At 41.0% G+C, this 141,663-nt stretch overlaps 11 protein-coding genes across 31 annotated transcripts; 6 read left to right on the top strand and 5 right to left on the bottom strand.

Annotated features, from left to right (window-relative positions):
* Positions 1 to 3,051: 3,051 nt before the first annotated feature.
* LOC115728162 (nucleotide-sugar uncharacterized transporter 2) lies at positions 3,052 to 5,447 on the bottom strand. 2 transcript variants are annotated; one of them, XM_030658495.2, is made up of 7 exons: positions 5,139 to 5,447; positions 4,645 to 4,796; positions 4,315 to 4,523; positions 4,109 to 4,202; positions 3,839 to 4,005; positions 3,585 to 3,755; positions 3,052 to 3,484 (listed from the first exon to the last, which is right to left on the bottom strand). In XM_030658495.2, exons 1-7 carry the CDS (start codon positions 5,251 to 5,253, stop codon positions 3,205 to 3,207), a joined length of 1,188 nt encoding a protein of 395 aa, XP_030514355.2. In that variant the 5' UTR covers positions 5,254 to 5,447; the 3' UTR covers positions 3,052 to 3,204. The 2 variants fall into 2 exon arrangements, with proteins under 2 accessions (XP_030514355.2, XP_030514356.2); XM_030658496.2 differs by lacking the exon at positions 5,139 to 5,447 and adding an exon at positions 4,995 to 5,035.
* Positions 5,448 to 22,584: 17,137 nt separating this feature from the next.
* On the top strand, positions 22,585 to 24,363 carry LOC115728160. Its single transcript, XM_030658493.2, has 2 exons — positions 22,585 to 23,446; positions 23,735 to 24,363. Exons 1-2 carry the CDS (start codon positions 22,585 to 22,587, stop codon positions 24,361 to 24,363), a joined length of 1,491 nt encoding a protein of 496 aa, XP_030514353.2.
* Positions 24,364 to 32,863: 8,500 nt separating this feature from the next.
* On the bottom strand, positions 32,864 to 35,987 carry LOC125313641. Its single transcript, XM_048273444.1, has 5 exons — positions 35,642 to 35,987; positions 35,280 to 35,470; positions 34,868 to 35,104; positions 33,960 to 34,720; positions 32,864 to 33,254 (listed from the first exon to the last, which is right to left on the bottom strand). Exons 1-5 carry the CDS (start codon positions 35,985 to 35,987, stop codon positions 32,864 to 32,866), a joined length of 1,926 nt encoding a protein of 641 aa, XP_048129401.1.
* An 18,330-nt stretch (positions 35,988 to 54,317) lies between these two features.
* LOC115726136 lies at positions 54,318 to 57,326 on the top strand. The gene is made up of 2 exons (XM_030655879.2): positions 54,318 to 56,385; positions 56,888 to 57,326. Exons 1-2 carry the CDS (start codon positions 54,511 to 54,513, stop codon positions 56,984 to 56,986), a joined length of 1,974 nt encoding a protein of 657 aa, XP_030511739.2. The 5' UTR covers positions 54,318 to 54,510; the 3' UTR covers positions 56,987 to 57,326.
* A 1,025-nt stretch (positions 57,327 to 58,351) lies between these two features.
* LOC115726142 (protein CWC15 homolog) lies at positions 58,352 to 62,039 on the bottom strand. 6 transcript variants are annotated; one of them, XM_030655886.2, is made up of 8 exons: positions 61,914 to 62,039; positions 61,300 to 61,455; positions 60,097 to 60,203; positions 59,940 to 59,981; positions 59,775 to 59,862; positions 59,349 to 59,454; positions 58,836 to 58,939; positions 58,352 to 58,668 (listed from the first exon to the last, which is right to left on the bottom strand). In XM_030655886.2, exons 2-8 carry the CDS (start codon positions 61,428 to 61,430, stop codon positions 58,545 to 58,547), a joined length of 702 nt encoding a protein of 233 aa, XP_030511746.1. In that variant the 5' UTR covers positions 61,431 to 61,455; positions 61,914 to 62,039; the 3' UTR covers positions 58,352 to 58,544. The 6 variants fall into 6 exon arrangements, with proteins under 6 accessions (XP_030511746.1, XP_030511749.1, XP_030511750.1 ...); XM_030655889.2 differs by having other exon boundaries at positions 59,349 to 59,451; XM_030655890.2 differs by having other exon boundaries at positions 59,349 to 59,445.
* An 11,053-nt stretch (positions 62,040 to 73,092) lies between these two features.
* On the top strand, positions 73,093 to 75,753 carry LOC115726124 (E3 ubiquitin-protein ligase At4g11680). 3 transcript variants are annotated; one of them, XM_048273697.1, is made up of 4 exons: positions 73,093 to 73,422; positions 73,722 to 74,229; positions 74,621 to 75,002; positions 75,279 to 75,753. In XM_048273697.1, exons 2-4 carry the CDS (start codon positions 73,727 to 73,729, stop codon positions 75,423 to 75,425), a joined length of 1,032 nt encoding a protein of 343 aa, XP_048129654.1. In that variant the 5' UTR covers positions 73,093 to 73,422; positions 73,722 to 73,726; the 3' UTR covers positions 75,426 to 75,753. The 3 variants fall into 3 exon arrangements, with proteins under 3 accessions (XP_048129654.1, XP_048129653.1, XP_030511716.1); XM_048273696.1 differs by having other exon boundaries at positions 73,094 to 73,422; positions 73,543 to 74,229; XM_030655856.2 differs by having other exon boundaries at positions 73,094 to 74,229.
* Positions 75,754 to 77,788: 2,035 nt separating this feature from the next.
* Positions 77,789 to 84,648, bottom strand: LOC115726122. Of its 13 annotated transcripts, none has more exons than XM_048273690.1 (12): positions 84,523 to 84,648; positions 83,036 to 83,128; positions 82,775 to 82,805; positions 82,400 to 82,521; positions 81,271 to 81,898; positions 81,084 to 81,177; positions 79,622 to 80,967; positions 79,151 to 79,230; positions 78,936 to 79,031; positions 78,785 to 78,858; positions 78,489 to 78,618; positions 77,789 to 78,097 (listed from the first exon to the last, which is right to left on the bottom strand). In XM_048273690.1, exons 2-12 carry the CDS (start codon positions 83,066 to 83,068, stop codon positions 78,014 to 78,016), a joined length of 2,718 nt encoding a protein of 905 aa, XP_048129647.1. In that variant the 5' UTR covers positions 83,069 to 83,128; positions 84,523 to 84,648; the 3' UTR covers positions 77,789 to 78,013. The 13 variants fall into 13 exon arrangements, with proteins under 13 accessions (XP_048129647.1, XP_030511708.1, XP_048129649.1 ...); XM_030655848.2 differs by having other exon boundaries at positions 82,400 to 82,518; XM_048273692.1 differs by having other exon boundaries at positions 84,427 to 84,563.
* Positions 84,649 to 87,807: 3,159 nt separating this feature from the next.
* On the top strand, positions 87,808 to 91,181 carry LOC115726121 (LRR receptor-like serine/threonine-protein kinase RGI3). Its single transcript, XM_030655843.2, has 2 exons — positions 87,808 to 90,638; positions 90,727 to 91,181. Exons 1-2 carry the CDS (start codon positions 87,812 to 87,814, stop codon positions 91,179 to 91,181), a joined length of 3,282 nt encoding a protein of 1,093 aa, XP_030511703.1. The 5' UTR covers positions 87,808 to 87,811.
* Positions 91,182 to 91,910: 729 nt separating this feature from the next.
* Positions 91,911 to 96,903, bottom strand: LOC115726140. The gene is made up of 7 exons (XM_030655881.2): positions 96,856 to 96,903; positions 96,722 to 96,817; positions 96,215 to 96,522; positions 95,559 to 95,742; positions 94,912 to 95,004; positions 93,941 to 94,028; positions 91,911 to 92,613 (listed from the first exon to the last, which is right to left on the bottom strand). The coding sequence occupies exons 2-7, from the start codon at positions 96,793 to 96,795 to the stop codon at positions 92,323 to 92,325; spliced, it is 1,038 nt and encodes a 345-aa protein (XP_030511741.1). The 5' UTR covers positions 96,796 to 96,817; positions 96,856 to 96,903; the 3' UTR covers positions 91,911 to 92,322.
* Positions 96,904 to 122,823: 25,920 nt separating this feature from the next.
* Positions 122,824 to 130,978, top strand: LOC115754141 (uridine kinase-like protein 3). The gene is made up of 15 exons (XM_030693097.2): positions 122,824 to 123,041; positions 123,666 to 123,834; positions 124,302 to 124,393; positions 125,200 to 125,269; positions 125,522 to 125,640; positions 126,295 to 126,391; positions 127,268 to 127,347; positions 127,990 to 128,184; positions 128,309 to 128,392; positions 128,501 to 128,561; positions 129,120 to 129,180; positions 129,790 to 129,883; positions 130,011 to 130,083; positions 130,442 to 130,524; positions 130,637 to 130,978. The coding sequence occupies exons 2-15, from the start codon at positions 123,678 to 123,680 to the stop codon at positions 130,811 to 130,813; spliced, it is 1,443 nt and encodes a 480-aa protein (XP_030548957.1). The 5' UTR covers positions 122,824 to 123,041; positions 123,666 to 123,677; the 3' UTR covers positions 130,814 to 130,978.
* Positions 130,979 to 131,734: 756 nt separating this feature from the next.
* LOC115754142 (fructose-bisphosphate aldolase, cytoplasmic isozyme 1) lies at positions 131,735 to 133,370 on the top strand. The gene is made up of 3 exons (XM_030693098.2): positions 131,735 to 131,876; positions 132,115 to 132,797; positions 132,915 to 133,370. The coding sequence occupies exons 1-3, from the start codon at positions 131,849 to 131,851 to the stop codon at positions 133,275 to 133,277; spliced, it is 1,074 nt and encodes a 357-aa protein (XP_030548958.1). The 5' UTR covers positions 131,735 to 131,848; the 3' UTR covers positions 133,278 to 133,370.
* Positions 133,371 to 141,663: the final 8,293 nt, after the last annotated feature.

The raw sequence follows: 141,663 nt of genomic DNA, 5'->3' as shown, positions 1-141,663 counted from the left end.
CTAACTGCCCATTGTAAGATCTCTAGAAAATCGCTCTCCAAAACTTTCCTGTTTTGACGAAACAGTATATAAAGGATTTCGTAGCCATTGAGATCAATAAAGGAAAGAGGCCCCCTTTAGATCAAATCACCCTTACAATCGTGATCTTGAGTTTCCATAGATAGATTACTCCATTAGATGAGTCATCCTCTTCTTCTTTAATCTGCATCCTTAATTGAACTTCATGATTGAGAATCTCGAAGTACGAATCTGGCTTGATTGCTAACCGTTGTGATGATATAATATATCAATTAAATCATCTTGAAAATATCTCTTTATAATCTGGTTGTTGCACGTGAAATACTCATCTTAGAGCTTGAGCATCATTCCAACGTCCGAGTTCGATATAGCGTTTGAGTCCCTCAAAACAACATTTGAGCATTTTTTGCTAGATTCAATCATGTGTAACCGACACCTATGGATAATCTACAAAACAAGTATTTCATTGCATTAACTCAGATAAAGATATTATGGATTGTTTTGTCAATGTCAAAATCAATTAGAGGTTTTTCTAAATAAACATTGGCTTGGGGATAAAGCCGAACCACTATATATCTTGTGTGCTTGTATTTTACTTGCTCTTTTACTTAGTTTTGCACACGTTCAGCAATTGTTTTGTGAAACATTTGCTCACCAAATCTTTTTTGTCACTACTGTTTTGTGTTCTCTTAGTTCTCATGATATTTATACGCTTTAGCACACAATCTTCACATGGTATTTTAAACATCTGTTTATCTGATCTTTATAATATCTCTGCAGATGTTTGGCTAGGTGTTTGAAATTGAAATTGTTTTATTTTGCAAATATTTTTCAAAGTTCTCACACAACCTATTCACCTCCTCTAGATTGTATTGTTAGCCCCAACGGCTTGGAAAGTGACGTGAAGAGGGATTGAAAATGAAAAAAAAATAAGTTTTGGTCTTGGTAGAGAGAGAGAGAGAGAGAGAGAGAGAGAGAGAGAGAGAGAAAGGTCGTGTAAAGAGAGCAAAGGTTCTTGGGAGGGAGGGAAAGAGGGAGGGAGGGAGAAGTAACGGAGATAGAGATGGGGGTTTTGACAATTTGTTGACAAGTGTGATCCACAATGGACATGTGTGGATTTCTATATGGGGCGTCTCATTAATGACTTGGCAAAAGCAAGGACACCCAATATTTCCTCAGTGAAAGGAAGAGGAAGAATGAAAAAACAAAAAAGAAAATGTCAACCCGAGCTGACCTAGAAAACGAAGATGATGAAGAAGACACGTGGATGACACGTTGGACAAAAATGACAATGTTTGGACAAAAAATTAAGCACATGATCGATTTAGGTTTGAAGTAAAATTTTGTGATTTGTTATGAGACAAAAAAAGTTTGGGGTGGATTTGAGGTTGGACTTAAAGTTTGGGATTTTTTAGTGAATTAGGCCTAGTACCCAAATATGACCCTCATCGAGTATTTGACAAGTTTTCGTTGAGTATATGTGGAATGGAATATTAGATCTTTAATGGCATCATTGGACGCAAAATTGACTGGAGCTGAATTTGGGTATCCACTACAAGTTTGTGCTTTTTTATGAGATAATATAAAGATTGGCTCGGAATTAGGATTAAACCTAAAGTTGGTGCTTTTTTGTGAAGTGAAAAAAGTTTAGGCAAGAATTGGGGCATGACCTAAAGTTTGTGCCTTTTTATTAGACTAAAAAAATTTGGGTCATAATTGGAACCTAACTAAAAATTAATGCTTTTAAAAGGAATGAGGCCTATAATCTCCGTGCACCTAATTAGGGGTGAATAGTTCCAAGATCGATCTAGGTTCCACTTGGAATCTATCTTTCGAAATCGATTCCTCAATTTTTAGAACCTAGAACCTAGCTTGCATGTCCTAGAATTTGAAACCTAGTTACAAGTTTCAAAGTTGATTTCAGGATCTACTCGGGTTTCACTTGTATTCTTAATTGAACGATTACAGTAAATTATTACCTCCAATGACCAATCATTTGCTGCTATAATCTACTTACCACAACTCATTTAAACACACAAAAAATATGAAGCATTAGCAAAATAAAAGTCTAAATCATAGATATTGCCAAACATGGAAGCGCCGACTTGTTTAAACTCGTCAGAACAGGTTACCAATTTTTGGAATTAGAAACCGGATAGATTCTCCGATTCTCGATTATACCCTAAAACCATGTTCACCCATACACCTAATAATAATATTACTTTTGTGGGGAGAAGTACACCGGAGTACCATAACTTGTGTATGGCGCTCATTTGAGGACTATAACTTTTTTTTACTTATTTTAGCACTACGACTTTTAAATACCGATCACTTGAGTGCCATCGGCGATTTGCCTCACCCAAAATCCAACATGGACGCTAGAAAATCTGATGTGGCACTGTCGGAACACTTTTTTTGAATTTTTAATGTTTTGTGGAATTTTTTTATTTTGAAATTTTTTTCGTTTCTTTTGTCTTTTTCATTTTAATTTTTGTCCTCGGCGGACAAGGGTCACTTAGTGACCTTAGCTAGCCACAAAAACTTCGCCTGGCTACCTCCGGCTAGGGGGATAAATATAGAAGAAAGAAAAAAAAATTCAAAATAATAAAAATAATAAAAATTCACTTGTAATTTAAAAATAAATAAAATAATAATTAAAATTTCACGTAGAATAATTTTTTGGAAGTGGCATTCAAGTGATTGATTTTACTCTTATGGCACTCAAATGAACGAAAAAAAAAATTATGGCATTTAATTGAGCGCCGTACATAAATTTTGGCACTCCAAATGTCCTTCTCCTCACTTTCGTGGATAGGAGTAATGTAAGAAAATCGTGTACCGACTAAAGAGGATAAATATAATAATAATAGCATATATTGTTTTTTACCCAAAGCGGATTTTTACACCATTGATTTGAGAGAATGGGTAGCCATAACTAAAAGTAGATAGAGCGCGGCTCCTATATAATTCTTTTTACACCGGCAATGGATGCACGATATTTCCATTAAAAAAAAAAAGCGCAGTGGGAACTCTCCTGTATTCCTGTAAATCCTAAACTCCTAAAAACAGATTAAAATCGAAAGCTAAACAAGATAATTATCTCTACATTCACGGAATGTGATGGGGGAAGCTAATAAAAACACCTTGAAAATAGAAAAAAAAAATGCACTTTCTAATGGTCAAATTTCAGGCAATATTTGCAGGGTCATGTACATCGGGCTCCGAGGTTTGTTCATTGAGTGACTTGGTTGATACAGGCAATGCCTGCTTCGGAAGGTGCTTCCTCGTTGTCCCCACGGGCTCCTTCAGGTTAAGCGACGTGTAGACCGACATCCCGCAGAGTGCCGTCACGGCGCCGCAGATGCTCACCGACCCCGGATCGGAGTGGAAGAAGATGTAGCCTCCGAGGAGGATCACGCACGTTTTGAACTGTCCTAGAACGACATGGGAAGTGGCTGAAGTCGCACTGCATAATAAGTTTCCGTTAGCAGCTCAACGTAACCAAAGGCTAAAAAATGGCAAGCATCGTGAAAACGAATGGAATGGTATGTGTTTCGGTTTCCTACCCTAGAGCCAGTGCGCCGGACCACTGTAGGAGAAAGCCTAAGAAGGCCGAAATCAAAATTGCGCTCGAGTTTCGCAAGTCCCAGTTGAAAGACAACACTCCTGGAGGGTCCAGCAATGGCATCAGCGGCAACAGGAAAAAGATGGTCACCGGGGTCGTCTTCCACATCAACCTGCGCTCATCAAAGTCGGACGGTTAGAGCTGGTTGCGCAATACTCGTAGAGCGGAAGATCCAGATCATCGTCAGTCACTTACGCTAAGGCCGTCCAATTGCTTTGCTGTTGCAGGTTAGACCAGAGGATCTTATTTATGGCACTGGGGATTATCCAAATAACCGCGATGCAGAAGCCGTACACATTGAACTCCACATCCGTCACAGTCGCAACAGCCACGCCGAGCGAAACAACTACCAATGCCAGAACCTGAATATGGAATGCCCATTCATGAACAAAAGAAAGAAAGAGCAAGTTCCAAAAATGAGCACGAGCAGGACTTTTGTAAGGGGGATTTTGGCTTGTCCGTGACCTTTTCCATGGAAACCCTCTTCTTGAAAAGCATGAACTCGGCGAGTACAATGGTTGGAGTGACTGCTATCTTAGCCATTTGGTAGAATCCAACACTGCACAAAATTCAGCTTATGATCTTAATTGTGGAGACAAAAAGAAGAAGATGGCTATGATTAAGTCCGGAAGAAGATCATGAGGGAGGAGAACCATGAAGCTAGTTAGGACCTGTTGTGCTTGAGGCTGGCATTGGCGAGGCCGGTGGCGAAGGACATGACAGCTCCTAAAGCGAAGATGGAAGAGAAAGGAGTGGTTTTGGATGGGGGCGAGACCGGCAACAGCGACAGCGTCTTGAAAATCGCCATCAGGACCCAGGCAGTGCAGTAGTGGATCAGCGTGAGGAAGATCGGAAAGTTGAACCCGATTCTCCCCATCACCTGTGGTCCCCGCTTACCAATTGAGCACAGAAGCCAAACGATTTGCTTAAATGGATCAACCAGCAAGCCGAGGCATGCGCGGAAACATGAAAACTGAATGCGGAAGAAACGAAGGACAGACCAATTTATTTGCGAGGATGATCCCCACTGCAACCATGAAGTTGAAGGTCATTGCCACGACCGGCCCACAGAACCGTTGCTGTTGGCGCTTGGCGCCTTCCGACGTGCAGAGCTCGTTGTGGAGAGAACTTCTGAACTCTTCGAGCGCCCGACCTGGTAACGACCGATGTTTAGGCTCAGGAATTCTTACTTTCATCTAAGTTATCATACGTTATCATACATGTGCACTAAAATGCAGACCAAAACAATCTCGGAGAAGACACAGGAATCGGAAAAACATTAACAGAGCCGGAGATTTAAGAGAAACCCGAAACCGAATTGCCCCAAAAGCGAAGAAACATTGCGAAGGACCTCAAAAGAGGACGCTTTCAAAACTCCTGTAATTCCAATTCAAGACATCAAATTTTCCCGACAAGCCGGTGAGCATCATATCACATGAAACTCATCAAAACCATGACAATGGAAGCAAATTGGCAGCGCCCTTCCACGGTTTACCTGCATCCCCGGCGTCGCTGTCCTTCCTCTTGATGAACTTCCTCGTGCTCCGATCCAACAAGGGGTCGAGAACCCCAATGCCGGATCTGGCAGCAGCATCCGCTTTACCATCCATCGGTCGTCGGAAATGGCGCTAGAAGCGACCTCGCCCTCCACCACAAGCCGCCGGTCGCATCACCGCCCGAGAAATGCCGAGCAGCACAAGGAAACCTGCCTTCTCATGAGAGATGTGAAAGAACACGACGACAGGTGAAGCCGAAAAACCCTGACAAAATTCAAGGACGAGAATATGGAGAGAGCTGTTTTGAAATGCGAGGGCTCAACAAACTGTCTGGTGGAACGAGGTTACGTGACTGGGAAGGGAAGTTTTCGAGTGAAACATAATCTAGAACAAGTCAACGTGGAGATCTGTCCCATCGGTTCGTGACTTTTAAAGATGAGATTTAGGAGCTTGGGAATATCTTCCTTCGTTGATCTCTCCATCGTCAGGGATCTTTTGTTTTCGAAGCGACCCCCATGCCTTGTTTTCGAAGGGTACGATGTTTCCAGGCTCGGCTTCTCGGAGGCTCTCGGGTTCATCATCATTAGAGGCTACGGTGACCTTGGAGATAAAAGAGTTAAAAGCTTGCCCATATTGAGAAAAATCCGCTGATTTCCTTTTCCAATTATGTTATTTTTCTATATTAGAGATGATTATGATAGTTTTATCGATTCTCCATATCTTTCAAAATTGCGCTTGATCGGTGTCATCTTATATAGTTATCCGGATAAAGCATACAAATGATAGGCGGGAAAATTGTCAAAAAAGTCATAAATATATTGTAATTATGTCGATTCAGTCCTAAAATTTTTGTATTTTGGTCAATTTAGTCCATTTTGATAGTCGACACCGACGTAGCCAATTTTTCATTATATTTTAATACTTGTTTTTTGTTAATTTTTGTTTTATTTCTCTTTTTTCTTCCTTCTTTCTCCAGCTAGCCATCAACCTCGGCCTTGCAATGGCCGGGCGAGGCTCGACCTCGCTGTCACCGGGCGAGGTCGAACCTCTCTTGATCGAGCGAGGCACAACCTTGCCCGCCACTACAAGGTCGCACCTTGCTAGCCTTCACCTCTGGCTAGTCGTTGGGCTCGGTGGCCGACTAGAGCAATAAGGAAGGAAAAAAAAAGAAAAAAAAAACAAAATATATATATATATATTAATATTAGTATTAATATTAAAAAAATAAATTCATTAATATTTGGCTACTTCAATCCTTGCAAATGGACTTAATTGACTAGAAAAAAAAAAGATTTAGAATTGAGTTGGCACAATTGCAATAGATTTATGACTTTTTTTTTTAAATTCACCCATTGTATGACGTAACTATATAGAAAATTGTTAATTCTATTTTCGGCATTTTTTTCTTTAACCTTGTGACCTGGGATTAGTTAGTACGTCTAATTGAGGTTTGAAACTAATGAAAAACATTACGCAATGTGCACCACACTCTTCTATAAACAATCCGAACCAACCAATTTCCAGAATAGTGAGGTATGACAATGCCACTGCTTGGTTGGTACCATATTAGATTAACTTATATCCAATTTGATAGCAAAGAGTAATGCTGCTTTCATACAAAATTCGACCGACGAGATCACCCAACGGTACCCTATTCCTAACAAAATATGACTTGTTCAATGAAACTAATTTTCGTTGCATTCACTTTTCATGAAGCAAATATTAATTTGTCATAGATGGTGCCAAATCAACAGAAATCGCTGCACCCCAAACGACGGTCGGCGACGAAGGGGGTGACAACGTCCTTGCTCTCGCCCTCCAATCTCCTCCCGCTTCTTCTTCTTTTTCTTTTTTTTTTAATAAAAAGAGACTTGATTTTATATATTTATTTTACAATTTATTTTTTACTTTTTTAGCTTATTTTTAACACGAAACAATGTCGTTTTGGGTTTTAACTGGTTTCGTTGTTTACGGAGTAGACGGAAAGGGGACAATAAATTTCGGGACTTCAACGCGCGAAATTAAAGTTTCAGGACTTAAATGCCAGATCCATGTAAGTCGGAGCACCTCCTCCAAGCATAAGTGCTACCGCATTTCGGCTTCGGAAATTCGACTTTCTCGCATTAATCGCTCTTCATTTCCCTTTCAAAGCGAAAAAAAAAATAATTTTACATTATTTTTTTTGGGGGGGTCAGAAGAGTAATTTTACGTTAGGAGGGCCGAAATTGGACCGAGAATTTCCTTCGAACAAGCCCATAGGAGGGAGGGCCTATATAAATTCTACTGGAAGGAAAGAGATGACTTGTGTGACTTGCAGTAAGTTGAAAAAGGACATGTGGTCTCTGCATTTTCCAATGTACCATCAATGGAGCTTATTGTTAAGTCAAACTATATGCTTGTATTCTGGCCAAGAGAAATAAACTACTCGCTTGTGCACTTGAATATAATCTCGACGCCTCAATCGTTACGTCGTACATGTGTTGCGGATGCTCGTAACGTTTTTACGTGATTTTTGAATTCGATGGAACTAGCATGTCCGATGGCGGAGTTCATGAAATTTATTAAGAGGGTGATGTTGCTTGATCTCTATGATGTTGACCCTCTAAGCTTGGTTTACCTAATATTCAAGCGGGATTATGGAATCGGCTGACTTCATGGCCCAAAAGAAGTAAAGTTTGGCTAACATGGGAAGAAGCCAAGCCCACCTATGAATATTGAAGGCGGCATGTCGTTTCACGGCTTCGAGAAAATTGCGTCCAATCCCCCCAGAAGAGAAACATTAAATAAATCCTCTTTCTCTCTTTTTTTTTCTTTTTTTTTGTGGTCAAAATCCTCTTTCTTTTGGACAGTATCAAACTTGCTACTTTTGCCTACCCCTATAATTTCCGGACTTTCATTTTTCTTTTTCTTCTTTCTTTTCGTTGTAGGTCTCACTTTTTTTTTTCTTCTTTCTTTTCACCCCTCTGTTTTCTCTCTTACAAGTCATTATCTCTCTGCGCCTCCTACTCCTTCTTCTTACCCCATCATCCTCTGTTTCTTTCTTTCCATGCCTTCCACTCGTTTTTCCGTTTTCCTTACAAGTTATGTTTTCAATGGAAAAATCTCTTATTGCGCTGCTCTCTAGATAATAGTGTTTTTTTTCTTTTCCACTATGAAAAGTTCGAAAAAATATATATTGGAATATGCTTATAAGATGGTCACTTGTAACAGAGTATTGAAACCAGTTTATTGATTTTTGTTTTGCTTTTATTCCGATTCATTTCTATTTTTTTTCTCTCTAAGATTCCATATTTTGATTCAATTCATAACCTTTAAATTTTAAATTGTTTTGGGTCCTCTTCTCCTTTGCCTTTTCTTGCTCCTTCTGGCTTTAGATTTTTGTGCATGAGAGGTGCTCACATAACTTCTTCTCAAAGCAAGAGCGCCGCTAATCCTAGATTAACAACGCTTATCCCAGTTTGAGTTTGCACATGAGTTTTTTTTTCTTTGAGAATTCTTGGGAAATTATGGTTTGGAGAAGAGTTCGTGTACCCATCAAAAGTTGCTCAAAGGAGCTTGTCGCGACCTAAAAATTCAGAATTTTCCTAGGTTAATGGATTACTAAGCTGTTAAACCTAGCTCGAACTCTCCCAAGTCCATACCAATTCACGACTTATGGTTCAAGCCTTTCGGTACCATTTTAAAAAAAAATGTTTGGCAGGCAGTTGGATTCATTTTAATGGCTGATCACGTGACCTAATTCTAATGGCTGGCAAGATAATGCAACTACATTATAACATGCACTTTTTAATGAATGACCCTAATGACTTGTCAAAAACGGCAGATGTGAATGAGATGGCAAGTGTGCAAATTGAAACGTATGATATGCATGCATGATTTTTTATTTTTTTGATGTTTTTTTTTTAATGTGAATATTATCTATGCTAGAGGTAAAATCTTACCTAATCCACATGTGTAGTGCATGAAAATTTGAAACCAAAGATTACGGTAATCTAAAAAATAACCCATCATCTCACGGATTAAATTAAAGTTAATCGCAACTTTAGGCAACACAAATATTCAATATAAAGTCAAAATAATTAAAAGAAAATGATCCAAAGTCTTAGGGATCAAATTAGTAATTAAGTTGACTTTTCTTGACAAAAATACTTAATTGGATAATGCCTAAAATCTCAAATATTCACGTTAGATATCGATCAATCCAAAATATGGCAATAAATATTGAATCAGATAAGAATCGCTACCTATTTCGTGGATATTATTTCTGAATTCGAATCAGCGAATGACAAAATCGAACAACGACCGATGCACTTCCAATGGATCACGTGGTGCTCCTTGGTGGTTCGCGGTTCTCGACGAGAACTCAAGGCCAGTAAATCAAGCTTTTGACTCTTGTGGATCTGCAACAATCTTTTTTCTCTTTTCTTTGACCACCGCTTGGAATTTTTCCTTTAACCAAATAACCTGCAAAATCAAGAATACGTGAGCAGTAGGCCAACGGTTCGTTGATCCAACGCGTGGGACGTTGCGTAGATTTGGTGGACAAAGCGTGTTGATCGTTTGACGAACAGAGCGACAACGATGAGGGATTGTCTGATGAGACTCAATGACTTGCACCAAGGCCTCAAGGGGCAGTATAGATGCTTCTCGGACAAGGGCAATCACAGTAATGCTCGAGAAAATGGCATTGACAAGGCAGGAAAATCTCGTGACGTTGGCTAGCCTCGATTGGTTGGTGATGCCGGCAAGGCGTTGAAGCGAGAATGAATTGTGGTGCAGTTCCTGTGGTGTCCGAACAAATCAAAGAAAAGAAAAAAAATGAGAAGAAAAAAAGTTACTTCTTTTCCCTCTCGGGTTCCTCTCAGTTTTTTTGACACACCAAGGATTCTCAATGAATCCCCCTCACGTTTTCTTTTTCTCTGTACGTGCTTCCAGAATTGCCACCCTCTCTTCCTCTCTGGTTTTTAATACGCCAAGAGTTGTCAAATCAATTCCCGCTGTTGAAGTGAGCGAAGTCTAGTTTTATAGCAGATAACACTGCCGCAACTTTGGAAAGCCTGGACCGTTAAATCAATTACCGAAACTCGTGGGATCAATTACTAAAATTTTGCTTTGGATTGCTATCAAGAATTGGCTGTAAATAAGTGCACGAAGTATTTCCCTCTTGTGGGTCTTCATGAATATCCCTTCCTCCTATGACCAGATTCATTCCACCATGTGCACGTCTGTCTTGTATGAACAGATGAAAAAAGAATAATAGATGATCTGCAGACTCGATCAATTCTTTTTTATTTTCATGTTGCCAATCTGTCCATTCCATTGTGCACTTCCTTTCCGATGCTCTTTCCTTTTCTTGAAAAAGAATTCCCAATGCGAAAGAAATTATCTCTTCATTTTGGGGACTCCATTGAGTGATTGCCTTCTCTTCAACAATCTTTCCATTATGTTTACTTTCCCTCCCTTTTTATTTTCCCTTTTTTCATTGCCGATGTCCCTCAATCACCAGAATCGGGTTTTTCTTCTCCACGTTCTTCAATTAGCTCATTCCATTCCAGTAACTCCTCTCAATCGTATCCTTATAAACACCCACCATGCACTCATGCCTCCCCTTTATTTATGACCACGATATTTGCCTCCTTCTGATTTGCAGCCAAAGAATATTCCCACGATGACATCTTTAATCCCCAAATTTGACTCAATATTTTCAACCTTGGTGTCCTTTATTCCATGAATGCAATCTTTCCCAATCAAGATCGTCCCATGTGCACTTCTCGTATAATTTTGGCCACCGAGCTACCCAAAGGGTTAGACCGTAAATTACCATCTCACAGACTGAGTTCACTATGCCAATTAAGTCCAAGACTATTCATTTGAATCATATCTGCCACCACCGGTTCAATTAAAATGTAAATGAGATGCATGCAGAAATTAAATTGATCTAAATGCGAACTATGTGTCATTCTCTAATTTTATATGCAAAATTTGATATCCTAAAAAGGTAGTCAAAATTTAGGTGTCAACAGAGCTATAGTTCTATTGGGTGTTTCTCTAGTTGTGTTCATCGTGGTATCATCATCACGAATATGCATACAACAATTAAGAACTAATCCCTCGTGTGACCCAAAATGACGTCGGTGAATCTATGTTAGTGAACACTAAATGAACAAAGGTGTTTGATTCTTGATCTAAACATGTAATTGTTGAGATCATATCTATTATATTGAAATTTCAACTTGAATTTTCTATGGTGGAAAAGAAAAAACCATGTTATCCAAAGACGGGCGTAATAAGAGATTTTTCCATCGAAAACATTACTTGTAAGGAAAACTGAGTTAAGACCAAAAAAAAAAAAAAAAGGAAAACTGAGAAGCGAGTGGAAGGCCTAGAAAGAAAGAAACAGAGTGCGACGAGGTTTTTGGAAGGAGTAGGAAGCGCAGAGAGAGAATGGCCTACAAGAGGGAAAACTGAGAGACGAGTGGGAGGCGTGAAAAGAAAGAAGAAGAAAAAGGAAAGTGAGACCCGCAAGCAAAAAAGATGAAATAAAATAAATGAGTTGATCGAATAATAAATTACAAGGAACCATATAAATTTGTATCAGAAATGATGAGCCACAAAGGATATGATGGTCAAAATAAACACAAAAATGAGTGTCAAAATCATAACGAATGTGGAAAAAGCGCGAGCCTAATTTTAAGAGAGATCTAATCAACTCCTTTTACATTGAACACTTTTTTTTTTTTTTTAATGAAGTGCCTCCGCCGGTCAAACCTAGTCGACGCTGCCGTCCGATGACGTAGTAGTGTAACGTGGATAAAATTTTCTAAAGTGGACTTCCACGTTGGCGTATCCACCTCATTCTCGCATCGTTGATATTGGCTAAAATTTGTCCGCACACACCCACTTGGGTAGTAATATTTTATTTGCATCATACTTTACCACCGTCTGATGGTCGCGTCAGCCGAATTTGATTAGAGCCGGTGGTGGAAGAGCCTGATGGATTTACGAAACTAGAAAGATTTAAGTAAATTAATTAAAAGTTATATAAAATTAATTAAAAAAAACGTGAAAACGGTAGTATGAAAAGTAGAATTTTGCCTTCAACAAAATAAATTGTTTACACCTAAATTTTAACAAATCTTTTTTAATCATTTTTGCATAAAAAATTAGAACTAATTTTAGTTTTAAGCAAAAAATAATTAAATCATTTTTCATGTTTATTTTTAGCATGCATGTAATTCAGCTCACTTTGCTCATTTAAAGATCGAAAAAGGCTTTAATTAATTGACCAATTATTTAGGTAAAGCCTAAATCGAGCCCGAAAAGGACAAGACAAGCCCATGGATATGAGTTAGATTTTTCATTGAAAAAAAAAAAGCCAAGTTGGAATAATTAATTTATTAAATAGCATTACTTGGATAATAATTCTGAAAATTGCAACCCTAGACTTGTCTCTATAAATAGATGTGTTTAGGGTTGACAAGGGGGGCATTCATTAGAAGACACGACCATTAGGGGTTGAGAATACATGGATGTTTCTTAGAGCGAAACACTAAGAAAATAGAGAGGGAGTTCGCAAGGTTTGGGGTAGGTGCCGGAGCAATACTCGAAGAAGGCACTCTCACAAGACTCAACACATTGATCAAGGGAAAACAGGTCTACAAAGTATGAATTTGCATATGTTATGATTCCTCTTGAATTAGGGGTTGAGAATACACGGATGTTTCTTAGAGCGAAACTGTCACGACCCGAACCCCGCGAGCTCATCAACATCCCACCTGGCCACACTTATGTACAGTTCTCCAGGATCCAAAGGCTAACAAATTCATGCGGAAGCAAAAACAAATCCCCGTACAGAAACAATTAACATCACGATGACTTGGGACGGTAAAAACAAACTTATATACATATCCACACGTTCTATACAATTTTCCAAATCTACGGCTTCGGAGGCCACTGTACAAGCCTATGACCACTAAAACAAAAAGATTACGTGGTCGAAGCCTACTATACATCCCAAATAAAACAGCCAGCAAAAGTCAAGAGGCCAACTACCCTAGGCCTCGTTCTCGCTATCCGGTACTATATCATCTCTCGCCTCTAGCTCATCCTCGTCAAGCTCAAGTGGCCGTTCCACATCCGATGGCTCTACAACCTCCCATCTTCTCCCGGTACCATGACATTAGGGAATATCGAATCTCCTGGGCAGAACACTCATGGCTGAGGCGGGTGGTCTGAAAAACAACGAACCCACGACGGGGTGAGATAAAATCTCAAGAAGCTAGCCCCTAATCCTAGATTAGGGCTCTAGTGCCTCCAGACGCATTTTTCAGTGAACAATTTCCAATAATTCTTCTTTCTTCCCAAAAATTCCACAATTTAATTCCAGAAAATTCCGTTCTTTCTCCAAAAATTCTCACACCTTCTCCAATATTCTACGTTACTCCCGTTTCGGCGTTCCACGCCTCGGTCTAACAATAAAATATTATACGTGCTCCCAGGGCCCCTTTTTAGCACACCAGGCCATAATATAAATGTCCACCTTACTCCAAAAATTTCCACGTTACCCCGAAAATATTCCACGGCACTCCGAAAATATTCCACGTTACTCCGGAAGTATTTCACATTGCTCCAGAATATTCCACGTTACTCCGGAAATATTCCACGTTACACCAGAAATATTCCACGTTACTCCACCGCCATCAAATAAGTTCATAACATTGAGCCTCGGACCTTTATGGAACACGGCTCTATATATATACCAGGGTCTCAGACACATAGGAATACGACCCACGGATCTCGGTCTCGGACACATAGGAACACGATCGGATCAAGTCTCGGACAATTAGTCGAACACGACTCACTTTGGTCTCGGACGACTTAATTGAACACGACTTTCTTACTTTCTCGGTCTCGGACAATCGGACGAATACGGCTCACTTTGGCCTCGAACTGACTTGATTGAATACGACCCTCACATTTCCTCGGTCTCAGACAATTAGACGAATACGGCTCACTTTGGCCTCAGACGACTTGATTGAATACGACCCTCACATTTCCTCGGTCTCGGACAATCAGACGAATACGGCTCACTTTGGCCTCAGACGACTTGATTGAATACGACCTTATCATTTTCTTAGAATAGTTCGGGACCACGTGATTCACTCACGTTAGAGAATTAATAATTCGGGATCACCCGATTAATCCACACTAAACCAAATATTAATTCATACTACCCGATCAATTAACACTACAATAGTATCCAATCCACGTCATGCGACCATATTACGCTAACGTAGCAATTTATAAATCACGTACCATTAAAATTATACTAACGTGGAAATTTATCACGGCCGAACAATAATAATTTTCTAACATATAAAATAATTCTACTATAGTACTAAACTATAGTACTAATGCCACATTTATTTAGTACCATGGCATAACAACTTTATATCACATAAAAGTAACCCTAGTTAATATATTAACTAACCATGGTTCAAAAATTAACTAGAGTCAAATACTAACCTAACCTTGGTTAAACAATAGCATAAAGTAACTCTAGTTAGGGCATAAAGTAACCATAGTTAAACTTTGACCACTATTATCTTCTTGACTTTACTATTCATGCAAGAACAAGCTTTCTCTCTCCTCCAAATATTCATTCTCGGCCAAGGCATAAAAATGGCCAAAAACAACCAATTTTTCACCCAAATCTACCAAATCTCAAGTCCATTAGCATCCTAGATACCTAATATAAGGTTAGGGACCAACTTACCACTATTTTAGCAAGTTTTCCGGCGAGAAACCAAGAAAAATTTTGACCCTAATCCGGCGGCTCCGGCAACTCCTCTTGACCGGCTTTAACTCACGGAAATCCGGCGACTCCGAGTAGCTCACGGCGGTAGTCGAGCTCCGGCGGTTCAAGGCGACACCGGCGGTTGTTTGAAGAATTTTCAATGAGGGAGAGAATGAGCAAGGGTGAGTTCGGCCAAGAGAGGGAGTGAGCTAGAGAGAGAAAGGGTTCTTGAAAAATGAAGAAGAAGAAAGCCAAAATAATTAATATAGGTTAAAATAATTATTGGGTGGGATATTTTGGTGTCTTGAAAGTCAAGAGGGACAAATTGGTGATTTTCTCCACCAAAAATAGTCAAAATTCGGCCAAGGGGTAAAATGACCAAAATACCCTTCGTTCCAAGTTTAAAATGGGGTATTTTTCGAGGGTAAATGGGTCCTTTCCCATATCCAGTCCAAATCTATTTTTCCTGAACCTCTTTGGGGCGAACCGCGAAGGAATTGCACTCAGGATGAAGAAACGTCCAAAATTTTTATTTTTTGAAACCCCACGAAGGTCCGACCTGCCGGATTACGGGATGTCACGAAAACACTGAGAAAATAGAGAGGGAGTTCGCAAGGTTTGGGGTAGGTGCCGGAGCAATACTCGAAGAAGGCACTCTCACAAGACTCAACACATTGTACTCAACACATTGATCAAGGGAAAACAGGTCTACAGAGTATGAGTTTGCATATGTTATGATTCCTCTTGAATTGACATGTTTTCACTATCAAAAGATTGAAATATGAAACTTTTTGCTAAAAGAACATTGAGCTTCAATTTTCGATAATCAAAAGAACAGTCTTTGCAAGTTCAATCACCAATGTTCTGATTTTTATTGAAATTTTTGGAAAAAGCATTGTTGGAATTGAATTGATTCATGTTCTAGGCACAATTTTCAAAATATTAAAAACCCTAAATCTAAATTAGGAAAATTGCTTTTCCTAATAAGCAACGATTATGTTAAATCGGACGATTCCTCTCCGTTGCCATTTGGGAACGATCCTCCAATTTAGAAAAGAACGGGAAAGTTGGCCAATCTGATCTATTGTCATTTAGATCCAATTTGCTATATTTCAAAAGCCGATTTTAGAGTTAGAAATATCTTTTGTTTTCGAAAATTGTAAAAAAAGAAAGGTTTGATTTGCTCTGATTGCTATCCTAGATTATCCAATTTGTTTGATATCCTATCTAATTTGAATTTTCTAATAAACTTAAAATTCCTAAAAATTTAGTAAGATATAGTTTCCTAGAAAGTATATCTAATTGAATTTTTAGGAAGATAATTTTTCTTAGAAACTTTATATCATTTAATTTATTCTGAAAATTAAAGTCAAGAGAATCAAATCTATGATATTTTTAATCCGGTTGAAAATTGCATCCAAAAAGATAAAAAAAAATCTCAAGAAAATTCGACACATGCTCAAGTATATTTTCGAATTTTATGTCTGCATATCTTGTATATCCACTTCATATTTTCGAGTATCATATCTTGCATTCCATATTTTCAAAATATCACTTGCATATCTTTGAGTTATGTTTTATCTCCTGAATCTTTTATTGCTGGAAATATAAGAAAATATCCAAAAAAATATGCTCATTTCATATCTTGCATTATCTCTTGATGCCATTCATATTTTTCCATTTTTTTTTCGAAAATCATGCATATTTCATTATGGCATAGTCATATTTGCATATTATATATTTGCATATCCATGTTGTATGTATATTTTGCGACATCACTTTGCATATCCTTAGTACCATGTTCAGGGTATTCATACTAGGTTAGTCTAATTGCGTGATTGATTTGTTTAAATCAAAAATTGCATGCCACTTAGCCTAATCATAATTTTTCGCACGTTATACATAGTTTTTGCATGTTTATTTTATTTAATTGCATGATTGTTTGCATGTTGCTTTGAATGTTGCATTAATTTGATGTCATTCTTGCATGTTTAATTTAATCATATAAATTCAGCACATAGGTTAGTCTTTGCATGCCATGTATTGCACTCATCTAAGAAAGTGAAAACATAAAAGACCTCATTTGAACTTAAACCAAATTTAATCAAGCTTGAGTTGCTGACTTAGGATTTTCATGGATTTAAGGTACCGAAAAGGCATTAGTTTTAATTAGTTAATATAACCGAGTCCCCGAATCTTTAATTTTTGGTTCGTAGGAATAAAATAGTACTCCTATTATTTTATTTAGGTTTCTAACCAACTTACCAAAAATGGTTAGTGACGATTCTGAATTCTAAATCATTTGAATTAACCGAAGTTGCGATTTGGTAGGGGTTGGGAGATTCCGTATTAGGTTAGTTGATTAATCTAATAATCCATTAACCTAAAAATTTCTTTTAGGTCGCGACATATATGGAAAACTCTAAGTCTCAAAAATATTTTTTGCCATTCGATATGGAAAATCATATTTCATTTTTCTCCATGCACTCCTTTGAATAATTTTTTTTATTTTTTATTTTTTCCCCTCTTCTTCAACCGGCCGCAGGCAAGCTCAAGCCTTGCCACAAGCCGACGAGGCTTGAGGTCAATCGATGCCAAGTCTCACCAGATTTGGTGACGCCTTGCCTCACTAGCCTTTGGCGGTGGCCGGTGACCAACATAAGAAGAAGGGAAAAGAAAAACATTAAAAAATTTCCAATATAGTAAAAATAAAATAATGTAAAAGATAATTAGGAAGAGAAAAATGTGAAAGAGTGAAAGAATTTAAGATGATGGAAAATGTTTTCCTCTTTTTGAAAAGAGAAAAATATTTTCCACACTTTTGAATGTGTTTTTGTCATGAATGGAAAACATTTCCTTTGACTCATTTATTTTTTGTGAAACGAATACCGAAAAATTCAAAAAATATTTTTTTGAAAGTTGTTTTCTGTAAAATGAACATAGCCTAAGTAATAAGTCGAACTTTGCATTGTGTCCCTTTTTCTCAATAAGCATCAAATGTTGTTAACCTCTTCCCTTCAACTTAATTTATCTTGCAATAAAATTGACAGTCAAAATGATAGATGTTTTCTAGCATAACAAAAATCTAGGATCCTATCGATGAATGTCTATAAAAATTTGTCGAGTGTACTTGATGGAGAATATTTGGATTTTTAAAAGCATGTATCCTACGTAACACGAGAAAATCAGAGCATTGAAACTGCAAGGTTTTCCTTATTGCAGTGTTTTAATAAGTGCCATGAAGGCACTCTTTAGCCTAATCTGAAGATATGTTTGCTTGAGAGAAAGTATTTTTCAAAAATTCGTTTTCCGAACTTTCATCCATTTGGCTCATCAAAAATGACAAGTCAATCGAAATCACTTTTAAGTCAACGAAAGTATTCATGCATAAAATTAGGAAAATGAATATCCCAATCTGAAGAGGTGAAATCACTTTTCGGAATTGTTTTTCTCTAACTTTTAATATTTTACTCTCTTTTATTGTTTTGATATTTTATTATATTATATTTTTCTTTTTGATTTGTTTTTTTATTTTAACTTGGCAGGCAAGCTCGAGCCTTGCTAGTGTGGCCTCGAGATCGATGAGGTAGAAGGAAAAAAAAAAGAGCAAAATAATTTATTTTTTTTTTTTGCTTGAGATAAAGTCATGAGATTGAAATAATTTTTCAGATGAGATCCAGACATGAGGAGATATTTTCAGTCACACATTACCAAACAAAGGAAAACTAATCTTTTTATTGAAAAATGATTTTTTGGAAAGAATTTTTGTATAGCATGGAGTTTTCCGAACGCACACTTAGATTCGGTTTGTTTTGTGAAAAATGAATGATTTGAAAAATATTTTCTAAAAATCGATCTCTTACATTGTTTACAAAAATAAATAAACGAAAGATATTTTTGGCGTTCACGAAATGTCTAGATATAAAATGTCCTTGATAATGTAAATATTTTGCATTGGTTATTTTCAAGTGATACATGCGATCATTTTTATGGAAATATTTTTCAAAATCTTTATTTTTTTGCGAAACAAACAGATCCTTAGTATTTAGTGGATGAAGTTGAGCTACCAAATAAAACTAATTCTTTTTCTATGCTTCTTTTATGTTTTATCTTTAATTTTTTTAGAATTTTCTTTTTAAATTACCGAAGGACTTTTATCATGCGTTCAGATCTTCCATCCTAAGAATCTCAAACTGCGTTGACTTGCGCACTACTTCAGAGATTGTTTGCAATTGCTTCTAATGCCTTGGTTAGGGTTGTCGCTTGGTGTGTGGACTCTTTTTGACTTAATCTTTACTTTATGTGCATGTTTCGAGTCAATTAATCGTAATGACACGAGCTAATGGCACATGCTCAATGAGCTTATCACGCATTTCATCGACGGTCTTGTGGGTCGACTTCTCTTTTTATGGCCTCCGTGATCAACAAGCTTATTAGCCATCCCATCCATCGAGATTCAAGGATTACGTACATTTTGTAGTGGCCTGGTTTGGGCCATTACCTAGAGATATTGAGGCCCCGATTTTGGGCCTGGTGTCAGCCCAGTAACAAGATCGAAACACTTAATTACTGTGATTTCCATAATACTTAATTAGGAAGTGGGATTTAATAAAAAAATGCCAGCCTGTGTTTCCACGAGTTGCTGCTGTCGGTCCCTCCTGCGTTAACGCATGCAAAGCCTGAAAGCAACTCGAGCAAACTGACAACCAAAAGACAATGAAAAAAAATCTGACCTTGTAAACAACTTTTGCTTAAATGGTTCCGCCCACACACAGCCAATGGCAGTCACAACTCTCAACCCTATCCAATTAGACATGGCCATGGGCCGTGAACCGCCGATTCCAGTTCATGAACCGGCGTGTGACGCCCCATATTTTTAGTTCTAAATAAATAGAAATTAGACGAAACGGATTGGAAAGGCGATTCGTGTAGTGAGAGATAGCGAAATCTTAACATAGCTATCAGCTTTAAATCAGTGGGCTCGAGTAGCGAGCGAAGCTCGAGGAATAAAAATTTTGGGTATAAAGCTATCATGAGAATCTCGCATTTTAAATCAAATGTGCAAGGGACCAATTAGTTTTTTTTTTTTGGACTAATTCAGAAATTGAAGTGAACATTGGTATTTTAAGCGGCCCAATTGTTTCGGGCCAAGTGGGCTTGTGCCGCCTAGCTCCAGCACATAGGCCGAGCGAGTTGGGCTGCTCGCCCACCGATTCGGGGTCGAAGGTGACAAGAGGCTGATCAGCCCACAAAATCCTTCCTTCCTTCAAGTGTTGGGCTGTGAAAAAAAAAGGGGAGGCCCAATGCCCTTTTTGTACTACTTAGTTGTGGGCAGAATGCCGTAAGTCTTGGCCCACCTAGCGACAAAATTTGTTTTACTCCACCAAAACCCATTTTCCTTTCTTTCCTGCGACTGCACCTCGTTGTCTTCACCAAAAGAACTCCCGGCGACGACGCTTCCTTCTCTTCAGTAGCTCGTGCGCGCACCAACTTTTGGGCTCCATCGCGACTAGCAAACACCGGTTAAGGCACGATAGAAATCTCGGTAAGTCACCTTCCTAACCCGCTAACTAGTTTGCGCAATGTGACGATGACGGTGAGTAGGTTGATGGGTGAACCTCGGGTGGCCAATGTCGGATGCCGTGTGAGTCTGCATGTTAAGAGAATCTTAGGTATTTGTTGTTTTTGGAGGACATGAGTACTAGCGCGGTGAGGAAAATGCTGTGAGGTCGGTCCAGCTGCTGTCCAGTTGCGAAAAAAAAAAATTTGAAGAGAGGAAGTGCATGTTTGAACATTAAAGCTACAATGCATGTTAATAGGCTGGGTTTTTCGAAAATATTCAAGTTTGCATGTGAAAAGGGACTGGGTTTTGTGGAAGCAAGTTGTTGGTGAAGGAGGGTAAATTTTGTGACGATATGAGGAACGGTGTCCGTCGGGTGCAAAGGGATCTTGGCGAAATTGGCTCTGCGGATACATGTGAATTGTTGGGCGTGTGGTTGATGTATGGTGAAATCAAGAAGCTTGAGTGGGGAGAAAAAAAAATAAAATAAAAGGGGAAAGAGTAAATAAATGAGGAAGAATTGGTCTGTAGTTAGTGGGATACCATGAGACCGAATGGGATAGAAAAGCAGGGTAATAGAAGACATGCTTGTTAGGGGAGGCTTCGAGCCACATGGGTTGGAAAGAAAGTTAGAACAACGTCAAGCAACCGGGATTGACAGCTATTGGCATTCAAGTGTAGAATGCATGATTGGTGTTAGGCTTATTGGCTTTGGTACTCATACTTGGTAGTATCGAGTGGTAGTTTCGTAATGCATTAAGGTAATAAAGTTTTTCGTCATGGATACAATGAGTATGAAAATTTGTTGTGTAAATGCTCGGTATAGTAAAGAGAGACGTGCATCATTCACGTGCATATATGAATAAATCATTGCATATTTTATTACGGCCAATGGTGTGCGGTGGAAGCAAACTCTAAGCTTGAGCACGTGTTTCCCATGGAGTGTATGGGAGGACCTTGCTATGTGATTTGGGTAGCCCTCCTGTGTGATCCGGGCGGTCCTGCTGTGTGATCCGGACTAGTCTCTATGGTGGAACGAGACAACATCGAAACTGATTAACTAAATTGTTCGAGTCACAGTAGTGCCAAGCAAAACATACCACATGCATCATATCATAATTTCATTCCACCGCGAGTAGATACATATATCTTAATGCATGTAGTGAACTTGTTACTAAGCGACAAGTGGGGGCTTAGTGGAGATTTTGATGCCGACACTGCATGTTGTCACTTGATCATCTTTTTGAGTAAATTAGTCGGTGAGTTAGGAATCTGACTTACTGAGTTTTCTCACCCCGTTGTTGTTTATTTTTTTTTTTTAGGTAATGGCTAGTCCGCGGACCCTTTTCTACGGGATACCCACGCAAGTCTTTGTAAGCGTGGAGCCCTACGTATGCCCTAGGCTACCCGATCTTGATGTGGTTCAAGTCACCGTCACCATCCGGGTGAACGGCGGTTTAGATGTAGACGGGTTTCCACATATATATATGTGGCTGTGTATGGTGTTACGGAGGATGGCCCGAGATTTGTGGGGCCCCTACCCTTTGACTACATGGTGCCTTAGAGGGCCTTAGTATAGTAGTGTAGAAGGTTTATGATGTACGGCATGGGCCAAAGTACTCGTTGATATGTATGAGTGTCGGGTTGTATGGGAGTTTTGTCGGGAGTCGGTTGTTTCAACTCTGAGTTCTTTTTCATGACCAGGTAGGGCAAAGGGCCACTTTTTGATAGCCACCTGATGTGTACCTCCCAGGTTTATGTAAACAAACCCGACTATTATCGGCCTTTTAATAAATAAGTGCCGTGTTTTGATAACTCAAGCATGTGTGTATTTAAATTAATTCTATTCGATAGCTACGTGGCGAGCCCGGAACTCCATAGTTTGGGTTCTGACAACATTGGTTGGTATCAGAGCCTAGGTTTACCTAGAGTGATAAGGTGCGCTAAAATTTTAGAGTCTAAGGAGACCGTGCATGTGATTGCTATAGCTATTAAATTAAGTCTTAGTAACGATTGTGTTACTTATTTGGTATCGGTGACAAGTTGAACTTGTTACTTATTGAAGAATAGTTGTTTGTAGAACGTAAGAATGAGCGGAGCGAGGGCACCACCGCCGGGAGCTGCTACTAATGACCCGAGAGTGGATGGTATTTTGGAGGCGCCGACCCAAGTGGGAGCATTGATAGCTCAAAGAGCACAACAACATGCTGCGGTTAATGCTGGTGGGGGTGAACGTCATACCCAAGGATTAGTAGAACAATTTCTAAAGTTGAAACCTTCCAAGTTCACAGGAACTGGAAAACCCGAAGAAGCGAAGCAATGGATTAAGGAAATGGAAAAGATATTCGGGCTATTAAATTGTACTGAGGTAGACAAGATGACCCCGGTAGAGTATCGGATGGACGGGAATGCCATGTATTGGTGGCAAGCGATGAAGGACGCGATATTCCCTACGGGATCGGTGATAGTCGGGGAAAACTTTGTTACTGCTTTCTATGAGAAGTATTTCTCGAGTTGTGCTAGAGATAGAAAGCTGACCAAGTTTGTGGAATTGAAGCAAAGCGAAAGGACAGTAGATGAGTATGAGGCGAAGTTCTCGGAACTATCGAGGTTTGCTTCTCGCCCGGTCGAGCATCTTGAGGCTAAGGCAAAGAGGTTTTTGAAAGGCCTAAAGCCAGAAATACAGAAGCAATTAGCACCTTTCGGACCAATGACTTATGGAGAAATCAGTAGTAAGGTACAATATGTGGAGCAAGAGATGATGGGGGATGAAATCGAACCCAAGGCTCCAGTGACCCAAGACAATGAAAAATATGGCAAAAGGCCGATGCGGTCGAGCCGCCCTCAATTTAACCCAAATAAGAGACGGTTTGGTGGAAATTTTTATAGGCCAGGTGGAGTATGGATTGGGGAGAGAAAGTCAAATTCAAATGAAGCATGTCGTCGATGTGGTAAGTTCCATGGATCCGCTCGGTGTTTGGCGGAGAGGAAATGCTTTGGATGTGGTCGAGTGGGACATATAGTGAGAGATTGTCCAAGGAATAGGCTATTAACACAGGCACTTCCTTCCTAGCAGCCTCAAGGACCACCAAGGGGCGGAGGATGACAAAATCTGCAAAGACCACCGGCACAAGGAAAGGTGTACGCGATGACGCAAGAGGAGGCTAAGGCTTCTAAGGACGTCATCACGGGTATCGTCTCTATACACGGACATAATGCCTATACTTTGTTCGATACAGGTGCTACCCATTCTTTCATATCTGCCCGATTTGTGAAGTTGCATGGATTGAAATATAGTCGATCAGAAATATCATTAGTTGTCTCGACACCTGTGGGAGATAGTGTCTTGTCCACTTTAATATGTAGAAATTACGAGATTAAGATTGAAGGGAGGGAACAGATGATTGATTTGATGGTGTTGGTTATGTATGACTTTGATGTCATTGTCGGCATGGATTGGTTGAAGAAACAACGAGCTACGGTGGATTGCCATGGAAAGTTGATATCTTTTAGTCCACCAAATGAATCTAATTTTGAATTCCGAGGAAATGGGACAAGTCTTGCGGGGGCATTCATTTCGATAGTCGAGGCTCGCCAGTTACTAGATGAAGGATGTTACGGATTTCTGGCAATCGTTAATGATAAGAAAAAACCCGAAAAGAAATTCGAGGAAATACTTGTAGTCAAAGAGTTTCCGGATGTATTTCCCGAAGAATTACCTAGACTACCCCCGGAGCGAGAAGTGGAATTTGCAATAGAACTAGCACCAAGAACGGAGCCCATATCTAAAGCCCCTTATAGGATGGCTCCAAATGAGTTGAAGGAATTAAAAGTACGATTACGGGAGTTGTTGGATCAAGGGTTATAAGACCCAGTGTGTCGCCTTGGAGTGCTCCAGTGTTATTTGTGAAGAAGAAGGATGGATCTTTGAGATTATGTATTGACTATAGACAATTGAATAAGGCAACAATAAAGAATAGGTATCCTCTCCCAAGGATTGACAATCTGTTTGATCAACTTCATGGAGCATTTGTATTCTCCAAGATTGATCTTCGTTCGGGATATCACCAGCTACGGGTTAAAAAGGAGGATATTCCGAAGACAGCGTTTCGGATGAGGTATGGTCACTACGAGTTTTTAGTAATGCCATTTGGACTAACCGATGCTCCAGCTTCCTTTATGGATCTAATGAATCGGGCATTTAAACCATTCTTGGACAAGTTTGTAATCGTGTTTATTGATGATATATTGGTCTATTCCAAGAATGAGGAGGAACATGGGCAGCATCTAAAGTTAGTGCTACGATCCTTGAGAGATCATCAGTTGTATGCCAAATTTAGCAAATGTGAATTTTGGCTAGATCCAGTGGTTTTCCTGGGGCATATCGTTAATGGAGAAGGGGTGACAGTGGATCCGGTAAATATAGAAGCGGTCCTTAATTGGCCAAGACCGACCACGGTGACGGAGATTCATAGTTTCTTGGGATCGGCAGGATATTATCGGAGATTCATGGAAGGATTCTCGAGAATTGCCGGTCCTTTGACTATGTTAACTAGGAAAAATGTGAGATTTGAATGGAATGCAGAATGTGAAAGAAGTTTCCGGGAATTGAAGAGGAACTTAACAACAACGCTGGTATTGACTATACCGTCGGAATCAAGAGGATTTGTAATCTACAGCAACGCCTCCCATAAGGGTTTTGGGTGTGTTTTGATGCAACATGGTAAAGTGGTTGCCTATGCATCTAGGCGATTAAAGCCATATGAATTAAATTATCCTACCTACGACTTGGAATTAGCAGCGATAGTGTTCGTTATAAAAATTTGGAGACATTATTTATATGGGGAAAAGTTTGAAATCTATACGGATCACAAGAGCCTCAAGTACTTATTCTCTCAAAAGGAATTGAATATGAGGCAACGGAGATGGTTAGAGTTGCTAAAGGATTACGATTGTGATATATTGTATCACCCTGGGAAGGCCAATAGGGTAGCGGACGCCTTAAGTCGAAAGTCGGCGTCAATAGCAAACTTACAGTTACAAACGTGGAATTTACTCGAAGAAATTCCAAATTCGGAGTTTAAATTAGAGATTGATGAAGTAACTGGTATTATGGCGACGCTTAGAATTGAACCCGAAGTGGTATAAAAAGTTAGAACATTGCAGCAAATAGACGAGGGAATTAAGAGGATTCGGAATGAAGCACTACAAGGAAAACCGATGGATGTTAGTTTGTCGGAGGACAGAATTGTCCATTTTCGTGGACGTATTTACGTACCGAACAATAAAGAATTGAGAAAGGAAATCCTGGATGAAGCTCACAGAAGCAAGTACGGTATTCATCCCGGAGGTACAAAAATGTATCGGAACCTTCGACAAAATTACTGGTGGAGTGGAATGAAAAGAGATATAGCCCAATATGTGGCAAGATGTCTGACATGTCAACGGGTTTAGGCGGACCACCGGAAACTTGAAGGACTTTTAAAGCCGCTGGAAATGGGAACACATTGCTGTCGCGACTTCGCCTTCGGCCTCCCCGGGAGGGTCCGACGGGTCTAGAGATATTGCCATAGATCAATGGCGTGGACTCTCCCAAGTTCTACCTCGCGTGACATTGGATTTCTTTTCTTGATTAGCAAATTAAAATGCTATTAAGAGTCGCCACTAGCCTATTGGGGTCAGCTAGAAACCAATCGAGACACGGGAGGGTTATCTCGATTCCTACGCAACTGAGCTTCTAGGTTCGGGGGACTTGTTTACGCTAACTAGATAATTAGCACCCTTCCGGTACCTAACCAGTCAATATTCCCTAAGGTGACCACACATTCTGCATTTCATTTTAAACTTATCACATATTTAACCAAGACTAAATGATCATGCATAATGTTTTTCTCTCATTTCGTGCAATTACCTATTTATCCTTAACCTAACAATATAGGAAAAACGATTAACGGGCAATTTTTCAAAAGACAGTGTATGTAAACACTCAATAAGATAAATATGCCAAATAAAGATCGGGGTAAGCACATGCGGACCAAATCTATAATGGCAATCTTTAAATAAACAATTTCGACTCGAAGATCGAATTACAATAGTATCAGACCGGATTGAACATCGGTCTTCAATCAATGCCAATCTGAGATGTGAAAATTCACATTAGGGGTAAAAAGGTCAAAGAAACCATTTTTTCAATTTTATGAAATTTTTCTGATTTTTTTTAATTTTTATTTATTTTTTGAAATTTTATTATTATTATTATTATTATTATTATTATTATTATTATTATTTAATAGATATTTTTTAATTAACTGGAGCTAGGTCCGGGTCGGGTTCTCAGACTCGGACCTGGATCAGGTCGTCGGGCCCGATCCGGTCTCAGGGAGAGACCCAAACCCGGCCCTGGAGGACACAAAAGGGTTCAAGCCCAATATTTTATTTTCACTAAACTGGGTCCACGCCTGATTTCGGCCCAACTACCAATACCCAAGCCAGCCCCTCTCCGGAACAAAGCAACACAGGCCCAATAGCTCCTTTTTTTTTTTTTTTACCAGCCCATCCGCCTAAGCCCATTTTTCTTCTTTATTCCGCAAATCCACTCGAGTTCCTTCTCCTTTTAAACCCAGCCCAACCGACCAATCCACACGCCCAATCCATCTCTCCTTCAGCTTTCAACTCGAGCCCGAACCTAATCAAATAAACGAAATAGGCCCCAACAAAGACCAAATCCCCACCCAGCATCATGTCTTCTCCTATTCACCATCTTCTTCATGCGCCATCTTCTTTGCAACATTGACGGTGTTCCCGCCATCGCGACGCCAACAGCTTTTGCTCGCCTCGCCGCTGCAACGCCGGGACTCGTTCTTCGCGTCGCCACCCCGCCAGACTTCCCTAGGCGCCAACCGGTTCTGCTAGAGCTAGTGTCACCGTACATTGACATTCGCGTCGCCTCCGCCCAAGCTCGAATCTTTTCTGTTCACCCTCACATCGCCTCAGCCCGAACTCGCAGTCACCGTGTGTTGACGTTTGCGTCGCCTCCATCCGCGATCGTCGCCGACCGACTCGCTCGACCGCCGTCCGTCACCCCTGGGCGATAAAAACTACCACCGTAATCCAATTGCTTTGGTCCACCTAACTCGCAAGGCACTACCGATCTGATCCCGCATTGCCTTCTCCCGCTCGCGTTGGCGCGCCACCGATCTGGAGCGTTGGTACCGACACCGGTTTCGTCGGCCGCTAGGCTTCGGCGTCAAACTCGTCCAAACTCCTCTGCTCTACTAAAAAAAAGGGTCGCTGCGCTCATCCGAACTATCCTTTGCAATCCAAAGTCCTCTCAAGAACCAACGCAGCCGACCCATAACGGCCGACCATCCACCAATAGCGATGCGAAACTACTCTAGTTATCACCAACGCAAGAGAAAACGAGCTACGGCTAGACTAACCTCTCGGCCAAACAGTATAGACGACAGCGTGCACAAGAATGAGGAAGCCAACAAGCATCGATCGCAAACACATTATAGCGAAGCAGGGTACACTAACGAGTGAGAACGTGGGCTCCATGTAGGTATAAGAACACATCCAGGTTTAAGAGAAAGCAATATAAACATTCATTACACGAAGACAAGAAGAATAAATGAACAAGAAAGACACCAATCCTATCCGGGTAAAAAAAAAAACTAAAGAGAGAAAGAAGAAAACTTACCCGGTTGGCGAGACGAGGAGAAACGAACTTTTTGGAACTTTTTGGAGCCTTTTTTTTCTTCCCCTTTTTTAGAATCTCCCCCCTTCTTCTCTTTCCGACCGAGCAAACCAACTTTCTGCTCTAACTTTCTCCCTTCCCTCTATTTTCCTGTTTCCTCCTCATTTTTTTTCACTCAACCCAACCAATAGCCCGCCCACCTCTCTCTCCTTTATGCAAGTCTTGCATCCTTCAGCAAGTTTTGTTTACATGGATGGGAGTGAAACACGCATGATGTAGACGTGGGTTGGCGTAAGACCACGTGCGATATGTGGTAAAAATTGTAGTGACGTAAGTGTGTGTGCAGGTGAGTTAATGGTAATAATGAGGGAGCTGCTCACGCGTGAAAAGGGGCTAAAGGGAAAATAAAAATATAAAAAATAATATAAAAAAAGAATCGAGCCATTTGCCCGAGCTTAGACGGGAAGGAAAAATCGAAGCGGTTGGGCCTGCGTCGCGTGGGCTTGTTTCTCGTGGGAAAATGAAAAGGAGACGGCCCACTTGGGCGCACACGTGGGCTGGTCCAATAGGCCAATTTTTGGCTGGTGCGGGCTCGAGTGATTTAGCCGGATCAGATTTTTTTTTTTTTTTAATAATTTTTTCTTAAAAGAATTTTAAGATATATATATTTTTCATTTTGGAAATAGAAATAAGAGAGCACATATATGTATATATATAAAACACATGAAAAAAATAATTGACCAATTAGACAATATTCTAAACGAAAAATAAAATAAAATAAGATAGACAAAATAAAATACCGAACCTCCAAAATTAGATGTCACGCACTGCCCCTCTTGAAAGGGGAGCTCGAAGAGGTTCCCTTTTAAGACAAAAGGACACCTAATTTTGTCAAGAACTAACTTGACGAGTGCTTGGGAAAACCTCCAAAGCAACTATGGAAACCAAAAAAAAGGAAGAGACTCGCTCGGAGAATATGCTCTGGGGCTCCACACCTCTCGGTACCTGCGCATGCAAGGTTAACTCAAACAAACAAAACTACGGGACGACCATATAAACGATACGTGTTTGGCCCTCATATGGAAATGGCACAACCGTATAAACTATACGGGCTTGGCCTTCACTTGGTAATGTGTTTGCTCCGGGCTTTAAGGCTCACCCGACTTGAGGGGACTTGCTCGGGGAACCGGCTTCGAGGCTCCGTGCCTCTCCGTACCTGGCCGAGCAAGGTTAGCTCAAACAAACACACCTCTGGGACGACCGTATAAACGATACGGGCTTGGCCCCAAAGGGAACGACACGGTTCACGGTATTCTAACCAATGAAAAGGCGATTGAAAAGTCACGGTTCGGGGTCTTTGACCCGTGAAAAGGCCATTTTGAAAAGTCTCGGTTTAGGGTCTTTGACTTGTGAAAAGGCCGTTAAAAGGTCTCGGTTCGGGGTCTTTGACCCGTGAAAAGGATGTTGAAAAGTTTCGGTTCAGAGTCTTTGACTCATGAAAAGGCTTTGAAAAGTCTCGGTTCAGAGTCTTTGACTCGTGAAAATGCTATTTTGAAAAAGTCTCAATTCACGGTCTTTGACCCATGAAAAGGCTGTTTTAAAAGGACTCAATTCCCCTCGGCATTGTATCCGCTTACCCGAGTGAGGAACCTGTTTATGGAACGAACTTCGGGAAGCTAAAGTTCACCTTACCTGTCCAAAAAAGGTTAGTTCCAACGAACAATTGTACTAATGGGGAGAGAGTGCTACTTGGGGCTGAACTTACACTTCGGCCTTTGGAGTACATTCTCTAGATTGCACGGGACAAGCTCTCGACCTTAGCACTTGCATGTCGATCGAAACTCTGAATGAGGTGGAAATATCGTCAACAAACTCTGCCGCGGTGACTTACACTCGCATGACTTGGCTCTTGATAAGCACTTGGCGTCATATCTGTCCAAACAAGGTTAGTTCGAACAAATACGAACGCCAATGAACATCCGTGATATGTTCGCTCACAATTCAAAACATGTTGTAGATGATTGAACCGCTCAACCTGGGTCCCTACATAACTCGGGACTTATGAAACATGTTCGGAATGATGGGTAGATGACATTAAATGCATAGGCAGATAGAGCTAAGTCTACTCGCTAGGGAAGCTACTTGGCGTAATGCGATACCGCAAGCTTCTCACTCGGTTAGATGACATCGCTGACCATTAGACTCCATGGGGAAAATTAATTGAAGGGAGAACTGTCATTCCCGAAAATGACGATTTTTTTTTGTTACTTTTTTGTTTTGTTTTGTTTTTTTTGAAAACTTTGGTTCATGAAAAACAACAATTTTGCTTCATGAAAAGGGTTTATTGAGCATCCCAGGCTAAAATCCTTAATCCGAAAGGGTTTCTCACACACTCTCTCCGGGGGTATTCTCGTTGATCCCAATCGCTCGCTCGAGAGTTTTGGGACAAATACTCTCGAGACCTCGCACTCTTTTCGTGCCTAAGGTTTCGAACATATTCGCAATGCATACATTATTGATCAATCCGAAAAGTCTTTCGGGGACCGTAATGTTGGTTTGGTCATGGGCTTACATAAGGGGTTTCTCCCGCTTTGAAGCCACACCGGGGAAATGTTTGAGAGTACTACCTTCACCGGGTTTACAAGTCAAGAACCTGGAAGATAAGACAAGAAATGATTGGCTCCACTCCTTCGGGCAGTAGCTTTTTTGTAAAGTCTTCATGTCAACTCGAAACATCCCAATCGGAAGAGTCTTCGGATGGGTTGTAATGTCGGTTTTGGAAGGCTTATAGGCTTTGATGATTTTTGTTTTTTTATGGGATTTATGAGTTGGTGACCATCTTGGTGTTTTTACCAATCTCGCTCCATCCGGGAAAAGCATCCGACTCTGGAGATTACAACCTGCCTCGAGAATCCAATGAGCTATCTGTTTGTGCTTGGCAAGAAAAGACTTTTTCTCTATTTTCTGCATTAGTTTCTGTTCGAGGTAAGCTCAATGCTTTTCTGCATTTGGTTTTTTCCTCTCCGGGCTTTGGCCTTGCTTTTACTAGGCACTTTGCTTTTTTAGCCCTTTGATTTTCCTTTTCCTTTTTTTCTTCTCTTCTTTGCTATTTTCATGAGCTCTCTGGATTCTCGAAACATTTCACATTGATGCCAATTTTTCTGGTAAATCATTTGTCTTGCCTCAATTTGGGGAGATGATTACCACTCTAGTTAGAAATGAATGATTTCGGGCACAATTTGACTAACAAAGGGTATTCGGTGTTTGGGTAGAGAACGAAATGCTTTTCTTCATTTTGGGACGCTTCGAATCTCCATAAAGATTCACCTGAAGTTACCACACAAAGGTTAACGCAAGTGAAGACAATTAAATCTTTCTTACCTTTCTCCAATTGATTTTCAACTATAATCTCCTGCATTTGCCCTGGTGTGGGGTGGTTCTTGACAGGGGTATTTTGCATTTCTCCTTACTCAAGCTCAAAGTGGCTAGCAATGGATATATTGTGTATGGGAAGAAGAAGGATCCGCCTTTCGTCACTTCAACCCATGTATACATTGCGAATGGATCCTCTATCCTAAGACACAAATCTTATTCTCACTTCACTCGGTCTCAAAGTGTATCGGGAGTGTGTTTAGGTGGGGTTTGCCACTCATCTTAAGCACTCTCACTTGGCAAACTCAATACCTCCGCTTCATTCGGCAAAATCATCTCATCAAATGAACTTGCGGGAAATTTCAATGTAAGATGCATGTATGCACGAATGGACGCACTTGTTGAGTGAACGTGGATGCTTCTTTTTCTTTTTCTTTTTGAATGAGTTGAAGCATGAACTCCAACTATACCAAGGATGAATTTTTTTTTTATGCTTTACCGATTGAACATTTAATATAATCCAGCTGAGGATGAAACATTTGAACAGCAATGCTTCTTGCAAAATTTTTAGGAGAGGGATACTTACCTGGGCTGCAAAGACCAGTTGACCCTTTGTGTTCGGTCTTCGAGGATCTCGTGCTAATAAAGCATCTTGGGATTTTACAAACTGTCCTATTCCCGGAAGTTATCAAATGAGTTTGGTGCATCGGTGTAGTAATTTATGTGGCAAGGGCACTTCTTAAGATGGATAGCGACACAATTCTTCGTTGCTCCGGTCGTCCCGATTTCGTTCCGGGAGAAATGCTCCCCTCTTCTTGCAAAAAATAAAAGAGGCGCAAAATTTTTTTATTATTACAAAAAATGAAACAAGTGCAAAAGTTTTCTTTTCTTATTTTTTTTATTTTATTTACAAGGGAGCCCCCCCATTTTTATAGTGGGGCTCATTGGGATGCCATCTCCGGGGTTCGAACCCCGATCGCGTCTGGACCGCCTTCATTCCCCAACCACCGGGCTACGACGCTATTGGCGTCGTGTGGGGGGTTTTGCTTTATTTAAGCGATCCCGCCGAGGTAGGGCACGACTTTTTATGCGGCCTCGAGCGTCGGTCATTTGCCGGTTTCCTTTATCTAAGGCGCTCCATATTAAGTTAATCCAGTCATTTGGCTCGGTTTCGTTGAGCTTCACACCTAAATCTGCAACACAAGTGTGATATATATATGTATGCATGATATGCATGATGTTTACAATTAGAGTGACTCGGATCCGCCCAGGAAAAACCCATCAAAGCCTCTGATTTTATTCATGGAAAATACTTCTTCACCATATCAGCATTTACGGGACTCGACCGGACTTGGCCGTCCATCTCGGCTAAAATCAACGCGCCAACAGGGAGGACTTTCTTGATCAGATATGGCCCTTCATAGTTTGGTGTGAACTTGCCGCCGCAGTGCGGTATAAATGTCAATCTCTTCTTCAGCACCAAGTCACCGATCTCGAAAAGCTGGGGACGAACTTTACGGTTGAACGACTTTGCCACACGCTTCGGTAACACCTGACCATGATAGATAGCCCGCAATCTTTTCTCGTCGATCATATTCAACTGTTCATATCTCTGTTGAATCCACTCTACTTCGAGTAGTTTCAATCGTGATGAATCTCGAGTGATGGAATCTCTGTTTCCACCGGTAGCACTGCTTCCATACCATATACCAACGAGAAAGGAGTTGCCCCGGTTGAAGTGCGGATCGACGTGCGGTATGCCATCGGTGCGTAGGGGAGCCTCTCATGCCAATCCCGATAGTTCTCTACTGTCTTGGATAGAATCTTCTTGATGTTCTTGTTCGCCGCTTCTACAGCACCATTCATTTGCGGGCGATAAGGCGAAGAATTCAAATGCTGGACACGAAACTCACCAAGAACCTCGTCAACCACCTTGTTGTTGAGGTTTGAGCCGTTGATCGTGATTATAGCCTCCGGTGCTCCATATCGAGCAAAAATATCTCGACGCAAAAACCTGGCTACGTTCTTGGCTGTGACATTGGCATACGAACTCGCTTCAATCCACTTTGAGAAGTAGTCAATTGCCACAAGTATAAAACAATATCCGTTTGAAGCTTTGGGATTAATTGGCCCTATGACGTCGATCCCCCACATTGAGAAAGGCCACGCCTCGACCTCCGGGTGCAACTAATTGGGAGGAGCAGCGATTCTATCTCCATAGACCTGACACCGATGGCGGGGAACGAACATGCTGAATACAATCGGCTTCCAAAGTGAGCCAAGAATATCCCAATCTCATGATCTTCTTACTCAGCAGGTGGCCATTCATACGGGGGCCACATTCACCCTCATGAATTTCAGTCATCAACCGATTGGCTTCCTTGGCATCAACGCACCTTAGGAGAACGGAGTCATATGACCTCTTGTACAACGTATCGCCGCTGAGGAAAAACTTTGAAGATAGTTTCATTAGATATTTCAGTGCAACCGCTTCACTACCTTTAGGAAACTCTCCGGTCTGCAGGTAAACCTTAATATCTTGATACCGGGGCTCTCCATCCGCCTCTTCTTCTATTAGCATGGAGTAAGCGGAATGCTTCAAGATTTTGATTCTCAATGGCTCGATGTCCGAACTTGCAGTCACTTGGAACATTGAGGATAAGGTGGCTAACGCGTCTACGAACCGGTTCTGGGCTCTAGGAAGATACTCGAACGCTATCTCATCGAACTCTTCGATTATATCTTCCAGAAACTCGTGATATGGGATCAACTTTGGGTCACGAGTCTTCCACTTACCTTCCGTCCGAAGGATAATGAGGGCAAAGTCGCCATAAACTTGCAATCTCCGAATTTCCATCTCTACAGAAGCCAGTAGCCCGAGAATGCAGGCCTCGTATTTAGTGATGTTATTAGTGCACGGAAACAATAACTTGGCGGCTCTTGGGTAGTGTTGGCCATCCGGAGAGATAAGGACCGCCCCTGTGCCAGATCCGGATAAGTTAACGGCTCCGTCGAAGTACATGCTCCACTTTTCCGTAGCAACCAGTAAAACACGGTCATCAAGAGGGTTTATCTCATCTCCAGCCTGCGGTCCCGCAGCATTCTCTGCTAACATGTCTGCTTTTGCTCGACCTTTCACCGACTTCTGTGTCATGCTCTGCACATCGAACTCGAAAATAAGAATCTGTCACTTGGCCAATTTGCCAACCAACGCCAGCTTTTCCAGCAGATACTTAATGGGATCACATTCGGTGGTTAACATGATCCGATGGTGAAGGGTATACTGCCGCAATATGTGTAATACCCAAATCAAAGCTACGCAAGTCTTCTCGACTTCCAAGTAATTGGCTTCGGAATCAGAGAATTTCTTGCTAAGATAGTATATCGCACATTCGTTTCCATCCGATGGTCTTTTCTGCACCAATACAGCTCCCAAGGACTCCTTGTGGATGGTCGGATAAAAGATTAGAGGCATGCCGGGAACAGGTGGAACCGGAACAGGGGGATGGGTCGGATAATGCTGAATCTTCAAGAAAGCGGTCTGACATTCAATATCCCACACAATCTTTGCATTCTTTTTGAGAAGTTTGAAAAATGGCTTGGCGGTCTCCGACAACCGAGATATGAATCTTGCCACATAGTTCAATCTCCTCAAGAAACTGCGAACTTCCTTCACAGAAGACGAGGGTCGCAGCTCGCTCGCATACGACCTTTACCTTGGACGGATCAATCTCGATGCCCCTACTACTAACCATGAAGCCCAATAATTTCCCAGACTTTACCCCAAATATGCACTTTACGGGATTGAGACGTGGCTGGTATTTACGTAGGCGCTCAAATAGCTTGCGGAGAATCGCAACATGGTCTTCGCCTGATCTTGACTTCGCGATCATGTCATCGACGTATACTTCAATTTCATTATGCATCATATCATGGAACAAGGCCACCATAGCTCTTTAATATGTAGCACCCGCATTTTTCAGGCCGAAATGCATGACTCTATAGCAAAAAGTTCCCCATGGGGTTATAAAGGAAGTTTTCCTTCTATCTTCTTCTTTCATCTGAATCCGGTTATAACCTGAAAAACCATCCATGAAGGAGAAAAGCTCAAACCCAGCCGTCTTGTCAACTAGCACGTCAATATGCGGAAGCGGGAAGTCATCTTTGGGGCTGGCCTTATTCGGATCACGGTAATCAACGCACACCCCGACTCTCCCGTCTTTCTTCATCACCGGGACGATATTCGCTATCCAATTCGGGTAATGAGTGACTTCAATGAAATCGACTTTCGGGAGCTTCATTACTTCATCTTCAATATTTTTAGACAATTCAGGCTTTGTCCTTCTCAACCGTTGTTTCTTCGGCGGTATATCCGGGTTAGTCGGTAGTGCATGTTGCATGATATCTGGATCCAATCCCGGCATATCGGTGTAGACCAAGCGAATCCATCCCGAAACTCATGAAGAAGACCGACCAATCTGGCGGCTTGTGCTTCCCGTAACCCTACCCCGATTTTGGTCTCTCGGATATTGTCATCAGCACCCAAATTCACCGTGACGATCGGTTCAGCTGTCAATGGCTTTGATTCCTTGTGGCGACTCCATTCGATCTCAATCCCTTTTAGATCTTCACTATCGCTGCCCGAATCTGAAGAATCGTCGCTTAGCGAGTTCGAGTTACATGTGCTCTTATCATGAATATGAAGAATGCTATGGCTGAGGCACAATGCAGAAAGGTTAATTCATTTCAATGACATATAAACAAAAAGCGAAAAAGTGTATTTTTGAAAACAGATTTACAACAACATTTTTCAAATGGGTAAGCTCCGGGAAATACCCTCATATTATCGGGTAATCCGGATTTTTTTGAAAAAGCCAAAACTAGGAAGCGTGTGAAAGTCCAGTCATCAGGCTTATACTTAGGCTCATAATCGCATTGTCATGGGACTGGTAGTATACTTTCACACGTCCTTAATAAACATGTGCTCGTTTTATTTAACTGGGAGCCGCATTACAATATGCACTCCCCCCAAGCCAACGGCTCGAGACTTGGGGATATCCAAAAAACGGTTAGCACATCAAAAACATGTTCCCCGATAGGAGACAGGGCAACACAGCATGTATACATAACAAAAAATAGATAAATCCACGATCCTACTCTGGAGAGTTGGGGGAATCGCCTGACGACTCCACCTCCTCGGATGCGGAAGGCTCATCCGGAATAATCTTCCGAGAATCGGTAGGCTCACCCTTGAGAGTCTGTTTTTCAAAGAAGGTGTCAACATCAGCAAGTGTGATGACGGTGTCATTACCGGGTTCTTCGAACAGTTGTGCTATCCCTTCTAAATTAGAGAAGCTTGTGTCATCTAACATTTTGGGCGGACGGGGAAAACACAACTTGAGGGGATTTCCAATGAGTCGGCTACAAGAACTCTCGCCCACCACCAGGCGAGCGGCATTATCCGTGCGACCTTCCTGGTTGCCCTAACTTCCTCGACCATAGCGACTACACCAAATGGGAGATGGGTAAGGATTAGCTGCATTACGACGCCTATGTCGAAACAGACGGGCTGTGGGGCCGTCAGATCGGTTACGGCTTCCAAAATAACCAAGTCCGAAAGGACCATTATCCGGTTACGCGCGAATGGGTTCAGTGATGTCCCGACCATACAATCTCAAACCCTCTTCGAGGATATGGCCGTATTGAAGCAACACTTTGCTAGACATAAGGGCGGGCCCAGATAGCGACGGGGGTTGAGTGATAGCATCTTTCGGGATATGTATTGTTGATACCGGTTCGAATGTATGATAACCGGCTTCTTCTTCAGCCCTAGGCCGGATGTATGAGACGACTACTCCCTCAAGAAGTTGCATGTCCATTTCTCCATTAGTCGTTATCAATAAATTGAACCTTCCGATGGAGGCTTGAAGGGACGGCCCTAGCCATATGAATCCACAGTCTACCCAACAAGATGTTGAAGGAAGATGGAATGTCCAGAACTTGAAACGTCATTGAGAACTTGGAAGGCCTAATTAACACTTCCAGTTTAGCCTCACCGAGGACATTCTTGCTCATACCATCGAAAGCCCTCACATTTGACCTAGATGGATGCATCTGCGACTCTTCAAATCCCAGTAGACGGTATGTACTCAGGGGGCAAATGTTCACCGCAAACCCATTGTCAATAAGGACTCGTGAAATCATTCCGCTTCGGCATTTAATGGAGATGTGGAGAGCATTGCAATGCGAAGGACCACCAGACGGAAGATCCTCATCAGAAAATGATATTTGATCATTCAATAGAATAGAGCCAACGAATTCCTCCAACCGGAGTGCGCCGAGAGTATCGGGAACATGCACCTTGTTGAGTACCTTTAAAAGGGCATCTTTATGTTTTTCCGACGATTGGAATAACTCGAGGATAGAAATCTTGGCCGGCATTTTTCTAAGCTGATCCACCACGTAAAATTCACTAGTTTTTACAACGGATAGAAGATGTTCAGCCTCCACTTCCGTCACGGGTTTCTTCCGAGACGGCCTTGGAGGTGCATAAGAACGACCCATTCGGGTGACCGAATCAACCGCCTCAGTCCCATAGTCCCGTGCCACTTCCTTATTGTCGATGGCAACAGGTGCGCCTTCACTCACAACCGTTGATGGTGTATCAACCCCGATTGGGCATAAGCTGCTTCCCACGATGTCCAAGCTAGCATCCAATTGAGCCCCCATACGGATGAACTCTTCGGAAGTGAGATCAATAACCATGTGGCCTTCATCTTCAAGCTCATAATTACATAGGTCCTCTACGACGGTGAGGTCTATTACCACGAGCTCTGCCATAGCTATGAGTGTCTCATTCAAATCCGATACTATTTCAGGGGCAACTGCATCATCAAAAGCGGCATCTTCCGTGCCGACACGCTATTCTGCTTCAATTAGTGCGACCGCTTTGTCGGTGGGCTCCAGTGCATCGAACTCATCCCCCCACTCATTCCAATAAGTTCGTGTCTCAAGGACGGGCTTCTCAAAGAACCAAGATCGTGGTGAATACTTTACTAGAAAATCATATCCACCATTGGGTTGTCCTAAAGTATTAACGATTTCTCATGCAACATATACACTTCCCGAGAATTCTTGATCCCAGTAGTGCGAGTTATACGAGGCATCGGCTATTAGATCATGATTCTCGATCGGCCGCGCCAGCACCACCTCGAGTACATTCACGTTTTCCGACTCGATTGCAGCCGTCTCCGAGTTTGGCTCAACAAGGGCGCTTTCGGGAATACCAACCACATAAGAGGGTAAAGAGCCAATGACTTCCTTTGGGGTAGCTCGAATTACTCCGGTTCGGACCATCTCAACGATGCGCACACTCTTCTCTTGGATGGGGATTAAATTCGTACCATCTGCAGCGCCCACCAAAACGAGTGCCCGATACATTTCCATGACACCTATTCGGAATCTCTTTTTAGTAACGCTCCTTACCTCTTCAATGATCGCCACATTTAGGGCATGGCCTGGTAGCGGGTTCCTCTGCACATTCGGCTCGAAGTCCTTAAACGACAAACGATTTCCCTCTAGAAGATCCTGGACTTTATGCTTGAGGACGTAGCAGCCATCAACGTCGTGCCCCCTTTCTCCAGTGTGGAAAGCGCAAGATTTGGAAAGGTCGAACCCACGATACTTCAGGGGGTTAGCTCAAGCAGCTTCTTTAGCCACAAGCCGTTTGCCCAACAAAGCGAGTAAAAGTTGTGATAATGGCCTCGGTAGTGGAGTAAACTGTCTTGGCTTTCTCGAGTTGAGTATTCGATATCCGCTATTCCGATAACTTTCGGACACATATGCCATCCGATTGGGGGCAGGTTGGGAAATTGGCGTCGATCGGGTAATCGGAGCTTGAATAAAGGATACTTCGATCTCCTTTTCCTTTCTAATTGGTGTCCTTTGGCTAGTACCTTCCGCTATTCTTCCCTCGTGCATTCCACCCTCAATTCTCTGCCCAACTTCGACGAGCAAGGGAAAATTTTGAAATCCTGCTCCAATGAGCTTTTGATAAAACTCATTCGGAAGAGTTTTTACAAACATGCTTATCATTTCGGGTTCCTCGAGAGGTGGGCGAACTTCAGCGACCAAAGCTCACCATCTATGTGCAAAAACCCTAAACGACTCGTCTCTCTTCTTGATCGTACGAGACAACACTTCCCTTGTTGGGGCCATTTCAGTGTTGTATTGGTATTGTTCTACGAATGCCTTAGCCAAATCTTCTCATCTTGCAATTTTATCTAGCTTTAGATCCAAGAACCAGCGAAGTGCTGCATCCTCCAAACTATTCCTGGAAAGTCCGTATCGGAAAGGAACATTCTTGACGTACCGACCCATCCGATTGGTGTAATAAACTAAGTGTGCCCTCGGATCGCCCTTTGCCGTAATACTTCGTGAAGTACGGAACTTTAAACTTATCAAGAAAGTCGATCTTGTCATATCGGAACGGATCCCCGACATTTTCGAGTCCATGTTTATCCTTGAGCTACTGCTCTAGATCAGCAAATCGCTTTTTAGTTTCCTCCTCTAATCGGGCCAAGATGGCCACCGAAATGGGATCAAGAGGGGCGGGCGTAAGGACTTGAGTAACCGCCTCTTCAACGACCGGATTTGCTGGGAGGTCGTCAATAAGACCAAGCATCTCAACCGGCAATGGAAGCCGTACTTGATTCTGATTGCGCTGTACTAAAAGTGCTCTGACCTCGGTGGATAACTGGATTAACATAGCCCTTAAGTCTTGGACCTCCGTGAAGGCTGCGGCTCCTAAACTTCGATTCCGCGCTTCTTCATCCGCACGGGCTTCCATACGTGCCGTTACGGACCTAGTGCGAATGGGTGAACGCGTAAAGCCCGCAATATCTACCCGAAGAAAGTGAAATTCATCGGTGACTTCGAATAAAACAAGACGCGATTTCCTTTGAAAATATAAACTTTCGCAACGAACTCGGGACATGTAAATTCTCCAAGAAATCTAAATTGAGAGAATAAACTTTATCACGGATTGTTTAGAAAAGAATACATTGTCAAACGGAAAAATACGTAATAATTAGATTAATAAGAATGTCGGTAAGGAAATAAATGCTTCATATAATAAGCTTAAGAAGGATTTCCACAACATATTACAAAAACACCAGCTCGAAAAACACTAAAATATGATATAAACTCGATGGGTAACAGTTCCATCGATATCAAAATGCCGCTCCCTTGACCACAAAATGGGAGTTTCCGGCGACCTATCCCTGTTTCTTAGCTTATTAACCATCTTCCGGCTGCGGCCCGGGATGAATGACTTCCGGGGGGATGACAGGCAGAACGACTTGGCAATTAGGATCCTCGGGGCGGTAAATGTACGCCAATGATGCTTGATGGAGTCCCATCTCGCCCTCTAGTTCGGGAGCTTGAACAATGGTCTGCTTAAAGCAACTCTCCCGGGCATTCTTGATATTGTCAATGTCCACTTATCGAAGGGCGATTTCCTATTCATCCATCTGCTTGTGCGGGAGGTTGAACCTGAATAATTGCCCTCTCAATGGCGACAGGATATCTTGGAGAGCCCCATATTGTCTGAATGTCCTCAATGGGTAACAGGTAGTGGCCCTAGTGAATCTCAATAAGGGTATGGGATCGGTGTGGATGGCAACAAGGCGGATGCTTTGGAATTGGGAACCCTTGAATTTCCATCGGATTCTCCTCAAAAAATAAAACCAAGCGCGGTATGACCATGTATAAGGTTGCATCCGCAATTGTATAAGCTTTTCAAGTGGGTGAGTACGATGCTTGAGATCAGAATATATCATGTGGAAGGATGTTTCATGAATGTGAAAGATAAACCAGGTATACAAAAGTCCAGCAGAAGCATGAAACACTTTCTTCCCATTGGTATTAGCTTTAAAATTGTTGAGAGACAAGAAAGATTCAGCGAGGATCATAGGGATGAAGTCTCATTTGATGCGTACATGTCTCACAACGTGGGCAAGAAGAGGGTTCATAGCGACCATAGACACAGGAAAAATTATGAAACCAAAAAATGCTAAAAGAAAAGCTCGGGCAGATTTGGTGCCATCCTTCTTTGGCGCCTTCAAAAATTTCCCAAATAAAAAGGTCGGAGGGCAACAGCCAAGATTGCTTTCGAGCACTTTGGTAATCTCGATTTTGGGTGTATCGAGAAATTCAGCGAGGGTGCTTGCGGGATCACGACCTAAAGGGGGTTCAATCAATCTTTCTTCCGGGCGTACGCCAATTATGAGGTAGTACTCTTCGATGGTGGGGGTTAACTCATGGCCATTGAAGATGAAGGTGGATGTAATTGGATTCCAAAAATGAGTCATGGCTTGGATGGCATGGGCCCGACAAATAACCAAGAGTAGATGTATGAGGTAGCCAACCTGTTCTTTGACATATCGCCGATTGTGACAATCCATACCCTCCCACCATGTCAACAAAAGTCTTTCGGGGATAGGGTTAAGGGTGATATCATGCTTTCCCATCGAGTCTATATCATATATAAGTATTTCAATTGGTTAATGGACGTAATAAAAACATAACTGAAAAAGACATAAGAAAAATTGGGACAAAGTAGAGATTATACTCACAATGGTTGGTGAATGGTATCAGTTAATGACATAAACACACGCATGCTAACAGTGAGGCTTGACACATGAAGGGTAGGGTAAACTAATGGCTAAAGGCTCCCATCACAACGGAATGATATACCACCCCCAAAAACGGTGACAGCATAATCGGGTCGGGGCACACATTTCGAGGTGATGAGCGGGATCAGAAATGATCGTGCCATTTGCGGACTTGGGTATGGCCCAATCTATTTCTGACACCTCCTAAGGATTTCCTAGGGTCGCAGTCCGGGTTTAACCACTGGATGTGTGTACAAAAAGTGTTGTGTATGAAAAACATGCATGCCATGGTATATCAAACACCGCTTATATATACATCCAGAAAATATACATTCCTACGACTCCTCGCAAAACAGATATGTCAACAATCACTCCGCCCCTTATGACTCCCAAATCCGCAAGAACATCTAATCACAAAATTAGCAGATTAACTTGATTTGTCTACCAACACAGCAAAATGATGATCAAGTTAAGAAATAATCAACTAATTATTACGACCCAAGTCTACATAGATTTTTAATCTATTTTCCCCGATGGACTCGCTAAGTCGTCGCGACCTCACCTTCGGCCTCCCCGGGAGGGTCCGGCGGGTTTAGATGTATTGCCATATATCAATGGCGTGAACTCTCCCAAGTTCTACCTCGTGTGACATTGGATTTCTTTTCACTGATTAGCAAATTAAAATGCTATTAAGAGTCGCCACTAGCCTATTGGGGTCGGCTAGAAATGAATCGAGACACGGGAGGGTTATCTCGATTCCTACGCAACCTGAGCTTCTAGGTTCGGGGACTTGTTTACGCTAACTAGATAATTAGCGCCCTTTCGGTACCTAACCAGTCTATATTCCCTAAGGTGACCACACATTCTGCATTTCATTTTAAACTTATCACGTATCTAACCGGTACTAAATGATCATGCATAATGTTTTTCCGTCATTTCGTGCAATTACCTATTTATCCTTAACCTAACAATATAGGAAAAAAAATTAACAGGCAATTTTTCAAAAGACATGTATGTAAACACTCAATCAGATAAATATGCCAAATAAAGATCGGGGTAAGCACATGTAGACCAAATCTATAATGACAATCTTTAAATAAACAATTTCGACTCGAAAATCAAATTACAATAGTATCAAACCAGATTGAACATTGGTCTTCAATCAATGCCAATCCGAGACGTGAAAATTCACATTAGGGGTAAAAAGGTCAAAGAAACCATTTTTTTAATTTTCTGAAATTTTTCTGATTTTTTTTAATTTTTATTTATTTTTCGAATTTTATTATTATTATTATTATTTATTACTATTTATTTAATATATTTTTTTAATTAACCGGAGCTGGGTCCGAGTCGGGTTCTCGGACCCGAACTTGGATCAGGTCGTTGGGCTCGATCTGGTTCGCGGGAGAAACCCAAACCCGGGCCCGGAGGACACAAAAAGGTTCGGGCCCAATATTTTATTTTCACTAACCTGGGGTCCACGCCTAATTTCGGCCCACTACCAATACCCAAGCCAGCCCCTCTCTGGAACAAAGCAACACAGGCCCAATAGCTCCTTTTTTTTTTTTTTCACCAGCCCATCCGCTCAAGCCCATTTTTCTTCTTTATTCTGCCAGCCCGCTCGAGTTCCTTCTCCTATTAATCCCAAACCAACCGACCAACCCACACACCCAATCCATCTCTCCTTCAGCATTCAACTTAGGCCCGAACCTAATCAAATAAACAAAATAGGCCCCAACGAAGACCAAATCCCCACCCAGCATCATGTCTTCTCCTGTTCACCATCTTCTTCGTGCGCCATCTTCTCTACAACACCAACGGTGTTCACGCCATCGTGACGCTAACAGCTTTTGCTCGCTTCGCCGCTACAACGCCGGGACTCGTTCTTCATGCCGCTACCCCCGCGAGACTTCTCTAGACGCCAACCGGTTCTGCTCGAGTCGGTGTTCCCGACATTCGCATCGCCTACGCCCAAGCTCGAATCTTTTACGTTCACCCTCGCATCGCCTCGGCCCGAACTCACGGTCACCGTGTGTTGACATTTGCGTCGCCTCCATCCACGATCGTCGTCGACCAACTTGCACGATCGCCGTCCGTCACCTCCGGGCGCTAACAACTACCACCAGAATCCGCTTGCTTTGGTCCACTTAACTCGCAAGGCACCACTAATCCGATCCCGCATCGCCTTCTCTTGTTCGCGTTGGCGTCGCCATTGATCTAGCGCATTGGTACCGACACCGGCTTCGTCGGCCGCTAGGCTTCCGCGTCAAACCCGTCCAAACTCCTCTGCTCTACTAAAAAAAAGGGTCGCTACGCTCATCCGAACTATCCTTTGCGATCCAAAGTCCTCTCAAGAACCAACGCGGCCGATTCGTAACGGCCGACCATCCACCAATGGCGACGCGAAACTACTCTAGTTATTACCAACGCAAGAGAAAACGAGCTGCGGTTAGACTAACCTCTCGGCCAAACAAGATAGACGACAGCGTGCACAAGAATGAGGAAACCAACAAGCACCGGTCGCAAACACATTATAGCGAAGCGGGGTGCACTAACGAGTGAGGACGTGGGCTCCTTATAGGTATAAGAACACATCCAGGTTTAAGAGAAAGCAATATAAACATTCATTACACGAAGACAAGAAGAATAAATGAACAAGAAAGACACCAATCCTATCTGGGTAAAAAAAAAACTAAAGAGAGAAAGAAGAAAACTTACCCGGTTGGCGAAACGAGGAGAAACGAACTTTTTGGAACTTTTTGGAGCCTTTTTTTTTCTTCCCCTTTTTAGAATCTCCCCCCTTCTTCTCTTTCCGACCGAGCGAACCAACTTTCTGCTCTAACTTTCTCCCTTCCCTCTATTTTCCTGTTTCCTCCTCATTTTTTTTCGCTCAACCCAACCAATAGCCCGCCCACCTCTCTCTCCTTTATGCAAGTCTTGCCTCCTTCAGCAAGTTTTGTTTACATGGATGGGAGTGAAACCCGCATGATGTAGACGTGGGTTGGCAAAAGACCACGTGCAGTATGTGGTAAAAATTGTAGTGACGTGAGTATGTATGCGGGTGAGTTAATGGTAATAATGAGGGAGCTGCTCACGCGTGAAAAGGGGCTGAAGGGAAAATAATAATAAATAATAATAATAATAATATAAAAAAAGAATCGGGCTATTTGCCCGGGCTTAGAGGAGAAGGAAAAATCGAAGCGGTTGGGCTTGCGTCGCGTGGGCTTGTTTCGCGTGGGAAAAGGAAAAGGAGACGGCCCCAATGGGTGAGCACATGGGCTGGTCCAATAGGCCAATTTTTGGGTGGTGCGGGCTCAAGTGATTCAATTTGGATCAGATTTTTTTTATTTTTTTATTTTTTTAATTTAATAATTTTTTCTTAAAAGAATTTTAAGATATATTTTTTTTTCATTTTGGGAATAGAAATAAGAGAGCACATATATGTATATATATAAAACACATGAAAAAAATAATTGACCAATTAGACAATATTCTAAATGAAAAATAAAATAAAATAAGATAGACCAAATAAAATACTGGACCGCCAAAATTAGGTATCAACAATTACTATGGAATTCATTCAGGGATTCCCCATAACCTCAAGTGGATATGACTCCATCCGGGTAGTGGTTGATCGACCGACAAAGTCAGCTCATTGTATCGCAATGAAAGTGAACTACACAATGGAGAGGTATGCGGAATTGTATGTCGGACTTATTGTACGACTTCATGGTGTTCCGGTCACCATTACTTCAGATAGAGATTCAAAATTCACGTCAAATTTTTGGCGAGGTTTGCAAGAGGCGTTGGGGACCAAATTACGCTTTAGTACTGCTTTTCATCCTCAAACGGACGGACAGACCGAAAGGGTAATTTAGATTCTTGAGGATATGCTTCAAGCTTGTGCCATTGATTTTAAAGGAAATTGGGATGAAAAGTTACCTTTGGTGGAGTTTGCATACAATGGCGGTTATCGACAAAGCATCGACATGGCACCGTTTGAGGCGTTATATGGAAGGGTCTCGAGAACGCCTACATGTTGGTCCGAAGTGGGCGAAAGGAAGTTGACAGGACTCGAGCTGGTATAGGTTACTTCGGATGCTATCATTTTAATCCGCGAACGTCTACGGACAGCGCAAAGCAGCGATAAAAGCTATACAGATAATCGACGTCGTTCTTTGCAATTTCGGGTAGGCAATCATGTATTTTTGAAAGTCTCGCCGATAAGAGGGATATCTAGATTTGGAAAGAAAGGAAAATTGAGTCCACGATATGTGGGACCCTTCGAAATATTGGAAAGGATTGGTGAAGCGGCATATTGCCCGGCATTACCTCCAAAGATGTCTAATATACACAATGTATTCCATGTCTCGATGCTGAAGAAATATCAAGCGGATCCGTCGCATGTATTGGATCATGATACAGTGGAGATTGATGAGAGGATCACTATGTGGAGGGTCCAATCAAGATTCTAGATCGGAAAGAGCAAGTCCTAAGAACAAAAGTGATTACGTTAGTAAAAGTGTTGTGGCAGCATCACGGACAAGAAGAGGCTACTTGGGAAAGCGAGGCCGCGGTGAAAGAGCGATACTCGTCTTTATTTGGATGATGTAATGGAATAAACAATTTCGAGGACGAAATTATCTAAGAGGGGAAGAGTTGTGACGCCCCAAATTTTTAGTTCTAAATAAATAGAAATTAGACGAAACGGAATGGAAAGGCGATTCGTGTAGTGAGAGATAGCGAAATCTTAACGTAGCTATCGGCTTTAAATCGGTGGGCCTGAGTAGTGAGTGAAGCTTGAGGAATAAAAATTTTGGGTATAAAGCTATAATGAGAATCTCGCATTTTAAATCAAATGTGCAAGGGACCAATTAGTTTTTTTTTTGGACTAATTTAGAAATTGAAGTGAACATTGGTATTTTAAGCGGCTCAATTGTTTCGGGCCAAGTGGGCCTGCGCTGCCTAGCTCCAACACATAGGCCGAGCGAGTTGGGTTGCTCGCCCACCGATTCGGGGCCGAAGGTGACAAGAGGCTGATCAGCCCACAAAATCCTTCCTTTCTTCAAGTGTTGGGCTATGAAAAAAAAAGGGGAGGCCCAATGCCCTTTTTGTACTACTTAGTTGTGGGCGTAATGCCGTAAGTCTTGGCCCACCTAGCGACAAAATTTGTTTTACTCAACCAAAACCCATTTTCCTTTCTTTCCTGCGGCTGCACCTCGTTGTCTTCACCAAAAGAACTCCCGGCGACGACGCTTCCTTCTCTTCAGCAGCTCGTGCGCGCACCAACTTTTGGGCTCCATCGCGACCAGCAAACATCGGTTAAGGCGCGACAGAAATCTCGATAAGTCACCTTCCTAACCCGCTAACTAGTTTGCACAATGTGACGATGATGGTGAGTAGGTTGACGGGTGAACCTTGGGTGGCCGATGTCGGACGCCGTGTGAGTCTGCATGTTAAGAGAATCTTGGGTATTTGTTGTTTTTGGAGGAAATGAGTACTAGCGCGGTGAGGAAGATGCCGTGAGGTCGGTCCAGTTCTTTGTCCAGTTGCAAAAAAAAAAATTTGAAGAGAGGAAGTGCAGGTCTGAACATTAAAGCTGCAATGCACGTTAATAGGCTGGGGTTTTCGGAAATATTCAAGTTTGCAGGTGAAAAGGGACTAGGTTTTGTGGAAGCAAGCTGTTGGTGAAGGAGGGTAAATTTTGTGACAATATGAGGAACGGTGTCCGTCGGGTGCAAAGGGATCTTGGCGAAATTGGCTCTGCGGATACATGTGAATTGTTGGGCATGTAGTTGAGGTATGGTGAAATCGAGAAGCTTGAGTGGGGAGAAAAATAAAATAAAATAAAAGGGGAAAGAGTAAATAAATGAGGAAGAATTGGTCTGTAGTTAGTGGGATACCATGAGACCGAATGGGACAGAAAAGCGGGGTAATAGAAGACACGCTTGTTAGGGGAGGCTTCGAGCCACATGGGTTGGAAAGAAAGTTAGAACAACGTCAAGCAACCGGGATTGACAGATATTGGCATTCAAGTCTAGAATGCATGATTGGTGTTAGGCTTATTCACTTTGGTACTCATACTTGGTAGTATCGAGTGGTAGTTTCGTAATGCATTAAGGTAATAAAGTTTGTCATCGCGGATACAATGAGTATGAAAATTTATTGTGTAAATGCTCGATATAGTAAAGAGAGACGTGCATCATTCACGTGCATATATGAATAAATCATTGCATATTTTATTACGGCCAATGGTGTGCGGTGGAAGAAAACTCTAAGCTCGAGCACGTGTTTCCCATGGAGTGTATGGGAGGACCCTGCTATGTGATCCGGGCGATCCTGCCGTGTGATCCGGACTAGTCTCTATGGTGGAACGAGACAACATCGAAACCGATTAACTAAATTGTTCGAGTCACAGTGGTGCCAAGCAAAACATACCACATGCATCATATCATGATTTCATTCCACCGCGAGTAGATACGTATATCTTAATGCATGTAGTGAACTTGTTACTGAGCGACAAGTGGGGGCTCAGTGGAGATTTTGATGCTGACCTGCATCGTTGTCACTTGATCATCTTTTTGAGTAAATTAGTCGGTGAGTTAGGAATCTGACTTACCGAGTTTTCTCACCCCGTTGTTGTTTATTTTATTTTTTTAGGTAATGGCTAGTCTGCGGACCCTTTTCTACGGGATACCCACGCAAGTCTTTGTGAGCGTGGAGCCCTACGTGTGCCCTAGGCTACCCGATCTTGATATGGTTCGAGCCACCGTCACCATCTAGGTGAACGACGGTTTAGATGTAAACGGGTTTCCACATATATATGTGGCTGTGTATGGTGTTCTAGAGGATGGCTTGGGATTTGTGGGGCCCCTACCCTTTGACTACGTGGCGCCTTAGAGGGCCTTAGTATAGTAGTGTAGAAGGTTTATGATGAACGGCATGGGCCAAAGTACTCGTTGATATGTATGAGTGTCGGGTTGTATGGGAGTTTTGTCGGGAGTCGGTTGTTCCGACTACGAGTTCTTTTTGATGACCAGGTAGGGCGACGGGCCACTTTTTGAAAGCCACCTGATGTGTACCTCCCAGGTTTATGTAAACAAACCCGACCGTTGTCTGCCTTTTAATAAATAAGTGCCGTGTTTTGATAACTCAAGCATGTGTGTATTTAAATTAATTCTATTTGATAGCTACGTGGCGAGCCCGGGACGCCATAGTTTGGGTTCCGACACGGCGGTTCCGGTTTGTGACCATGGTTGAACCGGAACCGGTCCTTGAAGGGGCAATCCCGGTTCTGGTTCGGAATTGCCGGTTCTCCGCCGGTTCAAGGGTCGGTTCCGATTCCGAATTTAAAATTTAATTTTAAATAATAAATTATGAAATAAAAAAATAATAAATTATCAATTATAAATTATAATCAAATTGTACATTATAATCAAATTTGGGAGGAAAAAAGGGGAGGAAAAAGGGGCTTGAACTTAATGAATTATCATTAAGCACATACATATCTTCTTGAGAATAGAAGAATTAAAGCCCATATAGTTCTTTTACCTTTGATAATCCCAACTTACCTTATCGTCAATCGTCGCTACCCATTGTAGTGTCCGTGACGATAGTATCTCCACTATTATCATTGAAGAATTCGTCGTCTCGATCCAACTGTCGAAATTTAGCCTTTGTCCAATCATGGACACAAGCTTGAGCCTCAACGGCATTCGGATTTAATCTTAAACGACGGTTGTCCAAAATTAATCATTCACCGCTAAATGTTTGTTCAATTGCAACTGTTGAAGAAGGGGTTGCTAACATTTGTCTTGCGATAAGAGCGAGGACTGGGAATTGGGTTGAATGAGTCTTCCACCACTCCAGAATTTTGAAATATGTGTTGTGTTCGGAATCATGGAACTCAAAAGCAATGGTTAAATAATTTTCTAATTCGAAAATATTACATGTTACTCCCTTTTTTCTTTTTGGCCTATTAATGAGCAGATTGTACCGTCTACTAAGTCTACCGCTCTCCTCCCTTTATGAGACACTAGGTTAAGAAAATCCACTATCACCTAAACCATATCTACTACAAAAATCATTATATAATACTACTATAACGTCTTTAACCTCTACTTGTATAGTTTTAATATCTACTGTTTCATTCAAATGTAAACAATCATAATAATAATCATTCAGATAATCATACAAACAATCTAATTTAGTACGTGGATCAAAAATAATAGCAACCAAATAAATAAGAGGAATGCGGGCATAATAATGCAGTCATTTTGCTTTCATTGCTATAATAGTCGGAGCAATTGAACATTTTTTTTCATATTCACAAAAAATACCAGCAATGTTAACACACTCTATTAAAAAAAAATGCGTAGTAGGATAATAAACACCGGATAAAGTATAAGTTGCATCATTAAAAACTTTCAAAAAATCTAAATTTTTTTTCAAACAACCCAATCTTGCGGAAGTAAACTAATTTCGGAAACATTATTCAAAATAAACGTACATAATAAATCTTTATAAGCAAAAGATTGATGAAGCAACTCATAAGTAAAATTCCAACGAGTCGAAACATTTTTTGAAAATCTTTTTGATTTTTGTCCATGTGATTTACAAAATCTGCTCCATTCTTTCATAACTTGGGGATGACTCCATAAAAATTTAATTGTTCTCTTTATTAGGGTGAGAAAAGCCTCAAGAGCTCGTAATCCATCTTGTACACATAAATTTAAAACATAGCAAGTACATCTAATGTGAAAAAATTATCCACCAAAAGAGGGTTTACAAATATTTTCTAAATTTGGAATAGAAGCAGTATTTGACGCGGCATTATCAAAACCAACAGAAAAAACTTTTTTAATCAAATTATATTCTTCTAAAACTTGCTTAATTATTCTATAAATATTATTGGCCGTATGTCTTTCATTAAACACTCGAAATTCAAGTACTCTTTTTTGAATGTTCCAATCGTCGTCACCTATTCAATGACATGTGATATCTATATAAGAATAAATTTGCCAAGTATCACTCTAAATGTCGCTACCCATATGCACACATCCATTGAAATCCGTAAAAAAATTACAAAGCCTTTTTTAGTTTTTTATGAACCCTAAAGTTCGCGTTTAAGAGTAGTTCTCGGAACAGATTTTGCTTGCGGAATACATGCAGTGTTGATCAAAAAATTCAAACCAAAATTTTCACCAATAGTAAAAGATAAATGTTCAATGGCAATATATTGAGGTAATATTTCTTTATAAAGTTCATCACTATAACGAAATAAAGGAGAAGTGTTAGGATTGGCGTACCCAGAAATTTATTGTTGCCTGGTGTCGATCCTCGCTTGCATTACATGTTTTTGTGTCAAATGCCGATGGTATGTTCCATAGCCGTCTCCTTTATTAAAATTGTATGATTTCGTACAATATTTACAATTTATCGTATACTTCTCTCCGTTTACATATACCTTGTCAAAGTATTGCCATAAGTTTGATGTACTCTCCCGGGCCTGCCGTTTTGGCTCCTTTGTTATCGACGTTTCTTCGACGTTGGTAAGAGGATGATGACTTTCTTACGTTGGGACGTGCTCAACGTTGGAAACATAGTTGATATTCTCATCATCATCTACCCAATATGTAAACTCACGAGGATCATATTGATCATGAGGTTCAGGATAATTGGATTCCCCCATCCCCATTGATATCGGGCTCTTTCCCCTATCACCAACTTTGCTTTCACTTGCCATTTTTGTCATAAAATTGAGCAGAAAAGTCGATTTAGAAAATTGACAAAATTGAGTCGAGATTGAGTGGATTAAGATAATTTGAGATAATTAAGAATTGAGAGAATTTGTGAGAATTTGTGAGAAAAAATAAAAGGGTAGGAATGGTATTTATAGGAAATTTAAGAAGGAAAAAAAAAAAAGAGGTGGGAGGGGGATAATTGCAACGGCCATAAGGGCTCTTTCCCCCTTATTTTTTTTTTTATGGACGGTTTGGAACCAACCCGAAACCGCCGGTTTCGGGCCGGTTCGAATTTTTTTAAACCAAAACCGGCCGGTGAGGGACCGGGCTGGTTTCGGTTCGGAATCGCTAGACCCGATCAACGAGCTGGTTTTGGTTATTCCACGGGCCGATTCCGGGCCCAAACCGGCCCGTGGCCATTTCTATATCCAATCTCTCTAGACTTTAGAGGAGGGCCCCCATCCCTAGATTTCTTATTTGGAGTAAGATCAAGCAAGGGATTTGATGCTCCATCTTCCTCCATCGTAACAGATAAAATTCAAAATCACGCCTTATGAAGTATTCTATCAATTTCACAAATCAGGCAAGAAATGAGCTAAAAATTTCATATGGGTGTCCCGAACCGGCATACATAAACTTATTTACGTTGGCCGGTGAGGTGCGACGATTCGAATTTGTGCCATAACTCTAATCCAAGCGTATAATTTTTTGTTCTTTTAATGACTTTAACCTCTCTTGGCTCTCCCATCGCAAAAAACTAAAAAAAAAAAAATCAGCATAAAGGTTAAGTTTTGAGCCCAAAAATGTCATGGATGGGAAAAGGACATCATAAGTGCCATAATTCTTATATGATGTTTATTTTAGTGTCATAATTTTTTTTTCCGATTACGTGAGTGCCATATAACATTTCAATTGATCAACATGCCACGTCGGATTTGTGCTATTTGGTGAGCATTTCAAAAAGTTTTGATGGCATTTGTGGTGAACCTATTTAAAAAGTTTTGACACTTAAGCGATCGATTGAATGTTATGACACTCGAATGAACTTTATTTTTTTAAAGTTAAAAATTATGTTACTTGTGGTGTCTTTATCCTTGGTGTATGGAATTATATCTCATGTAAGGTTCTTTTCCATGCTTTAATTCCGTGAGCTTCTTCCGTGTCCTGTTTTTCTTGGCTTGGCCTTTTTGGAGGGACTCCGGAATTGCTTGATTTGGAGGGGACCTGCCTGAATGAGCTGGGCAGGATATTCAGGGGGCATTTCCACGTCAAGAACCGCACAAAACACAGGGAAAGGAAAAGGAAGGGGAAAAAAACAAAAAAATTGAACGTGCTCACAACTCAGCGATCGACGACATTCATATGATGCTGTGCTTGCTGATTCTCGACAAGTTTCCTAAAGACACTGGCTCTACCGACATAAGTGATTCACAAATATATTTTGAGCAATCTGTTAATTAATTTGTACTTATTCAATAGTTAATATTACGAAAACTCTCAATTTAGTGCACTCACGACAAGTTTATCCAAAATTATTTTTTGACCACGATAAATTCTAAATTGATGCACCCGTGATAAATTCGCCACAAACTATTTTGCCGACTATCAAAAATCCCAAACCGGCATACCTACGATAAATTTACCACAAGTTAATTTTTTGATCACCAAAAATTTCAAATTGATGTATTTGTGACAAATTTACCTTCCGTTAGTTTTCGTTTGATTTTACCGTCAAATTACTGAGTTAGATGACATGTGGCGGTTGATAGGTGTACCACTTTGGTTTATTATCCTCGGTTTGTCACATCTATATTAGATTGGGATGGTATTAATCTAATTTAATGAAAGCTAACGGAAGGTAAATTTATCACAGATGTATCAATTTAAAGTATTTGGTGATCAAAAAATTAGTTAGTGGTAAGTTTATTATAAGTATATTAATTTAGTATTTTTGATGGTCAGAAAAATAGTTTAACATTAACTTATTATAGATGTATCAGTTTGACTTTTTTTTTTGTCAAGAAAATAATTTGAGAAAAATTTGTTATAAATATACTAATTTAAAAATTTTGGAAATATGAGGCCATTGAATATGAGCCCCTTATTCAATGGCCTGGCTTTGTATTTGTAGTGTAATCCATGGGACACCACTCGAGATATTTTTTTGGAACATTCAAAGTCCCCACGTTCCGACCCTCGCAAAAAAAAAAAAAAAAAAAGAGTCCCTACGTCGATTTTAATAAGGTGACCGACCTGCCCAAACGGAATCGAAGTGGAAAAGTCATTCTGGTTCTGAGAGTCTTCTTCTTCTTCCGCTTCTGGCACCACAGACAATTTCTTTCTTGTTCCTATCTCCCATTAATTTTCCTGTCAAGCCTCGCTCTCGCTCTCTCCCCAAAGTTGATAAAAATTCAAACTTTTATGCAGGCATCGCCTGTGTCAAGCTAGCATTGGATCTTCTTCCTGAAAAAGCGCCAACCTTTTCCCTGAAAATCCTGCATCTTCACTCACCCAACAATAAAGGGACGGAAATGGAGCTTGTTCCTTACAAGGACCCGAATTCAGAACCCGAACCCAACTCCTCCGGCTCCCTCCCCTGGGAAGACATGTTCCGATCGGCCTCCATCCGCAAGCCAGCCCCGCCCCCCGAGGCCCACGCGCCGCCCGCCCAGTCCCACGCGACGCCTCCTCCCCCTGCTCCCTCCTCCGGCGACCCGGGTCACAAGAACTCGCTCTCCGACGATCCCCAGGTAAAGCTCGCCCTCTACATAGCCATGGCCCACTTCGGCCTTGCATTCACTGTCTTCGTTCTCTATGGCACATGCAAGCTGTTGCAAGAGTATCTGAGGCCAATTCAGTGGGCCATTCTGTGCTCTATCCCTTTGAGAGGTATACAAGAGACCCTTGTCGCATTTTGGTCCGAGCCTCTCGAATTAGGCCTCACTGAGACTGTGCTTGCTGTCCCTGTCGCCATCTTTAGGGTTTTCATAGGCACCGTTGTGGATATTAAGGAAGTTTGTTACAGGGTTTTCCTTAAGAAGCCAAAATCCGACCGGTTACGGCGGAAGAGGAGTGGGTTCTCGAAGTTGCTTCGGTGGCTAGTGTCATTTGGGGTCTTCATATTTGCCTATGAGAGGATCGGCGCTGGCGGGTCGGTAGCTATTCTTGTGTTAGGCTTCTTGTTTAGCTCAAAGAATGTGGACGCCACGATGTCTGCTGTGTCATCGTTTAGGAGTAGCAGTTTCCGCCGCAGTGCAATGAGCGCGTTTTTCACTAGGGGCATATTGAAGAGGTTGAAGACCATCATAGCGATTGGACTGATTGTCGGCATGATCATCGGATTTTTGGCTGGAGTGATGTTCTTCTCTTATAAAATTGGTCTGGAAGGGAAGGATGCAGTAATTTCATTGAAGTCTCATGTGGAAGAGAGTAATTATGCTGAGAAGATCGGCATGAAGCAGTGGATGGATGAGAATGACGTGCCTGGGATGGTCGATAAATATACTACCATGTTCTATGCAGCTGTGTCGGACCAGATAGATAGCTTGGCAATGCAATACAACATGACTGAGCTTGTCACGGGGATTAAGCACTTTGTGATTAGTCCATCAGCTGGCCCTTCGGAGGAGTCCACATCTCTAATGGCCCCATCTCCATACACTGAGAAATTTCTTAGTATCCGCCAACAGTTTAGTAAACGTGAGTGGGGACAGATATATACTGAAGTAGATGCCCTACTAAGGGAATTGATAATCACAAGAGAAGATTTAGTTGAGAAGGCAAAGGGCTTAGCTGTTCAAGGAAAGGATGTTCTGCAAAGTGTTTTTGCAAGTAGTGCTTCAGTCGTAGGAGGCGGGACAAAATTCGTGGTCTCTGTTGGGAACTCCATCATCTATGGAGCAGCCGAGGTCTTCAATTTCGTGTCTCAAACAGTAGTGTTCTTCTCGGTTTTGTATTACCTCATTACGGCAGAATCTGGAGGGGTTACAGAGCAAGTGATGGGTATGCTTCCAATGCCAAATTGGGCGAGGGTTAGGTGTGTCGAAGTTCTGGATAAAGCTATATCAGGTGTCCTTCTGGCAACGGCTGAGATTGCTTTCTTTCAAGGATGTCTCACCTGGCTTTTGTTTAGGCTGTATAAGATCCATTTCTTGTATGGATGCACTGTTCTTGCATTTGTTAGCGCTCTATTGCCCATCTTCCCATCTTGGTTTGCAACAGTTCCTGCAGCATTACAATTGATCCTTCAAGGAAGATACATACTGGCGATCACAATGTCCATTATTCATCTTGTGCTCCTAGAATATGGTGCATCTGAGATTCAGGAGGATATACCTGGTCATAGTGCATATCTCACGGGGCTTAGCATTATTGGTGGAATGACATTGTTCCCTTCAGCATTTGAGGTAGTTGTTAAATCATTACTCATCCTCCTTTTCGTCCTCTTTCGTTATAGGGGAATGTACCTGCATCTCTATTGGCATGCATGTTTCACTTCAGAGTCCTGTTAAATAATCTAGTGAAGCTGTCTTTACTTGTCATCCTTTTAGGATACATCATCTAGTCAGAGCATACTTGGGAATTTTAAGGGTTTATGACTGTTAAAATTCTTGCGAGATAATTTTCTTTCGCCCGAGTTGCTTATATACTTCAAGATTGCTATTTCCTTATTGGCCTGGCTTCCTCTATCGTTTAAGAGCACCAGATACTCCAAGAAAAAATTCTGTCCATAGAAAATGCCAAGTTAGCAACTCTTTCTGCATGGCCATTAGGTGATGCCTTTTTCACCGTTGCCTCATCAGTGTGTTGTTAAATACTCAAATGAATGGGCACACGGTGAAATTATTTTTCTCTTCATAAATAGATTCTATCTTTGTCTCTGATGTTGTTTGATCCACACTTTTGCAGGGTGCTATCATGGGCCCTCTCATAACCACTGTCGTGATTGCTCTGAAGGATTTGTATGCCGAATTTGTTCTAGATGAACCAAAGGAAAAGCATGACTAGAGTACCTGATCCAACTCTCTGCGATGCTTGAATTTTTGTTTGCAATCACGTAGGTAGCCTCTTTATCGAGTTTGAGCTAATAGGAAAGGATATACTGCATCTAGAAGTCAATTCTATCAGTATGGTTTATTTATTGTCATTTGTTTGTGAGTTGTAATTGATGGGCGATCCGTCTTGAGGTGAAGCTTGTTTTTCTTCTTTTAGATGGTTCTCTGTATTGATTTTTTGTTCATAGCTTGTTGTCACTTGTAACGTGATTGTACATTACTCTGTATCCATTATTGAGAGATCATTATGCTAATATTGGAAATAGGAGGTATATGTAGTTCTCTGTGGTTTTATCTTTCTTCTTGGTCATTTATTCATTCCCCTTATGTTTGAATACTAAATAATACAAATTTATGACTATACTTCAATGGCCTGCCAAGCAATTTTTGCCAATTGAGTTTCAAAAGCATCAGCTTCTTTAGGCAAATTTGAATGGCAAACGGACATTGTGGACTGGTTTTTCTTCAAGTGAAGAAGTTGATGGCTGTGGGTTAAGCTCGCTAAATTCAAGCACATCTAGAGTCCATGAAAATCTCAATTCTGAATCGAAATGCCGAAAGGGGAAGAGGGACAAGAGAGGCTGAATGACGAAACTCTACTCTTCAGCCTGCAAAGAGCGACTCCACTAGGAGACGAACTCAAGAAGCTCACTCTTTGATGACCAACTTCGCCAAGTTGGCATTCCTCATGGGAGGTCAACTTTCATGTGACGGTAGCAAACTGAGTCGGCGATGAGCTTAATGATCGCATAACTATCCTTCGACGTCTTCTTAAAGCTTGACGCCATTTTGACTCAGCAACTCTGCTTGCTTAGGAGCCTTGACAGAGAAAGTGAAGAAGCGAAGAAAAAACCAACACGAAGAAAACATGATGTAATCAGTAGGCTTGACAGGTCTAGTTATTGCAGAGCAACTCAAAAGCTAAAGCGATCTTCAAAAGCTCAGGGCTCTCGGTTTTAAGCCTTCAAACAGCGACCCCTCCACACGTCCTGAGTACCACATTCAGAGTAAGAAGCAGCAAGTAGCACATCCATAGATGTCAGTAAGCCTCAGATAACGTACGATGTCATATCTTTCGGGTATTTTTTTGTAGCCATACTACATTGTAGCTGCACTCTGGCATACCAATTGCAAAAATGCAATCACCACAAAACTTAGCAATAAAGACAAACGACAGGCATAGCAATAAAGACAAACGCCAGGCACATTATCGACACTCGAGCAGCAACAAAGTGTCGACTTATTTCTTCTTTATGGTCTCGAATTGGTCCTCCATAGACAGTTCCCGATTATGCAACAGAAGAACGAATTTCGCAGCTTGCTTTTAAAGATATATCGCATTTACTAAGAATTAACACATTCGAGGATTAAGAAGTGCGGTGTGAAGGAAAAATCACATCTAAGAATTAGACTTCAGATTGCTCCTTGCCCAAGATTAATCCAAATACAAACAATTTGCAAGTTCTCACACATAAGGTACATTCCTCTGCTGGAAGCTCTCTAGCTTTTAACTACTTCATGTATCTCTGCAAGAATTTCCGGTGGAAGTCATTCCTGATGGTGTCATTGATGAAGCGCTTAGGAGCCTTCATTTCACCACGGGCCTGATTCTTGAAGACCACATCATCATCCCACCTGAAACAGTAGAGGAGGAAAGAACAACCGTAAGACATACATCACTGAAAGATGGATTAGCTATCACGTATATATCAATCAATCCTTGTTGCTTGACTATCATCAATTCAAATGAGTTTCAACTTTCGTTATGGAAGAAAAATGACCAGAAAGTTCAGGTCACACACCTCCTTTTCACATTGAAAGAAGTAGTAGAATTATTTAGCAAAGGATTTCCACGAAGAAGCTCTGCTTCCTTGACTTTAAGTTCTTCTTCCTTCTGCTGTCTTTCCTGAAAGTGCAAGGTAACATCGGTTGTTATCACTGCTAGTGACATGAGGCACAGGCAACTATTAGTTATACTACCCATAAAATGAGAGCTTCGAGGAGTGCTCTCACAAAATTGACCATCTTAGTTTTCGGTGAAGTTCTTTAAACTCTTAACTGTTTCTTAACTTCCACATGTTTCATGAACTCTCTTCGTATTTGTTTAAGTATTTTCAAGATTAATTACTCACAAATCACAGAGAAATACCCGAAAATTCATTTTGCCCAATAATATTTTGTAAGTGCCAGTAAACATGTGCACATAGCCAGCACTGGAGTTCGCGTAAATTATGATGTATGAGCGGACAACCAGAAGAATAATTCTAGCCAACACAGATAAAGGGAGAAGATGGAATCTAAAGATGCAAACTAACCTTCCGAAGCTTCTCCTCTGCTCTTTCTTTCTTTATTTGTTCAAGCTCAGCCAAAAGAGCTTCAGTGTCATCCTCATCATCTTCGTCGTCATCATCATCATCACTGTTAAAAGCAACAAATGTTCCTCAGTAAAAGGTGAGTAGGCAGTCCATTTCAAAACAAAACAAGATGGCAATCCTCAAAATAGGTTTGAAATCTACCAGACAGCGAACAAACAGGCAATTTTCATGCCACGAAACTACTGCGCTGCATCCCTTTTACATCAAGTTCCACAAGTACTATAGAATTAGTGCAAATGAATCTAATATAATCATGCCAGTTTTCTGCTTCAATTACCATGTGTAATCAACTACAAATGATTGAAAGGACCCAAGAAGGCCGCAAATGATGATGTGCAGACAAAAGTAACTCAGAATAGCAACCACCTTCCATCATCGCTTTTGACATCCACATCAGAATCATCTGCATCCACTGTGCGGGGAACAATGCGATCTTCCACTTCCCTCTTTGATCCTATTGATCAGAAATTCACAATTGAGTATCATACAAAGGGCAGTGTTATATCATGAAAAAGGGAAGCAATTACTAACCTTCCAAGAGAAGCTGCCCTCCTTTCCGGCGGTCTCTATCATCTACCGTAACAAATTGAGAACAAATAAAAGTATCTCAATATGTTGTAATGAAAAATGGAAAGAAATTCAACATCCAACAAATACATGCATGAAAACAAGTTTAACGAGTAGATACCGATGTAGGACTTGTCCTTTGACGAGAAATGCCTGCGCTCACGGTCTTCAAGCTCCTCTCTTAGGTTCCTCTTCTGCAACTCTTCATGGGTGTCTTGTCCATCCCTCCTGTTTAATAGAGATGCTGATAAGTTGAAAGGAACCCTCAAAATGGAACAGAAAGAATCATTCAACTTGAAACTAAATCCGAGAAACAATGCATGAATGCATAACAATTAGGACTGCATGAGTAAGATAAACTTAACGAGTTAACTTGTTCCAGTATCATTGGAAAACACACAAAACTCTCCTCCGACCTCTAGACACATGAAAACTTGTAACGCATTCAAGATCACTCAGGCCTCCATGTTGATGTATTTTCTATTTAGCAAGGCCAGAAGCATACAGCTCTTGTCACTTACACTAGCCAAGAGATACCACAAAACAAATTAAAACCTTTGACGCATAAAAGATCGCACAAGCCTCTACTTATAACACATAGGAAGGTTACCGAGGCCATAAGCACCGTTAAGCACATTGCTTATAATACAACATACACCAGTTTTAGGAGAAGTGGGAGAGGGGGGCTAAAAGCCTTCACAAATGCACACTCACCACTTATTCAGCTCAATCAGGCTAAGCAAGCAGCATATACTCCTCATAAAGTCCTAAACCTCTCCATAGGGCACACCTATTCTATCCAGGTCCTCATGGTCTACAGTAGGTTCACAGGATCAGCTATCTAAGTGCCCTCCTCTGCTTTCACTTCTTAATTACTTTACATAAGGACGCCTCCCATTGATGCACAAATTTAGATGATTGTTCACTCCAGCGCAACTCTTATCTAATGCTTAGAAAGAGAACATAAAGCGAGAAAAGGAAAGAAAAATAGATAAACAGAGTTTTCAAAGGATAAGGAAATAGAAGGTGCCTTTCAACAAGAAACCAAAAGAAAGAAAAAATTTACATCACTCCCCATTCTGCTCAAGCAAAAGATGGATCTGAAAATGTAATTCTATCCTACTTGCCACACCTTTCTACCAACCATAAAATTCCAGGGCACCACATCATTCCCTAGTTGTCAGTTAAATGTCACATGAAATCAGAAAGCAAACGGATTTCCTTTCACGAAAGACACAGGCAGAACCTGTCAAAGGCGGTTATTTCTGAAGACCAAGGAAAGATTATTTCATCCGCAAAGACAAGAGTGGAAAATAACACATACCTGGGTTTTAGGTTTGTGTGAGCAGCAAGGTCTCTGGATGAGTACTTCTGTGAAGGACCAAATATCCGAGTACCACCTTGCTCATTTCCACCTTTCGCAGGTGCCCAGGTCGGTCTAGCAGCAGTCGTCATGATTCCTAGCAAGATCCGATAATCTCTGAAGACAATTGAAAATGCTTGAGAACCACATCATACTATCACGAACAAAATAGTACCCAAAAAAAACAAAGGGACAAGGAAAGAGGCCAAAAGCATCCCAGCAAAACATTCAAAAACGCAGGCAAGTTGACGAGAAGCTACAGTTCACAAGCTCGCACCGTGCAAATCGCACAAACCCCGGATGCCCGAATTTGAATATCTTCGGAATTCAATCGATCGGGCACCAACAACAGGAAATCAAGAACCTAAATTGAACCACACGCATCGATCCCATCACATCCCAAATCGAACGCACTGCCGTGAAGATGACAGCTGCTCAAAATTTCACCATGAAACCAGGAAATTAAAGCCCTAGAGAGAAATCATGAGGGAAAGGAAAACACGGTATATCCAGCGCCAGAACGCATCACAACCAATCTGCGCGCAAGACGAGAGGAGCGGAATTAGGGTTTTTACCTTCGGAGGAAACCCTGAATTGAAAATCGCCCTTTGACTTCACAAGGAGAGAGAGGGGGACGGGGAGAGGGGATTGTTTGTGAAGGAAATGAGACGAGCAGAAGGGAAGACGTTTGGATACAAGGTTAGTTGTGTCGGTAACTCGGCTGGGCTGTGCCCTGGCACTGCGTATCCAGCCGACACGGATAGACAAAACCCGAAAAGTGATCGAGCCGACACGGATAGATAAAACCCGAAAAGTGATGGACCCCGGCATATCCAGCCGACACGGATGGATGAAACCCGGAAAGTAATGGACTCTGAGATGGGCCGACGCTACTGGGCCAGCAAATGAGGGAGGTGCAGACGTACAATTCAATTTAATGGAGAAAAAAAAAAAGGCCCGCGTTTTTTTTCACTCCTCTTATAACTTTGACAATCTTTTTTTTTTTTTTTGTTTTGACCATTCTATCATTTGTGTGACTCATCAATTCTAATACAATTTTATATGATATATTTTTTTTTGTCAAACTCTTTATTTAGTTTCTTATTTTTTTCCTTTGTAGCGTCCCACTTCCCTCCTTTTTCTTCTTCTTCTTCTTCCTCTTTCTTCCCACGTCCCCCACTAGTCTGTTTATTCTCTCTCTTGCGCGGCATTGCCTCTCTACGTATCCCACTCCTTCTTCCAAAACCCCCTGACATTCTCTATTTATTATCTATGATGCCGATCTCGTCCTCCTTCACACTTTCTCCGACACCAGTGGGGCTCATCGGTGACTTCCTCGATGAGCCCCTTCAAAGATGTTTCACCTTCTTCCCCCCCTTTTTGTCCTTTTCATTCTTCAATTACAAAAGAAAAAGTTTTGAGTCCACCTCCTCGACAACAAGGAAGTAAGTTACAATGTCGGCCTACGATGTAAAAAGGTTACGACATCTCATGAATTGGGAGCAAATTAGTCAAAGACATGTTATTGTCTACGTTTGCCCCTTCCCTTTATCCTATTTTGTGGGAACATGGTAAAGTGGCGAAGCCATTCGACAACCAAAAGATTGAGTTAGGGTTTGGAGCTACAGCACGATTCATCCAAGTTAGGCCGAAAGATTTAGGAGTAGAGTTTGGCACAAAAATCTTCCTCTAGTGTGGGTTATAGTTGCAAGTAATTCCTCCTAAACACAAACAAAAGAAAAAATTATTATTGACATACATCTCGCTGCAATAACACCATTGCGACGGCATCTTTTGGTAGCCGGTTTGAGGAAACTACTTTATCCAGCTCGCTTTTGAGGCATTGATGTGGTTTCGAAACGTATGTTTTCAAAAAAGATGCACGAGCTAGCCACGACTTCTTGGCAAGCTCCTTGGAAGCCGCAATACCTAGTTTTCGTTTTTAGGTGATTGCTCCTGCTTGATTTCCTTGGCCACTAACTTGTATCATGAGTCCGCTCATCGTTCTCGCTCGGGAGCCAAAACCGAACACGCAAGAAGCACACCAGCAACATGCATTGCATGATTCTACTTTGTGACGGGGTTTTCATAAGAAGAAACAGAATAAACGAGTTGACCAAATAAAAAAAGAATCATATAAAATTATACCGAAAGTGGTGGTTGCACAAATGATAGAATAGTCAAAACACACAAAAAAAAGAGTGTCAAAACCATAAAGGGAGTGGAAAAAGCGCAAGTAAAGAAAAAAAATCTTGTTAAGGACTTTTTATTAAGAATTACATGCTCTAACTCAGATTCATCTTTTTTTGTTCAAGGACATGATGGTATTGCTAAACCCAACTCACGTAGCCCTTTATGAACCTTTTTGACTCTTAGGGAGAGATGGGTTGACGTCGAGGTACCAAACGACTGTGTCAATGAGAGAGCTCTTAGAGTCACCGGCCTCTCAACCGCAGCATACCTTCATTTAACCCATTGAGCACTCGGTCGATGGAGACCAAAGGAGCCAATGAACCACCTCTCGACTTTGATAATCCTCTTAAACGCATGCATACCACTTCGTGCACATGGATCGGGTGATCGGTGTTAGGGGTAATTTGGTTTCGGAGTAGGTGGGTTCCAAATCAAGAATCGGGAACCTTCTTTGTCGGGGTCGGTTGTGTAATGTGGGAAAGCAATTTCGGTGGATAAGAGTAACAATCAAAGAGGATCAACTAGTGCAGCACAAAAACTTGCCATTTATAATACATAGGCTTTGTTCCACTTCTAATTAAACAGTGAGAGGTGAAAAGCTTTCATTGAAGGGAATAGCCGAACTCTATGCTACAAAAGAAGGATGCTTTCTTGACCACTTATCCTCAAGATACAGTGAATCCAAACTGTTTCACCAAAACAAGGGGATACTGAAATAAGCACAATCAAATATTTCCCTGGAGCAGCTGGCATTTGCTGCCTTTTGTATGTATAGTTGATGTTCTCTTAATGGTTTATCTTAGTGTATTTCATCGACATATTGCTTGTTAGAATTAGACACGCAAACACAACGAAATGTAGAATAAAGGCGAAAAAGAGAAATTGAGGCACAATATTCATCATGATTTACCCTTCAACTAGGGCTACATCTAGTAGAATATTCCACTATAATTAACACCTACCACCTCTTTGTTACAACTCTCAATTACAAAAGAAATAGCTTATATATAACATTAGCTATTTATGGCCCAAGCCTAAATTACCAATAAAATTGAGGTTTAAACTATAAAAATCCTCTAGGCGGTGTCCCGAACACCCACCCACTCACCGGAGACAAGAGCCCCATGCCTTCCAATCAATGAAGAAGTATGAACCACACCTTAATAATGTCGACATTCTGAAAAACATCCATCTAGCAACAACAGCTCCAATGTCGTATGATGAAGCATTTGCAGATTAAAGGAGGTCCATGCATAATTGTGTGGTGGTGATGTTCATCAGTTATGTTAAAAAGTCAACCCAAAAACATAAACTATTAGGTGCATGGTGACCACACGAAAATAAATAGTATATATGACTCATTGTCAAGTAATATGAGACAATATTTCAACACCCCATTTCATATACAAGCCAAATTTGATTTTCTTCAATAAATTAAACATATGGACTACTATCAATCATTTGTTATGGGGATTTTAGAAGCCTCCAATGTAAATAACGGTGCAATCTCAACCCCAAGTGTTATCAATGATAAAAATATATTTAGCAATCGTAGCGGGACCTACTTTTGATTTTATGTCTAGCATTCTACCATTATATTGCCACGCTGTCATGCTAGTAGGACCCTTTATTCTATCATAGAAATCTGAGATTGGTATGCATGTCGGTCGAGATGAGAAAGGCATCAGAGGAAGAATGATGTCAAATGCCCAAATGACGACAACCGTCATTTATCTCTAAAGCCTTTACATATCACCTCTTCACTCACTCATCCTCGAGGTAAAACAAATGGATAGAAACATGAATCAAAAGGTAAAATTTCAAATAAGGGCATGAAATGCTCCTATTTTCTCAAATAAGGGCCTAAAGTGGAAAGGGCCTGAAGAGCTCAAATTCTCTCAAAGAAGGGGCTAGCCGAATGACATTTTCATCTTTTTCTTTTTTGCATTTTTGTCCCTTTTTCTGTTTTTCCCATTTTCTTTTCTTTTTCCCATTGTCTTTCCTTTTTCCTCTCCTCATCCCTAGCTATCGTCAGCATAACGTTTAGGTGAGGGTAACCCTCGCATGATCCGACGAGGACAACCCTTGACAGGGCGGCCCTCGCCCAATCTGGCAAAGGCAACTAGGCTTCTTATAATCGGGTAAGGGAGGGGGCCGAGGTCGGGAGGTGGCAACACTAGGGATCCGAAGGCATCCAAGGAGCCGCGGATGGATAGTTAGGTTTACTACGGAGAGGACGGAGGAGAAGAATCGAAATCAAAAATTGAGTCATTAAGGATCTCTTCGATGGCCAGGTGCGGGAATGAAGTCCAGTGAGCTTTCTCGTCGTCGTGGTAGTGGTCATTCTAGGAACTCAGAAAAGAATGGATGTCGAGCGCCATGTTGTGCTAGGGAAGGGGGAGTCGCTTCTTCTTATGCTCACTATGTCTAAGTCCTCTCAAGCTCAATAGAGTCACCCCGATCGAACCAGAGGGCGACCCTCGCCCGATCCGGCAAGGACATTCCTCACCAGATTCGGCGAGGGCGGCCCTCGCCCCACGCCGGCGATAGCAGGGGAGGGAAGAGGAAAAAGAAAAAAGAAAAGAGAAAAGAGAAAGGAAAAGCAAAAATAGAAAAAAGATAAAGCAAAAAATCAAAAAAAAGTAAAAGGAAGAAAATGCCCTTCACCCATACTTTTATTTGAAATAATGAGGGCACTTCAGACTCTTATTTAAAACAAGGTTCACTTGAGGTACTTATTTAAGAAAATGAATGCACTTTAAACTCTTAATTGAAATTTTTCATGAACCGAAACAATAAAGGCCGGTTCCCATTTTTTTTCCACCCTAGAATTGAACCAATCCTTGCGTGAACTAGCCCAGTTGCTCCCTCCTAGTGGGTGTGACCTCCATACTACTTGTACTTGAACAGGATCTGCCACATCTAAACAAAGTTTCAAAAGCAACTCAACTAACTTATTAGGGGTTAATTCATAATATGTTTCAAGTGAGCATGGCCTTATCGTGCAGATGAGCACCATCTTGTTCCGTTCTCGTGGTATCTCCTCTTTGAATGACAGAATAATTACGAGGGGCATGACCGCATGAGGCCACAAACCTGAGGATGTCCCTTGAAAAAATTACCTCCTTAAGATAAAAATAAATTTGTATTTTTTAATGCGCCGAGTGATTTTTTTTTTTTTTTTGGGCCCTATCTCTTTAACTCTCCCCTCTCTCACGCAGATTTTTGCCGTATCTCTTTGTAGAGTACGGAAGTTGAACCTCTCGGCTATGATACTGGCATCCCCACCTCCCGTGGGCACCGAATGATTAACAGAGGCATTCAATAGTATCTTTGAAAATTATTAGACCAAAATAGAAGTTTAAGGTAAAAATAGGGATAAAGATACTAAAAGTGTCAAAAGTTACGTAGCTTACTTTAATGTCAAAAGTTTTTACCGGCTCAATAGAGTGTTGGATCAGAGGAAAAAAAAATCGTTCAAGTGCCTCCGAAAAAAAAATTCAAAAAAAAAAATATTATGTAACTTTTATAATATATTGATTAATCTGACATGGCGTTTTCATATTAATAATGAGTCTAACTTGGACTTATGAGGTGGCTAGCTTGCCTAAACGACGTCGCACGAACCTTCGCTCAAATTAGACGGTCATTCGTTCTTTCGTGGCTTGTATTTAGTTCTACCGACACTCACTCTCCTACACGCATAGCCACCTTGCACAACCGGTTCTTCCAGCCTCCACTCGCTGCATGAAACTCTTATTCTCTTCGACAAAAAAAAAAAAAAAAACTCTTACGTTCATCATCATCGGCGTCCCCCTTTCAATGTATCTACGCCTCTCTAAACTTGCCATACTGCAAGTATTAGGATTCGATGCACAATCACAACGAAGTAAAGCGTAAAATGAAAAAAAAAAAAAATCAAAACACGAGATTTTGTTCTGACTCATCTTTAAACTAAAGTTACGTCCAACAGAGGTTTCACTGTAATTAGCACATTGCATCTCTCGTTACATCACTTAATTACAAGCGAAAAAGAATATATATAATGATAATTACTTAGGAGCCCAAGCCCAAACTATTAATGAAAAAATAGGCTTAAATTATAAAAGCTCTCTAGTGCCCAAAGTGCGCTGTCCTCTTGAGACTCCCTCCAGTTAAGTAGGACCCACGTGCTTTCATGTCATTGAGGAGTATGAATCACACCCCAATAGCGAGCTCCTGCACCCAGTTCATGCCAGAGACTCCAGATTTTCTGACGTCACACAGCAGTGTCAATTCCCTCGGGCGGCCATCCATCAGCGTCCTGGCACATCCTAGCAGCGTAGGTGTTTTAGCAAGCCTCGTCTACCTTCACCACTCCGGCAAGCCCTCCCTATTGCAAACTACCTTGTCTCACTCTGTTCTGTTGTCCGAATACTCAAGGAACTCGGTTTCTACCTTGCACATCATTGCCAGCTCTGATCCTCGGCTACGTTATCTCTGAAAACCTTTCCCATCAACTCATTTGAAATATTTTCACTTCGGTTGTGCTCACTGCTCTCCATTATAAGATTCAATTGTTAATTTTGGGAGAAAACTGAATCAGGATTTTGAATTTGGAAAAATGCATGATTGTCCAATTTAGGGTTTATATTTGGGACAAAACATGTAGATGACGTCATTTATGAGTGTATATGCTAACTGGGCATGCTGGTGAGCCATGTCAGTCAAAGAAATTAATAAAATATTACCACGTCGAATTTTCGACAATCCAAATCGAAGTTGGCACTTAAGTAATTTTTTTTAAAAATAATACTTAATGGATCCGAAGAAAAATTTTGACATCAAAATGAGGCGTTGTACGAAACTTTTGACATTTCTAGTGCCCTTATGCTTGTAAAACTATCAAAAAAACATGCCTCACTTTTCAACGAATGACCCCTTCCAACTTCTGTTTGTCGGAATGTCAAATGGTCACCTCTAAACAAAATCCCTCTTTTGAGAAGTCCAAATCGTTCCCTTTGCAAACTAGCAAACTTTTCTATTTGTAGCGACCTAGTCCAATGATAGGGGGAAGTAGGCGCCTAGGGGAAAGGCCCAAAGAAGGAGCATCTCGTGACATACTTTTAGGATGGGAAAGGGGGCAAGAATGAACCGTTACGCACCAAACATAGGAAGAGCTTTACTGAACTATCAATACGAAACTACAATTAACCCACCGGAGGAGACTTTTGATGTAATAACAATGTTTAGCATTAGATTTTTAATATTAAACTTTCTCATATGAGAGCACTATCAGGATGAGTAACCTCCAATGAAAGTACTTACTTGTACTCTAATGAGAAAAAATAATATGGGATGGGTCAAAACGGACAATACCTCGAATAAGTTAATTTAAAAATATCACAATAAAGACACTAGCCTCCATCACCTGTAAACCCCATCTGCCCTCCACCACACACTCCGCTATCCATCGTCGATCGCCCCGTCGTCGACACCCTTCCCTCTATAATCATTTTGCATCTCCCTCTCTCTTTTCTCTACTGCAATATCTCTCGCCTCACTCTATTTTCACTATGCAACTCACAAACCTCCATGGACGAGGTCTATCCATGGCCACCAACAGCTCAGGACCTCTTCGTGATCGTCCATGGCCACGACGAGGCTTAAAACCTTAATCCTAGGTCAGCCAGGCCTGAGGGAGAGCATTGGCCCCGATTCAAGGCTAGCACAGCCATTGCTGAGGCTAATTAAGAAAGAGGGGACTCCCAATGACCGCACACAGCCATAGACGACAACACCGAGGTCTCCAAAGGATGACGACGACGATGAGATAAGAGGTTTCGGTATCAGTGGCGGAGGGCATTGGCGGCCGTGGTCGAATTTAGGCTAAGGTTGTTAGGGTTTAGGGTGCGGTAGGGTGGTGTCCCAGGGTGTGAGCTTGTAGGGGGGAAAGGGAAGCTGTTTTTAGAAAGTGAAATGTCGAAGTCGGTAACAGACCAACAGGTAGACAGTTCCACGAGCCACATGCAACTTGTACCTTAGACACAACAGGCATGTCCTTTGTCATGGGTTGAAAAGTGAGGGATGTTCTTCGCATTTTCCCAAATTCAGCACCAGAATCCAGAAGAGATGTGAAGGGCTTCTTGACGCTACTACCCTTTGTATACACATGCTCCTCCATCTCTCGAAGGCCGTCAATTCACTGAGGTAACACAAAGGCAGCCAAAGTCCGATAACCGGTCCTCACACTCCATCCTCAAACCTCTAGAATGTCAAGATCGACGCCTCGCCATCTCGCCATCCAGCACGCTTGCTTGAAAATCGATCATTAAACATCGCTACGGGATATGACAACGAAAGGGTTCATTTCATTTCATTTCCTTTTTTTTTTTTTTTTTTTGGGTGTTTGGTAGGAAGAAGGAATTTGGTGAATAGAGTATTTTCGCCAATAAAGAGGGTGGCCTAAATGACGTGCGGTGGACACCCCAACGGCGCAAAGCAAAATGCAAAAGAAGGGTTGAAACTTCGCGATCCGGTTTGCTGCCTACGTCTTCGGATTTTTGAGTGAATCCAAAGGGTATGTGGATAAAGATAAAACTCAACGATGCCACGTCACCATTTTTGAAATCCCAGTGATATTGACGTTTATAAATTAAGAAAATGGTTCAGACCAGAAAAAAAAGGTTTAAGAAAATGACAAGAAAGAGATATATCACCCCGAAAAGATAATAAAATAGAGAGAGCAAAAATCTCCCTCACATTCTGCACACGTTGCACCTTGCCACGTGGAAGGTCAATGTTTAGTCAAAGAAGGAAACGAAAATTTAAAAATTATCTTCTCATTTTCATCACAATATATGTTTTTTCCCTTTTATTTTGGTGTGTGAACACGTGTCAAAATGAAAGCCCTTTCGGCTCATGCCGAGGGCATTTGTGTTTTGCGAAAAATTAACTTTTCCTGAAAATGATAGTTCGTATTACCTAAAAAAATAAATGAAATTAATAACATTTTGATTATTTATGAAAGTATTCGGACATGAATTATCATCGATAGTGAAATTATTTCAAAACGATACCAGCAATCAAGAAACTGTTTTCCATGCTATCATTCATCTAAGTTTGTTTTTGCGAAAGAATGAACTATTTAAAAAAATTTTCTAAGAATAATAGCTTCTCTCGCTTACAAAAATGAAATGGATGAAAATATATTGATATAAATCATTTTGGTAATGAAAAGACAGTTTATTGACCAATTATTTTAAGCGATTCAAGCGATCATTTTTAAAAAAAATATTATTCAAATGGTTCACTTTCCGCAAAATAAAAGGAGCTTTGAAACCGAACATATGACTAGAAATATTATATGGATCCCCTCAACACTAATTTCTAAGGAGCGCACACCATTTTGGTCTATGGGTTATTAGTAGAGGATTCATTTCAAATTATCAAAGTTGCATAAGCGGAAACGAATTCACGTATGGGAAGTCCGTAATCATTTTCGAAGTACGAAAAAATCTATGGGTTTCACATCAATTGTCGCCGGTCATGTCATCTGATTTTTACTTAAGATGCAAATTATAATATATCGAGGCAATTGATAATTATATATGTCACATATCAATCTTTGATTAAGTTGTGAAGATGTTCACGGAATCTCATGGAAGTTTTGTGTTGGCATTGATTTGGATTTAATGGACCCATTTTTTGGGCCCTCTCTCCTTCCCCCCTCCCCAATCTTCCTTTTTGCTTCCCGGGCGGTGTTGAAACACGTTATAAAGATTGATGGGGATTGAGCTTAGCACCTGTCGAAAATAGGGTGATTTGTCGTAAACGACTTGAATTCTCGAGTTGATTTATCTTATTATTCTAAAGCTCATAGAGAAAGTTTTAAAAGTATAGAATATTTCGTTTGAATGTTGACCGGATCAATTTGAAAATTAGGAATTTCCTCGGGCACCTTGGCGATTAAGGTTTCTGGGTCAGTGAAAAATCACAAAATTGCACTATTTGATTATTCAATAAGCGCGGAATTTTTTTTTTTTAACTAGATTCGACCACGGTAGAATTTTTTTTTTCTTCAAAGTAATATCTAGGGCGCGTTCGTTTCGCAAAAAATGAAGGATTTAAAATATATTTTCCAAAAAAAATGATCGCTTGTATGACTTGAAATAATCAACTAATGAAAAATTTTTTTTTTTTATCATCGGTAACAATTTATGTCTATACATTTTCGTAGACGATGAATTTATTTTTCGTTCAGTCATTTTTGCAAATGATACAAGCGATTATTTTTAGAAAAATATCTTTCAAATCCTTCTTTTTTCTCGAAACGATCGGATCCTCAATTTTGTGTGTTTTTAATTATTGAGAAGCGTTGTGTTTTCCTTTGAGTAGACTTGTTATAATTTCGTAAGGTCAATGGTTTCTTGAGATGAGAATCACACCTTACCGGTTGCCACAAGATCACTTTCTTCGCTGCCGTGAATGAGGGTACAAATTAGGATTATATCTTGCTGCCCAAATAAGGATGCAATAATTTAACCACAAGAAAGCTAATGATTTTTTTTATTTTTCTGTTTTTACTAATGGAATTAATTCCGCACAAAGATTACCATCTTCACCTGTTCTCGCAGACGAATCCTAGAAAAAGGCCCATCTCGACGCCTGTCCGTGCACATTTCGCACCTGCGCATGCACATGATTTCGCGGAATCTCCGTAGCTTAAATGCCAGCGTCGCCGCCAATAGATTTCGAATCTGCTTCACGAGACGCGAGGTGCACAGCCTCCAAACCTTGGAGGGTCGAGCCTCACGTGACAATCGCAGGTCCGAGTTTATGGAAAACGAGATAGATATTTGATTGAAGCACACGATGGGCCCCTTTTGGAAGGTAGGGGACATCTCGGCATCAGCCGTTCGAGATCGGATCGCGATTAGTTGGCCCGTAAGAAGTAATGTAAAAATAAGGGGTAGATCTGCAAAAGTTTCCTTATTGTGCCTGGTTACACAGTTCCTGGAACTAGACAAGCTACCTCTCATTGACAAGGGCCAAAGCACCCTCCTCAACAGCAATAATGGTGTGATAGTGTCATGGCCTTCATGTCAAGCAACACACACACACATTGTCACGTATAACACAAAGCAGAGGGACCCTCCTTTCCTTTTGTTTCTCGTTACAATTGGTAAAAAAAGGAAAAATAGGGTTTGGATTTGGTGGCCAGCCTCTAACCAGTTACACACACAGACAATTGGACAACCTCAAAACTCTCACTGTGCCCGCCACATTTCGAACATCTCTTTAGCCTTAAACCCCTCAGAAAATAGCAAAGGAATAGGCAGATTAAAGCATGTTCGCCTAGATTCTGTTGAAAGTAAAGGCATAAGTTCACTGTTTGCCACCTCCCCTAAAATATCAGCTTTGCTTTTGTTTCGATGGAAAGATGGTTTTTTGCAGTTGGAAGAAGAGAGGGAGGAGACCCAGTTTATTTTAAGGTTCTCTAAACTCTTGCTTGCTCGATAAACAGAGAGAGGGGGAGCCAAAAACCAGAGAGGGAAGTTAGGCCAACGGTTAGCTTTCCCCGATTCGCTTTAAATCAAAGAAAAGTTTTCATTTTTTTTTTCTCTTTGGGTATTCTACGGTTGGATTCTTGGTCACCATCTGAGACTCACCCAACTTCACCTTCCTGTCATCTTCTTCGCACCCAATATCACCCGTCTTCTGCTCATGTTTTCTGTTGCAGTTGCTGTCTATATACTCTTCTCCTCTCACACAAGTTTACGTTCATATTTGCCACACACCCACATCAAGGTTATCATACGTCATTGAAGGGCTGTGTTCTAAAAGGGGTAATTCTTGGCGTTCTTAGTTGAATTTTGGTGGACGGGAAGTTGCAGCTGCTTCAATTTCATGGTATTCATGTTTTAGCTCACCAAAAGTTTTCTTACAAGTTCGGGTAACGCCCCAAATTAGAATTGGAACAAACGGCAATTTTGTCTACTGGTGTTCGGAGAACAAATTTCATAATTGCAGTCCTATAACCATGGTGGAGATAGGCCTGTTCTTCTTGGAGTCTGTATTCGTAAGCAATCCTGTTTATGGAAAAAGAGAAAGCAATCGTATAGTTGTCTGTGAGCAGAGGAGTATTGGCCTATTCTTGGTTTTCTGAAGCTTTCTGAAGCTTGTTTGTTTCCTAAATTAACTTGAGTCAGGCCCGATGAATACTCGATACTTTTTCCCACCGGAGTCGTTATGCAGTTCCGGTGCCGGAGTTGCGTTCTCTTCGAGTTCATCAGCCACAAATGATCGGGCGGCGATAGGAACCCGGAACCGGGCTCCCCGCGTTCTGCCTTCGTCATTTTTGGTGAGGATGGCTATGAGAATATCTCGAGCGAGATGGTTCACTTTCTTAAGGAGAGTTTTCCACTACCAGAATGGATCGAGGTCGGATCTCGGGTCGAATCCGTTCAATTCGAGCACCTGGATGGTGCTTGAGCTCATGGCCTTGATGGTTCAGATTAGTATAACTTCTTTCACCCTAGCCATCTCGAAGGGCGAGAAGCCAGTCTGGCCTATGAGGATATGGATCATGGGTTATGACATAGGGTGCGTGCTCAGCGTGTTGCTGCTCTATGGTCGCTACAGGTATCTTTTTTTGGCTCAGGGAGATGGCTTTGGCATCTCAGATTTGGAGCAGCAAAGAGGCAGTGAAGACTCCAGGTACCTTTCTCTTCTTGTTTTTGCCATTCTGTTTGTGTAGATTAGATTCTATGGACTGTCATAACCTGATGTTGCTCAGTGCGGAGGATTGATGAATCATTTTGATCCTGAGACTCCTAGGGTGCACAAATGGTCTTGGTTTAATCTTTACCCCTGGAATTTGGATCAGGCATCAAAGGGTAAATAAAAGTGAAATAATCTCTACCTGTGTCAATGGATATTTTCGTCGGCTTTTCCAATTCATCACACTGGTCCAAATAGATCTAACTTGTAGGAAGATGCATTCTTCTGATACATAGACTGTCCCACAGATTATGAAGCGGGTTCGAGATATCTGACAGCGTTGGTTTTCCATTCAATTTTTCATTGTCCAATGTCATTGTTGGTGCAGGAGCTTACATCTGATGAACAAATGTCGGACTTCGTTAGAGCTGTTCTTTGCAATATGGTTTGTGATGGGTAATGTTTGGGTGTTTGATTCGCGGTTCGGGTCATTCCAACGCGCACCAAAGCTTCATGTGCTCTGTATCTCTCTGCTTGCTTGGAATGCTATCAGCTACTCTTTCCCATTCCTGCTATTTCTCCTGCTATGCTGCTTTGTGCCGCTCATGAGCACCTACCTCGGATACAACATGAACGTGGGTTCGGTTGAGAGAGGAGCATCCGACGACCAGATTTCTAGGCTACCTAGCTGGAAATATAAGCAAGTGGACAACAATTTAGAGCTCGGCGATGACTCAAACCAAAATTCAGTCCTGGCAAATGAAGACAAAGTAAGTAGACTAACTATAGATGGTGTACAAAATTACCGGCTCTATTCTTTCTGTACCTTTTCAATTCTTGGTTAGATCAAACGGACATGCTAGTTCTTCGAAAGACACAGTTTGGCCCCTTAACAATGTATTTTGTCTGTCCTGTATATCTCACCGAATGCAGATCAAGTCCACTATTTTACCCATGAATGTTGTCGCTCACTGCTTCCTTATCTGAAAAAATGTTTCATTCGAAGAGCCCGAAAAAAATGAAGCAACTTCTTTCTCTGGCTGCAGGAATGCTGTATATGTCTGTCCAAGTACAAGGAGAGAGAAGATGTTCGGCAGCTGCCATGTGCACATATGTTCCACCAAAAGTGCGTCGACCAATGGCTGAGGATCACATCTTGCTGTCCCCTGTGTAAAAAAGAGCTCGAGAGATAGGATTGCAGTTCCCGGAGGGCTGGAATTCCTATTCCAACGTGCTCGATTTTCGTTTTCTTCGGTTTGGCATGATTCATAATTATGGATGTGGCTACTTGAGTGAGCTAGTTTGCTTGTATATTTACAAGCTCACCAGTGACCACAAGCATACTCAAATCTGCATTCTTCTCTGTTTTACTTAAAAATAGTGGGAGGGTGATGCTTGGCGGTCTTTGCCTACAAGTGGTTTGGGTTTGGCAAAGTCCTAGTAGACCCTGCAAATGATATATTAACATGATGTACGTGTTTTTGGTACAACAATAAGCAAGTTTCTTGTGAAATTATACTGGTATACCGCAATGGGTCAAAGTCTCTAGCACAGGATCCTCTCCCTCCTTCTCAGAGAGTTCTATTTCAGCATCATCTTTACTTAAAAGACCGGGCTCGTGATGTTAGTGGCCCTTTAAAAGTTTCAAACCCAAGAAACTATAGATTGAATCCTGTTTCTGTTGCTGGTTTGAAGTAATATAGAGATTCTCAAGGAAGACCCGGTTGGCCATTCTTTAACAAAAGTGAAATGCCGTGGGACGCGCTTTTACAAATTCCTCTTAAAGGTAACGACCGGCGCCACCTCGAGGACGGCGGTCTTAGTTGGCCCTCTCAACCTATGAACAGGTCTAGTATCGAAAAACCGGGGCCTTTTTTCACATTCCTGTTTTGGCCCTTCCCCCCCAAAAAAGAGGGAACGTGAAATATGCAGTAAAATTCTGATTTTTAGTTGCGTCTGCCGATTATTCTGGTACCACAAATGCGCAACGGCAGAGAGGCAAAAAAGAACAGAGGCAGTTAAAAAGACCCCTGAAAGAGAGAATTGCAAAGGGGTCGATTGTTCATCAGTTTTCTCCACATTTTTTTCACTCTCTCTCTCTCTCTCCAATCTTCTTTCAAGAGAAGGAAAAAAAGGGGGGGAAAAGAGCAATTCATCGCCATCAAATTCTTGCAATTTTGCTGCTGCACCAGAGGCCCAGAGGGTACCTTCAATTGGCAGCTGCCAGAAACATTTCTGCTGATCTGAGATCAGATTTTCAGGTATGCTGTTTTACCTTTCTTTCCTTGTTTGGGGAAGAAAATTGGGATATGGTCTTTCTTGCTTTCTTATTCTATAGGAATTCCAAATTAGTTAAGCATTATAAGATCCAAATGTTTCTGTTAGATCATATCAGGTCCTGTCCCTAGCAATCTTTTCATTGGCAATGAAATATTGATGATGTTGGTTCGTATGAATTAGCAATGAAACAGTAGTTAGGCAGATTATGTACTTGATTTACAGATAGCTAAACCTATGGCTGGGGGAGAGGTCCTCAAACCACCCAAGATTGAGGAAAAGCATCCGCAGCGAAAGATATCGGTGCCGAGGATCACGATAGAGGAGATACGGAAGCACTCGCCGCTGATGTTGTCGCCACGGGCACCAGGCGACGGCTTGGGCAAGCCATTGAGCGGTCGGATGAACTGCCTCTGCTCTCCCACGACCCACGCTGGCTCGTTCCGGTGCCGGTTTCACCGCAACACCTTCATCCCCCGAGGCCACTCCATCGGCTCGAACCTATCGGAATTGGCTGCGAAGTCGGGCGGCATCAGCGACTCCCTCCAGGCTCAGTAGCCTCCACAGATCTGCAGGACGGTCCAAGTTACATTGATGAACCGTCGATTTTTCGGAGTTTTTAGTAGGATATTCATTTGGCGGTGCATCCCCAACTCATGGTGTGTACTTGGCAAATTGTGAAGGCATTATTCCTTCAAGTTGCTACCGCATGAATTAAGCTATGTCAATTACATTAACGGGGCCACCATTTACCGGTCTCCTGGCAATTCCATCTTTCCAATAATGTAAATATCTGTCCTCACTATAATCTTGAAATTTGTGGTTCACTGCTGTTGGTTCAGACCAATCTCGTTGGTTGAGGAGTCACCCTTCTCTTTCAAGCGCAAGTAGGGTACTAATCCCTTCTTCCAAATAGCATATGCGCTAGTATTTCGCAAAGGATCAACACCTACGGAACGTTCGACGAAAAAAACAAAACCACCTACGGAACTTGTGGAATGGCGGTTCCGGCGGGCGGAAAGTTTGGTCCGAGAGAGATTATCACGTCATTTCAACCTAGTAATCAGTGACATCCTGGAGAGCAAGATAGTCTATAATTCTTTAACGGATTTTACTTCATGCCAAGGTCCTAGTGATGTTCCGAAGATTTTGCAAATCCGCGAGCGCTAAGCATAAACGACCGAGACATCTTAAGGGAACACAGAAGTTCCAAGCCAGAGACATCTGAAGGGAACACAGAGAAGTTCTAAGCCAGGTCCTATCATATGTAACGCATAGATCGAGGTAACGATTCAATTAACCTGGATAAAGGCAAAGCTATTACAACTATTTTCTCCTCCGCCTCTAAATATATGTACAATCATTAATATAGGCAGGGGACGAAAATAAGAAAGGTGAACCCTGAAAAAACTCAAAACGGAGGATGAAGCTCAATTCTTCGACTTTTTGGCATCATATTGTTCTTGGCAAGCAATTTTGTAGGCTCCATCTTTGACCATTAGCATCATTTTGTCGGCTTGGTCCAGGTTGTCTCTGAGGTGACCAAGTTTCCATAGTACACCTGCTTTGAGGATTCGTCCCAGTATGCCTGTATAGACGATAAATAAGCAAAAAGAACTGATAATTACAAGAAGCAGGGGGGAGAAGAAAATAAAGATGAAAAATTAGGAAAATAATTTCACTTTTTTCTATTAACAGTAGTAGGAGATTCTCGAGACAAGGGTACAGATTCCCAGAAAAAAGAGGAGGATTAATTCATTCCATTACTCAAACCCTAATGATTGATGAAATGCCAAACTAGTAACTTGAACACCCAACTTCCAGACACAGAATGAATAAAGGTCAAAGCCCCTCACTGGACTATATAGATAAATCACGGCTGCTTATTAATCCCCCCACCACCAGGTTCAACTCCTTACCATTACTTCCTAGCCAAACAATTAGAACCTACTGCAGAAAGATACACCCAACAAACTTACCTGCCATCCAGACGGCAGACTTCGAGAAAGTTCTACAAGATCGGGTTGTTGGTTTCCAGTGTTCAATTGCTCTTGATTCTGTACAGCTTCACTGGCAGCTTGAGCTCTCTTGCGCTTGACTCTCTCACGCCTGTGACAGAGCAACACAATTCACACAGAATCCCACAATGAAAGAAAATGCCAGCATCATTGTCTTCACAACCTGGAGCTGCTATTTTCCATGCAATATCTTCTCTAAAGAGGGAGGCAAAGAAAGGAGGAAGTTCAGAGAGGGTTAAGAAATTATGAAACAATACCAATCACCGCCCAGTGGCTGAAAATTGGCATTCACTTTGGCCTCTCCACTGGCAATTTGCTGGGCATGCCATTCCTGGAATTTAAAATAGGATAAAGCCATCAGAAAGAACAAAAGCACCATCACATCTTTACACAGAATCATCTGTATACCTCTATTTCCCTTTGGCGCTTCTTCTCTAAAAGTGCAAGAGCAGTTTTAGCTTCATCTTCATCATCTCCCTGCAGCTCTTCTTTGGCAGCCTTCCACTGAGTGAATTTACAAACACAATCGGTAATAAGTTTCCAGAGAAGCAAGCAAACCAACTAAAAGAACCACCAAAATGTATGATACCTAAAAAGAACTACCATAGATGACAAGAAATTACCTTATCCACCAAACTGGAGACTTTCTTATTGGACCTCAAAGATGGAGCAACAGCAACAGTCCTTTTTTTACTACGCAAAACTGCTCAATGGGAAAGAAAAATCTTGAGTCATAAATCTATCAAAGGATCGCGTTATAACAAAATAGCCTATGCCTCCAACCACTCAATGAGTTTTGCGGAGTTAGAATAAGAAAATTGAGCATTTTTCATGAATGTATAATGACAAGAGAAATATAACCGTGCGACGTAAAAAGAATCGACGAGATACTTAATAAAACGTCAAACGTGAAACTTAACATGCCCCGTCGCTAAAATGAGGGCTGGCCATAGAGTCTAGGTAATAAAAACAGTAAAGTAATTCACACTCAGTATCTCATGCAATTAAATTTTCATCTTTATGAGAAATTACATGAATCAAAACGAGGCATCAACTATTCAATCCTGACCTAAGTTAGGATCCAATGCAAATACCTTTTGACTGAACCTTTGAAATGGCTGATGGGGCAACAGTAGCTGCAGATGCAGCAGCAGTGCTTATTGATGGAGCAGGAATATTATTTTTCTCCGACGTGGTCGCAGAAGTTTCTATGGCAGATGAAGTAGAGGGGACATGAGAAGTTTCATTTTCACTTCGACTGCCAACAACCGAAGACGCAACACCTGACAGCGGTATTGAGCCAGAACTCGTCTCTGCAAGGGCGTAAACAGATCCAAGCTCATCTGTGGTGGTGATATAGCTATAATTGAGAGAATTGAACTGGCTTTCAAATTGGGAGGTATTCACTATACCAACACCAGGTACAGCTGGTACTGCTCCATCCTGGGTGCTGTAATATGCTACCGACTCAACAGGGGTAACAATGATAGAAGCAGTAGTGCTTGGAAGAGCCACATAGGAAACTGATCCATGCGGTAAAACAACTTGACTTCCTTCAGCATGTCCATAGAAGTTACTGTTCGGGACTCCATTTTGTCCATAATACTCATAATTAGTGTTAGCATAAGTTAAAGGGTATTGCTCAGTGTAGGAACTAGGCTGCTCAACTTCAGTATAAGGTGCCGGTGGAGCATAAGATGGTTCGGGAGGCTCGTCCGGAGGAGGTGGAGGAATCTGTTCAGCATCTGGAGGTGGTGGGGGAATGAATTCCTCATCTGGGGGAGGTGGAATAAAATACTGATCCTCTGAGGTAACAGATGAGGGCTCGGGAGTTGGATCTAGTACAGATGACTTTTCTGGAACAACTGTACTTTCTACTCCAATCATTCCAGTTATAGCGGTGCTCACAGGACCCACATCTTCTACTTCCATATCAACATCCATATCAACGTCTTCCCCAGCATCCACTGAAGCAGTGACAATTGGTCCATCAGAAATAAAACCGCTATTGACCAATTCACCATCTTCCGTACCACCTCCCAATTGTCCGATTTGCGACTGAGATGCCAAATGCTCATCATTTGTAGCATGGTCGTGATTAACTGCACTGGGCTCCGCTGTAGTGGATGCATCATTCGGAAAAGAAGCAGCAGTTTGGGATGTCAAAAAACCTTCTTCATACTCGTTTCGATCTTCTTTGAATTCAAGCTTCACGTTTTTCTCCAGCTTGCCGTCACTTGTTTCCTTGACTTCATCATTTAACATTGGTTTAACTTCATCAATGGCAAGTTCAAGATGTTCAAGCTGCCTTTCAGAGTGCACCCAAAAGGGATGCAAAGCTACACCATATGACGAGAGTGACTTCATATCTGAGAGTCTAGTTTCAACTTCTATTACGTACTTTAATATCCTCTCATGAACAAAATGAAGTTCATTGGAGCTGAAAATAGCAAAGAAAGAATTTCACGATGATAAACTAGAAAAACAAGGAAATCCACCAAATTTAAAAGTTTGGAGAGAGATTGAATGAAATTTAGAGATGTGGCCACTCATTACCTTTCAAGTGACTTCAACTTTTCCAACAAACACTCGCTTTTCTTGATGAGGTATGTCCAATTATCAGTCCCCAAAGTACATTCTTTGCTACCTGCTGAGTCATGTGCGCAAGTATCAGACTAGCTCCAACAAACAATTGATTGCACAAATGAGCATCACACACTAATGAGATATTATCTAGATTTACCTTTGTGGATGTCATCCCTGCAATATGCATCATCCAAATTCTCAAGATTCTGCTCTTCAGTCATCTCATCCTTTCTAGACCTATATTCATCCAACTTCTGACTTTGAGAATGTAAAAGTGCATCTTCAGAACCAGCACCGTTGTCTTCGAAGAAAGCACAATCCCCATCTTTTCCGACAGTCATAGTCGAACTAGGATCTGACTCGTGACTATCATGACCAGGATTATGGGCCATCTCTGCGGAAGCCTTGTATGTGTCTCCAGCAGAGTTCGTCATTTGAGACAAAACTTCAGGTACTTCCCACGATGTTTCCCCGGTGTCAATGTTCCAATAATAATACTGATTGGTCTCCTCATGCATTACTATCTTCCAACCTGAACTCACGTCCCCAACCACTTGAGCATCAAAAGTTCCTGCAACATGGATATGTTCACCTGCTTCTATTTCTTTTGGCAAATCATGTGAGGCACTTACTTCACTTTCCTTAACATCACTTTCCTCTAACTTCAGCAAATCATGTAGAGATGTAGAATCTCTTCCCACCTCCTCCCTCATTTTCTCAGAATCTAACTCTTCGATCGTGTTAGCTCCTGTGTCTTCACTTTGTTTACTAGTTGATGTTTCGACCTGCATAAACGAAGCTTTTGCATAAAAAAATCATCCGTTTAAGACTGCCTCTTTTTTAACTCAAGAAATTGTATATGGTATCTTTATTACAACCATAATTGGATCTTTCAAGAAATTGTATATGGTATGTTTATTATATGGTATCTTTATTACAACCATAATTGGTTCATTCAAGAAATTGCATATGGTATGTTTATTACTACCGAAATCAGATCTTTACTCTCAAAAGGTGATCCTTTTATTTAAAACTAATGATACTAAATATGGAAACAAAAAAGAGAAATTGGGTATGACTAGTGAGCCAGGCAGGAAGCTGACAAAGGAAGAAACCGTCTCCTTACGCCCTCAAACACTAAATATAGAGCAAAAGTGTTTTTGAAACTGATATCGTTAACTAATGCAAGTCACATAGTCAGTCAAAAATGAAAAAGCTAGAGTATTTTTCACCTTTCGGCAGCTAAAACAAACAGCTGGACAACAACTATGATAGTCCAAACTTGCCTGGTCATTGTGAGCCACAGAACTCTCCCCAGGGGCATTAGAACTTCTCCTTGGTTCCTCCTCAGTCTCATCATCACTATATTGGCCAAGTAACAGAAGAGAATTCTCTCGCTGTTGACCTGCTGACAACGAATTTACATATCAATAACTCTCAAAGCATGACTTCATGTGCATCAGCACAGAAAGCTAGAGGAAATTTACATGCCCCAAAACAAGCACTAAATCAACATGAAAATATGATAGAGAAAAGGCGCCAAGAGATGCAGCCATTAGGTCTGGCTGAAAGAATTAAATTCTCTTGTCATATCCACCTGTTAACGATTCAAGAAACTTGTCAGTTGGTCATGATGCAAGTGAAGCCAGAGATATACGAACCGCTGTAGCTTTCCGACTGTCTCCAATTGCGCTGAGAAAAAGAGCACGAGAAATGGAGTCATGCAAAATTTCACAGTCACAGGGCCCTGATCTGATCTGACAGTGAATTTTCCAAGGCCACAGCCACCTCAAAGTCTGAGAGCAAATACTTAGGGCCATAAAAGTTCTAGTCTTGCAAAGTATTGTCCGCATTTCCACCAAATAATGTTGATCAGTCATGTTTCCCCTACATATTCCTTTGAAGAAAACTGCGGAACCCACCTGAAGAAGATGCTGAATTGGGTAACCCATCATGATGTGTTGAATCTACATCCCCTTCAACTTCATCTTGTCCAGATGAGCCACCCAAATCTCCTGAATACAAGAAAACTCCCGCTTATAAATGTTTACTCATTTTGGTTTCCTGACTTTTTTGAAAAAAAAAATACTAGGCAATCCCTAGTTACTATTTAAGTAAATGGAATTTATATAGCAGCCGAAAAGTCACAGTAAAGGTAAAAGAATGCATGAGATTTACAATGAATGAGTTCAAGAACCATTTCTACTTCCGCTTTTATGGCTGAAAATACTATAATGTTTTCAGGGTAAAGTTTTGCTTCCACAAAAGCAAAATCTTAAGGAAGATTAAACTTGAAAATACTATGATGTTTTCTGGGTAAAGTTTTGCTTCCACAAAAGCGAAATCTTAAGGAAGATTGAACTTGGAATCTCTTTGCAGACATAAAATGAATATCAAAAATAAAAAAGATTTCAATTGCATAAAGCCATATCACTATTTATTCAAGCACGGAAACCACATTATTCCGAATGGACTGAAGATGGATTGAGAGAAACCTCTATGCAAATGCATGCAGTCCACAATGGGCTCTCAAAGCCTTTTAACAAACACATGACATACTGTCAAAGATCTTTGTGGGTTGAAAGTACATTGGCAAAGCTATGCCAAATGAACCCTATTACTGCCTTGTATACAAATTCATTCCCAGAATATCTACCAGTAACAGGTATTTGAACATGTTATGAGGAAAAAAAAAGAACCATTAAACAGAATCCCATGACAGCGCATCTACCAGAATCCCTTTATTTTTATGCACCGCTAAGTGAACTCATCCGACCATTATGTGAAATACACATAGGATATAAATATATCTCCGCTTCAAACATTCATATACTGATCAAACACTTGTCTGTGCAGGGTGCGAAAAAAAATTCTATTTTTAACAATGTCCTAGCTCCGCAAGCAAGGCATATATTTTCCTTTTAACTTTCATTGGCCAGTAAGTTTTTACAAAATTAGCGCCAAGCAAGCAACTTCCATAAGTCCCCATGGTCCATCATTGTGTGCTCATCAGAGAGGGGAGGGGGGAGAAGGGAGGGAGGGAGCGAGAGAGGGAGGGAAGGAGAAAACACGAAGAAACAATCAATCAGAAAGCCAAGTCCTAACACAAAGAAACGATCAATCAGAAAACCAAGCCCTGAAAGACCGAAAGCATAGAAACTGAGCCTCTGAACTTCTCGCACGTGCTAACCATGTAAATCCAATCCAGAAACAATCAGCAAAACAAGCCAAAACCCTAATGAAACTACGAAAATGAAACTCTCTCTAGACCACGGCAAAAGAACTCCGACGATACAAAAAATCCACAAACAACCTCGACAGACGCCATACATGTCCGCAGCTATCCCCGCCGACAGCTACGTAATTATCACAAGCAAGCGAAGATGGAGCTGAGACAAGTTGCCTGTACCAGAGGGTTCCGCGAAGAGATCGAGCTTCACTCGGCGACCGGCGTTGCTCTGAGCGGCCTTCCGGCGCTCTCTCCTCTTCCCCATTTTTCGCTCTCTCCCTCTCTACTTCCCGCTATGAATTGTCGCTTCGTCCTCAACACTTCGGTTGGTTTCTGATGCGAGCAGCTCGGTTTAGTGCGCCGATGAAGAGAAGCTCGCGCGTGTTGAAGAAGAAGAAGATGAAGATGAAGAGTCGTAGAGGAAATGGCAAGTGGACCGAGAACCCTCGTTGGATCATCAATTTCGTGCGTCTCGAGTCGAGTCTGATGATGGTTGAACCCGGTTCGAGCCATTGACGTGGGCCGAGTCCATATTTGGGCCTTATATTGGGCCGAAGTTCGCTATTCTCCTTCTTTGGCCCAATTTCTTATCAATTTCGTGCGTCTCGGGTCGATGATGTTTGAACCCGGTTCGCGCCATTGACGTGGGCCGAGTCCATATTTGGGCCTTGTCCAATATGTCATATTTCGATGGCATAGCGAAAATGTACTTGTGACTATTGTTGAATCATTAGCAAAAGGACTTGTCGATTTCAGCAATTTCATAGACTTATACAAAGAATTCTTACATGCTCCGAGTCTCCACGAGCCAAGTGAATCTCAACCACCGAACAATGTGGGCCCCACATGATCCAAACCAATAGAGATCCGATGTGCTTATATGCACTCAATCTGTGCAATATCGCAAACTTATGTTAGGTGCTCTAAACTTGTATGGCACGAATCAGGCCGTCTAGATAAGTCTCGGGGACACGCATGATAGTCCGAGGGCGGTCAAATAGAATCCTCAAACGTCGCCGAATCGGCGAGGGTGATATTCGGCACTCGAACTATTTCTAGCCGACGTGGAATTATCTATACATCCAAAGCATTCGGCAAGCGAAGATGGAACAATTTGCCGGTCACTTTCAACGTGGGGCTGTGTTAACCAAAAACATCAAAAGATGACAAAGCTTAAGTGAATGAGACTTCTTGTATTTTTTGCTTAAGGTCCTTTTGACGTTGAATTACCCTTTTTATTTCCCCTTTCCGGCCGGTCTTACACGTTAAATTTGACCACCAAAGAGATTAATAGAAAAGGATAAATGTGGGGAGACCAAAATGCAGAAATTAGGGAAAGACAAGGACAGCTGCATTGAGACTGTTGGACACTGATTTGACGTGTTTTAAGAAAGTGTCAAAGATGATTAAGCCCGAGCCTAATCAAGAAAAGACTTCATTAGAAGGACCCAAAAGAGGGTTTAATTGAAAAGGGCGCACAAAACTCACAAGTTGGGATTAACAAAGGGAAAATTGGAGAGTGGAAAGCAAAAGGCAAAAAGCCAAAGATGGGGTCTTTGCTCATTGAAAAAGTTAGATAAATGGTTAGGAAAGTGGTCATAACCATGAGACCAAATTTCCCCATTTGCAATTTGGCTTCCTTTTCAACGGAACAATTCGGCGACGTTATCATTAATTTTTGCGCGCCGGGCTAATTCTGTCTATTTCGATCCGGTTAGAAATTAGTCGTCCCCGTAGGGTTTACGAGATTTGCCAATGAAATTAGTCATGGTTCCGAGAGATTGAATTGACATGTACTCATTAAAGTTATAAGATTTGTAGAAGAGATTGGAGAAGAATCCACGAGCATGTGATAGAGAGATGGCAATCCAAGGCCACGTTGAGGTTGTTGGGTTGACATCTAATGAGCATTGTCGAATTAACAAAAGGGATCATCGGAAAGAGTGTTCGTAGGGTCATGCTGGGTGTCTATTTGACTCTCCAAGCACATGAATTTTGCGCAGAAAGTACTCTCAGGAAAACTTCCCACGTTCTGGTCATCACCAACAGGTGAAGCAGCTAAAACGTGTTCTCCAAGTTGGCGTTCACTGGATGAACATTTACACCGAGGGAGTTCGCCGAGTGCCAATCAACTAGTTATATCTTGCTCGTCGACAAGAGTGAAAGTTCTCGGTTTCGGTTTCTATCCAGAGTCGCCATTAGGTTCGCCAAACTGAACTGCTCGCCGCAGACGAGACTGAAGTGGTGTACTTAATCTGATCCATGGAAGGCGCTACACCGGATCATCGTGCCAAACAGAACATAAGTTGGCTAGATGAATAAACAATTCTGAGTTGGTGGGACATTGTCTCTTCCACTCTAAGGCTGGGCTTAATCTAATATTCTCTTGGCTTTCTTGGAGTCTTTTGTGGCCAAAAGCTACTAGACAGCATGATCAGATCTGAAAACATCATATTCCTTCCTTGCATATGCAGTTCACCACTCCCTTTGATTCCACATGCACACACAACACAGAGTCCCCCACATAAACAAACTGAAGCTGATCTGCATTATTGCTCCTAAACTATTACTACATGTGAAACTTTAGTCCTTCACTCGAACAATGACTCTTCAGATCTGTAAAGTCCCATCTTTCCCCCAATAAAACAATGTGAACATTCAAAAAGGGTTCCCTTTAGCGAGACCCAGTTCGCCATTCCATTGATCAAGTTCCTTCCCTTTCTTCTGTCTGATTTTACTGCTCCGGTCCAATTTCAGCAGCTGCCGGTGACGGCACACTTTGGTGAGGTTGGTCTCAAGTCGGACCGGGTTATGGATTGCCTGCGGACTGTGTCTGTTTTAAGCAAACATGATACAACTGTTGGCAGGTCATTTCGAAAGTTCGTTAACAGCTAAAGCACTAGGAGAGTGTTCTGTAGTCAAACTGTTTTATTCGAACACAGCCTTACCAATCACGCTCTTTGGAGGCAAAGAGACTTAAAGGAATGACTAACACCATAGGTAGACATAGTGAGGCGAAATGAGACGATCAACCGAGGAAACAAGGCGTAATAAGCAAGCAGTATCGAAGTTGCTTGCCTGAAAGCTACTCAGCATGTTTAGGAATCACAGATGATTATACAATGAAGCAGGGCATAATGAGTGAGCAGTTTCGAAGTTGCTCTCTCAGGGAAAGCTCCTCGGACATATACAAATCAGCAGTGGTGAGAAATTATAGGGGACAGTAATTCCATTAACCTTCTTCTGATTCCTTCCCATTCATAGAAAAACAAAAGAGAGGCAGATTTAAAGAAGGGCAAGCAACGCATGTTCATCACCATCTCCAGAATAAACAATTTCACTGTCTAGTATTATATTCGGAAAAAGAAGGCGCTCCCGATCCAGATCCTCTGGCTTTCTTCTATAAACAAAACATGGGGTTTCGCCCTCAACAATCCCAACACAGATCGACTGTTCTTCTTCCTCAACAATGCCTGCAACTCTAAGGAATCTCCTGCTCTTTCCGAATATCTTCTCCTTCACTTTCGCCTTACTTCTGTCGATAAACTGCCACCTTTTCTCATACTGCCAATGTATCGACATTCAAGGTCAGGCTCTTTTAACATGGAAGAAAAGCCTGAACAGCTCTGCAGATGCATTAAGATCATGGAATCCCGTAGACCCGACACCTTGCAAATGGTTGGGAATACGTTGCAACTTGAATGGCGAGGTTATCGAAGTGAGCTTGAGATCAGTGGATCTGCAAGGCTCATTGCCTTTCAATTTCCAATCTCTCAAGTCCTTGAAGAGCCTCGTCCTCTCGTCGACGAACCTTACAGGGACAATTCCAAAAGAGTTTGGCGAATATCAGGAGCTCAGCCTCATTGACCTCAGCGACAATTCCCTCTCGGGTGAAATACCGGAAGAAATATGCTGGCTGAGCAAGCTCCAAACTCTATCTCTCAACGCCAACTTGCTCGAAGGCAAAATACCTGATGCGATTGGGAACCTTTCAAGTCTCACCTATCTGATGCTCTATGACAATCAACTTAGTAGCGAAATACCAAGAAGCATAGGAGCGCTGAGCAAGTTAGAAGTCTTTCGGGCAGGAGGGAATAAGAATCTCCGAGGCGAGCTGCCTGTGGAGATTGGGAACTGCACCCACTTGGTCATGCTAGGATTTGCCGAAACCAGCCTTTCCGGAAGTGTTCCTAAATCAATTGGGTCCTTGCGAAGGCTTCAAACTCTAGCCATATACACGGCTTTATTGTCCGGCCCCATTCCTGAAGAGATAGGGAACTGCAGCCAGCTGCAGAACCTGTACCTGTATCAAAACTTGCTCTCAGGTCCAATCCCGTGGCAAATTGGGCAGCTACGAAAGCTCCAGAGCCTGCTTGTGTGGCAGAATAGCATAGCTGGTGCAATCCCTTACGAGCTTGGAAGCTGCATGGAGATCATGGTTATGGATTTGTCCGAGAATCTTTTAATTGGAAGTATCCCCAGTAGTTTCGGAAACCTTCTAAAGCTTCAAGAATTGCAGCTGAGCGTCAACCAGTTATCCGGCACCATACCATCCGAAATGATGAACTGTACCGCACTGACTCATCTGGAGATCGATAACAATGACCTCTCGGGCAGCATTCCACTGCTTATCAGCAATTTGAGGAGCTTGAATCTTCTTTATGCGTGGCAGAACAAGCTCGCTGGCATCATTCCAGATAGCCTCTCCGACTGCCAAGGTCTTCAGGCTCTCGATCTTTCTTACAACAATCTATCCGGTCCGATACCGAAACAGATATTCGGACTAAGGAATCTTTCCAAGCTGCTGCTGATCTCCAACCACTTATCGGGTTTCATACCACCTGATATCGGAAATTGCACAGCTTTGTATCGCCTGCGGCTGAAGGGCAACAGGTTCGCGGGCCCCATACCCGTGGAAATTGGAAAACTAAAGAGCTTGAATTTCCTTGATCTGAGCAACAACCAACTTACAGGAGGAATCCCTTCGTCGATTTCGGGATGTGGAAATCTCGAGTTCATCGATCTCCATACAAATGGGCTCACAGGTACCGTGCCAGATACGTTACCAAGGAGCCTAAGGTTTGTGGACGTCTCTGACAATCAGCTAAGTGGTCTGCTGACTCAAGGGATCGGATCGCTGACCGAATTAACGAAACTCAATCTCCGAAAGAATCAACTCTCCGGCAGAATTCCAGCGGAGATTCTGTCCTGCAGTAAGCTTCAAATGCTTGATCTTGGAAGCAACAGCTTCTCGGATGACATCCCGAAAGAGCTGGGCTTAATTCCGTCGCTGGAAATTTCTCTGAATCTTAGCTGCAATCAGTTCTCTGGCGAGATTCCGTCCCAGTTTTCCAGTCTTACTAAGCTAGCAGTCCTTGACCTCTCACATAACAAGCTACAGGGCGACCTGGACGCCCTGGTGAGCCTCCAAAATCTGGTTTCACTCAACATTTCTTTCAACGATTTCTCCGGTGAATTACCCGACACCCCATTTTTCAGAAATCTTCCCTTTAGTGATCTTGCTGGTAATAAAGGTCTCTACATCACTGGCAAGCCTGCAAACACAGATGGCCACATCGAATCTGCAAAAGATGCGAGATCTGCTGCAAAGTTAGTGATGTTAATCCTTGCAAGTACTATTGCTGTGCTGCTTCTGCTAGGAATCTACGTGCTCATCCATGCTCACACTAACAGACCCCCGGGAGATGAAACTTGGGAGATGACTCTCTACCAAAAACTCGATTTCTCCATTGACGACATTGTCGAGAGTCTAACAACATCCACCGTCATCGGCACTGGGAGCTCTGGAGTAGTATACAGAGTGACGATTCCTAACGGAGAAACACTTGCAGTGAAGAAAATGTGGACACAAGAACAATCAGGAGCATTTGGTTCAGAGATTCAGACTTTAGGTTCTATTCGACACAAGAACATCGTTCGGCTTCTGGGCTGGGGATTGAGCCAGAACATAAAACTGCTGTTTTATGACTACCTTCCGAATGGAAGCTTGAGTTCCCTCCTCCACGGTGCAGGGAAGGGAGGAGCGGAGTGGGAGACTAGATATGATATAGTGTTAGGCATAGCACACGCACTTGAGTATTTGCACCACGGCTGTGTGCCGGCGATCCTTCATGGAGATGTGAAAGCCATGAACATTCTGTTGGGTCCTCGATACGAACCTTACCTAGCTGATTTCGGATTGGCTCGAGTTTTGAATGGTGAGGGTGATGGTGATGATATCTCCAAACAGGGTTATAGACCTCGCCTCGCTGGTTCTTACGGATACATGGCTCCAGGTAGATATCTTGATGTCAGTTTCAATGTCGCTTAGTTGTAGTACTTCCACTGAAGTAGAACTCATGTATATTATTTTTGGTGATATAGAGCATGCGTCCCTGCAACCGATTACGGAAAAGAGCGATGTATATAGCTTCGGCGTGGTTCTTCTCGAGGTATTAACTGGAAGGCACCCACTGGATCCTTCTTTCCCTGGAGGAGCTCATTTGGTGCAATGGGTCCAAGACCACGTAGCAAGAAAGGGAGACCCAGTGGACGTTCTTGATCCGAAGCTTAGAGGACGGCCTGACCTGGTTTCGCACGAAATGCTGCAGGCACTGTCTATATGTTTAATGTGTGTAAATACCAAGACCACTGATCGTCTGTTGATGAAGGATGTCGTTACTTTGCTGAAGGCTATTCGACATGCAGAGTCCGTACGGCCAGGATCCGATGTGACAAAAGGAGGTCTATCAGTCGCTGGCTCGTCGCCTCCTTTGAGGCATGTTGTCTCCCAAGAATCTTCAAACTGCTCATTCGCTTTCTCTGATGATTCAGTGTAACAAGAAATCGTCAGGATTCAATTATCTGCTAATCCCCGGATCACAGGCAGAGTCTTGTGGGAGAATATGTACGGCTGCTGTATTTTCGTGATTCGATTATCGTTAGAAGCCGCCACGTGCTACTGTAGGTTTAAGTGTCATCATATTGTGTAGTTTTACATTCCAGGCAGCATATTAAGGATCATCAATCAGTGAATGTAAAGGAACTTCTAAGGTTTTGTAATAAAGTAGAGCTATCTCTAGGGTTGACTTGTCTTAGTGTACTTGAGTTTATGATTGGTGTTCTTGGATCACACAACTAGTAATCAATGGAAAATACACTCTCTCTCTCTCTCTCTCTCTCTCTCTCTCTCTCTCTCTCTCTGCAGACATTTCGGCCTTGCTCATATGGTCCTAAGTTTCTTAAATCACATGTCCATGTGCTGCACAAAAGACAGACTTTTCATGGCCGAAGGTCCTGAAAACTTGTCAATACTAACTTACAGGACCGGTACACTCCAAATTTCATCACATGTTCCCAGAGGAATTAGACTAGTAAACTAACTTTGGAAGAAATAAATGAGCAAAATTTAGGCTGGCTAAGATCATTGAATTTTCCGTACTTCTTTAGATAATCCATCCCACGACAAGTTCGCTGAATCATGTTTCATACAGAGATATCTGAAATGTCGCAAATTTACACGGGCATAATTTTCCTGAGAAGAAAAAAGACTAGAAGGCAATGCTCACTGGAGAAGGATCTTGTGTAGCCATTGTCAACTGTCTAAGATAAACAAAATTATAGTGATTTCAACGACCGCACATCGATGAACTAAAATACATAACATAAAATGAGGAGAGAAAAAACCAACTAACTCAGATATTGTTTGTCACAGTAACATCACCTTCAACTTCCCAAGTGGACTGTATCACTTGCGTCTGTAACAAGGCTTGCACGGTCATGTTATTTACTGAAACAAGAGGAAGCCTTGGCTCTGTGATGCAACATTGGAAGAATGAACAGCTTGAGTCACTCCTTTCATAGTCCTGTTGGCTCTGTGAATTGCATTGTGCCCTCCGAAATTTAAGTACTATCGCGAAATCAATGTCCACCAAAACAGATGCTGATCCTTCTAGGAAGATTTGCATCAGAAGGTAGATTTTATTTCTTCTCCAAAGACGCCTGGGATTCTAATTTTCTTAGGATGACGCTTATAACACCCCAGTTGAACCCACGGTACTGAAGCCACCTGACAATCCTTGATTTCTGTGTATCAACGGGCACACCCTGACTTCGGAGCCACTGCTTTGAGGCCTCAGAAAATAAGTGATCTAGTGCCACCTTTGACAGACCGAGACTTGACTCTTGCTCAAAGCTAGAATCACACTCCTCAAAAACCAGTTTTACGGCTTTCTCAGCATCAGATTTGCTGACTCCCTTCTTGAACAGTTCCTGTATCAGAAATAACAATGCATCAACATTTCAGCATGGTAACGCGTATATTTCGCTGGCTTTCTCAATACATAACGAGTAAAAAACTAATGAAGCTCCTGCATATATATGCAGATCTTCTAAACATAAATTTGCTAAAAGCAACAACTCGTGGATGGTAAATATAGGCGAAATGACACCAGCAGTCCCTCCCGAAACTTAAAACCGTCTTTCTACTATTTTGGTTCAAAATATGCCTATATTTTTAAAAAGGAGTCAATGGTGGAGTCGATCTAGTTACGGAATTTGCTGATGTGGACTTCGATGGAATTTGCTGATTTGGACTTGACGCCATTCATGGCCATTCACGGCAGAGTCAACAGCAGTCCCTCACTTATGTGGAATTCTTTTAAAAGAAACAAATCCCCCCTCCCTCCCTCCCTCCCTCCCTCTCTCTGGCTTGAGCTCGATATCGCTGCATCGATGGCGGCTCAAGCTCGAGCTAGCGCCACCCATGGCCGTTGCTCGTTCAAGCTCGTGGCATCCAGGGCTACAATCTGCTTCAGCTCGAACTCATGGCATCCATGGCCACTTGCTACTTGAAATCGTGGAATCCATGACCACGATCTGCTCGAGCTCGCGGTGTCCATTGCCGCGAGCTCGAGCTTGAGTTGAGCTCAAGGCATCTATGGCTGCTCAAGCTCGAGCTAGCGGCATCCGTGGTCGCTTGAGCTCGAGCTCGCAATCATGACCACCAGATCATAGCAGAACAGCAACGAGCGACGCCATCAACATCAGCAAGGTGGTCCAAGCTGCAGAGGCAATGGCTAGGGTGGGGAAGGTTGGCTGCAGAAGGTGCAGAGGGTTGGATGTGGATGATTTTAGGTTAGGGTTTTGTTTAATTTGTAATTTTTTAGTGGCACATAAAAATTGAGCATATTATAACACAACAATTCGATGGTTCACATCAGCAAAAATTGATAGGCAATAGCAGAAGTATAACGGAAGGAGTAAGGGTGGAACATTATAAAAAGAAAAAGACGGTTATGAAACTCCAAAAAGTAGGACTATTTGGAATTTCAGGCAAAGGTTAGAGGGACCGCTAGTGCCATTTCACCTCAAATTTATTGTACTCCAAAAGGCTAGCATCAACAAAAAAATCAAGGGCAAACCAACAAAAAAATCAGGATGGTAAAAGCTGCAAAATAATATAAAAGGAAAATAGGAAAGAAAGTGAAAATAGGAAATATTGGCACAAACAGCATCATTTAAAGAGTTTGACTCATAATCCTGCAATCAAAACTACACAAAGAAAAGAACAATTGAAAGATGCCCGCAATCTACATACTTGCTTTATTCTCCTAGGACCCCAGCAGGACGAAGACCATCTAGATCGTGAATACGTCTCAGCATAAAGACCATCATTGATGAACCCTCTGGAATAGATTGAAGGGCAAAAGAAATGCCAAACCATGTTAAATGCAGATCTCACTCGACTGTAAATGTATATGAATATAATGGGAAGCAAAAGTATGGTTCTTCATCTAATATAAAATTATTTGCTTATGCAAAACTGATATAGCTTTATGTCAGCTATTGCGATACATCTAAGGACCGTAGTAAAATGCTCAAAATTGGCTGCTCTGTCCTCCAAGGAAGAAATATCATTAGTGATGCGGTTCAACATAAACTACTGACTGACAAATCATTCCAGGCTTTCACTGTGAGGATTAAAACATTTCATATCATCAATAAACGCTTATCGATAAAAAGGACATTGATGCTTGTTTTCGAATGACACTTACCACGAAGGAACCACAGATTTACCAAAAAACGGAAATGCGACACAAAATTATCATTAGTGGGAATGCAGTAGCTAACACTGAATGCTTCAGTTTTTTTGCTGGCAGAGAAGCATAGATGCATCTCCCCGCAATCAATCAACTTCTAGAATTTCTAAACTAGTGCAACTTGACAGGAGACCTAATCAGACAATAAAGGTCTTGTTTGGAAAACAAATTGAAGCAGAGGCATCTTTGTTCTTTTAGACTTTGTTCCTGCATTTGATAATAATCCCTATGATTCTAATAATCTCAAAATGGAAATAAATTATTGACAGCGCATGTTCATGTATGATACCAGAACTACCTTACAACATAGTGTCCCATCCCCCCCACCACCACCCCCCCAAAAAAAAAAAAAGATTAAAAACTAGGCTCCAAAACAAAAAAGAAAAGGACAAAAAAAAATGTACTTATAGAAAACAAAATGTCGCCAGTGCCTCAATGGGGATGCTCTTCTTGCTTTTCATTTACTAACCTGCTCTTGAAATCATTCACCACACCTTCAACAATAGCAGGAGGAAATCTCTTCCCTTGCAATTTCTTTGTCAGTGCCACTGCTGTATATGCCCTGTAGCAAGATCCTGGCATTAAAACTAAAACCTCCAAATTTTTTCTGTCATTGCCACTAGCTTATATGTTAGCTAAAGAATTCTTCTTTTCTTCGTTTGGTCAATTTTTTCACAAGTTGGCAAAGTCAGCGGCAGCGAAGTGCTAAATGAAGTTAATCATATTCAGGCATTCTCACGATCTTACAAAAGCCAAGAGCCAGTTGCCTTAGCGGAATCTGCCTTCTCCAAACAGGGAGAGTTCATGGATTTGAACCTCGGACATCAAGTTGGAGTGGGGGGAAAGTAATATCTATTGAAACCACTCTTCCATCATCTTATTTACGGGGGGAAATCAACGATTTGGTAGCAACGCTTTGGGTAGCCAACATGGATTTATCTGATTTCCTGTCTCATCTCTTTAGTTCATTGGCCTGGAAATTAACAACTGGGCCTACAGCCTAGCCAGCCTAATAGTTAGCTTCCAACTTACCACTATTGCAATAACTAAGACTGGAATGTACAATGATCTGAAGGTACAAATATATTCATAAGTAACATAAGATTCAATCAAGACCTGGTAGCCAGCAATTGAAAGGCCAAATTTTCGGCATCTTTTCTAGATTTGCCACCTCTTGGCACACTGCCAACGCTACTGTTATCCCCTCGATGAATTTCAATCTCGTCAGCATCTTCTTCAATTCCTTCAATAAAGTCGCCATTGATCTCAATGGCATCCTCAATGGTTTCTTTCCCCAACCCTGCAATCAAGTACCGCGACATTACATCCACTAAAACTTGATAAGAAAACAGAGTACTGATGTAACTCGAAAGCCAATGCTCATTGTAACAATGGACCTAATCATCTTGAAAAATCATACACCGACACACCTTAGAAAACAAGCACAGATGCACTGAGTTCACACATATGTGCATTGCAGGCATAGTTCATGCAAGCATGGCAAAGACATGCAGCAAGAGATGGAGCAGCTAAAAAGGCAATATACAGAAAACCAACGACGAGTAAAACTAAAAATAGACTGGATATTACAATTCAATTTTTAATCCCTGCAAATTCAAATCCCAATTTTCATCAACAGAAGAAATGGAGAGGATCATACCAAGATAGAAACAGTCCTTCATGCCCATTACACTATCCTCGAGAAAACCGCATATTAAGCGCAATCTCACAACCTCAACATCGCATCAAAATATAATCTGATCCATTCCTACCGGGTGTAACATCAATAATGTCGGTGATTGGCATCCGCTCGTCCACAGGGCTCCGAATCTCCGCAAACACTGAACCATTTGCAATCACTTCTCCTTTACCTCCACGATAAACCCGAGACCTCATCGCATCAGCATTTGACATGCTCTGAGCTTCCCTTACACCTGAACTCTTGGCTGGTGGAGTATCAGGTTTCTCGTGCTTGTTAACCTTGTTCCTTTTCGAAGGTACTTTGGGAACGTACCTGATAGGAACAGAAGAACCGAGGTCCCTCCTTCCTAAACACTGGATTGCACCACTCTTCTTAACCCTAGAAGCCCAAAAGCGACCCAAAAAAAAAAAAAAAAAAAGAAAAAAAACCCCTCAACATCCAACATTAGGATTTGCCGAAATGCCAATAATCAAATCAAATTCTCTTACGTAAAGCACGGAGCTAGGGTAATTGTCGTTGAAGCTGCTCTAGAACAAAATCCTCTGAAATTCGATTAGATTAAGGACAAGTCACTCACCATGGGATGGAGAAGACTCTGCTCTGAAGCTGAAGTGCCATCTTGAGGGAGAGATTTCCGGGTAAAACCGCCATTTTCGTCCAAGTTGCAGAGGAATCAATCAGGCCCAAAGAGAGGGACGGGGGGGAGAACCAGTTCGAAGATTACAGGGGCTTCGCTTCCGTTAAGAGACTCCTGCCAGCGCCGCTGCAGTGCAGTCTTCAGGCCCTCGTTTAAATATTTCCAGTAAAAGAATAATGGAAATTCCACTATTTATGGGTACTTTTCCGCTTTTTTTGCGTAATTTTTATTTGTCTGATTAAGTCATTTTATTTTCACAATTTTTCTTATGAAATACTTCCGACGATGAATTCGGTTAGATTTAGTGTGATGTAAATAAAATTTCACTAACCAGCTAATCGTAATCCAAATCATGCTTCGACGTTTTCCGCATCCAATAAATTTTTTTATACTGCCCGGTTGGCATCCGTTAATTTCATTGGCATCGCAGTTGGAAAGCGTTTGATGTGCACGGCGGCTAAACTTAGTCGGATGAGATATTGGGGACCTAGTTAGAAATCGTGAGAGCATAAAGATTTGATTAGATAACTTAAAAGTACATTGATTTTGTTAAGAAGGATGAAAGTATATGGCCAGAAGTACAAATTATGCGAAAATCATTTTTTGTTTATGAAAAAGTTTGGGAGGAGGGGAGGTTACCCTATGCTAAGGTCAGGGCATACCACAATCTAGAAGGTTTTACAATGGATCGTGATTCGAATCCGGGCATGGTATGCGGTGAGTTAGAACCTTACCGATTGGACCAACCCACTCTAGCAAATCATAAATAATTTAGGCTCCGTTTGTTTCACGAAAAATGAATGATCCGAAGAATTTTTTTTTTTTAACTATAACTTGTATCACTTACAAAAATGAACACGAAAATAGACATAAATTGTTGTCGATAATGAAAATATTTTCATTGACTACTCATTCTAAGCTATACAAGTAATCGTTTCAGAAAAATATTTTCTGAATTATTAATTTTCTATGAAATAAAAGGAGTCTTAGAGTGCGTTTGCTTTGGGGAAAAGTTTCATGATAAAGAGATATACTTTTTGAGAAATCATTTTTCAGGAAAATGGTTAATTTTCCTTTATTTGGTGATATCTGATGAAAAACGTTTCTCGATATTTGGATCTCATTTAGAAAATGATTTCAATCTCATGATTTTATCTCAAGCCAAAAGAAAACTTGAATTTTTAAATTGTTTTTATTTTGTTTTCTCTAGTTTCTTTTCCTTCTTGCTCCGCTAGTTGCCAAGCCTCGATGACGGTCGATGACCTCGCCGGATATGATGAGGCTCGACCTCGTGTGTCCGATCACCGACCGTCATCGGGTCCCAATGACCGATGGAGCAAGAAGGAAGAAAAGAAAAAAAGAGAAAAGAAGAAGAATAAAATGTCAACTAAAATAAAATATTAAAAATTTCGAGATGAGCAATTTCGAAAAGCGTTTTCATCTCTTTAGATTTAGGAATTCACTTTTCTAATTTTATACATGAATTTTACGTTGACCGAAAAATATTTTATGTTGATGAAGTCATTTTCGGAGAATCAAATGAGTGAAAGTTCAAAAAATTTAATTCTCGAAATACATGAAACGCGCCATAGTTAGAAATGGAACATAGCTTTCTCTTCTCCTCCTTTTTGGGATTGGATAGATGGACGGCAGATGGCTTTCCTTTTGATAGTGAAGGGGCAGCCGGGTCCCTGGATCGGGTCTACTTTTCTGTCCGGGCCCATCCATATAAAACTAAAATGTGCATAGATTTTCGACTTTTGCCAATTTCATGATCATGTCTATTCAGCATTTCTCTCGAATCGGGGAACATGAAAGTGGATATCAATTGCCTAAATCATTGGCTAGAACCGAGATTTTCCACATGTAATGGACTATTTCTCGAGATGATGGGGGTATGAGCGCCAATGCCACCGGTTAAGTCCCCCAAGATGTGGCCGGAGATATTTGAACTTGGGACCTCATCGGTTTAACTGTCTAATGCTCGGGGATCTCACCAACTCAGCCAACGCCTCACTTTTACTTCTCTTTTTTTCAATTTTATTCTCAAGTTTTTACATTGTCAGAATAAATCCTCATATATTCAAACTCGGATCAAACATATACCAAGACTAAATTCCCTCCGAAGATCATGTTTTAACCCCGCTATTGCCTTTTTCCAGCACCATGCATGTATCGAATTTCCATCGAGGCTATACATGTATAAATGTACTCTAATAAACCCGATGATGTGTACAAATAACATCAACGATATGAAATAGTGGCATATTGATATAGGCTAACGGTATCACCTAGAGGGGATGAGTATGTGATTTCAAACAACTTGACTAAATACTGCAGGATTTGAAGAAGTCAAGTTAAATTTCAACGAAACCAAGAAAAACAAAGAGTTGATATAATCGGTTTATGGTAATATCAAGTAGTGCAGTTATTGTTTTTCTATCATACAAGAAATGAATATGAGCAAGATAATAGAGAACGATGCCCACATAGCTTATAGCGGTTTGGTTTGATGTAAGCCTACGTCCACTCTTCCACGATAACAGCCTATTGAATGGATTCCACTAATAATCAATGAGAAATTACATTAGTTGGTCTTCTACTCAAGCACTTTTTCTTGAAGATGGTGCTACTTATACTCAAGCTGGTAGATCTCACTATCTCACATCTAAGCACAAATTATATCTCTATTAACATTTCTTGAGGTTTACACAATGAAAGCTCTCCCAAGACAAATGAGAGTGCATGAAACTCTCTCGAAATTTGGAATTATAAACTCTTAATCTTCTTGTCTCTCTCTTCGGCACCTTCGTCTTCTTAAAAACTCCTCGACGTTCAAACTTCCCGCTGGACAAGTTTCAAGAGGATCGACCTCCAAATTACCCGTAGGACAATTGTCTAGAATATTTGGATAGTCGCCGAGGTCGAGCAATTAGAATTTCCGTAAACTTGGTCGCCCATACAGTCAAATTTTGGTTTCCATAATGTTGACACCTAAATTTTGAGCATAGAAAATTAGGGACAGATCTCGCTCCCTAAAAAAAAATCATCATTTAAATTGCATATAGATATTAGGAGCATCTGCATTAATAGTTTACTAAGTTTGTATGGATGCATTGGATCGATGACGGGTGAGATAAAAGGAATTGGACCGAGTGTGCGGAGAAAGACAATTTGAAGAAGTCTATTATTTTCTTAACGGCCTAAATTTTTGATCGAAAATCTCAACAATATATTGTTTCGATTTTTTTTCATCACATAGGCGTGGTTCATGGGGGACCGAATCAATAGAAACCGATTTTCTTGGTTGTAAAAAATAAAAAAAGAGATAAGCACATACAGCTAAAGATATTCACGCGTCCATATCTGCGGGTGAAACAAAAAGAAGGTTCTGGCTTGATTTGGTGGATTTGAAAAGTTGGTAAAATAACAAAAAATGGAGATTTCAACGGGATTGTTTTAAAAAAAAATCAATTCTCCCATCGCTTAGAAAGGACACATGCATGTCGTCTATAAAAGGGGGGCTTCGTCCAGTGTGAAGAGAGGATGAAATGGAGCTCCACAAGTACCATAAGGCGAAAAGTCGTGGAGTTTTGTCCAAGAAGGGGGAGGGGAAATTTTCTGCTCATATACTTTGAGTGCACACGTGAAATACCGAGAGAAAAGAGAGAGAAGAGGGGGACTCAGAAAACTTGGAGAAAAACGACGTGAGTTCGGGACGGAGTTGGAAGGTTTTCCCTCAAGGGTCGAAACCCTCCTCCGTTCCAAGCTCATTAATGCGCCGATCCTCCTCTGTCACAAGCTCCCCCGCGCACTAATTCTCCTTCGCCGACCTACTGTTATTGCCGCTATTCCGCCGTCGCCCGCCATAGCCCCGTCAACATCCACTGTTGTCCCACCGTCACGCGTCATAGCTCCATCAAAGTTCGTTGCTGCTGCTTATTGTTTCATCTTCGTTCTAGCACTGTTTCATCGTTGTTCGTGCTGTCCCGATTGCTTTGTTCGGGCAAGATTCGATGGCCGTTTAAGGTCGTCTTCGAAGGTTTGTTAGAGCAAGCTCGTGCGACCGTTGAAAGACAAATTTTGCTGTTGTCCCGTGAAGTTTTACTGCTGTTTGGCCCGTAAACAGTGCATTTTTTGGGTGTTTCTTTTCGCTAATTTTCCAGTGCAGATTTTTCGGCATCGCTTAGGGTGATAATTATATTATTCGGCGCAAAGTGCTCGCTGTTTTGGGATTGTTTACGCACAAGTTCAGCTGTTGTCCAGGGACCTTTTACCGCTATTTGAAGTCCAAAACAACTCTTCTTTGGAAGTGTTTCATTGGTGGTGCTGTCCGTCGATCTCGAACCTTGGTCGTGCGCCTCTCCGTTGATCACGATCAGAAAGCCATCTCGATCCATAGAAGATTCGAATACAAGAAACAAAATCTGAAATATTTCAGATTAGGTAAATTCGATTTGCTCAAGTTCGTTTCTTATTTGAATTGATATGGATTTCGAATAATATTTCGCTTAGGCAAGTTTTTATCTCTTGATATTGCAATATGTGATAATTGCCTATTTGAATTTTATTTATATCTTAAGCATATTTTTTAGATTAGAAACCGTTTCGAATTAAGGGGTGATTCCCTACCTATAACGTGCAAACTCGGACTAATCTCAACCCCGAGATTTGCCTCGATGGGACGGGGATCGAGATATCTAATCTTAACCACCAGATTTGATTCCTCATTCCAATCCGTTATCTAATTCGAATCGGAAGATATTTTCATAAATGATCATGCATGATTTAATTTGTCACGTAAAAAAAAATCCATTCAAAAGACCAAAAAAAAATATCTCATTCATGTAGATTGCATATAGTTTAGAACATTCTATTCATGTAGATTGAACACATTCATTTTACATATGCACGTTGTTTTGGCCTAGTCGCATAACCACTATGTCATTTTCATGTCGTATTGATTAGTCATGTCATATATTTTGCCACGTCATTAAAGTTTGACATGTCATATAGTTCGGCATATCATTTTGTCATATTATTTTTTATGTGTCATATTATTCATCATGTCATAAACTTGATAAGTCATTGATGCCATGTTGCGCTCATAAGTCATTTAGAATGAGGCTCGTTCATTTTAAATTAGTAGATTAGTCTAGTCTAATATAACATGTCATTTAGATTAAATTCATGTCATTTTTTTGCATGACATGTAGGTTAGAATTCATGTTGTTTTGCATGCTTTTTTTTTAGATTCAAAAACTAAAAAATTCGTTACACATTCATGTCATACTAGGATGGTCATCATTTGTCATGTCATTAGAATAATTGTGTTCTTAGAATACAATTACATTCATGCATTGCATCATTCATTTAAATAAAAAAGAAAAAATTAATTACACCTTTGGAACTTTAAATCGCAATCCTTGAAAGTTGCCGACTTAGATAATTTTCGTTGAAATGAAAGGTACCGAAAGGGCGTTAATAGAAATATTAGCGTAACTAAGTTCCCAAACTCAATGAATATCTGGTTCGTAAAAATAAAGTATTTCTCCCGATACTTTATTTCGATGTCTAATCAGCCTACCGTGAATTGATTAGTGGCGACTCCAAGTTAAATCATTTGCATGTTAAATATTGAACTGTAAGTTGCGATTTGGTATGAACTTAGGAGGGTCCGAGTTAAGTTAATTAGATAATTAGCTTGATAATCCATTAGCCTAGAAACTTAATTTTTAGGTCGCAACGACTTGGCGACTCCGTGGGGTTTTTTTTTTAGAATTTTCAAACAAAATTTTAAACGTAAGTGGACTTAGGCCCGAAAAGAATTTCATGAAGAATTTTCCGGTTTGGCAACTTTGATTGGATTCCAATTTTTAGGTGTTAAATATTTTTGCAGATAGGAGTTATAAGGGGAGGAGTGTTGTAGCTAATCCCTTGTTTTGCGTGCCTCGGAGTTGGGAATTTAATTTCTGTATATTATTGAAGCAATGTTTTGATGTAAAATGTCGTGCATGCTGTAGTTAAATTCTCATTGCACACACTCACGAATAACCAGCTGCCGGACACGGGCATGCACAACTTAGGATGGTACTAAGAAGAGATGATCTAGCTAAACTCTTCTAGCTATGAAAGTCCGCGCAACACTAGTTACCACTATATAACTTGAGTCCCACTTCTTATGTCTCGAAAATTCTTTCAAAGTTGAGATTTGCTACCCATCCGTGAACCACGCAGATAGATTCATAACCCTTCGAATCGCGGCTCGCTACTCGACTAGCCGGGATCACGTGGGATGATTGAGCTACAACCCATTAGCTTCAATCTACACACTTACGTGGTTTCATTTTGTAAGCCTATAGATGTCAACTCTCACCTTTTCATCTGCATGTCTATGTGTTTGACATTATTGTCGGTGTAAAGTAAGTATTTCTCCTTGCTTTATTTCGTAATTTACTTCTTTTAATTTTTATTTGAGTCGGTCCATGAATTAGGCCAATTGTTGGCCTTGGTCTATTTACTATGGGAACGGGCGGCGTTTAGATCATAACTGCTCCTAAAGAACATACTAAGGGAATAGCTTGCATTCGGATCATAACTGCCAATAAGGAAGAGTTGAGTCGATGGTACAACGGACTTGATGCGACGGGCTGTTGTTTCATCCGACCCAAGATTGGACGGTTGCTCCCCTTGCTAGAAGTATGAGTTTGAACGGGTCTTATTCGAGCATCGGGGCATTGCTAGTGCCCTAAGACTACCACATTCGTAATAGGTAAGCATGAGCTCACTCCGACTTTGGAAGAATACAGCATGATTATAGGAAAACCTCTAGATTCGGATTTGATTAATCCACCAATTGAATTTGATTATGTTGCAAGCCTAGCTGATTTCTTAAATAAAGAAAAAGACACCATTGAAAAAATCTTGAAAGCACACCATGGTGGCCGCCCTTTTCATTTCTCAAACAAGTGCTTTGAAACTTCTAAATCTTCATATGATATGGGTAAAATTTTTGTGCTAACATTTGTTGGGTTCGTAGTCTTCCCTTATCGGAAGAATGCTATTCATCCACAAGTAATCTCTCAGGTACAACGGTTTGTTCCCGAAAAAAATATTGTCGCCGCGGCACTTGCAGAAACTTTTTTGTCTCTTACTAGATTCATACAAGGAAAGGAAAAGGTTTTACATGCATCTTCCGAATTATTGCAAATCTGGTTCCTTTCCCATATAAAAAGAGGTGATATGCCATTCACATTACCCGAGACCGGTACTTCGGATAACCCAATCTTAAGTTTTAAAGAAAATCAAGAAAAGGCTCCAGATTATCATTATTCGGAATGGCTGGTTTTTATGAAAAATCCGAGTCTTAGGGGTTTCATATGGCATGCTAATTGGTTCCAAGTTGAAGAAGCTCGTATTACATGCCAAGGGTTCGGGCCCATTCCTTTGATGGGTTTCACTAGGGCCATTGAGTACTATTCATCCAGAGTAGCCCGATAGTATTGTGTCTTACAGCAGCTACCGCTAGCATTACTAAAAGACCTAGTCTTGATAGATTTTTCCGATCATAGCAATGATCACGAGGAGTCTATTACATTTGTCCGTTCGATGTGGAAGGATTGCCACCCAACAAAATTAAAGCTACCAGATAGGCCACTGAAAGGTAGAGAAAAGATATGTCATGCTTCAAGGGAGTACATCGATCATCATGTGATTCCAAATGCTATACGGCCGAAGATTCCCAGGTTTCCAGTGAAGATTACACAACGTACCGAGATTAAGCGCCTCAAGAAGAGAGCCCAAAGAGCTACGGAACGAGCTTCGAGGATATCCAAGAAGTATAAGCGGTTTCGAGATGACGTCAGCACCCATATGTATATAGATCATGCCAAGTGAAGGCTTGAATCTATCTTTTCATCATTAGTACATTTTGTTTAGGAGTCTTGTTTTTAGTTTTCTAATTTTATTTCATCGTGCTTTGAAATAAGATCCCTAGTATTGTCGGATTTTGCAAGAGTTTTAAATTGATGGGTGTATCACTCAACCTTTGAGCATTGTACGATTTTTATGAAATTTTCGGATCAATTTGAGCCATTCTCCATTTATGACTCGGACAAATGAACCAAGATCTCAGAAAAGGCCCCACACATGTTTTATTCCACATTTTGTCACTAATTGAGCGGGCTCTTTTGAAAAAAAATTGAAAATTGAAAAATGTAGTGAACCGGAAATATGGATCAAATGGGATATTTGGGTGGCATGTCTACATATTGTTGTCATCTAGATGTCGTCATGGATCGACCCACTATCCGTGTTTGGTATACTCATTGTGGTATTTATCTTTTGTAGGCAATTTACTATGGATCCTCCATATTTTTATAACACTCGGTCAATGACAAAGAGAAGGATGACCAATCAAGCCGAGATTGCGGCCATGATTGATGAAAAGCTAAAAGAACACATGAATGTAATGAATGAACATGTTGCAGCTACCATGTCCAAGATGATAAATGATTTCATGGCTAAGCAGCAGCAAGTCAATGTTAGCTCTCGGTTAGAGATTTCACCTCTAACCCGTCAAGGTCATCGCCCGACAAGGCTCATCCAAGTGGATACCGACCCAACTTTTCACTTGGATGATGTCATTTGACTAATACTAGTATATCTTCGGCAGCCCATGTTCATCATCCACCCTTAAATGATGAGAATGTCAAGTTGCCGGCAAAGCTCGATAAGAGGTTGCGAGAAGTGGAGGGAACTTATAGTGTTCTGCCCGTTGATCCGTCCATTTTTGCCCGAGTTCAAGTGCCCGAAAAATTCAAGATGACGACTTTTGATAAGTATAATGACACCTCAAACCCAATTCAACACATCGAGATGTACCAGGGGTACATGAGCATATATATGTCTAATAAACCTCTAAAGATCCAAACTTTCTAAGCAAGCTTGAAGGATGCCGCGATGAGATGGTACACTAACCACCAAATTAACCGAAAGGACTTATGGGAAGAGGTGGCGAACCTTTTTGTCCAACATTTTAAGTTCAATCTCGATGTCACCATTACACGGGATGATCCGGAGAGAGTTGAGCAAAAGAAAGGCGAAACTCTAAAGGAGTATGCTACTCGCCGGAGGAATATGGCGAGACAGATTATACCTAAGCTATTAGAGCGAGATTTGATGAAACTATTTGTATAAACTCTCCCACATGCAATCCGTTCACGCATGCCGATTACGGTGGTCCGAACGTTCGGTGAGTTCATTTCCATGGGAGATGAACTTGAGTCCGGGCTCAAGAAGGGGTGGTACGGTGAGTCAGGTTCATCTAGCAAGAGATTTTTCGGTAAGAAGGAGAAGGAGTCCGTCCCTAAAGTCAACATGACTTATGTACAAAAGGCACCAGCTCAAGCCTCGAAGTTGCAATTTATCACCCAGCAACCGACCTCTTATGGGCAACAAGGCTAGTAGAACCCACACCGATGGCGTAAATCTCGCCAGTTTACTCCACTTCCCGGGACATTATCTCGAGTGCTGGCGGTAATGAGGAAGAAGAACTTGCTTAGTTCTAAGCCACAAAGATCTAACACCGCCGGCTATGCGAGGTACGATCCATCAAAGAAATGCGATTATCATAGAGATGAGGTAGGACATTCAACAGATGATTGTCAAGTGCTTAAACATCGAATATAGGATCTACTCGAGATTGGAGTATTTGCATTCCACCACACTGGTAAGCCTAATGCCCAGAACAATTCATTCCCTAATCATTCGGGAAGTGCAAATGTAGTCCTTGGCCCAAGGGCGAAGCGGGTTCTGGGTTTCGGGGTTCCTTTTAATGATATGTTCGATGCTTTAGTTTGAGCTGGCTATTTTTCCACTAGCGAGATGGTATTACTTCGTGAGGTAAAAAAGGTGGATGAGTCAGTTAGAGATGGGATGTTTGGAATGACCGATGAGTTCGGAGTCGTGGCCACTATCTTAGATCATCATTGACTGGGACGAAGAATTGGCAATAATGACTAAAGATCAAGTTAAGTTGGACCCCGAGCTAGGCGACATACCTCCCCTCGAGGATGCTTTTGATGATGACCTTGGAATTATTATAGCTAATGTTTCAGAGGAGTTGGTGTTGGCATCGCCTTAACCTTATCATTACGAGAATGATAAGATGGTTCCCTAGTCATATGACATTGATTTGATAACAAAGTCGGGGTGTGCTTATGCTGATAATCAACCGGCCAAACCAGTTGCTGAGAAAGAGGCGAAAGAATTCCTGGTCGTGATTAAGGCTAACGAATAGTGTGGTCGATTAGTTGAGGAAGCTACCCGCACAGTTTTCATTATTGGAACTCCTCCGGACATTTGAGAAACATCGAGGTGCCTTGATGAAGGTTTTGAGCAAAATCCATGTGCTTGAGACGGTCGAGGAAGATAAGTTGGAGGGTTTTCTTAAGGATCGGTGTGGCTTTTTCGATGAGGAGATTCCGATCGAAGGACAAGGTCACAAGAAAGCACTTCATATTTCGGCAAAATACAAAGAAACTCATATAGTTATGGTGTTTGTAGATAATGGATCAGCTCTAAATATATGCCCATTGGCTATTCTTAAGCGGTCGGGAATTGATCCATCTACCATGCAAGCCACCAAGACTTCAATCAGAGCCTTCGACGGGGTTAAAAAGGATGTGATGGGACAGATTAACCTAGAGCTATAAATCGAACCTTCGGTGTTCGATATTCTTTTTCAAGTGATGGATATCCCTTCTGCTTTCAATTTTTTGTTGGGTCGGCCATGGATCTACAATGCGAGCGCAGTGCCCTCCAAACTACACCAGAAAATTAAGTTTGTGGTTGAAGCAAAGCTGGTTACGATCTATAGGGAGGAGGATTACCGAATCTTCAATGCAATATCGACCCCTTATATAGAGCCCAATCATGTAGAGGAGGATAACTATCATTCGTTTGAGATAGTTCATGTCTTCAAGCTTCTCCCAACATGCCTTTGCCCTTTCCCGAGGTTTCTAACACACCTGCCATGGTGGTGAAAGTTATGGTAGGTAACGACTTTGAGCTAAGCAAGGGTCTTAAGCCAAGCAAGGGTCTTAGGAAGGAAGGTCAAGGCATTCGCGTGCCGATTGAGACGAAGGGAGGATCTCATACGGTTGGTTTAGGATACCATAGGCTTGAAAGCCGTGGACGAGGCCATGGTCATTGTGGAGGTCGAGGAGGAGCAGGTCGAAGTCCTTTACCATTGCCCATCGGTCATACCTTCCGCTCAACTGGAGTAGTAGGGGGTTCGAGCCATTAGAGCCAAGTTCAGCTGAAGATAATCTCGGGCTAATCTTTCCCGAATGGCCTCGTGCCATGGCTAGTCCACTTAAAAAGAAGTATAAAGCAATTCGGGTCACTTTGTCTCGATGATTCGAAGACGATCGGTCGTCATGTGTCTTTAAGAAGCCCGAATCAAAGGTTGTCGGAGCAAATGCCAATGATGGCATATCCTACCTTATCGGTTGTTTTGCTGGAATTTCCATCGACGCAATTACTAGAGGACCATTGGAGGGAATGGGGGCTGGCCCTCAAGAGTAATTTCTTCATTTTCCCGTATGTGAGAATTTTTATTGTTTTCTAGGATTTCCTTTTCTTGTTACGCTTTAGGATTTTTGATCCAATAAGATGTAATTAATTGATTTAATATCAATAAAATTACAGAAGTTTTAATTACATTTTTGAAATCTTGTTGAGGCATACCAAACTAGCCCGATGACAATAATCAATGATCAAATCAAACTGTCATCCATGTTAAGAACTAAGGGTTGGGCTTCATCAAGACTTCTCATTCCACGGTCTTCAAAAATAAAATTCTTTGAACAAGATAAACAATTTTTGAAGCTCATACTTGTTTAAACCCCGTTTGTTTTTCCGATCCCGCCATTTTATGTTTCAGGGGCAAACACAAGGAGGGAAATACAGTGGATCCATATATATACCATGTCGACGATTTAGACGGTCTCCAAGAATCCGATCTTGATGTTGAAGAAAAAAGACTGAATTTTGAAAAGCACGAGACAGCCAAACCTCTAACCGGGGAAGAGACTGTTTCAATTAACCTTGGCAATGCGAAAAACCTCAAAGAAGTTAAGATCGGGGCAAGCCTTCTTGATGATATGGTTGAGCGTCCGACTAAGCTCTTGAAGGATTACCATGACATCTCCGCTTAGTTCTACGCAGATATGCCTGGTCTCGATCGATCGATTGTCGAACACTGTCTACCGACCGATCCTTTAGCTGAACCCATGAAGCAAAGGACACGGAGCACTAAGCCGTAGTTGGCACAGAAGATCAAAGAAGAGGTTATGAAGCTTCTCGATGTGGGATTTATTGAGACTACTCAATACTCTAATTGGGTTGCTAACATAGTCCCAGTACTAAAGAAAGATGGTCGGATTTGGGTTTGTGTTGACTATCAAGACTTAAACAAAGTTAGTCCTAAGGATGATTTTCCGTTTCCACACATTGATGTGCTTGTGGATAGCACAACCGGGTTCGAGCTATTTTCATTCATGGATGGTTTCTTAGGGTATAACCAAATCCTTATGAATGTGAACGATAAATTGAAGACTTCATTCACCACCCCGTGGGGGATATTCCATTATAAGGTGATGCCCTTTGGCCTTAAAAATGAGGGTGCAACCTACCAACGAGCCATGGTCACATTGTTCCATGATATGATGCACAATGAAATTGAGGTTTATGTCGATGACATGATCGCGAAAACTAGACGTGGAGAGGATCATGTCGAGACCTTAACAAAGTTGTTCGACAAACTCCGGAAGTTCGGGTTACGCCTAAACCCAGCCAAGTGCATCTTTGGTGCTAGCTCGGGTAAATTGCTTGGGTTCATTGTCAGCAACAAGGGTATTGGGATTGACCCCTCAAAAGTGAAAGCCTTTTGCGAAATAAAATCTCCCTCTTTAGCGAAAGAAGTTCAAAGGCTGATAGGCGGATCGAACTATATAGCTCAATTCATTTTCCAGTTGTCCAAGATGGCGAAGGCTTTCTTTAAACCTCTCAAGAAGAATGCGCTAGTTAGATGGGATGAGGAGTGCGAACATGCATTCAACAAGCTTAAATAATACTTGATGAATCCGCCAGTGCTTGTTCCGCCGACTCCGGGGCAACCTCTAATCCTCTACCTTACGATTCACAGCGAGTCTCTAGGTGCCATGCTTGCTCAAAAAAGTGAAGAGGACGGAAAAGAGCGTGCGATTTATTGTTTGAGCAAGAAGTTCACCGCAAAAGCTAAAAAATTCGTTACCCATTCATGTCATACTAGGATAGTCATCATTTGTCATGTCATTAGAATAATTGTGTTCTTAGAATACAATTACATTCATGCATTGCATCATTCATTTAAATAAAAAAGAAAAAAAATAATTACACCTTTGGAACTTTAAATTTCAATCCTTGTAAGTTGCCGACTCGGATAATTTTCATTGAAATGAAAGGTACCGAAAGGGTATTAATAGAAATATTAGCGTAATCAAGTTCTTGAACTCAATGAATCTTTGGTTTGTAAAAATAAAGTATTTTTCCCGATACTTTATTTAGGTGTCTAATCAGCCTACCGTGAATTGATTAGTGGCGACTCCAAGTTAAATCATTTGCATGTTAAATATTGAACCGTAAGTTGCGATTTGGTGTGGACTTGGAAGAGTCCGAATTAAGTTAATTAGATAATTAGCTTGATAATCCATTAGCTTAAAAACCTGATTTTTAGGTCACAACACATAATTTGAGTGCTTCAATTGAGGAAAGTATCTTGCCTTCGGGATGATTATCAATCATGCGGATATTTCGAGTGATTGAATATTTCGCATAGATAATCTTGGTCAATCAAAATCTTTGAAAAAAGTAATCCATACCGCATCACTAGCTACGAAGGGATATGACAATAATCTCGATGATCATAACAAGATTGTCGTCACCGGTGGCATAAGTCCTCGGGTATCTAGCTTACTCGAAGCATAAATCAATATGCTTGATCATAGACATAGCAAAGCTCGTCACGGAGAAGGGAGAGAGATGGAGTTGGAGAATTTTTTTTCATTGATGGGTTAGATGTTTCTCATCAACCACGGCTTTTCGCGTATTTGAATGTGAAATTTCATGACGAAAAAAGAAAAATCATAAATAATCAATATCCAAAACTTTAATTAAAAAAATTTTACTTGATACTCTATAGAAAGCTTCAAGGTATCGAGCGTAGGTGTCGGATAGTACAACCCCAATTCCTTAAATCTATCCTTAAACCTATTCTTTAGTCACGGGTTTTTGGACCGTTGGGTTTGGGGGTGAGAAAGACCGACCGACCAAATTGGGAATCTCCTAGATCGGATTGAACTAGCCAATTGGGTCTTATTCTTAGGGGTGGCTGATCCAGTTCTCGATTCCATAAAATTGGAACCGGTAATTTTCGGTCCGATTCTTGATTTCAAGGGGGAATCGAACCCTCCGGACCGAAGTGATTATTTTTTATTTTTTATTTCTTAATATAAACCTAATAATCCACCGTTTATTTTTTTTTTCTTATATGCACAAATAATATTAATTAGTACACGAAAATTAAAACCCATATTACTCACCTCTATTAATAATCCACCGATTCAATTGGATTGCTAGAGAGCTGGACCGGTCCCAAGACAATCTGGTCCGACTTCTAGGTGGGACCGAACAAGGCTGGATCCAGAATCGATCATCCCTAATTGGGACCTACCCTTTTGTATTCACCCGTAAGCCTACTCAATTATGTCCGCCGCAAGTCCCACATATTCTCTCACACATCCCTCTCACATGTTCACGGCGAGGGTTGGGCGCCCTCGTCGACCGAAGAGGGCGACCGTGCCCTTGGCGCCCATCACTCTCAATTAATTTTTGTTTCGTCTTTTTTTTTAATTTAATATTTGTTGCAGGTAACATTTTCCCACGAAAAGGATCTAGATGGACATAAAAACGAAAGAATATGCAAAAGCGGACGAAGTTAATTGTCCTAAAACCGGGCCTTTTTCTATCCTAGATTCCGCTTCTTATCTTGCCCTTGCTTGGTCAAATTTTCCACGATATTTGACCCTTATACTTTGATTGGTTACAATACTACTAATTGAACTACTCTCCCATGACAATTTAACTTCTTTTGTCTCGGTGGCAAAGTGCTAAGTCTGCACCGACTATATCGACATGAGGCGCTACGAACCTAAAAATTACACTTTTGGTCCGTATATGTTTTGGAACGATCGGTTTTTGTCCCCGTGCTTTGTAAGTTTGTATCAATGACAAAACTAGTGTCTTATTATTTTTCAATAAAAAAACGTACTTACTTTCATCACGTTTCAGTCAAATTTTTATGAAAATGTCAAATTAAAGGAAACTATTTAGGACTAGTTTAAGAGAAAATGAAGATGACTTTAAAATCTACTAATCGCTCTTTGAGCTCACAGCCTGGACCGATTTGCTCGATTCCTCCACCAAGCTTCTCAAGCCGCAAAGTGCTCAGAATCGATTGAGCAAGTCCAAGGAGCCAATATCATTGAAGTTTGTTTGTTAAAACAAAAGCTGCCTTTTCAATCCCACATAGGATAGAAAAAAGAGTGCAAGTCTCTTTACTAGTTAGAAGGCTACAATGGTCTTTCGTAATAAAGAAATGAGCAAGTGGGCTAGACCCCACTATACCCGCGTGTGATTGCGCGATTTTGACGCGCTTAGCACTTTGCACGCTTGCGCGCCGCGGACGGAAATAAACCTTAATTATTATTTTTTTTCGAAATCAATTCTTTTTATATTTATATTCTATATTATTAATTATGACTGTTCGGACATGAACAATTGCATCCGAATGGTGGTTGTCACTTACAAACGGTTGTGTCCGAATGATTGTTATCACTCACGAACAGTCATATCCGAATTGTAATGTTTCAGACATGAATTGGTGCAATGTTTCAGATATGAATAAGTGCGATGTTTCGGACATGAATACATGCGTTCGTAAATGGGCGCTTTAGACACCAAGAGGTGTGTTCTATTAGTATTATATAAAGGACAATTCCGTTCAATATCTAGAGTTAACTTTTATTCTTTCGTTTTCCTTCAAAAGAAAAACAATCAATCTTCATTGTTTCGTAGAGAGTTTTAGGAGATTTACTGGAATTGCTATCCAAGATTCTCATCGTGACTTTGTTGTATCCTCAAGGGAATTTGCCAGAAACCTATAGCAACTTTGTGAGGCAAATTGATCCTAAAAGAGAGTGATTACACGCCTCAAAGTCCGACCACATTGTTACTCCATTCCATTAATTATTCCAACAATTTTTAGGATCAATTTTTGCCCAACAATGGAGTCGGAAACCATCAAAGTGATGAATCAAGATATGGTCAAGTTAGATCGGTTCGATGGCAACAACTTCTCATGTTGGAAGGACAAAGTGATGTTTCTGCTTACCGCTTTGAAGATATCATATATTCTGGACCCGAATTTGGCACTTATTGAAGATCCTTTTCCTACCACCGAAGGGCAAGAACCAAATGCTGAAGAAATTGAGAGGGTGAATAAGGCAAAGAAGAAACGTGATGAAGACGAACTACTCGTCAGCAGGCACATTCTCAATACGATGTCCAATCAATTGTATGACTTGTTCACAGAAATGAAGTCGACTAGGGAAATCTGGAATGCACTCGAATTCAAGCACAGAGCAAAGGAACAAGGTACTAACAAATATCCGATTGCTAAATATTTCGATTTCAAATTCATTGATGCTAAACCCCTTCTGGAGCAAGTCCACGAACTACAAGTTCTAGTGAACAAAATTCGTGCTCTCAAAATCGACATACCAGAAGCATTTCAAGTTGGAGCAATCATTGCTAAATTGCCTTCAAGTTGGAAGGACTATGGGAAAAGGCATATGCACAAGATAGAGGACATAACTTTGGTTCAACTCCAGAAACATCTTCGCATTGAGGAAGAGTCACACTTGCGTGAAAATTCTGAACTATACAAGACTAAAGTGAATGTCCTGACGGGTAATGGATTTCAGTCCAAAAATAACCCGAACTTGAAACGCAAGAGAGAGCAGAATTTTAAGAAGGCACAAAAGAAAAAGAAAGGAGGCTATTTCGTTTGCGGCAAAGTGGGCCATTTTGCAAGGGACTGTAGGCACCGCAAGAACAATACTTCCAAGGATAAGAATATACCAATGCCAATTGTGAAGGCGGATACCAATGCTGTTGAAAAAAACTATGTGGCCATGGTTACACATAAGTTTTCAAACTTGGAAATTTATAAGGAAATTGATGGTATTGTGGCCACGATTACTGAAATCAATGGTACTTTTGTCCAATCGGGTTGGTGGTTGGATTCTAGAGCAACAATCTACGTGTGCAAAGATAAGTCCATGATCAAGAACTTTCAAGAGGTTGTTGACATTAACTATCGAGAGGTCCAAATGGCAAACACCAGTGTTGCAAAAATCGAAGGCCAAGGCTCCGTGGAGTTAGACTTCACTTCGGGTACTATTTGAATCCGATAAGGTTATCCTGTCGAAGAATGGAATATTTGTGGGAAAGGGTTATGCCAATGATGGCATATATCAACTAAGTATCAATAATAAGATTGAATCTTCTGTTTATACTGTTGACTCTTCAATTTTATGGCATAGTAGATTAGCGCATTTAAATTTTCGATATTTAAAGAATATGAAAAAAAATTAGATTTGATCAATTTTAATGGAGAATTAGATAAATGTGAAATTTGTGCCGAGTCTAAATTAACAAAGAGACTTTTTCCGAGTACAGGTAGGAATTTGAATTTGTTAGATTTGGTGCATAGCGATATATGCGAATTCAATGGAATGTTAACTCGTGGTGGTAAAAGGTATTTTATTACCTTTGTGGATGACTGCAGAGGGTATTTATACGTTTATCTCCTAAGATCTAAAGATGAAGCATTTACCATGTTTAAGAAATATAAGGCTGAAGTAGAAAATCAATTGGAAAAGAAAATTAAAGTTCTACGCTCGGATAGAGGTGGTGAATATTTCTTGAATGAATTTTCATCATTTTGTGAAGAACATGGTATCATTCATCAAACTTCAGCACCATACACTCCACAGCAGAATGGTTTGGCTGAAAGGAAAAATAGATCTCTTGGAGAAATGATTAATTGTATGCTTTCTAATTCAAAGCTACCAATTAATTTATGGGGTGAAGCATTACTTATCGCATGTCATATTCATAACAGAATACCATCCAAGAAGACTAACGTAAGTCCATATGAATTGTGGAAAGGCAGAAAGCCAAACTTGTCATATTTTAAAGTGTGGGGGTGCTTGGCTTATTATAGAGTACCGGATCCTAAGAGAACAAAGCTTGGTCCTAGAGCAATTAAAAGTGTTTTACTTGGATATGCTGAAAATAGTAAAGCTTATAGGCTTCTTGATTTAGAATCAAATGTCATAGTGGAATCAAGAGATGTTGAGCTTTTTGAGAATAAGTATTATACGGACTTTGAAATTATTGAGAATAATAATTCACAGCCTATAGAAATACAAGTATATTCTCATGAAAAGGAAATAAATGATTCGAAAATTATGACTGAACCAAGGAGAAGCACAAGACCGAGAAAATTGAAAGATTTAGGTCCAGACTTTATTACTCATATTTTTCTTGTTGAAGGAGACAGAGATAATAATGTGGTAAATAAATACCCTTTAGTATTGAATTTAGAAGACGATCCTAAATGTTTTAGCGATGTTATGTTTTCTAGATATGCTTCTTTTTGGAAAGAAGCTATAGATGATGAAATGGACTCAATTATGTCTAATAATACTTGGGAATTAGTAGATTTTCCAAAAGGATCTAAACCTATTGGGTGTAGGAGAAAATATAACTCTAATGGTACCGTCCAAACTTTTAAGGCTAGGTTGGTGGCCAAAGGATATAGACAAAAAAAAGGAATAAATTATTTTGATACTTATGCCCCTGTAGCACGTATAACATCTATTCGGATTCTTTTTGCTCTTGTATCCATTTATGATCTTTGTGTTCATCAAATGGATGTCAAAACCGCTTTCTTAAATGAAGATTTAAATGAAGAAATTTAGATGGAACAACCAGAAGGTTTTATACTTCCCGGGAATGAAAAGAAAGTGTGTAAATTGATTAAATCTCTTTATGGACTAAAGCAAGCTCCAAAGCAATGGCATGAGAAATTTGATTCAGTCATATTGTCCAATGGTTTCAAACATAATAGTGCTGATAAGTGTATTTACTCTAAGTTCACTAAAGACTATGGAGTCTTGGTTTGCTTATACGTTGATGATATGCTTATTTTTGGAACCAATATGACCGGAGTCAATGAGACTAATAAGTATCTAACTTTGAACTTTAAAATGAAAGATTTGGGTGTAGTAGATACTATATTGGGTATCAAAGTAAAAAAACATAGTGGGGGTTATTCGTTGAGCCAAGGAGATTACATTGAAAAAATGTTAAATAAATTTCAGCATCTTGGTTACAAAGTGGCGAGTACTCCATTTGATCCCAATGTGAAGTTAAATTATAATTCTGGTAGGACAAGAGCACAACTTGAATATGCGAGTGCTATAGGATCTTTAATGTATGCGATGTATTGTACTAGACCCGACATCGCATTTTCTGTGTGTAAATTGAGTAGATACACTAGTAATCCAAGTATAGAACATTAGAATGCTGTTGGCTATCTTAAGAGAGCCAAAAATTTGGGATTGTTCTATAATAATTATCCGGCTTTACTAGAAGGATACACCGATGCTAGTTGGATTACAAGTATAGGAGATAAACATTCTACCTCTAGATGGATCTTCACATTAGGAGGATGTGCTGTATCTTGGGCAAGCAAGAAACAGACTTGTATATCTCACTCAACGATGGAATCAGAATTTATAGCTTTAGCAGCAGCTGGGAAAGCGGCTGAATGGATTAGAAATTTGTTGTTAGATATCAAATTGTGGCTTAGTCCAATGCCTCCTATTTCTATCCATTGTAATAGTCAAGCTACTTTGGCAAGAGCATATAGTAGCACCTATAATGGTAAGTCTAGGCATATTAGTCTAAGACATGAATATGTAAGACAATTGATTCAAGATGGTACCATAACAATTGTCTATGTAAGGTCAAGCAAGAATCTGGCTTACCCTTTCACGAAGGCACTACCAAGAGAGGTAGTAATAATGAGCTCAAAAGAAATGGGGTTGAAACCATTTAATTAAATCACCAATAATGATAACCCGACCAAATACTAGCACATCACTAGTAATATGGTTTAATGGGTAAGAACAAGTTACTGAAAGTGATTGTATAATACCGATATAAGCTTTGACATGAGAAATCAGATTGTATGTTACGCTTTAGAGGCTGAATTATATTCTTAATGAAGTATAATACATTAATGTATCGTATTCATTAGTAACAGAAACACGTGATTGATATTTCACCTATATGAGCTTAGAAGTGGTGTCGCTTCTTACGAAAGTTATGGTTGCTTTCTAGAGAGCTCATGAAAAGATACAAGCACAAGACCATAACAAGGCGAAGTATATTATAAACTTCTCGTTGAAACAAGAGGTTAATATATGTGCGGTATGTCCAGTGCTATTACTAAAAGTAACAAGTTTAAAGCCGCAGCCTACTTGTGACTTTGATAAAACTTTGAGATACTTGCACTAAATGAAGGTTTAACTCGAAAGAGATCTTCATGTATGTATACCGATCTCATGAAATTTTGGTCGTATCATTTAAAAAAAAACTAGAAATTTATAAATATTATTAAAAAAATTATTTGTTTTACAAACAACGTGGGGGATTGTTGAAGTTTATTTGTTAAAACAAAAGCTGCCTTTTCAATCCCACATAAGATTGAAAAAAGAGTGCAAGCCTCTTTATTAGTTAGAAGGCTACAATGGTCTTTCATAATAAAGAAATGGACAAGTGGGCTAGACCCCACTATACCCGCGTGCTAGTGCGCGTGTGATTGCGTGATTTTGACGCGCTTGGCACTTTGCACGCTTCTCGCCGCATACGTAAATAAACCTTAATTATTATTTTTTTTCGAAATCAATTCTTTTTATATTTATATTATATATTATTAATTATGACTATTCGGACATGAACAATTGCGTCCGAATAGCGGTTGTCACTTACGAACGGTTGGTCCGAATGATTGTTATCACTCACGAACAGTCATGTCCGAATTGTAATGTTTCGGACATGAATTGGTGCGATGTTTCGAACATGAATAAGTGCGATATTTCGGACATGAATACGTGCGTTCGTACATGGGCGCTTTAGACACCAAGAGGTGTGTTCTATTAGTATTATATAAAGGACAATTCTATTCAATATCTAGAGTTAACTTTTATTCTTTCGTTTTCCTTCAAAAGAGAAACAATCAATCTTCATTGTTTCGTAGAGAGTTTTAGGAGATTTACTGGAATTGCTATCCAGTATTCTCATCGTGACTTTGTTGTATCCTCGGAGGGAATTTGTCGAATCCTATAGCAACTTTGTGGGACAAATTGATCCTAAAAGAGAGTGATTACACGCCTCAAAGTCCAACCACATTGTTACTCCATTCCATTAATTATTCCAACAAATACATGCATCTCTGATAGTCCAGTACTTTGTGCTCGCTGCCATGTTGAATTACGAGGGGGTGTACGGAGCTGCTCCTTTCGCTCAGCTCCCTCCTCTCCAAATGAACCTTGATAAGTTGGAAGCAATATCCTAGAAGCTCAAGTCAAAATGTCTAAGAACAGAAGCTCCAACTCAATCTATCGCTGCCACCAGGCTTCTTGCACGGGAAGGGATAAATACAAAACAGCTTGCACGAGAACTGACGTCCTTTGAGTTGAAGACGACATTCAAGGATGTGTTCCCTGCTGAGGCAATAGCTGTTGAGGAGTATCTCGGTATCTGCAGCAGTTCATTGGCGGACGCTGCCGCATGGCCTAAGCAAGGGCATCCCTCGCCGACCTCGAGGGAAGCCTTGCATGGGCCCTTGCTAGCGATAAGGAAAGAAAAATAAAATAAATGAAATGTTGACCTTTAGGGCAGGGTTGTCGGCGGCCAACCATCGCCTAAGATCGGCCACGGACGAGAAGGAAGGGGAAAAAAAGGAAAAAAAGAAATGAGAAAACATAAGGAAAAAAAAAATAAATAAAAGAAGAAAATGACAAAAAGGCCTTAGGTCAACAGGTCTTTCTTTGAAATAATGATTCCATTTCATATTCTTATTTGAAATAAGCTATACTATAGGCTTTTATTTAATAAAATGATGGCATTTCGGATTTTTATTTGGAATTTTTCTTATATTAAATACAAATGTTGGAAAAAAACATACTTAGAATCTTTGCTACGATGAGAACAAAACTTCATTAAAAAAATGTCCGGACTAAAATTTTTTCAAGGACACGTTGATACATGTACACAAAGGAGCCACGTGTCAAAAAGTTGTACTGACTCATCGGTCTGGCAAATTTCAAGATACAGCTCAAGAATAGGTATTTGGACAAGTACTACAAGGACAAAAAATGTAATTTTCCCTCCTCCTTTTTTGATTTTTTGTTCTTTATGGCTGCACTTAGATCCAGACAATTGTCCCCAATCCATTTTGGAAAATTAGAAACGTAAAATTGCTGTGCGATCTCATCGTATGGTGGACGTACTCATAACTGATCCGGATTAGAAAGAGTTGTTGGAGTATATTTTTGCGCAAAATTTAATGTAAGCAGTGTCATATCATGTGACTTATATATGGCCCTGTTTTTTGCGTCAGCAAAATGGTGTTCGACGTTTGGCAAACTATAAATCACCCGCAAAAGCAAGTTTAGATTAATGGCACGGTTGATTGCTTAATCATAGTTCTAAAGGGGTTCGCTGGCTACCCCTACCATGATGAGAGTGGAGAGTTCGAGATTGTCTATATGTACACTACCAATCAAGGTTTCTCGAGATTGAGAATAATTTGGGTGGTCCCAACTCCAAGTGTGAAATTGAACTGCCTGAGCCGACAACAGGATCGGACCGGAACGTAGGTGGTTTTTTTAATAAAAATTATCTTTTTCTTTGAAAAAATAAAAGAAATTGTCAAAATCCTAAGTCGGACCAACCCCAGCCCAAACTATCCGTGCGGACCATTACAGTGACGGGCTACCTAGAGCCTTGGTGAGAGGTCACTCCGATTCGACGTCGGTGGGGGCCCCGTGCTCACCCTCCAATACAAAATCGAACCGTTGCAGAAAATAAAATCATTTTCTTTTTTCACGTTGATTTCATCATGCCCTTCACCAGCCTGGCAGGCTGGCCCTACCATAAAGAGGAGAGAATGGTTAACGGGAGAGAGAGAGAGAGAGAGAGAGAGACAGACTTAATTTCCTTTTGAAGTTTAGTATTAAGTAATGCTATTAACGTACGCCGAACGTGTGGTTGTAATTCTAAAATCATAACTACGTAATCGGAATATCCGATATTTTCTCGAAAGATATGTGCTTTTCTCAAAATTTCCACGGAGAATTAAAAATACAAATATAACCTCGATTTTAATAAGAATGTGGATTTGATGGTCCCCCGGGCATGACGACGGAGGGAACGACGGTGGCTCGCCTACGGGTATAACGGTCGATCCATAGCTGATAGCTCGACGTTCGCACTTGTGTAGTGTAGAAACTAATATCGAGATAGGGACCACGACCTTCACAGGTCCGATGTATTTTGTGAAGATGCATATGTACCGTATATTGCATGATAATGTACATTACTAATGTTGCGTAATGTGGCGAAATGTTTAGTATTAAACTCGCGCGACTCGTTGGGTAAAGGAGAAAAAAAAAATTTAGACACGCGTGTAGCACGTGTCGTTTTGGGACTTCACGGTACGTATGTATGCGCATATGTATATACTCATACATTCACTAAAAAATATTGAAATTGGTTTGTTAAGCAAAATACGATAGATCTTCAATAGATATTAGATAGCATCCACATCCACTTTTTCTTTCTCTTAATGAAAAAATAAGCAGCCTTATAGTTTACTAGGTACATCACCCCCATGTTCTTCGTATACCAAATATTAATTTTCGAAAACAAAAGGTTATTTCTTGACCGATACGGCGTGGTAAGGCGAGATCGGTGTCTTGACGGCTGCATGAGGAATTACAAGAGAAGTTCCATACTATGCCTAGCCAATGGGAGCACTTGAGCATATCGAGCTGGGGATCAAACCAAGAAGGTCTCGTCTCCCGCCCAAGCGTTACATTGGACTTTTGCTAATTCAATCCTAAACTTTTTCACATTTAGCTAATTGAGTTCATCCTACTAATTTTGATCAAAACCGCTAATGTGGACGCCAACTACCCTACGTAGCGTGGCCAGCGCTGGCGTATATAATTTTTTTAATAATATTTAATATTATCCATTTTTTTCAATTTATTATTATTATTTTTTATTTCCTTTTCTTTTTTCTTCTTGAAGTGATCAACGACTCCACTCTAAGGAAAAAAGACAGAGAAAAAAAATGAAAAAAAATGAAAAATTAATAAATATATATAAAAAAAAGTATTATTAAACATTGTTTATGTCAATGCCGATACTCGTAGGACGCCAAACGTCCACATCAATGATTCCTATCAAAATTTGGCCAAATGGACTCCATTGAAAAGTTTATGACTGAATCGATAAAAATGCAATATGTTTAGAACTTTTTTGAAAAAAATTTCCTCTTGTGTGTACCAAAACTAAAAGGAATCTATTTGTCGAGGATCACCGAACTCATCCATCAAGTTTAGCGGGCTCGGCGATTCAGTAGACCATAAGACCCATGCTCGTTAGTTCAATGCCCACTGCACAATTTTCGGGTCAATCCATTATTCACGAATTTCCGACCTTGGAAGAAACCTAGAAACTTGGGAAAAAAAGGAGCCTAGAAAACATATCAAATTGAAGGCTCTATTTATTTCATGAAGAAGTTTATTTTCGAAAAGAAGAAATCGTATTCTCTCATCTTTCCTCTCCGCACTTCTTCATATTCCTTTTCTTTTTAATCATTTATCAATGAGTTTATTTTATTTTCCAAAATTTTTTAAATTATTATTTTTCTTTAATTTCTTCCTTTGCCTGGACAAGCCTTGTCGGCCTCGGGTGAGGCTCCAACTCATTAGATCCGACGAGATTCAACTCGCCCGTGGCCGACGAACTTGAGCCTTGCCCAAGGCCGATGAGGTCGAGTTTGCTCGAGGCTAGCGAAGCCTTGGGTGAGCTCTACTGTGGCTGGTCCTCGAGCACTGCCATGGCCAGCGATCAACATAGGAAAAGAAAAAAAATGAAAAACTTAAATTTGTTAATATTTTTCATTAGAAAAGATAAGTCAAATTTTTCGTATCAAGCAACGAGAGTATTTTTTTAATCATTTTCAAGTTGGCCAAATGCAAAAAAAATGAAAGTGACGTGTCTCGGAGCCTAAATCACAGCCGTTGACCACATAATTTGCGTAATGCTTCCCGGTTGGATCCGCAGAATCCGAAGGTGTCCGGATAATAATTCCTCGATGTCGGGTGGGTCCTTGGAAAGAGCGCGCTTAGGAGTTGGGACCACATATCGGCGCGCAATGTTTAGCCCGTTCTCCGACAAGGCCGAAGCCCCGGGGGGCCCCACACCTGATTCGGCGCCACGTGGATTTCCCTATCTCTGAGTCGTATCCGAATCGGATCAGCTAAAAGCCAAAAAGACCCGCATCGGATTTCACCACGCCACATGTACGGACGCGATGACCCGGCACAGTCAACCGACCGCTCCACGCGAATCACGATGAATCTTTCAATCCATCAAGGAAGGGGGATGGCATCGCTCGTAATTTCTCCCGAACTCGGGACCCAGTTTCGCAACCACCCCACCCCCCCTCCGAAACTGAGGTTGCGAGGTTCCTCTCCCCCCTTTTGTCCGCTCCTCCCGGCGTCTTCCCCCACCTATAAAATCCCAATCGTCTGCATCGGGCGCTCGCTCTCAACGCAGCTCGGCGACAAATCGAGGGAAGCATCGCCATAATCCGAGAGAAATATCTACCCTTGCCTGCGCGTGGAAGGACTTGATTGGAGCCGATTGGATGCGCTGAAGAATCGGCATTCCTGCACATCGCGTCCGTCCCGATCGTTCGCGTCGATCTCTGTCTTTTCGCAGCCAGGTGAGCTCGAATCTCGTTCTCCGCGTAGATTTGCGATTCGGTCCTCCGATTGCAGTCCTTCAATGGCGATTCGCGGTGGTTGCGCGATCGGCATTGGGCGTGCAAGCGTTACTCAGCTGAGGAACTTGGTTAACCGAATGCAGACGCGAAAAGCGCGACGGATTTGTTTGATTTGTTCCGACTCCGATACGAAACTTCCTTCGTTTCCTCTCTCTCTTATTTTTTTTGGTTAAATGGTTGATGACTTCCTCACGTATCTATGTCCGCGTCGCGTACTTCGGCAGAGGTATCTGTAGTGTGACTGTGGTACTGTTTTCGTTTGACCTGTGTTGGTCGTGATGCGGTGGGCGTATTATCGTGGAATTAAGTACTATGTTAAAAGAAGTATTCTGGGATCGATGCCCGTTTATTGATGCGTCGACAGAGACATCAGTGCTAACTTAAGTTGCATATGATGCGATCTGAAAAAGTTAATGTTGGAAGCTACAAGCTTTGGTGTTTTTGATTCTGTCGTATAAAGAAGAGAGAAGCAGGATAAGTAGTGACTGAGCAAAGCTGAAATTAGCACAGCTATTTTTATATCCGTACTCATATGAGTCTCAAATTTCAAAATTTTCTCTCCAGTTCTTTCCCTACATGGAATCCCCATCGGTTGTGGACATGATAGAGGCCTCATCAGGGGCCCACTTTTCCGGATTTCACATGGATGGGTTGCAGACCAGACATGCAGTGGAGCATCCGTCGACCTCCATGGCTGAGTCTGAAGACCTTCACATGCAGCCATTTGTAATTGGTGCGCGTCTCTATTTGGGTGAAGCCTAGCATATTCTCCTAATGCATCCTTATGGAGTAGTTATGAAAAGTTAATTAAAAGACTTATATCAGTTAAATGCAATGGCATCTTTAGTTTTCCCCACACTGAAATAATAGGTAATCCACAACATGAAAGCTGAGAGAATATTTCCAGTTGAAATTTCCAATTAACACTTGCTGTATTACATCCTCTTCTTGTCCATGACCTTGATATCATTGCTTCTGCACTTTTTGCTACCTATAAGTGTCAACATGTTGTGAAGTTAAAAGTCAAAGGAGGCATTTATGTAATCAACTCCCACATTGGAAAGGTTCCAGTATTAGAATTTTCACATTGCAAATTACTGTTTCTATTTCTAAACGAATCACTATTGTTCCTGCATCTTCTGTGAGACTTTTTGACATTGAGGGCATAAGCTTAGCAGCTCTTGAATATTTAACTTGCAGGAGTTGCTGGAGGAGCTGCATCCGGAAAAACTACAGTTTGTGACATGATCATTCAGCAGCTTCATGATCAACGTGTTGTTCTTGTTAACCAGGTACTTTTTTGTAGTTCCTTTTGTGGTTAAATATGATGATTTATTGCCTTTTGAGTTCAAACATGGGTTTGTTTTGGAGAAATGACTGGTGTTTGTGTGAAGATGGGGAGTTCTAATTGATTCTGCATGAATATGAAGCTATGTAATATTATTTCTTCTCTGTTTGAGATGCTATTCCAACTTGCTGACTCTGCTTCCTTCCACTTGCCTTTTTTCTCTTTTCAGCTGAGTCATTACTTACTATTTGACCTTGTTTGTTTTCAAGTGAAGACCAATTAAATTGTCTCTGTTTCTAAAACTCTTATTAGGAATTACATTTCCTTGGAACTTGATAATACAATTAAAGAGGAAGCGAGGCATCTTTTTTCTGATAGAAGATTTTAACATAGTAATACTTGTAGTCAATAGAAGGTGAGTGATGAGGCCCTCACTTGTCTTTTACACTAAAGGGATACCCGTTTGAATTGTAGGTGATATGTAGACAATACAGGTGCTGGCACCATAAGCTTTCTCTAGAAACTTGTTTTTAAAATTGTAAAATAATATAGTACTGAAGATTTTCATAATTGAAAACATAAAACATTTCTTTAAGGACTTTATAGTTGTCAGTATCTTATTCTCCTCGGTTTTGCAATACCACACTGGTGAGCTTGATTTGTTGTAGGTTACATTACTGTCATCATTTCTCTTACTATTTGCTGCTGAAAGAATGTACCTGATCACCTGTGCTTCGTGTAAATTTTTACATTTTTATTTGTTGGCCAAGAAATTTTTCTGAGCAAACACTTCAATGTATGATGTGGCAGGATTCTTTCTATCATAACCTAAGTGAAGAGGAACTTACACGAGTCTTTGAGTACAACTTTGACCATCCAGGTGAGGATGCCTTTAACGTATTATATCCCAGCACTTTATTAACAATTATCTGGCTATTCGGACCCTTGTTTGTTTATAACAATTATTTGTCTATTTTGCTATTGTGATCCTTATTTGTGTATAACTAGTGGATTTTAAACTTAATGATGGGAGAGAGACGCTAATTTTGGAACTGTTGTGCAGCCATGGTAGTTATTGATAGCAGGATGATGTTAATGTTTATATTTAAAGCTATCTCCCGTCTATTTTCAGATGCTTTTGACACTGAACAATTGCTATCTTCTATGGACAAGTTGAGGCATGGGCAAGCTGTAGATATCCCAAATTATGACTTCAAGAGTTACAAGAACAATGTTTTTCCAGCAAGAAGGGTATGGTTTTCTCATTCATGGAGTTTGAAAGACATGCCATTAGCATATTACTTTCTTATATCAGTGATTAATTTTGACATTGAAACACATGGGGCATGCAATACAACTCCTTTTGGGCCGACAAATTCAAAATTTGACTACCTTGGTTATTTTTTACCTCAACTCACATGCATTCTGGCATCACAAAAGCATGTCTAGCTTCTTTCTCCCTTATCAAAGTGCCTACTTTTCCATGTTCAAAATTCTATCTCATGAAGTAACTGGTATATTTCACAGAAAAATATTCAGAGCTGCGCACTGGAAATGTTTATGTGAGTTTCCATTTGTCCTTCATAAATTTGCTTTTCGATGGAAACAAGTCCAATTACAACCAAATGATGAGCTGAAGTGTCTTGGCATGCAAGAGTAGTTCCAATTTTCTTGGTGAATTCATGTGCCTGCTGCGTCATGGGAGGTCCTTTGGCATGTTAACTTTATAGGTCAAGGGGTCTCTAGCATGTTTCTTTGTCTGTCTTTTCTATTTAAAATAGAGGACATGTGCTTGTACTCTCCACAAACTTATATTGCCCATATTAAGGAGAATTGTAATTTCAATGTACGATCCTTTCAAATTAAGATAGTTTGTTCCCATAATTATTTTCACCCTGCATGCAGGTTAATCCTTCTGATGTTATAATTTTGGAAGGTATACTAGTTTTTCATGATCCTCGTGTTCGGGAGTTGATGAATATGAAGATATTTGTTGATACAGGTTTGTTCCTTCCTCTATATAACCAGAAGGTCACTTTTAACTAAATTTGAATAGTACAGTATTTCCGTGAAAGTGATGTCTTTGTTATGTCCTAAGGGCTCCTTTAAGAACACAGAAAATAAGCAGAGAAGTGTTGACTTTAAAAGTATCCCTCGTTGTGGGTGGCATTCTAAGATGGTAACAGATTTCTCCTCGAGTTTGTTTCGCATGTGGCTCCCCCATTTGTCAATTCTGCATGTCTTTCTAAGTTCAATTGGCATGGGAGAGGGGGTGTTAAATTACTGCAAATTTTGACACCTGTATTTGTAATATCCTAGGTTTCATTAGATCACTCTCATTGAAGGAATTAATTAACCCTTCTTTACTTAACTCATCAGTGAATTTTTTACTTAATTGGATTTTTAAGCCAAAATTAGTTAGTACTACCAATGCAGTTCACATGTGGAAATTGGTGTATTTGGATGCTGAAGGTTTAATTATTTGAAATCCCTATAAAGTCAATGTGATTATTTAAAGGTATTTCTATTTTTTTCACAGATAATATCTGAGTATTAGATGCTTGATGCTTGTCTTCATGCTGTGTCATTGTCTGCCAATTGATAAATAAATGTTAAAGATGCAAAATAAAAAGCCGAATCACCATGTGGTAAAGAGTACTAGAGCCAGTGTGAAAGCTGAACCAGCCCCTATTGCACAATAGTTGAGTGAAGAAGAGGAAATGTCAACCAAGCGACTATCTCTTTCTCATTCCTCAATATACCTTTTCTTTTGCGATTTTCCCAATAAGATTTTGGTAATCTTTAGCATGTAGAATTTCTGGTTCTTTTTCGTGTTACTAAGTTGAACTGTTATTTCACATTGCAAATTTCAGTGCAGATGCTGATGTGCGTCTAGCGAGGAGGATAAGACGTGATACTGTTGAGAAGGGAAGAGATATTGGTACAGTTCTTGATCAGGTCAGATGCTGTTCCTTCTTCATGTTCTTCCTCTTCCTCTTCTTCTTCTTATTGAATTTACCATGTTAATCTGGTTCTGCAAGTAATTTGTTACCTTGGTGCACTGCTAGTATTGTTTGACATGTACATATTGAGTTGACTAAAATTTTTCATCAATTAGCATACATAACAAAAAAGAAAACAGAAAAAATTGCCCATTCTGAATTCTTTGTTGGCAAGGCTAGGTGCATAAAAAAGATCTTCTTGAACTTGCTTTTTGTGGCTTAGCATCCTTCTGGAACTGGTAGATAAGAACTGTCAGTAGTTCTGAACAAGTTCTGGAAAACTTGATAGATCTTATGCAAGACCTGCTGCCAGAGGAAAAATTTATCATTTTAAGTGGAACAAGACATATGCTGGCCACCAAAAAAAGGAAACTGACAAGTGAAGTTTTTGCTATTTTCAAAATATAATTTGCGATACCCATCCTGTGTTGATAGTATAATTAAAGGCGCTGTACGGCCAAATATTTAAATCTCTCAGCGACATCCCCAAAGTACCAGTTATTCTTCTGCGAGTTCATACATGCCCCGACATCATGTTAAGGATGGTTATTGGGGGTTTCTTACATTAGTTTTTAATACACCTTCAAATTTGATGCAGTACTCAAAATTTGTAAAGCCAGCTTTTGATGATTTCATTCTTCCAACAAAGAAGTATGCCGATATTATTATACCCAGAGGAGGAGATAACCATGTAGCTATTGATCTGATTGTACAACACATAAGGACGAAGCTTGGTCAGCATGACTTGTGTAAAATATACCCAAATTTGTATGTCATCCAAACAACTTTTCAGGTATGTTAGTGTCATAAGTCTTGCTTCTGAGATGGCAAAATTAGGCTATGTTCGTGTTCACTCTTATATGTTCATTTACAATTTCGACATTCCACTATCGACTCATGCCTTCAGTCCTTTGCAGATACGGGGCATGCATACTCTAATACGCGATTCTCTAACGACAAAGCATGACTTTGTATTTTATGCTGATAGATTGATCCGTTTGGTGAGCATATGTTTCTCCTATGACTTTGATGCTTTATTTGCTTTTGTGTTTAAAATGCGATTTTTGGTTCTTTCAAACTAACAATTCAGTATTCTGTGCCTCAATTAGGTGGTGGAACATGGCTTGGGGCATCTACCATTTACAGAGAAACAGATTATCACTCCGACTGGTGAGCTGATACCTTCCCGATCTTTTTTATTTACTTCCTGATTGGTTGGAGCTATGAAACTTTTCATTTCTTTTCCGGCAATATACATCAAAGGGTTACTGGGTACTTGTGCACTATAACATGAAGTAGAATGCTTTTGACAACATGTTTGCAGCCACTTTTTAGTAGTTGTGCTTCTTGCATAAGCTAGTTGGCATATAATGATGATGAAGCAATTTCTTCCTTTACTACATATTTAAGCTATTATTTTGGAAGAGTTTGTTGTGCTGAATAATGTTCTTTTGTTTTGAGAACTGTATGACATATTTATATATTCACATATAAATGCGGAATTCTCATGTCATTTTTATCTGAAAAGAGAGGTTAAATTGCACAGTAGGTATTCATTCTATGTAATTTTGTGGCCAATATTGATAATAGGGTTGTGGGACAAAAAGAACATATTTGATAGATTTGAGAGCTCTTTGCTTGCATGACATTGTGGTGTTTTTCTTGTTTTTTATGTACCCAAGTGCAAGCATGTCTTTTAGAATGATTTCAATGTTTGTGTCATTGCAGGTTCAGTATACACTGGTGTAGACTTCTGTAAGAGATTGTGTGGTGTCTCTGTTATCAGGAGGTAATTTTTTTGCTACATGGCTCTAAATTTTCGGATCTAATTTATAGTTGCCAGCTTGCAAATTTTACAAGTCTATTCAAGTGTAGGTGCTGCTTTACACATTGTGGGGATTATTCATGCATCATTGGCTCCCACTGGTCACATAGACGTCCATAACTAGGACTAATTAAATCGTTGTTACTGACGGTCAGTGTTAGTTTATCCTTCCAAAAGGAAAAAGAAAAGAAGTTGTACTTGTATTAATTTGTGTATGTGCATCCATGTTTTATACTAGAATGAGCAGAAACTAACTCAATGCTTGTTGCAGACATATTTTGCTTTTACTTTTGCTTTTTATGAACATAGGAATCTCTTCATTTGTCTCAAGTGTGTAATTTCCTGGATTAAAGATCTAGCATTTCATTTTTGTCGCAAAACCTGTAAGTTCTGAAATCTCTAGCTTTGTTCACAATGCTGTATAAAATGGTACTTGTGATTTAAGTAGTTCGCTGGTCTTGCAAATCTTTTGGAGTTGGGTATGACTATACATGTCAGTTGTATCTCATTTTTAAAGAGAAACTCAGGGTAGCACCATATGAATTATTTACTGTGTTTTTGAATTGATGGCAGTGGTGAAAGTATGGAGAATGCTCTCCGAGCATGTTGTAAAGGGATCAAAATAGGGAAGATTCTCATCCATAGGGAAGGTGACAATGGCCAGCAGGTCTCTCTCTCTCTCTCCTCCCCCCCCCTTTTCTTCCTCTCGTGCACATGTTCACTCAGGCAAGTTTTCAGATTTTTGTGATGTACTTTGTCTTGCATCTTAATTTCTTTGCTTTTGTGATTTCCAGCTAATATATGAGAAATTGCCAAAAGACATTGCGGAGAGGCATGTCCTGTTGTTGGATCCAATTCTCGGAACAGGTTTGTGTTTACCCAGAAAAATCACTATAAACTTTGCTGAAGTTATGATATTGGCAAGCGGTGCAACTTTCAATCAAAAGATAAGTGAAAGGGTTTGTGATAATTTTAGAATCTCAGTGTAGTCTGCATCATCCATTGTGCACTCCCTGTCAAGCGTGATATATGCAGGGGGTAGAAACTTGCAGTTCCAAGGATCCTATCCCGTTTCGATATTTCCTCTGGACATCTGTAAAAGTCAACCCATCGGCCTTCCAGAATACTGGCCCTTATCTTGTCACTTGCATTGGAATATGCCGTCTTATCAATCGACTTCCATGGTAAATATCCATAACGATATCTTCCTATCTCTGCTTTGCAGGCAATTCCGCTGTTCAAGCTATTTCTTTGCTTATACGGAAGGGTGTTCCGGAGTCAAACATCATATTTCTCAACCTTATCTCTGTGAGTTAGATAACACCGATCGCCCTTCCCCAATTCAACCCTCAACTCTGTGTTACTGTTACTTACCTAGGGCATTTTTTCAACCCTGTTCATTTCCCTTTTCTCTTACCAGGCACCTCAGGGGGTGCATATGGTCTGCAAAACCTTCCCAAGAATCAAGATTGTCACATCTGAGATTGACATTGGTTTGAATGAAGATTTCCGTGTCATTCCCGGCATGGGCGAATTTGGAGATCGATATTTTGGCACTGATGAGGATGACCAACAGGGGGTGGGCCCTGCACTATAGTTCAGCTCAGACCGGCTGCTCGTGCAGTTCGGGTGGCGGCCCATATTCATGTTATCCCATTTGAATGGGAGATAAGCTTAATTTCTTGATAGATGATCTATTTGTATTTTAACTTGTGAAACAATTTTGTCTCCATGGACTTCATAATTTCTTTTTAATCCTTGAGAGATCTCCCAATTTCTCTCTCTCTCTCTCTCTCTCTCTCTCTCTCTCTGTTCCTATAGAAAGGCTTGTGGGTCCCCCCATGAAGTATCCGTTTCTTCATTTCAAGTAGGCTGTAGAAACTAGAAAGGCTTGCAACGAGTGAGGCAGTTGCCCAAAATCAGCTGTGTGTTTTGTGTCAAAAGGGCAGCTCAGAGATATAACACGATGTCTTTGGGACGACATGTTGACTTTGAAACATGCTTCGTGTCCCCGTTCACTGCATCTTTTGTCTCTTGTTCCATTTTTTTCCCCTTTGGGCAGAAACCCACCATTTTCAAAAGCATCTCGAATCTATCTGGAACGTCGTTTCGGGGTCGTAATATCATATCCCACAGCTTCTTTTAATTCCTATGTTTTTGTGGGCAGAAAGTCAGCCACATTCACAGTACATACGCATGGACAGATAGAGAGAGAGTGAGAGCTGAAGCGTACTTTGTTTTTAGTCGGAGTAGAAGCCAAACGAGAGCGTTTGGTGTCTATGTATGCACCGTGGCCTGAGCAGCCCTTACGACGGTCGAAGAGAGACCGGATTATGAAGAGGAGCTTTTCCACACAAATCGTTTTGAGCTCATTCGCCGGAGCGGGTGAAGCTACTGGACAAGTGACACGTGGCGAGGAGAGGGATCACTCGTTGCTTTATCCGAGGATGATAACCTTCGCAGGGATAACAGCTTGACACGTGGTGCGGCGGCGACACGTTGGATTGTGCTCGTATATTCCCTCCCCCAAGTCCCACCTTCGCTCCATATAAGATTGTAGGGCAGTGAGAGTTTTCTTTAGCCCTTTCGACCTGTAGCTTTCTAGCCACTTCTTCCTCCAAGCTACCAAACCATGTCTGCCTTCGTAGGAAAGTATGCAGGTACTCTCTCTCTCTCTCTCTCTCTCTCTCTCTCTCTCTCTCTAATCTTCTAAAGGTGGCAGATGTGATCTTATCATCAAGAGCTTATCACTCAAATTTCCAAGCAATTAATTTTTGAGTTCTAGATTCACTAGTTGAGTAGTCTCCTTTGTAAAACATGCTGCTACTAATATGCCCATCTCAATGTGTGTGCAACATGATCAATTCTTGACCAGAAAAGGAAATGTTCTTTCCTCAGATGAGCTCATCAAGACCGCCAAGTACATCGCCACCCCGGGCAAGGGTATTCTGGCCGCGGATGAGAGCACCGGCACCATCGGCAAGCGCCTTGCCAGCATCAACGTGGAGAACATCGAGTCGAACCGCCAAGCCCTCCGCGAGCTCCTCTTCACCTCCCCCAATGCCCTGCCCTACCTCTCCGGCGTCATCCTCTTCGAGGAGACCCTCTACCAGAAGACGTCCAGTGGGAAGCCATTTGTCGAGGTCCTCCAGGAGAACAATGTGATCCCCGGCATCAAGGTGGACAAGGGCACCGTCGAATTGGCTGGGACGAATGGTGAGACCACCACCCAGGGATTTGATTCGCTCGGCGCCCGTTGCCAGCAGTACTATAAGGCCGGTGTGAGGTTCGCCAAGTGGCGCGCGGTCCTCAAGATTGGGCCTAACGAGCCTTCGGAGCTGTCCATCCAGCAGAATGCGCAGGGTCTCGCTCGTTATGCCATAATTTGCCAGGAAAACGGGCTCGTGCCAATCGTGGAGCCGGAGATACTTACCGACGGGAGTCACGACATCAAGAAATGCGCTGCCGCCACTGAAACCGTGCTCGCAGCTGTTTACAAGGCGCTGAATGATCACCATGTTCTTCTTGAAGGCACACTTCTGAAGCCCAACATGGTCACTCCAGGCTCTGACAGCTCCAAGGTAAATCTGATTCCTGAATGTGCAAAGTCCAAAACTAGCCACCTTAGCACATGACCATATGTTCCACCAATCCCAAGCCAAAGCATGAAAGCACAATTTGTGTTACCATTTGCTCAGGTACCGGCCGAGGTGACAGCCCAGTACACGGTGACGGCGCTGCGCCGGACAGTGCCGCCGGCGGTCCCGGGGATCGTGTTCCTGTCCGGGGGGCAGAGCGAGGAAGAGGCGACCCTGAACCTGGACGCGATGAACAAGCTGGACGTGCTGAAGCCGTGGACGCTCTCCTTCTCGTTCGGGCGGGCGCTCCAATCGAGCACCCTCAAGACATGGGGAGGGAAGAAGGAGAACATCGGCAAGGCCCAGGAGGCGTTCCTGGCGAGGTGCAAGGCCAGCTCGGAGGCCACTCTGGGCAAGTACTCCGGCGGGAGCGCTGGTGGGTTGGCCTCTGAGAGCTTGTTTGTGAAGGGGTACAAGTATTAGGAGGAGAGAAAGAGAGTCACGCTGGGGGGTTCACTGATTAATCAATCAAATCACTTGTGTATCGCAATACTTTTTGATCGTTTTCTTTCCTTATCTCCTCCCTTTCTATGCTTACTTCCAGTACATATTCTGCCCCCCAAAGCACTGTTCACCAATATATTATACCTTGTTGCACTTTTAGAGGAGTTTTAACTTCGGATGTGCGGTGTATTTTCTGGATAATTTATCTTTGTGCTGACACCTAAAATAGTTCGTTCGTTCGTCGTCGCACGTGCCAGAAGCACAAGGGAAGGAATCAAAGGCAAAATACCACAACATGTGCAGGTCACCCCGCATGGCACGTGGAGAAAATCATGCAGTGGCTAGCCTGCTAGAGAATGTTGATATGCCAATTGATGATGGCATACGTTGATGCCAACCGGTGGAAGAACTATGGACGGCTAAAAAAGCCCCTAAACAATCGTTTGAAGACCTGGTCAAGGGAAGCGCACTAAGTGAGAGACGCGGGCATGATCAATAAAGGAGGAAAAGAGAAGATTCAAGTTGTTACATTCCTTCAGGAGGTTACGGATGGTTACGTGACCTCTCATATATGCCGGAATAATTGCTCAAAGACGTGGTCGGGCAGTTTATGGAGGATGGCACACGTGGAAGCTGCCGATGAAGATCATTTGAGAGTTGCAACCGTCAGCAAGCGGGTAACAATTCAACCACTATAAATACCACCAAGCATCTATTAGGAAGCCCCCGACAAATCAGATGAATTTAGCTTTATCTTTACTTATTGCATTGCACTTTAATTTTCTTAGCGGTAGCTTTTAGATTCTCGTTGTCGAGTCAAACTCCAAATTTTTTTTTTCTATTTTCTCCTAGACACTTTTCTATCGAGTCAAACTCCGGTATAATGTCGAAGCGTGTTCAGGCTTCGTCGTTGAGTTAAACTCCATCCAAATTTGTATACATTGGTTCGTTTGTAAGATTTGTACGTTTTAAGCCTTTCCGTTGAGTTAAACTCAGGTTCGATTTACTTTTGTACAATTTTATTGAGTTTTCGCTCGTTGATTTTCTGAACCACTCCTGTTTGGAATCGCCACAGGACCCTCTGGCACATTTAAAAGCCGAAGAACTAATTTCGGTGAAAGGTATTTCGTCGCGGGAGAAATTCCGGCGAAACACTGTGTGAATGTCCATGTTTAGATCTAAGTTTTAGTGTGCAGCTGCTAGAGTTTGAGCATAGGCTGTTCCGGGTTGGACTACGATCTCCCATCCATTGCAACCGCCAACATTCGTTAGTTGGGCGAAAACTCGTAGAGGGGATGCAAACGATACAGACTAGTTCGTCGGACAGAAGCTAATTTGCTTTGTGTCGACGAGCAAATAAGATCGAAACCATCGACATTCCTCGAGCGTCGGCTGTGCTGGTCTTTCCTTGGTTTATTCAGCGATTACACTCAATCATGCATCCGGAGGACTATTACACTCGATCACGGATCACGCCTGTGGCTTTCCCAAAGGTTCTTCACCCATGGTTACCCTTCTGCTGTTAGTTATCTTAAAGCACTGCTTTATCTCTTGGTGGACAGTACTTACCATCAGCAAGAAACAGAATCAGAAGATCTTGCTTGACCAATGAGTCAATGGACTCTCTTTTTTCAATTGGGTGGTTCTTGAATCTGGGGACGCTTTGCTTGCTAATTTGTTACATTGTCTAGCGTTTAAGATATGATCTTTGTTTTAATAGTCTTGGACAATGGTTTGATTATTCAATGCTGTCTGTTTTGAGGTTTCTCCTCCTCCTTTTGACTGGCGTTTCTCTCTTTTTTAAAGAGGTGTCAAATAGGTGAGTCGGGTCCGATTGAAAATGATCCGACACATATTAACCCGTCTAATCCATTTTGACTTATATTCAATCACCCATACCCAATCCAACCCGACCAGCAATCGACCCATATTGGACCTAACTCATTTTGGCCCACGTTACTAAATCACACTAATATTCTAAGAAAAACTATATAATTCATTTAACCGATTTTAAGCTCTTCACTTGTATATGTTATCAGATGAAAACTTTACATCAAATAAAAAAACAAATTAAATAATAAAGAAATTAGTGAATAAAATAAGAAATGATATTACTAAAACATTTTGATGCAACAAAAAATCTAGTGAAAGTTTTTCCCTTTTTTTTTTTTTTTAATTTTCTTATTTTTTTGTCGATTTTTTTTTAAATTTTTTAAAAATATTTTTTATTCAAAAATAAAAGATCAGACGGTCCGAGCTTCATCTCCACCAAATAGAAGGGCGACGGAAACCCTAAAACTCCCAACCCATTTGGGAAACAGGATCATTGCAACGACTAGGCACCCCGAGAAGAACAGATTCAGCCGAACATAAGGGTCCGGCCTCGTTCGACGCAAGCTCGGATTACGCGCGGAAGAAAAGCACCTGCAGAGCGAAGAGAGATGATCAGCGAGGAGTTGGGGGATTTGAATGGAATTCACCCCATCGCGGACACGCACGAACGAGCTCAGTATCATCACATCATGAGAGAGAACAGAGGAAAATTAATCGCACTGATAATAAACGAGGAATCGGTGGATTTGAATGGAATTCACCCATCGTCCGGCGGTGGTCGGAGGACGGCGGGTGGTGGAGGGATGGCGGCGACAAACGACAGAGGAACAGCAGCTGTTGGCAGAGTGCGGCGGCGACTGGCGATGGTTGGTAGAGTGCGGCGGCGACCGGCGATGGTCGGCGACGGAGGGCGGGGATCGGCGGTGAAGGCAGCGACGGTCGGCCAACAATTTATATATTTTTTAATTATATTTTTCTTTTCTGATTTTTTTTCATTCACTTATAAAAATAGAAAATTCTAAAAAAAATAATAATCAAGTTGAGCTTTTGAAGTCCTGAGCCCATTTGCAACTTGTGGGAGCTGATGGGTCGAAAATGGGTCTATTATGGGTAGAAAATAGGTTTAAGTGTGTGACCCATTTTTGACCCATCCGATTCTACTTAAATTTTTTGGACTCATTTTTATTCTTCGCTTTAAAAATTTAGAACCCATATACATCTCATTTATATAAAATATAGGTAAAAAATGGATCACTGATCCATATTTGACGGCTCTAGCTTTGTCTACTTGTCTTCCCTTTTCTTGCTATCTGGTTTTTCTCCCTCTCTACTATCCTAAAACCGGTCTTGTCATGTGCTTCCCTTATTCGTCAATTGGGATTAGAAAAATACCAGGTTTTAGATGGTAGAGATAGATGTCCATCTCTAATTATAATTGTAGGATTTCTAGTTTAGGTGAATTATAGCTAATTGCTTATTTTGGGACAAGAATTTCCTTGTCTTTAGTTTCGTTGTCGATTATATTGTAGTGTTGAGAATAGAGAAGATAATTCAACTAACATCAAAAGAAACTATTATTACTTATATGCATTGGGTATTTGGCAGAGAAATTGTTCAATGAATAGAAAATTTAGTGTACGAATGCTCATTTAATCATAAACATTTCAATTTTTTCCTCAACCTTTGCACGAAACCGGCTTCGCAATGCCCATGCCTAGGTCCACCAGGCTTGAGATCCCACCGCTCATGCCCGAACCCGGTTGCCGAGGACATAGGCTCGGGCGCCAAGGACCCAGGCCCCACCTTGATGGACCTTGGCTTGGCCTTGGTGGACCCGAGTATAGACATCGAGGATCCAGGTGCAGTAGCCAAGGACTTAGGGCACTAGCAATGGGGTCCCAGTGCGCGGGTGTGACATTATGATTTTCTCGCCTAATTAATTAAAGACGATAACGACATTAGAGTCGAATTACCCGACTTAGAATTGATTATTGTCATGTAATTATTGAGGGTCAGATGTCTGAACTTAATTTCTCGGTTAAGAAATAATAGGTAATCATCGTACGAGGGGGACATTAAAAAATGTTACTTAGGCAATTAAGCACTGCTATACTATAAATTAGATGTTGATTGTTACTAAGTCAATTATATTAAGAAGTCAATCAAAGGATTATAGTATAAATTTAACTTCTAAGTAAAATTATCAATAGTATAATACATAATATGAGACTCAATCGGGTATTATAATAATTAAAGCATGTTTTGTGGCTAATTATGTGATATGAACGTAACAATATTATGATAATCGAAAATGCTAAGTAATTATAGAGAAAACTATAATCTAAGTTAAGGTTTAATATGCATAATGTACATAATTAAGATAATGGGGGCAAAATAGACATTTCACCCTCCAAATATGGCCAGCCAACTATGGGAATTTGTGCCAAATTTACTTAAGTGAAACCCATGATTTCACCCCAAGATAATGTCACTCACACCACCCATGAGAACCAATGGGATTATATGATAAATAGTAACCACACTCAAGCATTTCTTCTCTGTTTTTTACCCCATGGCCGAACACCGCATTCCCCCACATTTTGGTTTTCAAAAAGTTCACACACTACCAAATTGCTCTCAAGGAATTACAAAAAATGATTATGATTGATTTCACCAAGAGTTGAGGTTTGTTTTGCATTTTGAGGCAAGTTCAACAACTTTTTATTACATTCTCGTGATTCAATGTTGGTAGACCATGATTTATTTTAAGTATGTTATGCCAATAGTTCGGCATATGTGTGATGACCCGATCGTACTAATCGCAATACCATTATCTGATAATTTCGATTAATTAGTGCTGTTGCGACCCGATCTCGTCGGCGGGAGATCGTGGGCTAATGGGTCGCCCTTTCGGCCTAGTTGCGTGTGGACCTTCGGACGCGAGTCTCTCTCAAGGCCCATTACCCAAATCACAACGGAGATAAAATCGGGTCGTTCTTTCGGTGCGGTATGGTGACATGTGCTACATGTACATGCCAAGGAGTCGCCACCAATCATTTCATGGAAGGTACGATTGGAAACCCTATCGAATAGTCGGGAGTTTCTATTCGATTCTGCGGGAACCGGAGAAGTGGGTTTGAGGACTTAGTTACGTCAATTACCTTAATTGACGCCCTTTCGGTACCTAAGTTGAGTGAATTTTTCTAATATCAGATTTCATGCAAATGAGTGGGGTACGAATCCTAAATCTAGGAGTTCATGCGAATGGGAGTGACTATCCTAGCAATCACGATCAGTCAAAGTAAAAGCGCAAATTAAGGAATCCATAACATGCGGATAAATCACATCAAATCAACATGTCATTCCTAGTATAGCTTTATCAGCTTAGGGAAAAGACATTCAAAGCATAAGAATAGATCAAGAGTGATTTGGAAGTGATTCGCCCATGAGGGGCAAAATTGTAATTTTGAGAAAACTTGGGGACGATTTGCCAGAAAGGGAAAAATCGTCATTTCAGAAAAGATCTGGAGTGAGAAATGTTGAAAATAGGATTGACCATTTAAACTGACATATTTCTTAATTTTCGACATTTTTTTAGAATTTTCCGAAATTTTCTAGAGACAAATTACCCCTAAAGGGTAAAAATGTCATTTGGAAAGATCGAGAAAAGAAATCTCAAAAATAGAATTGGCCAGTTGATTGTGGCCATTCCTCAATTTTTGAGAATTTTTGGAATTTTTAGGAATTTTCTACAATTTTTCCTATTTTTTTTTTATTTTCTATGACCTTTCTATTTTATTATTATTTTATTATTTTATTTATTCCGAGTCAGATCGGGTCAACCCGGTCAATAGACCGGTCAACCCGATCTCGACCCGCACCCGGGCCGATATCCCCTCAAAACGGCGTCACTTCGAACATATTCGTTTGAATTTTTTTAAAAAAAGGGGATTTTTCATTCAATTTTTCCAAATTCCCGCCAAAAGGAAAATTCGCGCCTCAGATTTTGCCACGTGGCGGATTATGAGCACTCTGATCGAGAAATGAGATCTATGAACAAGATCGGGCCACGTGGTTAGTTCATGGCCCTCCGATTTAGAATTGGGATCCATGGGTTAGAGCGCGCCAAGTGGCACGTTCTCGACGCTCCGATCTATGAATGAATTTATGGTTAGGACTAGACCACGTGGCTAATCCACGGCTGCTTGATCTTTCGATCAGATCTATGGTCAAGATTAGACGACGTGGCTAATCCACAACCGTCCGACAAATGTATTATTTTTATTCGGAAAATGATTTTTTTTATTTATCATCCGAAATTCAAAGATTGATCCAACGATCAGAATAGTGACACGCGGCCAAACCCGGGCCGCGCGATCACAAAATTTTTTTTTTAGGAAATCTGAATATTTTGAAAAATCATTTTTTTATTTAAAAAAAAAGAAAAAAGAAAAAAGAAATCTCGACACGTGGCACCCTCGAGCCGTCGGATAAAAAAAAAATTTGTTTTCTGTTATAACAACTCGTTGACGTGGCCGCCACGTGTGCGCCACGTGGCGTCACGTCATCGCCACGTAAGCGTTGACTAGGTCAACGTCTCGTCGGGGAAGACGACCGGCGCCGGCGATTCTCGCCGGCGCCTCGCCAAAAGTCATATTTCAGTATCAAAACCGATTCAAAATCCCAATATTTTTGCACCAAACAACTTCTTGTTGGTCCCTCATCTGCACATACCAGATTCAATCTAAGAATCTACTTGAACTAACCTAAAATTGACTCGCACAGGATCGGCCGTGAATTGACATTCGATGAAATCGCCGGAATGTCGCTGGAAATTCCAAGACAAGTCCTAAACTACACGAAAATGCTTCGATTCCATACCAAACTGAATCAACTCTACCTCAAAACCAACATACTAAAGATTCAAACGAAAACGATGGTTTGCAACTGACCTTTATGAACTCGAGCAACGACGAACTTCCATACAAACCGATCTTCAGATTTTCACATTCATTCCTCCATCCAATCGGCCAACAAGCATTAGAAAAAAAAAAGATTAATGGACTTTCCCGGTAGTAGTACAAGCTCCAGAATACCTAGTATGCACTATGAAGTTCATGGCTGGTTCGAGGTTTTGGAGGGACCAACTTAGGTTAATATGCCACAAAATCCATGAAAGAATAACAGAGTGTGGTCGGTAGATGCATTGGATGAGTTTAAGATAAAGTATGTCAGACAAAAACTCGATGAAGTTATGGATCCACCATTGACATAGTTCCGCAAGTTCGAGCGTGACTTTTACCTGGTTTGCGGATCAAAGCTCGATCGAGGGAGTTTACACTGTTCCTCGCGTCGAGACGTCGCTCATAGATGAATCAGAAAGCCTTGGTTTCACTTCAATAGTGGTGATTCTCTCCTTGAAGCTCTCGAGAAGCGGACCTTCAATGGCGGACCAACCTCTCTTCAACCTCCTCCCCTCTTTTTTTCTTTTTCTTTTCCTCCTCCTTTTGTTTGCGGGCCGCCTCCCCTCTTTTGTTAAACTTTCTTCTAACTGATTCCCTCTAACTGTCGAACCTTCTTGAAGCTTTTTCGAGGAACAACGGACTCAAAAACAGACTCCCCTTCTCTATTTTGCGCCCGTGAAGCCTTGGGGAAGATGATGAATATTACCGGATTGCCGGGTCGGATCCACCCGACCCGGTAGACCCGGTTCATGCGATGAAGGGCCAAATTGAGGTAGTAATTAGCAGTTTTTCACAAAATTAATGCCAAAAATCACTTTCCCAACATGGATTACCTCTGAAAACGTGATTTTCATGAAAAATACCCTAGGAATTGAGTGAAATCCCTAAACGTTGGGTAGGATCCGAAAATGATTTTTACAAAATCGAAGTCTTTAGTGAAAGAATTAGCATCAATTGAACCTATCATTGGATTCGGAAGGTCGAAAACTATAGGATAGGAGTCATGGGGTTCCATGGGTATCTCTTGGGAGGATTTAATTTCGGATTTGGTGTGATAGGGACTAAAATGAAAGAATTTTTTGTCCAATTAAGTCCCAAATGCTGAAATTGAGCAAATTAAAATGCAATTGGATCAGAATATGAAATGGAATGTTGAAGAACCATGTCACTACTCATAAGAAGTACAAAAAGGAAATGAAATGACTCGGATGGTATTTTTTATGCCTAATTCGAAGGGTGCGCTTGTAAAAGAACACACAAATCCAAATTGAAATTTTCAAATTTTAAGAGGTTAAAATGAAAAGGGAATTAAAAGAAAAATACTGACTATTTTTCTATTTTTTTTTTACCTCGAATAGTATTTTTCTTGATTTTTTGGGAATTTTCCTATTTGCTAAAAAATATAAAAAAAAGTGAAAAATATGAAAAATTATTTTTTGATAAAAAATGGTTCCTTGAGCTTGGCCATGGCTACCAAAGTTGATTTTTCAATTTTCCAATTTTTTTTTTATGAATTTTCCAAAAATAAATAGGAAATATGTTGATTAAAAATCAAGTGTCCGCAATCG

This window comes from Rhodamnia argentea, chromosome 2 (genome assembly GCF_020921035.1).
Source record: "Rhodamnia argentea isolate NSW1041297 chromosome 2, ASM2092103v1, whole genome shotgun sequence".
Lineage (NCBI taxonomy): Eukaryota > Viridiplantae > Streptophyta > Magnoliopsida > Myrtales > Myrtaceae > Rhodamnia > Rhodamnia argentea.
This window is presented reverse-complemented; position numbering and strand designations above follow the sequence as displayed.

Excerpts from the sequence above, each read along its gene's own strand:
- LOC115754142 (XM_030693098.2), top strand. The coding sequence starts at position 131,849 with ATGTCTGCCTTCGTAGGAAAGTATGCAG. Across the intron at positions 131,877-132,114 it reads CTTCGTAGGAAAGTATGCAG|ATGAGCTCATCAAGACCGCC; the intron begins GTACTCTCTCTC and ends TTCTTTCCTCAG. Across the intron at positions 132,798-132,914 it reads CAGGCTCTGACAGCTCCAAG|GTACCGGCCGAGGTGACAGC; the intron begins GTAAATCTGATT and ends CCATTTGCTCAG.
- LOC115726136 (XM_030655879.2), top strand. The coding sequence starts at position 54,511 with ATGGAGCTTGTTCCTTACAAGGACCCGAATTCAGAACCCGAACCCAAC. Across the intron at positions 56,386-56,887 it reads TGTTCCCTTCAGCATTTGAG|GGTGCTATCATGGGCCCTCT; the intron begins GTAGTTGTTAAA and ends ACACTTTTGCAG.
- LOC115726122 (XM_030655847.2), bottom strand. The coding sequence starts at position 84,607 with ATGGGGAAGAGGAGAGAGCGCCGGAAGGCCGCTCAGAGCAACGCCGGT. Across the intron at positions 78,859-78,935 it reads AGCGCCAAAGGGAAATAGAG|GAATGGCATGCCCAGCAAAT; the intron begins GTATACAGATGA and ends TTTAAATTCCAG. Across the intron at positions 78,098-78,488 it reads GTCTGCCGTCTGGATGGCAG|GCATACTGGGACGAATCCTC; the intron begins GTAAGTTTGTTG and ends TCGTCTATACAG.
- LOC115728162 (XM_030658495.2), bottom strand. The coding sequence starts at position 5,253 with ATGGATGGTAAAGCGGATGCTGCTGCCAGATCCGGCATTGGGGTTCTC. Across the intron at positions 3,756-3,838 it reads AGCAATTGGACGGCCTTAGC|GTTGATGTGGAAGACGACCC; the intron begins GTAAGTGACTGA and ends TGATGAGCGCAG. Across the intron at positions 3,485-3,584 it reads TCCGGCGCACTGGCTCTAGG|TGCGACTTCAGCCACTTCCC; the intron begins GTAGGAAACCGA and ends CTTATTATGCAG.
- LOC125313641 (XM_048273444.1), bottom strand. The coding sequence starts at position 35,987 with ATGCCGGGATTGGATCCAGATATCATGCAACATGCACTACCGACTAAC. Across the intron at positions 35,105-35,279 it reads TCGAGATTGATCCGTCCAAG|ACCGCTTTCTTGAAGATTCA; the intron begins GTAAAGGTCGTA and ends ATTGAATGTCAG. Across the intron at positions 34,721-34,867 it reads CTTGCGTAGCTTTGATTTGG|AGCATGACACAGAAGTCGGT; the intron begins GTATTACACATA and ends TTCGATGTGCAG.
- LOC115754141 (XM_030693097.2), top strand. The coding sequence starts at position 123,678 with ATGGAATCCCCATCGGTTGTGGACATGATAGAGGCCTCATCAGGGGCC. Across the intron at positions 125,641-126,294 it reads ATGTTTTTCCAGCAAGAAGG|GTTAATCCTTCTGATGTTAT; the intron begins GTATGGTTTTCT and ends CCCTGCATGCAG. Across the intron at positions 130,084-130,441 it reads GGATCCAATTCTCGGAACAG|GCAATTCCGCTGTTCAAGCT; the intron begins GTTTGTGTTTAC and ends TCTGCTTTGCAG.
- LOC115726121 (XM_030655843.2), top strand. The coding sequence starts at position 87,812 with ATGCCTGCAACTCTAAGGAATCTCCTGCTCTTTCCGAATATCTTCTCC. Across the intron at positions 90,639-90,726 it reads TTACGGATACATGGCTCCAG|AGCATGCGTCCCTGCAACCG; the intron begins GTAGATATCTTG and ends TTGGTGATATAG.
- LOC115728160 (XM_030658493.2), top strand. The coding sequence starts at position 22,585 with ATGAGCGGAGCGAGGGCACCACCGCCGGGAGCTGCTACTAATGACCCG. Across the intron at positions 23,447-23,734 it reads TGAAGCATGTCGTCGATGTG|GTGCTACCCATTCTTTCATA; the intron begins GTAAGTTCCATG and ends TGTTCGATACAG.
- LOC115726124 (XM_048273697.1), top strand. The coding sequence starts at position 73,727 with ATGAATACTCGATACTTTTTCCCACCGGAGTCGTTATGCAGTTCCGGT. Across the intron at positions 74,230-74,620 it reads AGAGGCAGTGAAGACTCCAG|GAGCTTACATCTGATGAACA; the intron begins GTACCTTTCTCT and ends TTGTTGGTGCAG. Across the intron at positions 75,003-75,278 it reads TCCTGGCAAATGAAGACAAA|GAATGCTGTATATGTCTGTC; the intron begins GTAAGTAGACTA and ends CTCTGGCTGCAG.
- LOC115726140 (XM_030655881.2), bottom strand. The coding sequence starts at position 96,795 with ATGGCGGTTTTACCCGGAAATCTCTCCCTCAAGATGGCACTTCAGCTT. Across the intron at positions 96,523-96,721 it reads AGAGTCTTCTCCATCCCATG|GGTTAAGAAGAGTGGTGCAA; the intron begins GTGAGTGACTTG and ends TTGGGCTTCTAG. Across the intron at positions 95,743-96,214 it reads CATTATTGATGTTACACCCG|GGTTGGGGAAAGAAACCATT; the intron begins GTAGGAATGGAT and ends ACTTGATTGCAG.
- LOC115726142 (XM_030655886.2), bottom strand. The coding sequence starts at position 61,430 with ATGACGACTGCTGCTAGACCGACCTGGGCACCTGCGAAAGGTGGAAAT. Across the intron at positions 59,982-60,096 it reads AAAGGACAAGTCCTACATCG|ATGATAGAGACCGCCGGAAA; the intron begins GTATCTACTCGT and ends TTGTTACGGTAG. Across the intron at positions 59,455-59,774 it reads GTCAAAAGCGATGATGGAAG|CAGTGATGATGATGATGACG; the intron begins GTGGTTGCTATT and ends TGTTGCTTTTAA.